The 144179-nt window shown below is 41.3% G+C and overlaps 3 protein-coding genes across 5 annotated transcripts; 1 reads left to right on the forward strand and 2 right to left on the reverse strand.

Moving 5' to 3' along the window:
- Positions 1-5358: 5358 nt before the first annotated feature.
- Positions 5359-33110, reverse strand: LOC137261484 (fibrinogen-like protein 1). The gene is made up of 2 exons (XM_067799239.1): positions 32318-33110; positions 5359-6171 (listed from the first exon to the last, which is right to left on the reverse strand). Exons 1-2 carry the CDS (start codon positions 32838-32840, stop codon positions 5471-5473), a joined length of 1224 nt encoding a protein of 407 aa, XP_067655340.1. The 5' UTR covers positions 32841-33110; the 3' UTR covers positions 5359-5470.
- A 15764-nt stretch (positions 33111-48874) lies between these two features.
- Positions 48875-68470, reverse strand: LOC137260765 (uncharacterized). Its single transcript, XM_067798340.1, has 5 exons — positions 68173-68470; positions 57773-57981; positions 54587-54675; positions 50234-50435; positions 48875-48994 (listed from the first exon to the last, which is right to left on the reverse strand). Exons 1-5 carry the CDS (start codon positions 68468-68470, stop codon positions 48875-48877), a joined length of 918 nt encoding a protein of 305 aa, XP_067654441.1.
- Positions 68471-100106: 31636 nt separating this feature from the next.
- Positions 100107-140126, forward strand: LOC137262111 (ras association domain-containing protein 10-like). 3 transcript variants are annotated; one of them, XM_067799890.1, is made up of 3 exons: positions 100107-101120; positions 126655-127342; positions 137208-140126. In XM_067799890.1, the coding sequence occupies exons 2-3, from the start codon at positions 127337-127339 to the stop codon at positions 138849-138851; spliced, it is 1650 nt and encodes a 549-aa protein (XP_067655991.1). In that variant the 5' UTR covers positions 100107-101120; positions 126655-127336; the 3' UTR covers positions 138852-140126. The 3 variants fall into 3 exon arrangements, with proteins under 3 accessions (XP_067655991.1, XP_067655990.1, XP_067655992.1); XM_067799889.1 differs by lacking the exon at positions 100107-101120 and adding an exon at positions 125475-126019; XM_067799891.1 differs by lacking the exons at positions 100107-101120; positions 126655-127342 and adding an exon at positions 128930-128997.
- Positions 140127-144179: the final 4053 nt, after the last annotated feature.

The raw sequence follows: 144179 nt of genomic DNA on the forward strand, positions 1-144179 counted from the left end.
TAGATATTCCCGCACGAATGGTTACCGTAACACTTGCGTGTTGTTGAAACCGAGAAGATCAGGGGTAGAATAGGCCTTCAGCAATCCATGCTTGCCATAAAAGGCGACTATGCTTGTCGTAAGAGGCGACTACGTTGGCATGTTGGGAGATCAGTTATTGATGTCGCAAGACCAATGGGCGGCTCGTCCACTTGTGACGTCACGAGCAGAAGACCATCAATCGTCCTACGTCACCTACGTGACAGATTTCTCCCGGCTACACGAACCAGGGCTGAGATGTTTAGAGGTCGACTGTCCCCACAGACCATTCGAAATCGGTTGCGGGCTACCAATCTCCATTCTGGACGTCTATATCGTGGGCCAATACTGACGCCGTTTCATCAACGTCAACGTCTGCTGTGGGCCCGAGTGATGAATCCAGATTTACCCTCAGATTCACGGACGACAAGCATAAAGTCTGGAAACGACGTCGTGAACGGTATGCCCAGTGTTGTGTCGACATATTCGGGGGCGGAAGTTGCATGGTGTGGGGTGCTTTCTGTGGGCACAACCGTTCCCGACTTCTGGTCATCTGTAAGCTGCTGCTTACCGGGACCAGGTGCTCACCCCTGAACTCGTTCCTTGCAAGGCGGCTCATGGCCCATGTTTACAGCTCCAGCATGATAATGCTGGGCCGCATACCGCGACTTTGACACGAAATTTCCTTCAAACGCTGGAGACCTTAATGCAATAGAGCACGTTTGGGATGCAGTTGGGAGAAGGCTTCGTGGTCTTATGAACCAACCTCAGAATTTGCAGGAATTTGGCGCTGCGTTGCAAGAGCAATAGCGCAGAATCCCCAACCACGTCTTCACAAGCATCAGGCAGTCGATGAGGAGACGTTGTTTGGCTGTGGTGAATGCGTATGGCGGTCATACACAATATTAAACTGAGAAATTATGAATTTTTGTTCTTGTGACTTGATATTCTGTATACCGATGTTTCGGAACGGCGGTGTAGCCTAATGGAACTGATTGTAGCACTGTCAGTGTATCGAGTACACCATACATATCTCGGCAATGAAATAATAACAATTTAACCATCGTATCTTTCCTTGTTCTTTTATAGTGCCTTCAAGAAAGGATGTTAAGTTTATTTTTTGACTCGGTATATATTAAATTCGTTCCCCTATTTTTTATCAGTATTTTAAGGCCGCATCATTCTAATATGTAGTATACATAATCTGGTCAGAATCCCCTGTTTGTCGCAAGTAGCAAGTAAATGGAACGACTGGTCAGACTCAATGACTGTGTTTACAGATGTCATCGTGACCCAACGGCGTAGAGCGGTGTTCATGATGTCAGCTACTAGACTGTCTTCATTAGACATAAATTTTGAAACATTGCTGGTGCGACTATAAACAAAAAACACAAACAAACAACAAAAAAACAGAGTTGTTTCCACATTGTAACATACACGTCATCATATTCAAGCGGTTCCTCCCACTTAAACTATAATCTTAAACAGGCAGGTGAACTTCATTTTAAGTTTACGATTGAAGAAATTGGGAGATAATTACAACTTTGTCAATAAAAGTTGATATGATAACAATGAATGCTTGGAGAGTGCATCACGGCTTGCATTTCCTTTTCGCCATCTTGAAGGAAGATCGGTGTAGGACGTGAAATTTGCCTGTGTAGGATTTTCACTTTTGCAACAGCAAAAAGATGTGGGATCCAAAATCATCGTCAAAGTTCATGGTCTAAAGTGGTTTATCGACCTTCAAAATCATTGATGACATCCCATGCATGTGTATGGAGCTACTGCCTTGTGCACGTGCATCTCATGCGTTGTGCACGTGCACCTCATGCGTTGTGCACGTGTTTAGGGGAGATGATAAAGAGAAATGTTGATGCGTCCATATGATACCTGTCCTTGAATGTTTTTTCTTCTTTCTTTCTATAAAAATTGAAAGTTCAGGTTCCCTTACATTTTTTGAAGAGTATATATATATTTTGTATAGTGTGTTAATAATTTGGTACAATCTCCTTTAAGTTTACACGACCAGTGTAGCCAGCAGATTCTGTACCCCGAAACCAATCTGTAAGAAGAATAGCGTTACTTTATCATAATGTTAATTCACCTTGTAGTGCAGTAAGTTTGTGAGGTCACCATGAAACCTCCGACGCTGTTAAGGAAATTTGTTTTCCCGATTTTCAGTAAGCTGTAATTGGGACGAACAGGTTCTTTCTTTACAATGTGTTTCATTCCCTTGTCCGGAAACATACATGTTCATTAGGTATGTTGGCCAAAAGCCTAAACTAAGTGAACTCCTTTAGATAACATTCCCGACTTAATTCGCTAAGAACATCAGATGTGAGAGGTCGAGTGGTATACAGGCATCCGATTTCAACAATAATTGTAATGCCGTTTTTTACCAACAAACACACAATAAATAAACGTTGTTTGTTCCTTTTCTGTTGAGCTGTAATAAAATCTGTTTGTTTTAATTAAAGTAAGACATGTTCACCGCAGGCTCCAAGGGGATAGACACGCACAGGCGCGTGGGGCAGGTCAAAGCCAAGTTCTCAATCCTGTTTGCGATGAATAAATGTACGTAAACTCATTATGGCAGCATGGTGCAAGTGTCTCTGAATGCATGGCGATTAGCACGCTGACAAGTGCCATCAGTCCGACATGTTTTAGTGCACGTCGTTTGTGTATACTGTGGAATAAACAAGGAAATAGGGGAGTTACCACTACAAATGTTGAGCAGAGATTTTGCCATTTTGCCATCGAGAGCTTCTGGAGACGATAGCTCCACAAGTACTGCTTTGGTTTCTGTGCCGTATGTCTCATTTTGTAGGGAAAATCTATTTGCTTGAAGTGTGTGCATACCTTAGAACGGAAACCTCACTCAGTTATCGACCAGTGTGCTGTTGTGCAAAACAACCTTAGCGCCAAGTCTACCTTAAGTCTATGTTAAGGTGTGGGAGTCACGGTCACCTTAGCGCCAAGTCTACTTTAAGTCTATGTTAAGGTGTGGGAGTCACGGTCACCTTAGCGCCAAGTCTACCTTAAGTCTGTGTTAAGGTGTGGGAGTCATGGTCACCTTAGCGCCAAGTCTACCTTAAGTCTGTGTTAAGGTGTGGAAGCCACGGTCACCTTAGCGCCAAGTCTACCTTAAGTCTGTGTTAAGGTGGTGGAGTCACGGTCACCTTAGCGCCAAGTCTACCTTAAGTCTACCTTAATGTATGGGAGTTACGGTCACCTTAGCGCCAACGTCGCTTTGTAGAACGACATCCAGAGGCTCCTTTCACTGAGCAACCTTTACTAAGATTAAGTTTTACTCCCATTCTTTAACATTGCCCTAAGGTTACCTTAGCTTTAGGATCACCTTAGTGCTTTGCGAAAGGAGGTCCAGTGTATTGTGTATATTCTCACTTGATATTTTCAACACAAATTAGACAAGTGCATTTCAATTACAAGAAAAAGATGTCGATGAAAAACGTCTCTTTGATTGTTATAATCTTGACAACATATATCAGCACTACAAGAAACTCGTTTCTTTGCTAATAATCGGCGTCATAGGTTTCTCGGTACACAATGATATCCCCGGTCATGACGTTTATTCTAGTGTAATTGATTTAACTGTTCTTTAACTGTTTACATATCTCGTTGCCACATATTATTAGGCTGCAATTAAGGTCATTAAGCCCATGAACGTTACGGTTCACGTGAAAACATGGTGGTGTCCTTGACCCAACGGCGTAGGGGCAAGAACTCTATAACTGTGTTTATGGCATCTCGCGGGATGTCTTTGAAGTGTATCTGTGAAGTAATTACGTTAACTGCAGGTATATACTGTGCTGACACACCGCTTGTTATTTCTAAAGACGGTATATGGTTTATGGTGATGTTATAATCGATAGCGAAATGTTTTCTTTTGCACTGTGTCAATAGCAATAATATACCCCGTCTAGTCGTTGAATGAAAAGCATGTGTTCCGGTAATAACTCACATTACACATGGTGGCAGGGAGATCAGATCTGTTCAGAAACAAGTGTTGCGTAATTTATCGAGGCGTGTTGTGAGTAATTATTGATCAGAAATAGGTCTGTTTATTTTTCAGAAACAAAGGCTCATACCAAGCCAGTCAAGAATTAACGTCTGTTGGCTCACAAGATTTGTCAGCACACCATTCGTGCCCAAGGATGTGGAAAACGGTCCCGCTTTGTGCAGTCTGTGTCTTGCTCTCCATTACGGACTTATTCTCCTCAGCACATATGATAAATAGTGTTAACAGAGGCGATAAACTCACTCATTTACACAAGTTCGACTGTGCCACGTGCCATGTGGTTTCATGCGTTGCAAGTAGTGGCACAGCACTGGTTCCCATGGAAATGCCAGGATCCGCTCTAATCATTAATCTTTCTCATGAATCTAGGAAATGCTGCTATACATCTCTGTCACTGTGTTTCGTGGGTAGTAAATATCTACAGTAGAACTATGTAAACAGTCAGAATGTGTTTCCAAGTCAAGTCGGGGGAGGTGGGGTAGCCTGTGGGTTAAGCGTTCGCTCGTGACGCTGAAGACCCGGGTTCAATTCCTCACATGGGTACAACGTGTGAAGCCCCTTCTGGTGTCCCCCGCCGTGATATTTTGGAGAAGCGGCTTAAAACCGGCGTACTCACTCTCTCTAATCCAGCTACGTACTGCAAGACTGATTCCATCAAAAGTATCGTCTATCTCGTGCTTCACTCTATCATGAATTGAAACGGAATTGATACGTACTGTTATCAGTTTTACATTTCAGAATGATCTGTGTGACCTATTTTCCAAATTTGAATCAAGAATATTAAGTGATAATAGATTTCAGAGCCACCTGGCCATTTGAAACGGGTACCTTAAAAAAAATAGAAAGTTTGATTGGCTATTGAAACCTCCTGCTAGTCATTTCATTGGCCGAAGGTTGCTCCGCCACGACCTGCAATACGATGCCCTCAGAGTCAGAGCGTCAAATACTAAAATCAAATATAACAAGATTTAACTGCATTGAGCTGTTATGTCTGCACCGAAAACGTTTCGTTACCTAACATCAACTGTACAGTTAGGTAGCGTAGTGATTAAAGCGTTCGAAGTGGTTCAAGACCCGCGTTTTTTCCCCACATAGGTACAATGTGTAAAGCCCGTTTCTGGTGTTCCCAGCCCTGATATTACGGAATATTGCTGAAAGTAAACTCTGATATCAGACTTCTAACACTATCTGAACCAATATAATCTTATTCATTATTTGCTTTAACAGTAGTAGATATAGGTGTATTACTATTACAATCAATATTTTGTATATAATGTATATTATGTATCTTAAATAAAGTGTTTTTGTGTTGGGTATAACATAGGTATATTTATTTGCTATACATATAACACTCATACATGAAAAATACAAAACAACCTCTCACAGACGGATGTAGATAAACACATGCATTCACTACGAAAATAAATCTACCACTGTTTCGTTCGCCCTCTGTAATTTAAGCGTCGTGCTTTGTAGGGATTGTTCAATGTTTGGCCAGTAGATGTCATCCCTCGATCTAGTCCTGCTGTTCACGTTTTCGTACCCGCCTTTGTAGTAGCGGCCGTTGAAGTTGGCGTTCCGAACACACGTTGAAAACCACCATCCACAATGAAACTTCACTGCACAGTTACCACGCATGCGCGGTGTCACGTGGTCGTAGGTCAAAAAAGGCCCCGCGTGGACCCTAAGTCCACTTCCGCCAAAACCCGTATAAGAAAAGTAGTCCTGAGGCACGTGGAGTCTGTAGTGAGACGTCTCGTTGTCAACCCGGAAGTAGCTACTCTGTGAGAAGTAGTGCGTACTCACATCTTCCTCCTTGCTGGGGTCGGGCCAGTCCCACATGTCTATACCTAACCCGTACGCCCTCTGACGGGTTAGAAGGTGGATTTTTTCGTTCCCAAGCCAAAACTCCGAGGAAATATTTCCGAAGCCGTGTTTGTATTCGTCCCATTTCCTGAAGAAGTCCAGGGAGCCGTCGATACGACGTTGAATGAGGGTCCACACGGAGTCGACGTGGAACTCGCACACGACGGTGAAGTGGATGGAGGAACCGTTAGGTCTAATGTGGTAGGTCCCATTGGTGGAGAACCCCAGATTCCGAACGTCTTCACAATCTGGAATAGAGGAAACACGTTGATAAAAACCCACATAATGGATACTGCTGCTGCCATTACTACTACTGCCGCCACTAGCTACCTTTATTAACAAATGCTCCTACAGGAAGACTATGTAAGTGCAACGAGAGATACATTGTGTTGTGATGAACGTTTTGATGCGCTGCTAATAATATGCAGTTTTAAGGTATAAAATATTTAATGCACTAACGACATCAGACAGCTGTCCTGGAAAACACCCTGTGCAACCGTGCACCTTCTCACGACCCACCTGGTCACTGAGTAACACAATGGACAATCGCCCATACCATCCAGCTGGTCATTGCCCGGGACGGGTTATTTTAACACGGACTGTCAGATTCTCCAGTTTACCTGTCCGACAGTTGGGTTAAAATTTAGACTTGTATATGAAGATATTTTGTGGGTAGGTAAGTTTTGGTCAGGGCTGGCAAGTTTTATATCTAGCCAGCCCTGTGGTCTGGCTGAATATTGGGGGAGTTTCATACCCAGGTGACAGATCATAAATTTAATACATTGTATCAAAATAGACACATCATTATCTGATAACAAACCATGTGATCTAATAGGAATGTTTGTCTAAACTTTCTTCAGCTAAGATTTAGGAATTCGTGCCAATCTAAATATCTAGAACACTGTCCCGGAGAACGCCTTTCCATAAAGCACTCGTTTGACCCTGATGTCATTACGATACACTTTAAGCCTTTAGATATGTGCAATAATCACTACAGAATCTACAGATTGGCGTTATACTAAATACAGAATACAATGTCGGTCTGTTTCATGATAAATCAGGTCACAATGCAGGTACTATTTGCTATATATTGACGTGTTTATCAAAACGTACGAAGATGTGACCTGGGAACAGTGTTTGGGAAAAGATGATTTCTTCAATAGTTCAGTAACCTTCTATCTTAACTGGGCATTCGCTGTTAGATTGGCCTTCACATGTTCTTAATGCCGATACGATTAATACATCTCGATGCTTCGAGTTGTAGTCGAGTATCATTCCACAGATTCTCGAATTGTGAGTATCACGCCTAAAGTAACTCGTGTGTTACACTACCAGCTGCCGAAATGAAGTCGAGTTATGCATCCAACTCAAGCCTATGGCCTACCATTTATCAGGAAATGGAAATTCTGACATTCCCCAACAGGTCGATTGTGTTATCACGTCCAGTTCTCGTGCCAGGTGTCAGATATGAGAGAGTACAGCCTGACCTTTACTTTGCTTCCCTTCCGTCAACGTCGCGATTCTCTGTAGGTTGTGTACGAGTGAGTGAGGCAGTTTGGGGATTTTACATTAATGTACATTAATGAGCTCTACTTTACTAAACCTTTCTTTGCGCGTGAAATATCGCATAAATTAAGCAGTACGCGACTGTTCCTGTTTCCTAATGAACGTCCGCGTCATATACCTGCCTGCCTCCATGTTGGGATTTTTGAAATGACCATAGTCAATTACCTGTGGTGAAAGAGCGTTTTGGAATTTAGAGGCGGTCAGTATTCTGATTAACTATGCAAAGTATATGGAAAGTATGGAAGCTCTGAAATGTATATCTACACGTGATGAATAGTAACACACCTATACCTGTCAACTGCCATATATTTGTGTTTAAAGGTTGTATATACCTTTGTGCATGGGCCGATTGCCTACAAAAAGAAATAAACTCTCTCTTGGTGATCAGTTGTATTCGATGTATCTGGTATGAACCGGACTGAAAGTGTTTTGATGGTCAGGATATTTAGTCTGACTCAGTGTGTGCCCACAGAGTCGTGTATCGATGCTCGAGCTATCTGCCAACTCATTTATCCCCGTGCTATTGTAAATATAGCTGACTAAATCGTAAAAACAATGATCTATTAATTAAAAAGTTATGGAATTTGTAAGTATTTTAATACACCACTTTTTGAAATGTATGCTATTTATCGGTCTTGGTATTTCTTGAGGAAAGGGATCCGTGCGATAAACGGGGACGTGTGGTCAGTCTCGCTGACTCGTTTGACACCTGCCATCGGTTCCCAGTTGCGTAGATCGATGTTCATGCTGTTGATCAATGGATTGTCTGTTCCAGACTCGATTATTTACAGACCGCCGCCATATAGTTGTGAAAGCGGCGTAAAACTAAACTCACTCACTCTTTAGGGAAGGTAACAGTATTTTAGCAACATTGATCAACTAGATAGTCCTACCCTGTATAAGTCAAGAAAATACCTCAGATTCTTGACTTGTTTCAGACCTGCATATGTACCTGTCTAATGTATCAAAGACAACAGCAGGATTTCATTTGTTTCCTTGTGAGTGCAGGAGCGTCTGTGATGTCAGCTGATGTATGTTTACCTACACCGGTGTGAAGGTTGGTTGTCACGGAAATAGCACCTCTACCAACCTGTTACGGCATCTGGATAGGGGGCATCTCAACTCTACATTGTATAATTCTCTGTTTTGTGATGAGGATGACGATAATGATGATTATTATTCATCATCTCAGAACTACAAACTACTTGGATTTGTTTCTGAGATGGGTAATCTTACATCTTGGAATACAGTTTGCAAAAGTCTAAACATTAAATTTAAATGCCATTTAAATTAACTACATTCCTAAGAAACATAAAAATAAAAATAAATTTGACAATATAATAATTATGCCATGTTCGTCAGAAAAGTCATGTTATAAGTGGAATATTACTGACTGCACCGTCACATTACTGGAATACTGCTGACTGCACCGTCACATTACTGTAATACTGCTGACTGCACCGTCATATCACTAGAATATTACTGAACGCACCGTCACATTACTGGAATATTACTGACTGCACCGTCACATTACTAAAATATTACTAACTGCACCGTCACATTACCGGAATATTACTGACTGCACCGTCACATTACTGGAATATTACTGACTGCACCGTCACATTACTGGAATATTACTGACGGCACCGTCACATTACCGGAATATTACTGACTGCACCGTCACATTACTGGAATATTACTAACTGCACCGTCACATTACCGGAATATTACTGAACGCACCGTCATATCACTAGAATATTACTGACTGAACCGTCTGAACAGAAGGACTGAGCGACTGCGTCTATTCACTAACAGCACCCATTCACTGACTCACTCTCAGATTACTACTGTGTGTCTTAAATTAAATCATTTCGATCGTTAATAGGATTGTTATGTTAAGAAAACCAACATATTCGTCGTGTGTTTCTGCAGGTCGTAAATAGTGTTAGATAACTCGATTATTCTCCAGAATTAAACATGGTTTACATAGTGACTGTCGATGCTGCCAGTTAAGTGACTGTCCAAACAATTGTCGGGCATAAAATGTTCCAGATGGACGCTCCCGATTTACACAGCATGTGTTGATTATTGGTAATCAGACTCAGCGAACAGATATACGGCCCCTCTCGGGGTTCTTTGCAATATGAGTTAATCGTGAAGTAATTGGTCGTGGGGTAAACATGCACGTGTTTTAACGGCTTAGCATCCTTGTTACAACACTGCACGTGCGGTAGAGACATCACAGCGCTGACAGCGAGGAGCAACACGTGCCTCCCTCGGCTGTCGTGTAGTCCGATACTTCAGGCCCCAACAGCGGAGATTGACGCAGGAAAGGAACGCCTTCCGATGTAAGTCGGGCCGGGTGGTTTTTGCGATGGGAGAGGAGGTTGTGTGGGAATCTCGCGACAGAGCGCGTTGTGAGGGATGGATGGGTGCAGGTACTCGAATATCATGACCTTATCCACAATATAATGTTAGACCTCCGTAGTTAGCGAATAGCTAATCCGAGACTTCCTCTTGTGGACGACCTTGCAAAGAATTTCAAGACATTTCCAAAGCAACCTTTAGTTCTCTGCACACGTCCACCAGCGTTTTACGTCCTTCTGTGCAGAGCACTGTTTTTGACAGCGACCGTGAACGTTGCACAAATAATGACATTTATCTTGAGATCAGCCCCGTGAAGGTCCCGGGGTAGAATAGGCCCTCAGCAGCACATGCTTGCCATAAAAGGCGACTATGCTTGTTGTAAGAGGTGACTAACGGGATCGGGTGGTCAGGCTCGCTGGCTTGGTTGACTCAGGTCATCGGTTCCCATTTACGCAGATCGATGCTTATGTTGTTGGTCACTGGATTGTCTGGTCCAGACTCGATTATTTACAGACCGCCACCATATAGCTGGAATATTGCTGAGTGCGGCGTAAAATTAAACTCACTCACTGATCATGAGATCATCATAATTATTCTCTTCTCCACTATTTTATCTACCCCACTGCGACTGTAGGAGAGAGGGTACGGTTTTATGTCGCTTTCCTGCAATATGATGGCGTAGGACAGAAGAACCCCATACTACTGATGTAACGGGCGAACGTTCTAACCCATCGTCCATGCAACAGTGTCAGCCTTGCTTGCCTTATTGCCATTATGATTTATTTTGTGAACCCGTGGAGATCCAGTTTTGAATTGATCTTCAGTAACCCATGTTTGTCTTGGGAGGGGATTAACGGGATCGGGCGGTCAGGCTCAGTGACTTGGTTGACGCATGGTATCGTATCCCAGTTGCGTAGACCCATGTTCATGCTGTTGATCACTGGGTGTCTGATCCGGACTGGATTATTTATATACAGACTGCGCCTCCAAAAAGCAGGAATATTGCTGAGTTTGGCGTGAAACTAAACTCTCTCACTCATTAGTTTATGAAATACAAAATAATCATTCTGGCTTTGTTTTGACTTTTGAAGCATGTGACTTGTGGGAGTTTATTAACAGTATTGTATGCTAACTGTTCAAGTACCGTACTTCAAAAACTGCACTTGGGAACAAGATTAACCGAAATGTAAGACGCACAAACTGCCAGGAACCACACCACGTGTTGCCAACTCTATTTCCTGGTGATATACACAAGAAGATATATCTTTGGAATCGCTTGTTTAGACGAGAAATAGGCATATACAATCTTAAGAACATGAACACATAAGTAATTATTTTCAGAATGTTATTAGTCTATATTAACGGGGACTCTGCTTTTGTTACCGCCTACAGCAGGCAGATGGTTGCGAAATAAATGCCTGTCGAAGCAGAGCAGAGCAGAGCAGAGCAGAGCAGAGCAGAGCAGAGCATCTGGTCTGGTTATCTAGGGTTACGGAAATGAGCGGGAACCTGTCGGGTCGGGGATTTCGGAGAATAAAACTGACTGCAGAGATTTACTTGGAGAATTCGGAACATGTACAAGGTTCACTCGAAGCTGTCATTATCTTACGGAGGAGTAATGAACATTTGTGTGTGTGTGGTTTAAGGATGTGGGGAACGTCGACCAAAAAGAACTCGAGTGAACGAATCAGTAGGGTTAGTTTTACGTTATTGTTAACGATATTCCAATAATATCAATGCGAGGGAAACCAGTAATGGGCTTCACACTTTGAACCATGTAAGGAATCGAACAGCTTCGTAACGAAAGAACGAACGAACGAACGAACGCTTTAGCCCCTAGGTTACCCCATCGCCCTTAAAAGACCCTGAACACTTTGGACAAGCTACTCTGAGTGATTAACATCCGTAACGAAGTGGTGGATGTTATTTTACGCCGCACATCGCCAAACAGCGATATCACATGTTCTTCTAGATAGAGTGAGTGAATGGGGCTAACGTCAGTTGTAGTAGACCAGTGTAAATGAGGAGCGAAAAACGTTCAAGGCATTCCGCCCTCAAACTGAAAAACCTTCTGCATGTTACATAATGGATCAAAAGCGATTCACAAAGAAACGCACACATGTAAAACATTCAAACGCCATGTCGATTTGTCGACCGATCGTTATTGTTGATATAATGTGTTGAGAGCTCGGAAATAGAATGCAGTTTTGTTTGAAGTTTTAATTAAACGACGCCACGTTGAGATATACTGACAAGATCTGCCGCTTAACAGCTGCCGACTACATAGTTCTTGCTATTTGAAAACAAGGACCATTCGCACGGATGAGACGCGTTAAATTGCAACATATCTGTCAAAGGGTAGAAATTACGAATATCTAATTAGGCCTGACCCGTTATACACCCAATTTCATAAATAATTTACTGTAACAACCTCGTTTATGATCACTGACAACAAATAGTTGACGTTCGTGACTACTCGGCTCATTCCGGAACAAGGCGAAAGGCAGATATTCGTCACCGTTCGTTTCTTTCAATGAGATTATCCTGGTTCCGGATGTCTGCTGCGCAAACGCTTCGACACTGTCTCAGCAGGAGACCCCGGCATGTCTTCTATCGTCACCAAATCGAGTCACACCGAATACAGGTCACGGAAAGAAAAAAGAATACGAGTTGTGACGAATGTCAATTTTCCTTTGATAAGCAATGATGTTTTGACGAAACTTATGGAGAGTGACGAATGGTTACGATTGGTTTGCAAGCGGTTACCGCGATGGACTCGCTTGTGCGTAAAATATAACGCACTAGATTACATCAGCCCTGCATTCCGAAAGCAATAATCATTTCAGGGTTGTGTATTAGTGCGGGGTTGTGTTATTGCTCCTTGGTATGCTGGAAAGAGATTTTTGACACGACATAGTCTATTATGTGATTGCTTCTAAAGAGACGTTGGGGTGAGGAAGTGAGTTTTGTTTTACGCCGCTTTTAGCATCATTTCAACCATAGTAATATTCCAACACCAGAAATGGGGGGAATCGAACCCGGGTCTTCGTAATGACGAGCGAACGCCTTAACCACTAGGCTACTCCACCACCCACGTGGAGCCCGGCGAGAGCACAGGCTCCCGTGTCATTGCGAGGAATAAGCATTAACCTGCAATGCTATGGCTTTGAATACAGCAAGTCTAGATTTCTCCGTGGTCTCGGGTCGTCCTAGAGCTCCTTTTCAAATTAAATGGGTCTTTTTGTTGCAGTCAGAATTATGTATGTTCAGAGACTAAGGCCTAAATTTTCTCTCTTAGCGCTAAGATCGTCGTAAGTGACATACATTAACATTAATGTACTACTATCTTAGCATTCAGAGAACTTCCAAAATCGGTACCTAAGTGTTTTGAAGTTTAATTAGGAAGGCATTCGAGCAGACATTTGCTCAGTTTTTTCAAACTACCGTAAGTCTGTTTTACGGTAAAGTAGTAGAGTGTAAGTCTGTTTTACGGTAAAGTAGTAGAGTCTAAGCTTTCTAAACTTAAAAGAGTTGATCGTAACCTTGAACAATATTCTGTTAGAACGCATAAGGAAATGAATAGGGCCCAATAAATTAACTGGAGCTCATGTAACTTGCAAGAAACCAAAAGTCATTTTCAGGTCGAAAAATATCGACTTATTGTAATCGAATTCTGGAACCCAAAAGGAAAGCAACTCCTGCGTCTGAGACAGTCGTGTCCCCAAAAAGTTTCTTCCGGACCTAATAAACTTTGTCTCCATGAGCCAGTTTAGCAGTGCCCTAGACTAACATTAGGTCTCTGTATAGTTTTGATTGTAAGAAATTTACCACTTTACTTTGAAAAGAAGCCCCAGTGAGTTAGGGAATCTAGACTTGTTTCAGTTAGGGCTTTAGCGTGGTAGGAAGGGCAAGGCAGTAGAGAAAATAATGTGGTTCAGGGACTGTTAGACAGTGAGACAGACAACCGGTGCCCTTGTAACCCTTGAAGCTCACAGGCACGCAATGGCCACCTCCAGACTTGATTTATAGTCAAGAATTGATTTATAGGTTTTGTGAGCTCCCTGATAACGGAATTCAAATATAAATTCCAAATAGCCTGTGTGTACGTGCAGCCGACTTATCCCGTGTTATCACGCAGTCCCACAAAGATGTTGATGAACGACAAGACGGTCCATCAAGGAGGTGCTCGACATGTTCCACCGATGACGTCCCTCAGTGTCGGAGCTACGCCATGAGTGCCCAATGATAATGTCAGAATCTTGGCCACTCCATCACCAGACCATCCCTCGCGTCAGGTCCTGAATACTTCAGCTATCATCCAACATGGTCAAACAGTATGTATACTGGGAAGGTTGGAAGAAATTTTCAGAGCATATAAGGCAAGCACTTCGAAATGATCAGCCAAACCAGCTCGTGAGTTTACGCCGCTTTTAGCAGTGTTTCAACAACATGACGGCGGGGCAGAAACTGGTTTCACACACTGTATCCATGTGGAGAATCGAACCCGGGACAAGCGAACGCTTTAGCCACTAGGCTACCCCACCGCATCATCAGCCCAATCAACAATGTTAAGTTCTGACTAAATATCGAAAAGAATGATGTCCCAAAACTAAGATATTCGTTGAGAAGGGTGATTATTCAAACCCACTGGTTCATTCGGGCTTATATATTGCACTCTGTAAGTAATCGATTGTGGACGACACAAACTTGTGATTGAAAGTCTGAACAACGAGCAAGGCTATCGGTCATGGTGACACACATCGGTCTAACGGCCGACCTTGACGGTCCGATCATCTTTAGTAGGCAAGCCTGAGACACTGGGAACACTTTCTTTCCTGGAGACGACATGGAAATGGTAGTCACTGAACACGTACATGCAATGCACACTGACAGAGGGTTGAGTTATTTATCAACAAACCGTGCTACTAACAGAAATCCGTGCTGACTGCGGTGTAAAACTAAACTCACTCACTCACTGTACAGAACGGTCCTTATCCTTAGCGTTGTAAAGTTATGACCTATCATAATCGTATACTTTACCATAGGCATACGAATGACATAAAGCTGTGAACATTCTGTGGATCGGGTTCCAGAACTGTATTCCACTCAATTCAATTTAGTAATAATCGTTACATGTTTGTTACCACTCCAGTCTGAGCTGCCAGACACTTTTTCAACTGATTAAACGAATGCATTATTGTCCGTCTACTCCAAAATGACAGTTTCCGCGCTGAAATCACCATCAAGAGAAACAGAGCATTCAAAAACGTTGTATTGTCATCAGCCAACCAAAGTGAGAACACAATTCCCACTATATCGCGATGGACTGTAAATAATCGAATCTGAACCAGACAATCCAGTGATCACCAACGTGATCCACGCAATTGGGATACGATGACAAGTGTCAACCAGGTCACCCGATCCCGTTAGTCGCCTCTTACAACAAGCACCTTTTACGACAAGCATAGGTTTCTGTAGATCAATTCTAAACCGGATCTTCCAACACTCGACATGTGTTCTATGAAGATCACTACTGGTTCATACCACCGTAGTCTGTCTCACATTCCCTGAACCACATTATATTTTCAATACTGCCTAACTCTCTGTAATGCTATAGCCTTAAATGAAGAAGTCTAGATTTCCTCAGGTTCTCTGGTCTCCCTGCCACTCCCTTTCAATTTATATGAGTTAGTTTGTTACTATGAAAATTATATATAAAAGCACTGATGTAATGATGATTTCTTTTCATGATGTTATTATACGTTTGCCGCCTGGAGAAATAGCATCGACACATTTATCAGTAACACAACTCAGAATCTTAGACATCCGGTGACTTTATGCCAGTGTTTCCGTACAACCTAGACAGATTTTATCGTTTTTGGCTCATTGTCTTAAAACATTCTTGGTGATTCCTCCTTGGGTAACAAACTTGGGATTAGCGTAACATAATCGTCCCTGTTTCCACAATCGCGTCTCCTGCCGAACATTTTGTACTCAGGTAAATATTTACCGAAAATAGTTTGAAGGTGTTAAGGACCTTATACATCCAAGAACTTGTATCTATATTGCGCACGTAGCGTGATAAACGATACCATTAAATAAATATGTTTCACATTATAGACTAACATCTAGTCTCTGGAATGAACATAATTTATTGCACATAAAATACTGTTCATAAAATATAACTATAAAATACAACGAAAAGGAGTCCAGACAATTTCTTCAGATTTTGAAATTGTGGTTATTCAGACTTGCCAGATACTCTAGACTTGAAAGGGCTTTCGTGGATATATTTGTTTCCGAGTCTGTATGACAGGTTAACCCTGCTGCATTAACCTACCACATCTTGCAACAATGCTTTGACATCGATATATCACGTTCCTTGAAAGCTGGAGGCAACGTCACAAAGTCAGGATGTGCCTCTTTAAGTGTTCAGGAAGCCTAAGCATACCATTACGCTGAGGGACTGTTTTGTTTGGCTAGAAAACATAGCCTTTGCCATTGTTTTACAGCTCTTTGATACAAGCGCTGAGTTGACTGCTACAGGTTGGTGTTTGGTAAGAAAACACTATCGGGGGATACTGTGTGGGTGTTTGGGAACTGTGGCGTAGCTGCTGATAGATATATTGGGGTGAGGACGGACCGTGGACGGATTTACTGGACACCCAGGCGATCCTGACTGCATGGAATGACTTTCCGGTTGTCCACGTTATGGTGTTCTGACATACGTACAGCGACTACGTGACGTTGTGTGACGGCATCATATGTACTGGGATATCTCCATATGGCATGACGTCAAGATGCATTTAATATTCTTGGACACCATGATCGAGTGTTTCAGATGTCTCAAAGTCTTTGACCGTTTCGTTGATCCGGGGATTATTGGACTGATCTGTACAGTGGCAGTTACATGTATATAGAAATGTTGGACATGCCAAGTAAACATTAATCCTGGAGTGAGTGAGTTGTATTTTACGCCGCTGTTTGCAATTTTCCAGCCATATCAAGGCGGGGGACAACAGATATAGGTTTCACACATTATTCCCAAGTGGAGGATCAAACCAGGACATTCGACGTGACGGGCGAATGCTTTAACCTCTCGGCTACCTCAATGACCCCATAAATGTTGGACAAGCAGAGTACATGGAAATCTGTATCAATGCAGAGATATACAAACTCTTTTTAGACTTGATGAAGTTGAATCTAGCAATTATCATATTTCGTAATGTCACAGAATGTACCATGCAAATTTAATATGTAACAGTTTTGACTGAAGAACCTAGTAACGGTTTGAGTGTTCTTGTGTTCACATATCGAAAGAAATTTGACAAAGTCCACAAACGGAATACTCTATGCTGGCTGATGCAGAACGGGCAGGCCTTACACTAGTCTACTGCACGACGCCATTTATTTCGCTCTATTGTCTTCGCGTCTTTTTTGTGTTAATGAAACAGAAATGGTCAAAGTTATCATAGCTGAGGTTTTTATTTACAAGAATTATGTTCGGTATGTGTTCGCCTTGTAGAGATATAAAAACAAACACAAACAAAATTCAAACAAACAAAAAAACAAAAAGGACTGACGATCTCACATGTCGTACCTCCATTAACGAGAAACTCATGGTCAAGTACAGTTAGCACCAATATGACTGGACGCTTGGCTGCAATGGCAAAGTTCACTTACGGTTAAGTCTCATGCCAATAGTTCACAGTCTCGTTCTATTTCATAGTCTGTGGCATAATCAGCACTGGGTCTGTCTCTGCACGTTCAAGTATACCTTGGTGTTTAATGTTCCGATGTAGCAATAACCCGATACTTGTGCATATCGCGTTTCGTTTTCAACACCAGCCCACCCATTTTCTCGCGAAACCCAAACCCCGTAAAATTTGTTTACTTTTCCAGACTGCATTTCGTGAGGATATCTCCCCTCCATCGGCCTGAACCAATAACTGAGATGAACCGAGGGTGACGTCCCACTATTTCTCAGATGCGCATCTTCACGCACCCTTCAACACAGCGGCAGGCTGACAGACTCGCCGCACATAAATTCTCTCCATTATCACAAACAGGCCACAAAAATACAGCGATGCACAAACTTGAACATTCCACGAAACCTGCTGGGGAGTAAGAGTGAATCTTTACATCATTTAAGAGGTTTCAAAAAGTAGTTTGAAAAATACATTCACAGTCTCAAGTTCCTGCTTAACTGGTTCACTGTCTACAATGCGCACGGAGTTGAGGAAGTGGTGAGATCACAATCTCTCAAAAGCCCATTTCATGGCTGATTTAACACAGGTTTCAACTTGCACAGTCCACACACACGTTGCCCTGCACAGAGTCTGTTTGTGCTGAACCGTTTCAGTTGCACACCTGGGTTTATCCTGAGGTATGTTGTTTTTCAATTTATAAAGAAAACAGACAGGACAAGTGTTATTTTCAGCAACTGGGCTGAAGACGTGTTCTTATCATGGGAGGGTGATTAATAATCTTTACGCAGTTTGATCAAATATGACATGTCCGTTAAACCATTGACTTCCCTCAACGCATTTCATTGATATGAGTGTGCAAACTAGTCTGTCGTACAGACCCTGAAGTATATATATCCAAGAAAGCCCACGCAAGTCTAGAAAATGTGGCAAGTCTAGATTTCCATAGCTTCAGCTTCTGAAAATGAAGAAAGTCTCAGGGGTCCATTTCATTATATTATTTTGTTCACTATGAACGTTTTTTTTCAGTAAAATATGTTCATTTCAGAGACTAGCTGTTAGTCTATGTGCAAACCTGAGTGGGCTGGGTCCCATCGCTGTCTGTTAGACCGTTGTAAGAGGGCATCGTTTAGGCTTGTGTTAAAAATAACCTTTCTGTCTTATGGACCAGTAGTTTCATATTCGTTTGAGCGTCTCACTGTATTTGTTTTATATAAAAAATACGAACAAAAATTATCCACAAAAAATGTTTAAAACAACGTGGGACGAGGGTCATGATTGATGCTAAAACAACATGTTGTCAAAGAATATATGTTTCAGGCCCCTCATTTTACCGAAAAACATTGTATGTCTGAAATAAATAGCCAAAAACAACTCACTGCCTGAATGGGTTCTTGTCGTGGCGAATATTTCCAAGTCAGCGTGTATTGTCTATCCTATAACGTGCTGCACATGTCGTCACAAGACAGATAATGAGTGAGTGAGTTTAGGTTTACACCGTTTTACCAGTATTCCAGCAATATGGCGGCGCGGGAAACAGGAATGGGCTTCACACATTGCACCCACCCATGTGTGTAATCAAACACGGGTCTTTGGTGTGACGTGCGAACTCTTTGACCTCCAAGCTACCCCATAGCACCCACAAGACAGAAATCAATCGGCTAGGGTTAGATAATAGTTACTCTATCATGCAGACCTTGAAGCAAATATATCCAAGAAAGCCCACGCAAGTCTAGAAATTGTGGCATGTCAAGATTTCTACAGCTTTTTGGAAACGATGAGAGTTTCAGGGTTCCTTTTCATCATATATTTTTGTTTTTCCAGTGAACTTTGTTTCTTGTCAAGATATGTTCATTTCAGAGGCTAGTTTTTAAGTCTCGGTAAGGCCTTGTGTTTGTCTCATAGTTCCTGAACCGCAATATTTTCACCAATGCTTATACACACTGTAACGCTAAAGTCTAAATGAAGCAAATGCGAATTTCACATGTTAGTGGGGTTCCTTTTCAGTGTAAATGGGTTTATTTGTTGCTATTAAAATTACATACATTCAAAGACTATAGCTTAGTCCAGGCTTTCATTTGCTTTGTTTGAAATGACGCCTCGTGATGAAGCAGAAATATTGCTGGAAGCGGTGTATATCCTTACTCGCCGCGAAGACCCCTTTGATAATGTTTTAGCGTTATAATGTCTCGCAGTACTTGTTTTGAGTAAGTTGATCACTGGATTGTCTGGTCCAGACTCGATTATTTACAGACCGTTGCCATATAGCTGGAATATTACTGAGTGTGGCGTAAAACTAAACTCACTCACTGTTTTCAGTAATAATAAATATTTTTTGAGCACCGCAAAAGACTAAAGAAATTAAAATGATCACTCGGGCAAGTAGATCCCTCGTTCTAAGGAAACACGATTAACTGACATGTTTTTATTGAAATGTGAAAAAAAGAAAGATTTCCACAACCTTAAAGTAAAGATAGTACATGTTTTCACAACGTGAAACTGAAAGTGGGTGTGGTTTTACGCCGCCTTTAGCAATATTCCAGCAATATCAAGGCTAGGGTCACTATAAATGGACTTCACACATCATACCCATGTGGGGAACTGAACCCAGGTCTTCAACGTGACGAGCGGACGCTTTAACCATTAGGCCACCACACCGTCCTCATAACGGAGAGTTTGGCCCGGGCACACACTGTATATGAACAGTGACAGTGAACAAGGTCTGTATTGCTGAAGAGGAAAATGCTTCCGGATAAACAAAACTGAAATATCACATTATCTAACCCAGCAAGGGATCGTCTCCTAAGCTCATCACCAATTACAAAGCACGCCATTCTTGTAATGAACTCAGTCATTAAACTGGTTACCATACTGAATTGCACAGACGTCAGGGCACTGTTACCCATTTATATCAGCAGGCAAGAGCCTAGTTTGCTCATGAATTATGAATGTGGGTTCCAGTAGACTTGCACAAGTTTTTGTGACAATAGTTATTGATTTAAATCATACTTTCTACAATATATAAATATTTCCGAATCGTCCCAAGCAAAGACTGACTTCCCCTTGTCAAGACGCGTCAGTAATAGAGATGGCGCTAGCTATTCGTCCATGGACTTATCAATGAGCACAGACTTGGAGCAAATCTTGTCTCCAGGAACTGAACAGAAAACGACTAAATATCCAGATTCGACTTGAAAACGCCATTAACATTTCTGGGAGTTTCCTGGGTACATAAGTTATGACTGTCGTCCAGACACCGCTGCGCATCCGAGCTACCGTGGCTCAGTTCACAGGCTACGTATACAGGCTGCAGCTGGCGAGTCCAGATCTGCACTAGCGGTGCAAGGTTTCCAGTTAAAGATAAAAGGAAAGTGGGAATCAGGAAAGAGAATTGAAATAGATAACACCAGATAGCTTCTGGTGCGCCTGTTACTCATGGTGTGTCAGTGGCTCAGATAGCCCGCGTTTCAGGTTAGACTAATATCTTTAGTCTCGGACCTCTTTGAACGTTTGGAATACTTTTTTTTCACGTGCAGGGGTGATATGTACTTAATCTTACTGTGTACAACACACACACGCACGCGCGAACGATCACACGCACGCATACACACATATACGCACGCACGGATGATTGCAGAAAGAAAATATGTGAATATATAAATGGTTTAATTTAGAAAGATAAGTGGGGCCTACGTGCAAAATAGATTTTGAACGGGGAGCCATCGTGAGTCCAAGTTCTTATAGGGACGATGGGATAGCCTTGTGGACAAAGCGTCCGCTCGGCATGCCGAAGACTCGAGTTCGATTCCCCACATGGGTACAATGTACGAAGTAATATGATATGATATAAGATGTTTATATAGCGCACATATCCACGCACTAGTGCATGCTCAAGGCATGTATTTTGTCCGTCAATCTCTATGTGTCAACCGCAACAGCACATCGTATTTCAATCTCAACTCCCTGGGGAGTATACAACTCTTGCTGCCACTTGGCGCACCGAGTTTATTGACGTTCTCTCATCATAACGAGGTACCCAATAACAGCTGGGTGGACTGGGACGCATAGTGACAGTACTTTGTCCAAGATCAATGCACGTTGCTGCACCCGCAACTAGGTGTTTGCACGTACTCATGTGGCCACCATCTGGTTATATAGCAACGGATTCTTGTGTTCTTTAAAGTGCACAGGGTTAACGTTGTGTACTGTACACTAGGGGTTGTGACATCACTGAAAGAGTCTGCACACAAAGTTGACTTCTCGGGTTCAAGGGGCACAGGTGGGATCGATCCCGACACCTCAACCTCGCTGGATCACTAGCCTGGCGCTTTAGCCAGCTCGCCCACCATGCCCTCAATATTGCTCAAAGCGGCGTAAAAGCATACTCACTCACTCACTCACAAGTACGTGAAGATAACCTGCTGAAGGCGATCTTGTTGGGAATGTAATATCTACAGCAAGGTTACTTCACAAGCATGAATCGTTAATCCCGTTAGTTTTGATTTGGATAAATCAAATTTCGCATAAACATAATTAACAGATTATTGTCTAATAAAGGTTGTGTTTACGAGAACATTATGTTTCGCATGTACGAACATAACATTAATCACGAATTATCATCCCTCATAGTACCCCATTATTGCCTATCACGATGTCTATGATGAAATTAATATGTTTAATGTTAATTTCACGGCTAAAAAGCATCTTCCTGAATAACAGTGTTTTCGCAACTGGCGGCGATGCAGTGTTTGGCTTGGTATCAAAACCTCGTGTTCATGTAATAATGTCATCAACATTCTACCATACAGCCAGTTACACCATTCCATGCATTTTATTGGAATAATTATTACCAATTACACCTTCTAACCGCAACGAAACGCTTTGAGAATATAAACAGATCAAATTCAACAAGATAATTTTACGAGATATTGGTACAATACATTATTGTATTAACACTACATGTGCATCTGAATTATGACAATCGAAAGTTTGAAACGGGTTTGATTGTACCTAAACTGGGTTCATTCTGTCGATAGCGTCTCCGTGTCAAAGTATGGGAGTGAGTGAGTGAGTTTTACGCCGCACTCGGCAATATTCCAGCTATATGGTGGCGGTGTGTAAATAATCGAGTCTGGACCAGACAATCCAGCGATCAACAGCAAGAGCATCGATCTCCGCAACTGGGAACCCATGACATGCGTTTACCAAGTCAGCGAACCTGACCACCCGATCCCATCAGTCGCCTCTTACGACAAGCATAGTTGCCGTTTATGGCAAGCGTGGGTTGGCGAAGGCGTCTTTTGCCCGGGACCTTCACGGGTCTCAAAGATATGTGAACCAGTAAAGAAAATCAGTATGAGAACATGTTTAAGTTGATACGTATAAACACGATCTCCTCCAATAAACAGAGTATAATATCTCCCGGAGACAAATGATCTCCACACCGCGTGTAGCACGTCATAATCATTGTTTACATAATGTTTGACACTGGCGACAGATAAGGCGTGTGCACTATGGCCGTTGCAATAAACAACAGAGGTCCCTACAGGGATTCTGTGAAAAGTAATGCATCAACGTAGCATTGTCCGTACGTTGCTTACAGGTTGAGCAAATGTTGGCTGTAAGAGTCGTTTATTACACGACACTCACAAACTCAAGGCTTAGTAAATCCGTCAATTAACTCGTGTTTTGACTTCCGATATAGTACGAACCACTTAATTTTGGAGTCAATATTAGTCCTATTCGAATAGAAAGTGTTCTTCACAGTGAATCTAGTCTAAAACTGGTCGAGGAAAGGTTAGTTGGCGGAACGGGCTTCCGCGGATGTATGAGAACGGTTGGTGGCGAAATTTGCTTTATGGCCGTGCACGCTTGCATATGTGTGTGACTTAATGCAGATTAATTAATTATGACTAAGTTGCCTTAAGATAATGGGCAGGATTTCGCGTATCATTTAATGAAGCTTAAGACACATACTTTTCATTGGATTCAGAGAAAACAAGTTTGATAGCACTGTACCATGACTGGGTTCATTCTTTCGTTAACGCCAGTCTGTCAGCGTATGTAAACCACTAAAGGTGCGTCCGCCCAAGTTGAGAAAAGAATATAGTAACGTTGCAGTACAGATGGCTTTTTAGCGACAGACTATAGCTGGCATTACAATAATAACTATCTAATGACATGCTAATGCGCGCCATCCTTAAGTGGTGGCACGGTAAAAATAAATACGTTTTCAGAAATTGTTATCTGCAGCCTCAAAACTGGTTTTTGATGAAGAGCCGCCGTCTTACGCTCAACTTTATGATAATTGACAGAAGTCTTTTTAATTCATCACTTAAAAATAAACGGTCTGCAGTAAGTGGTTTCGGCAGTTGTGTTTGAAGGTACAGGAAAGTTGCGATAAAAAGACTGCTAGTAATATTTCACTGCCACAAAGCTGGAATTGTTCCGAGAACGAATACGGCGGATATGTCGCCAACATGACGATATCTTGTGGTAACTCTACCTCGTTAGATAAGATGGTTCTCTTTAAGACCCACTTAACAGTTCATATCGTAAAGCCAGCGTGCCATTGGTTGGTTCCTGACTACCACGTGACCTTGTTGATTTCATCAACACAACTGTTACAGCCCTTTGTGTGTGTTGCGTGAACTATGAAGTGGGTATTATCTCAAAATAAGCCGAATGTTTTCTTTAATTATCTAAAGGTCGAAAAGTCAAGATTTGATAGATGTTGTTTTTCAAACAACATGAGATTTACAAAATGCTGCATCGCTTTCTAAAGGCGTTGGCGTGATTTACAAGGTACGTGCATAGAGTTACGATAACGCAACTTTACTTGAGAACATGCGTAGGGATCAAAGAACGGAAGTCCATTTTGCCCCTAACACAGTCATAGTGAGGAGACCCGTGAGATGCGGGTCAGACTTGGTCATCAGCATACCATACCTGTCGTAAAAGGCGACTATGCTTGTCGTAAAAAACGACTATGCTTGTCGTAAAAGGCGACTATGCTTGTCGTTAAAGGCGACTATGCTTGTCGTAAAAGGCGACTATGCTTGTCGTAAAAGGCGACTATGTTTGTCGTAATAGGCGACTAACTGGACCGGGTGGACAGGCTCGCTGACTTGGTTGACACATGTCATCCTATCCCAACTGCGTAGATCGATGTTCATGTTGTTGATCACTGGATTGTCTGGTCCATATTCGATTATTTACAGACCGCCGCCACGTAGCTGGAATATTACCGGGGACGGCGTAAAACTAAACTCACTCACACACAGTGAGGGGGGGGGGGGGAGGGGGTCACTGTATCTATCTGGTGGCATGAGGCGCATGGTTATGAATGATTGGGTAATGTTTACGTCGCTTTTAGCAACATTAGGTAGGGGGACATCACACATGGGCTCTACACAACGTATCCATATGGGCAATTGAACTCGGGTCTGTCGTACAGACTCTGAAGCAAATATATCCAAGAAAGCCCATGCAAGTCTAGAAGATGTGGTAAGTCTAGATTTACTTAGTTTCCGGAAAATGAATAAAGTCTCAGGGCTCCATTTCATTTTATTATTTTTTTACTATGAACTTGTTTCAGTAAAATATGTTCATTTCAGAGACTAGTTGTTTGTCTGCCGGGTCTTCGGCGTGACGAGTTATACGCTTTTAGTTATATAGGATGAAATCTGGCTGGTTGAAGTTCCTTCTTTTGGAATGTTCATTCGGAGTATTCACCGCGATCTCATTTCTTGTGACCGAGAGGTTTTTATGCGAGTAATATTTAAACAACGTCAGTGATTTCAAGATCGAACCGATACGTAGTGCCGGTAATGTCAAAGTTCACGTATTAGCCATTCAAATCACTGGAGTAAGTGAGTGAGTGAGTTTAGTTTTACGCCGCACTCAGCAATATTCCAGCTATATGGTGGCAGTCTGTAAATAATCGAGTCTGGACCAATAACATGAGCATCGATCTGCGCAATTGGGAACCAGTGACATGTGTCAACCAATTGCAAGTCACCCGATCCTGTTAGACGCCTCTTACGACAAGTATAGTCGCCTTTTATGACAAGCATGGGTTGCTGCAGGCCAATTCTACCCCGGGACCTTCACGGGTCTCATATCACTGGAATGTGTTATGAGACATATGTATCGTAACAGTTTGTTATGAAACCCCATTACAAAGTACCACGTGGGTAATGTGAGGTTTCGTCCTGAAAATCTAAACTGAGGCTTAGGTTCTGAATACATAGACGTTTGATCGAAATAAAGTGAATCCTTTTAAATTTATTCCCAGTAAGGTGGGACGTGTGCCTGGGGAAATTTAGACTTGCTTTATTTAAGGGTTAAGCATTGTAGTCTGTCGTGTAGATCCTGAAGTAAATATATCCAAGAAAGCCCACGCAAGTCTAGAAAATGTGGCAAGTCTAGATTTCCTTAGCTTCAATGAAGAAAGTCCCAGGGCTCCCTTTCACTATATTTTTTTTTCACTATGAAGGTTTTTATTCAGTAAAATATGTTCATTTCAGAGACTAGTTGTTAGTCTAAGCATTGCTAAAAAGGACATAATGTGGTTTAGGGTCTGTGAGACTGACTACTTTCCTCCGTTCATGTCCAGCAACAAAACACACACGGCTGAACTGGGTGTCTCACTGATACACCAGGCAACGCCATGAGTTCAAGATATTCCGACAGAATTAATTCAGTCAACATGTTGCCGCCGCATGTTTTATGTAAAATACCAACGCGGAAATGTCAGACCTCTACTTGAAACCAAGAAGGCAACATAAAAACGGACGCAGGGTATCTGGACCGAAGTAGCTGTTAGTCAAACCTGGCATGTGGGGTGAACACGATACAAATGTGGTTTCAACATTTACAGGAATCATTCATTTGACATCTAACGGTTTCGTCTGTAGATGTCACCTGGGACATGATGTCAGTGAGTGTCAGTGAGTCATTTGACTCTGTAACTTCACTCAAAGAAGATGTTTCCCAATCAGGGTGTCGGCATTGTCGTTGATATACAATGCAATCCAAACAGATAATACACATTTCAGCACGTACAAAAACTCATCCAATGATACACAAACGACGCCACCCTCAGCGACTCAGTCAGCAGGCCCAGTAACATTGAATGTACAACATTTTCAAACAGGGCATATCAGAGGCCGACGGTATCATGCTGAGCTGATAATCTGGTTTTAATCAGATCATTGAGCATGTTCACCTCCCGTCTGTGATGTCTCCCCGCATCTGAGATGTATTGAGGATGTACATGAACACCGATTGCAACTCCAATCATCTCCAGCTGACCAGCTGACCAGTGACCAGCGCGGATACGTTCTAACGGCTGAGTGGAAGCCGCTGGTTGTCTACACATCGTCCATGATGCTTGTTTGTCTTTATCATGGCGGAATAAATCAGCGTCGTGGGGCCATTTCGCTTGTACACAGAGACCGTGGTCAATAGTAATTCGGAAAATGTGTGAAAATTACGCAAAGTGCACAACTGCCGACATGCATGAACTCTGCCATGCACGTGGGCGTTGATAACCACGTGCAAACGAATGTACGTGCATTACTGAGGTGCTCACGAAGACATAACAGTACCTCACGCTTGTTGATATACATGCAGGTCTACATACATGTAGGTCTTCAGTGAGTGAATGAGCTTAGCTTACGCCGCTTTTAGCAACATCCCTGCAATATCACGGCAAGGAAATCCAGAAATGGGCTGCACATATAGTACCCATGTTGGGAATCGAACCCGGGTCTTTAGCGTGCCGAAATCCTTAACCATTAGGCTGTCCCGCCGCCCTAGGCAACACTTTAGGTATTAAACATATTTTAGTGTTATGGCAAAGCAACATTTCTCATTGCAATAGAATACATACGTCGCGCATATGCTAGAGGAGATAAATTAAGCTTCTGGTATCTGGTGAAATATTTTATACACGCCTGAGCCAAACCTGACCGTATGGCTCTTTATGCTATTTCAGTACTGCTAAAATATACCACATCTGCAATATATAACACACTGTAAGCACTTTCCTTCTCAAAATATCAATATATTAAGCCTTCATGCTTCTACAAAACGGTTGTACTTTAGGTGAGGCAATTAATTCCCGTCCAGAAATCCATGTGATAATTCAAGGGAATGGGTCTCGCTTATGAGGTACACGTGGTATTTGTTGAAGAGTGGTTCCTTTCAGTTACACCACGGTTTGATGTGCGATTAACCCAAAGCGATACAAGTCTTGTCGGATATTTACCATTTGACAAAACCATGAGCAGGGGTGTGAAGCTGACAAACATAAAAGCATAATGTTGCTAATCTCAAAATTAAACTAACAATAACAGGATTCTGGTGCGCCTAAGGGAGGCGACTCGGCATAACAAACTCCGGTGCCTTTAACGACAGGGTCAGTCCTACTGCTCGTGGTGTTGGACATTCTACAGATTGTTTACAGAGGAACTCCTATTATGGACAGGTAGCTTCTTTGTTGCAGTAGATGTGACATTTCTACGTGATAACATGTGATAATAGTTGCATCCATTGCAATAAAGAAGTTATCTATCCACAAAAAGTGGTCCTCCTCATCGTACTGGATTTTAAATGCCTCTCTTAGGAATACCCGATGTAACTGGTTCTAAAATGATGAAATAGCAAACTGTGAACATCAGTTGAGAGAACAAAGAGTGATATAGGATTCTATGACTATTTGTTTGTTTGATAAATGTCCGGCAAAGGCGTAGTATCGCGTAGTGTCCGGCGCGTGGGAGGTCACAGTCCCACGCTGAGTCAGGCATGTGTCCAGCACGTGGTCAGTACCTATTGTCTTTTCCCAGGAATGTGCGTTTAGTAGAGCTTTACTATCTCATGAATTTCCACCTTGGGTGACCTCAATCCTCAGTGGATATGTAGTGATGTATAGTGATTAGTTTCGCTGCTACACGTGACGATTACAAAACATGAAATATTTTTTTCTGAATACCAGGTGTCTTTACGGTTACAACAGTGTCTCCTTCCTTGGCTTTTCATGCGGAGACACGTTAGCTGACTTATCTACTACATAAGAGGCGTTGGGGTAGCCTTGTGGTTAAAGCGTTCGCTCGTCACGCCGAAGACCCGGGTTGCATTCTGCACGTGGGTACAATGTATGAAGCCCAGTATTGGTGTACCTGTAATGACATTACTTGAATATTGCTAAGAGCGACATAGAACTATACTCACACACTCCATGTCACTCACTCACCCCGACTTTGGAGAAAGTCTGTTCGCTATTGAAACAACAAATTATGGTCCCAAACCACACTTTTACATCCCACCTAATCAACAATAGCCTTGAATGATGCCACTGAGTACTGCGAAGGGAACGCAATACCCAACAGGGAAATTACTGCACGGAACCAGACGCATCCTGGCACACCTGGAACCGCCATTACCTCCAGCCTTCCTGCCAGATTGGTATACCAATCTACCTTTACTACATAAACAATAACGAAAAACATCTTGGCAGGGATCGCATAATGAGCGCCTCCGCTAGGAGATTGTGTCTTTTTCAGAGCCCGCGGATGTAGATAGCCAGTAAATAAAATACAAACATCGACTCGGGTTAGGCTTTTGTTCAGCGAATTTACTCATTTACACAAAAATGCGGAATGTTTGAGTTTCCGTCGCAAATTCCGCCTGCATGTGAAGGGTGACTTGACTACAAAGGAGATGCCAGAGTTCGGCATGTCAAATTTTTATCAGCCATAAATTCCATCTTAAGCAGGTAAATAATCCATCCGTTCGGCAGAAAGCGTGCAATCGGCTGTCGCAGAGTATTATAGGCAGGTTCCCTACTGTGAATATCTTAAGTTAAATCTCCACATGTACAGGGTACAAACGTGGCGTGCATATTGGTCTGTAAGCCCGTCCTTACGTTTACGTACGGTCGCAGTATTTGCAAAATTAGCTTTGTTAACGAGTAGATAACAATGTTTTTGAAACGCTGATACGTTCTCTGTAGTCGCAGATCAACGGTCCTGATGTTGTAGATCAACATTCCCGCACTTTCAGAAACAGTCTTACTCGAGAAGTATATTTGAAACCTGACTCTGAATCTTGTCAATGTGTGAGTGTGTGGGTTAGGTCTGAATTCTATTTAGATAATACTTCACAACATGTCATATTGGTGTGGGAAATAAAGTGGAGTGAGAGAGGAAACATGGTTTAACGCCTCTTTCAGCAATGTCTCAACATTATCAATACAAGGGACATCACAAATGGACTTCACACATTGTACCCATGAGGACAGTCGAACCCGGATCTTCATCGTGGCGAGTGTACGCTCAGTGACCACAAGGCTACCCCACCGCCCCAGATATAGCGGAAGTGACGAAAAGCGCTTCGGTGAAACTGGGGTGTAATGTTATGACGCTGACAAATCAAGGATCTTAATCTGGTCGAATCCGAATACACAACCAGCGGATCCTGGTGTTGATACTCCGCACAACGTCACTCCGTACAACGTGATGCTGCGTGCTGAACCATTGACCACTCGTTTATTTGGATGTTTCTTAAGAACGAACAGGGCCCCGTTTCGGAAAGGTATCGTAGCGCTACAAAAGTCGCACGTCTGTGTTACAGTAGGTTCGACAGTCGCAGCCTTAAGACAGCTTTGTAAAACTCGGCTCTGGGTTTCACGAAGCAACCGTTACTAAAGTTAGCCTTAATTCACATTCTTTAACATTGCACTAAGGTTACCTTAGTGATTCACGATCACCTTAGTGCTTTGTGAAAGGAGGCCCTGGTTTTCCATCCTATTATCATTATAGTAATTATTATATATTCCCTATATTTTCCCAACCCTTTATTCAGGCACATAGGAAGTTGGCTGGCTGCTACTGTAATAACATCCGAAAATGATGTCATTATCACCTAATCGGTAATGTCACAACTACCTGGCATGCTATGAAATCTGTATCTGGATCTACAATGATTAATCACCTGGCATTTCTCTGAAGACTGCTGGGAATGTCAGACCTGGATGGTGAAGCAATGAAATACACTATGTGGATTTTATCCGCTGTATACGGATATGTTGTGGCAGGGTGTCAGTCGGCGTGTTGTAGTCGAGGACGGCGCTGATGCCGGCGGCAGCTAGGATGTTGATAGCATGTATATATGCTAAATACGTGATGACAACCTGTATCATAAACATTAATGATTTATTGTCAGAAGTATTGCACCGCCGGGCGGAGGGTAGTCTGTCTCACAGTCCCTGAACCACATTATTTCCTACTGCCTAGTCCTCCGTGCAATGCTAAAGACCTAAATATAGCAACCATGTCCCTGGGGATCCTTTTCAATTAAAATTGGTTTGTTTGTTAACATAAACATTACATATATTCTGAGCGGTAGTGAATGGGTATAACTATTAAATCTCCACATGTGTATGCTATATGAATACCATTGTTAGTTTCCTCTGGACGTGCTTATTCTGAAATGGTACAAAATTTCGGAGAAAACCTCTTATGTCCATCGGGGGCAGTGGGGTGGTCTAGTGATGAATGCGTTCGCTCATAACGGCGAATACCCGGGTTCAATTCCCCACATATGATCGCAATGTGTGAAGCCCATTTGTGGTGTCCCCCGCCGTCATATTGCTGGAATATTGCTAAAACACTAAACTCACTCACTCACTCTATCGCCCAGATGTGTGCGGCGTGTTCGGTATTGGCTGACTACATGAGGACCACATCTGTTGTGATACGTTGTGGTATAGTTATGGTACAGTTTAAACAGTCTAATCATTGCAGGAATCTTGAAAACTCAACACCATATGTCTCAAACTGAAGTGCTGCCAAGGCTGTCTGTGTTTTTTCCCTTTTCCCATTTCCCGTCCGCCAGAATTTTCATTCCGACAAGAAACAATAAAATGTTTTCTTATTTCAATTTTCCCGCAGCTTTGAAAATTTATGTCCTAATGGGATAAAAAAAAAACATTCTCCCACCAGTGCACTCATGCCATGCGTCAAAAATGTGTTATTGTGCTGCCTTAATATATATATATATATATATATATATATATATATATATATATATATATATATATATATATATATATATATATATATATATATATATATATATAACATACTTTAGCAAAATGATTCCATATTTAAGTAATTCAAAGACTGTTGCCAACATTTCAGAATTCCTTTAAAAAGTTATGCAAGTCATGAAAAGCGTCATACTGTTGTTATTCCTTCGTTTCACCTGCCTGCTCTCTAACTGCTTGTGGTTGGAGGTTGGATATGAGGATATGTCATCATCATCAACATCATCATCATCATCATGTACGAAGCATTTGTTCCATATGATAGTTAACTGAATGTACATTTTGAACCATAAAGTATCAGTTATCAGCCCCATCAGAGGCTGCGCAACTGGCATGAGGAGACGATGAATACCAACAACTGGTCTTATCTGATATGGTGCTTTGTTCACATAAGAAAAGCCTTCTTATCTCTTGTAAGGTTTCAGCGGTGACTGCTCTGTCGACACTGTAGGTCTGTTCGACGTCAACGGTGATTGAACACATCAAGATTTGCAGATATACGTTAAAATGTCTCCCCGACTTAACGAGAGAGAGAGAGAGAGAGAGAGAGAGAGAGAGAGAGAAACTCTGTCTTACCTATGACCTATATCTCAACATACTTGCGCACGTGCTGTCGTTACCTACCTTCGACTCATCTCTACTTACCTGTAGGAACATATCCGCCATACAATGCCAACAAGGGATCCGGTGTTGGTGACGTTGGAACAGGCGTCGTTGTAGTTGTCGTCGTTGTAGGAGTAGTCGTTGATGTCGTCTCGGGTGGAGGTTTAGTGTCCTTCTCCTCTGATATCACTATGGTATCCTCTGGCCAGGGTTCAAGAATGGAAAGATGTCCGTCGCTTTGGGTGTCACACACACACGTCTGGTTTTCAGTCACCAGCTTCCGCACCAACAACGTCACCGACTCCGACAACTGCAACAATAGGTGACGTTGCTCGGTAGTCTTCTGACGCAGTTCGTCAACTTCCAGTCTTAACTGCCTGTTTTCATGGTTTTGGCGCTTTAGTTCTATCAGTATAAAATCCAAAGCGTCCCTGAAATCTTCATCCCTTGCCTGATTACACGTTTCCGACCACCGGAACTCCTGAACCGTCGGCTGGCAGACGACAGCAGTAATGCAGACGACACATATTACGACCAGACGACACACCAATACGTCCGATGCCATGGTCGTGATTGCTGTTACGATTCTTCCCACATAACTTAGCTTAATCCGGACTAAATTAACTCTCTTGTCTCCATGTTAAACAGCCACCTTTAAATATCATCAACACTTCCAAACTAAATTTTTCATTCCAGGTATATCCAAGTACAGAACAGTCAAAAGGGCACAAACCCAAGCATTTGGGGTCGTGCAGAAATGAATGAAAATTGAGCAGACGACACTTTTCGAAGATGTCGCCACTGCACTCTTTCCCCAAGTGTGCTTCCAGACCACACTGCACGAGGGGATTCGCTCACTCGAGGCCGTTCCTCTACAATCCTACCAGAGCACGAAGGCGGGGTTTCTTCTATTCAAGCAGCGCATGTTACTGAAGCGCGGAGCGGAACACAGGCCAATTATGTTTCATTTACGGATTTATGTATTGTAAAACAAACTCTGGAGATTCCACTTGACATTTATAGTTGCAGATACTTTCTGAATGTTTGTCCTTTGTTATGTTCTTGTTCTGTCACATAGGGAAGGTAATCTAATGGTTAAAGTGTTCCACGAAAACCAGGGTTCGAGATTCATTGAGGACACACTATGGAAGTGAAATATATACTTAACATCTTTGTGGAAATGCTATTTGAAATATATCTATTCTGCCTAACATTGTTAGCAAAATCGTTTCCTATACTATGTTAACCCAACTATAACATGTACTATTTTGTATGGAAGGTCGAATGGTCTTATATACAATTACACACACACAATTACTCTTTCTCCCCCTTCTCTCTCTCACATACTCTCTTTCACTCTCTCTTTGAATATGGAAGTCCCTTTCTACCCCAGTGCTTCTCTAACACATCCGTATGTTCATGTAGTTGGAATACTATGAAGAGCAACAACTAGGTCTGTCTGACAGTCCTTGAAACATTATTTCACGTCCGCCCATCCCCTTCTGGAGTGTTAAAACCCAGTATGAAGCAGTCTAGATTTCCTCAGGTGCCGAATCTCCAATTTCGTTAAGGCATCTTCCAATTATAAAACGAATTATTTGTTTCTGTAAAATAATATATCCAAAAACTGAGAGGCAGTCTATCAGTCAGCCAAAGACAAGTCGTTCTATTTTCTCAAGTGTTAATACTTGGGGTGGTAAAGGAACGGTAAAGCAGGGAAAATACATCATCACCATGCTTCACGAACTTCACAGCCATATTACCTCAAAGCCGCTTTACTTGTTTGAAGACCATGTACATACATAGTATGAGGATCAGACTCATTTTTAAAAAGATGAAAAAATGCTGTTTGAGAGGCATTTTATTGGGTGTAAGTAATAGGAAACGAAAAAAAAGAGGAAACGATTCAATCTAAAAATTTCTTGATGGCGGGCCCCCGGGTCTGTACCATCAGTGATCTGATTTCTAAATCAGTTAATATATGAACGCAAACAAAACTTTGGACACTTTCTGAAGGAACATTCCAACCTTGATGGCCTGGCTGTACTCTGCGGTCCCGACGCCCCACGGGGCAGATTCTCATCTAATTGTTCACGGAAATAATTCAAACATATCGGACCCACAACCCCCGTAGGGGACGTGATCGAGTTTCCATGTTCCCCGCCCTTAAAAGATAAGTAGGTGCCATCTTGACAGCAGCGAGGAATCTCGTTATATCTCGTCGAGATCACGACAAGTGTACGGAGCAAGTGTCGAGAGGTTCAAGGTGAATTGTTGTAGCGCTGTACATCCATACACAAGACAGAAACCAGTCACTTTCGCCACCATCGACAACTTGGGATTAACTTCATTTCTGGTGACTTCAAAAGTTATGTTAAGATAACTTTTGTTTGATATTAATTTGCTTTATAACCCTTTATCAAATGCATGAATCTGGAACAACAGGGTGTATCTGATATTTTAATTCATCAAAGAGTTCAATCTGATAATTTCTCTGTACAGGTTCAAATAAACACGATTACTGAACTAGTAAACAAACAAAATTCTTTTGAACACAGATAAGAAACATACAAAAAAACTAATAATTAAATAAACAAACAACAGATGTTTCATTAACTGGCGCAAAAAATATTTAAAGCCCAAATATCTCATTTTTTAAAATGTTTCTTAGACTACTGATGAGACAACTCGCAGCAGTTTGTCCAACGTGGTTTGAGGTAGAATTACACGTTATCATTTAACTGGTCGCCGGAATGTGAACGAAAACAATCTACCCCAATCTAATACACATCGAGTTAATCATTCGTGTGTTTGAAATTTAAACCTGCTCGCGATAACCCAGGGTGAACTCACATCAGACGATCGTCGTTTCTGTCATGACATGGGGCTCAGAGACAGGTTCTTCCCAGAGGCGCCATTAATAATTGAAATATCAACAACTTCAGTTTATCATGCTCAGTGAAAGACACACGGAGCCACAATATTTGTATACAGAAGAAAAATGTCAAAAGTTAGCAAGTGAAGCAATTTTGATTCATGTAGAAATTAATATTATAAGCTTGCTGTCGGTACTTTTGGTTAATGGAAAGTCAATGGACGACAGAAATAATTTATTTTTCAAAAGTCTGCTTTTGGGCCAATATGAAAGTTTTGTTCATATACTGACATGTGGTGCAGGGTCGGAGTTCTCGGCGATGGAGGTGAATAGGCGCGGATGAGGCATCCAGCAATACCTCGCTCGAACGACGAAAGCATTTAAAATGGTCGTTACTGACACATTGTTTGACATATTCTTTGACCAAGTCCACTTTGTTGTGTGCTATATAGCGTTCTAAATGCATGTGCATAGTGGTGAGGATACAAAATGTATGTATGTGTGCGCGCGAGGGCGTGTGGTAATGTTTATGTCTTTTTTTATCTTTTTTTCCATTTAACTTTTTCACTTATTTACAGGTACAACACAGTACCTACGTATGTGTGGGTACCGACGCAATGACTTTCTCACCTAACCCAGAATACTATATTTTAATAATTCATTAGAACAGCTGTAGAAATATCTTCGGTTAGTTCACTGAGTGTACAGGGACAGTAGGGTAGCCGAGTGGTTCTCCTCTCCCCATTCTCCCCTCACGCCGTTCGCCCGGGTTCGACTCCATAACAGAGATTTATCGTGTAAAGACCATTTCTGAAGTCCCCGGTCGTGGTAGTGCTAGATTATTTGAGACATGCAAAATGCTGATTACACGCTGATAGAATCGAATGGACCCACCAAAGCAGTATTACCTCGATCTATTCGCGATACGAATATAACATAATAGCTCTTTACCAATGACGATTTCATCGATATATTTCGATAACATTGATAAAGGCAGCAAAGTCACCTACATTGTCTTGTTTCTGAATTGCATCATCTCATGAAAAACAACAAAAGCGACCATAAAATATATTAACTAAATAAAAAATCGAAAACATCCTAAAACGGAAGACGCCCCTTATCTTATGGCTTCCATTTGCGTTCTATCAGCTGTAAGATAACAAGGAGCTGGGTGACTGGTCCCACCGATTGTTTTACAAACACAATGACTATACATAGCCATGGCAGCTGGAATCATCATTAGAACCAGAAAAAAATATTTCTAAAACACACAGCTTTGTTTAAATGACTGAGATCTAAAAGACAATATGTTTATAGAACAAGAAACGAAAAATGGGGTTGAAATACAATAACGTCACTTCCTGCTAGGGAACAAACACATGCCACTTCCTTCATCAAAGCCATTGCTTTTTTATATACAACATGACGTTTTGTGTGTGTGTGTATCTATGAAACGAAACATACAGTTTTGATTGCACACATAGATATTCATTTTTCAAGAGACCCTTGGCGGGGTTCGTTACTTAAGAAAGAAACAGCCATCTCACTTGAAAGGCGTGTGTACATTTTCTCAGCAAATCACCACGGGTTTATCCGCTGCTAGCCTGCCTCACATCCCCAGCCGTATACATCTCTTAGATGAGACTTACAGTGATTAAAAGATACTATCGTTTCACTGATACATGCATTATATATAATTTTCCCGACTGAGCCCGAGACATACTGAAGATAACGCTCGGTGACTGGCATTGCCCAAAAAGATTTGAACTCAGCCTTGTAATTGTTCAAAGCGTTCTCTCTCCTCTCCTCTTTGAAGTCTCGGGGAAGTTTTCGGCAACTGTCGATATGCGACTTCATAGATATAAGTCTGGCCATGGGGTTGAGGGGATGGAGGGTGTGTGTTTGTGTAAGGAGAAGGTTGGGGACGGTATGTGTACTCGTTGGGGGAGGGGTTGGGGGTTATGGGAAAGGTTCGTGGCCTTTATCATCCCAGAATGTTACCTTGGTAGCGAGATGTGGAAATTTCTCCTCAATGTAAACATTGGATATTGTTGGTTGTATCGTTTCAATGCTACTGGTTATCGTTATGAATAAAATGCACAATAACTGTTTACACCTTATCTAAAGACTTGTGAACAAAAATGGCACAAGGGAATACGCTGCAAAGAACGTTTTAATAAAAAAAACCCGTCATGGTGAGCATGAAGTAAAGATCAGAGGATCTGTAGCTCTAACTGATCCTTGTTTGTGTGCATATTTTGTGGATTGTGGGTTGTGGGTTGTGGAATGTCTCAACGACAACATTCCCTATGGTTTTAAGTCTCAACTCCATGAGGATCATATAACTCTGCAGCCACTAGACGCACCGATTTAATGTGGCTTTCTCGTTCTTATGGGTACCCAGTCACAGCTGGGTGAACTGTGACACACAGTCACGGTAGACTGTACAAGTTTATTGCACGTTGCTGTCCCGCAACTGGCTGGTGCGTGTATTCATGTGGCCACCATCTGGTCATATACCAACGGAATCGTGGGTTCTTTTAATTGCACAGGGCTGTGTACTGTACACTAATGGTTGTGACAACACTGAAAGTGTCTGCACATAAAGCTCACTCCATGGTTTTTACACTTTGTCACAGGTGAGGTCGACCCCGGGACCTCAAAGCTCACTAGACCACGCAGCCTGGCGCATCAGACAGCTCACCAACCACACCCCTTACGCTGTCATCACCATAGGTTTGTTGTGAATATGAACGACTTCCTGAGGGCAGTATGGGGACGATGGTGTAGTCTACTGGTCCTGCCGAAGACCCGGGTTCCAAATGGACTCAGTGTAAGGCCCATTTCTGCTGTCCCCCACTGGGGTATATTGCTTGAATATTGCAAAATGTGGCATAAACCTACACTCACTAACTTATAATTATGGTTTAACACCGCCTTTAGCAATAAGCCAGTCCTCACACACCCCTTCTCTAATGATCGCACCCATTGTTATGAAAGTGGCGTTGGGATAGCCTAGAGGTTAAACCTTTCTCTCATCCGGGCTCGATTCCCCACAAACGTGCAATGTGTGAACCAGTTTGTGGTGTCCTCGACGTGATATTGCTGAAACATTACCGAAAGTGATGTAAAACCCAGATCAATCACCCATGATGACATCCTCACAACGCTATCGTAGAAACACTGGTTCAACACCTACACTCCACCCCAAGGTCGTTTTAACTTTGTGGGTCCAAATTAAAGCGATATTTCTTCATTTCTATAACGGGATCGATGGGCGATGGGTTAGCCTAATGGTTAAAGCGTTGGCTCCTCACGCTGAAGGCCCGGGTTCGATGCCTCCCATGGGTACAATGTGTGTAGCCGATTTCTGGTGTTCCCTGCCGTAATAATGCCTGAGTATTACTATAAACGGCCTAAAATCATTCACTCCGGGCTCCGGAAGTCGTTGTAACCCAGATGCTCATGCTTTTGTTCACTCGATTATTCACAGACCGTTAAACGAGCTGCCAGTATACCAGACTATATCACGGATGAGTTTGGTTCAATGCAAACTTGCATAAGTTTTAAAGACTATGATTGTTACTTTAAATAATTAGATTAGATTAACTATACCACCAATTCGTCCACACATACGACACAAGTCCGCAGGCGCACTGTCCGATATTCTAGATTTGCCTATTATCGCTAAGTATGGACCTGCTACACTGCCATGGACTAAAATACCCATGAAGATTCGCCTTAGAATTGATCTTCAAGAACTCACGCTTGTCGTAGGAAACGACTAAAGGTATGCGGTGGTCAGGCTCGCTGACTTGGCTAACACATGTCACCGTATTGCGTAGTTCGGTGCTCATGCCGTTGATCACTAGATTGTCAGATTCAAACTCGATTATTTTCAAACCGTCGCCATATAGCTGGAGTATTACTGAGTGCGGCGTAAAACAAACCTGATTCACTCACCACTCACAGATGTTATCATCAATACAGAAAAAAGTCTGATGAGCTTTGCCAGGTGGACCTGACAGAATGTGTCAGCTGAACATTTAACCGCCAACTGAAGGTATGTCAAAACGTCTGTCTACACGTACGTTTAAAGATGCCAGTAGGAGGTTATGTAACTGCTCACAGACTAATGCACTACACGTCAGGGGCTCCTTTCACGGAGCAACCTTTACTAAGGTTAACCTCAACTCCCGTTCTTTAACATTGCACTAAGGTTACCTTAGTGACTTACGACCTCAGCGGATCGTGAAAGGAGGCCCTGATGCGTTTCAACAATGATACCTATAAGGAGAATACATATATCAATAAGCACAGTATGTCGCTCTGAGCAGACACTGACCAGGCAATATGAAATAGTAAGGATTTTACGTTTTCATTTGGAGCCTCGCGTCAGTTATGCATTTCTACTGAGCACTGCATATAAATCAGTATCATTATATTTCCGATTGCAAAGCACTAGATGCTTTAAGGAAAGAATATTTACCCATAATGAAACGTTACCTCTTTTCCAAAATACCAAGGTTTACAAAACTATTATTTGCAAAAAAAAAATTCTCGCGACTTACATTTATCAAAATTTATTTGAAAGTCTAGTCTATCGTGTCTTGTCAGAATAAAATGTTAATATGTTATTTTCTTTTGTTTGTCTGTTGACTTAAATTTGTATTAGTCTATGTGTTTATGATATATGCTGCTGTACTGTCATGGTGGTTTATGAGAATACAGAATTGCAAACAGAACTGAGTGTTTAGTAATCTCAGGTGTGGAACGGGGCAAGGCAAACTTTCCTTGCTACTGTATGTTATGAACGAAGATGATGGCGGATGGCGATGCTACAAGGATTTCCCCAAATCAAAAAATGCCAGAAGTTGGGAAGAAACCGAAACAGATTGCAAAGTATATCACTTTAGTGGAGAGAAAATTGGTAGAAACATTGCAATATTGCTAGAAGTGACCATAAAATCCTTCCTTCAACAATGGATTTAAACAAAATATAAATGTGTTCCTCCCTCGTCACTTTTTTCAGTCAAAAATTAAAAGAAAAAAGTCCTACCGACCTGCTCACTTTTGCAAAAAATATGCCCGAGAAACACTTATTGTTTCTACAGGCTGTGGTAATAATTACCGTTTTCTTTCGAATAAGTGTCACCTACTGATCACAATAGATTAACATCGTTTCAGTGACTTTTCCTTTTCTTATATTCTCGTTGATGTTTTAGTTAACATCAATCGTTGTTCATGTTTACTTTGTTCCTTAATCTTCTACTTTCTACTTTTATTGTATATTATATCCTAATTCTGAAGTAAAATTATAAACAAATTGGTTTGTATGATTTGTGTATTGCATCAGCAGGGGCGTTTGGACAGGAATTTTGCAAAACATGGATTGTGATGTTTCAACATTGCATTAATACAAAGTAGGCAAAAATACAGATTTTCGAAAATCTAGTGTAGTAACGGAAATAGTTGTTAGGCGTCACATATGTCACTCTTCTTAAACATAATCTTGAAATAATCGGTCATTCTTCTAAAAGGTACAGGTTTATGTAGCTTTTAACATGAATGCATAATAAGTGCAGCTTCAATAGCTCTTATCTCAAACAATTATCAGAAAAGGACAAAACATTGAATTCCTTTTGTCCTCAAAAAAATTAAATTGCTTCAAACATAACTAGTTGTATAATTATAAATAATTTGTAAAAGGTGTTGGCTTCTATGTCCGCAAACAAAAGCTGTGCGTTCGAGAGGTTTCCAGTCGACTTCGCCAATCATCTGGTAAGGCATGATAACAAAACAAGGATGAACAACTTCTATATTGCTGTGAGAGCGACGTTTCAGAGTAGGTTCTAACACCTTTATCAAGCAAGTGATGAGTGAGTGAGTTCAGTTTTACGCCGCACTCAACAATATTCTAGCTATATGGCCGCGGTCTGTAAATAATCGAGTCTGGACCAGACAATCCAGTGACCAACAACATGAGCATCGATCTACGCAAGTGGGAACCAATGACATTTGTCAACCAAGTCAGCGAGCCTGACCACCCAATCCCATTAGTCACCTCTTACGACAAGCTGAGTCGCCTTTTATGGCAAGCATGGTCTGCTGAAGGCCTATTCTACCCCGGGTAGACCTTCACGGGTCAAGCAAGTGATGAACAGTATAAGGATAGAGGATCATTTACACAAGTTAGAGATATTTGTACAGTACAATAGGGATCAGGGAGCCAGCAATAAAGAAGTTGTACATCAATATATTGTTATCCCTCCTTACTACTCCAGATTCTAAGTGCATCTCAAAGAAGTTGTCAGTTAAGGGAGATGACTCTGTTTTCATGGCGTAAGTACGCGCAGCCTTTGTCAGCTTGCCGACAGGTTTAAATCTATTTGGTCATGTTGGTCATTTCCGATTAAAAAGCCCGTGGTTCGAAATCCAGCAGGGGAGGGGGAATTTCCTAGCCGCTACAGTAATATCACAGATCTGATGTCAATGAGATTACGTCAAAGTTTTTCATGTTGCTTAACCTGTGTGACTTTCATGCATCTAAAACACGTCAGGGTAAACTTGAAAAGTTTAAAAGGTATGAATCGATGTTTGAAAAAAATCGTTCAAGTAACGTTTGAAATCATCCAATATGAACATATGCTTCAGAAAATGCATTTAGAAGATCAAAACTCCATGACAAAAAGACGAAGGAAACATATCGACGTGTTACCAAGGATGTCTGTCACGAATCCGACCAACTTGTTGCGCATGCGCTGTTGAAGGGCCTAGTAAAATGGCATGTCAGATTTTCGAGCATAAGTACTGATTTCGAGCAGAAGAAATTATTTCCGACCATGGGCAACATTTTGCACTTTCGAAGCCTTTTTAGATGGATGTGTCAGATAAAGCAATGCTATTGCACTGAAATCTTTGTTAGAAACCAAATGTTACGTTCCCACAGATTAGCATGAGTACGTGGCATGACTTATAAGAAAAAAACTAAAAAAAACCCCCAAACAATGCAACCCCCACGCCCTCCCAACCTAAAAAACAACCCCAAACCCCCAAAGAACAATAAAATAATAATAAAACTCAAACAAACAAACAAATACAAAACAAAACACAAGAACGTAAACGTCTCTAAGCAAAGGTACCAACAGTTTACATCCTCTTCTTCATCTCGTTTAGTATGTTGCCGTAAGGGACAGTCAGTTTATTAATGTGTTGATGAAGGGTTGTTTTTCTTCTGAGAAACCAAACACCATGGTGTTCACAGTCAATAACTCCATTTATTTGTATTCATTTATCAAAACCTGCTAAGACAACATCTTTAGGGCATCTTTTTGGAAATTGTGTTTCATGATTCATACCTAAATGCTGTCGTAGACTTTAACGCCATTGTCAGTGGTGTTTGTTATGACTGACAAAAAATTGTTGAAATATAGCACCGTAGTGTCAATTCATTTCTTCATTGCATGAATCTGTTCCATTACTATTGTCTGTTCTTGAAATACACTTCTCCAGAAACTGTCTCTCTCTGTGTTAACATTCAACATGACATTTTCATAAATATATTTTGAGGAAGACTAGATGAAAACTATATTTTTAAACTGAGATCCACATGCGAGAATATTGTCCCTTGCTCAAAACTGCCTGCAAATATAATTATCAATTAAATCAAGTAATGAGTAATAATATACATGTATTATCAAACTATCATACCCATGGACGAGAATATTTCTTTTACTCCATTGATGAGTCTTTGTGTATGCAAATGTATGGACGTGTGTCTATAAGTATGAAGCATAAGGATCGGTGGGGTAGCCTAGTGGTTAAACCCGGGTTCGATTCCATCAATGGGTACAAAGAGTGAAGACAAATTCCGTTGTGCCCTGCTTGATATTACTGAAATATTGCTAACTGCGGCGTAAGACCATACTCAATCGCTCATATAATAATGTATACAGGACAAAAATATTTATTAATTTTGAAATTATGATTAATGATGTATTTATTCATTGACATACTGATAAAATATCAGTCATAAAATACCAATATTTTGTCCAGTATAGTTAAACATAAATGAGGCACCCAATAGATACATGCTGCATACCACACGTCTTTATTGAACCAATAACATACCACGTTCACTGACGAAACATAACATGTACCACATTCATCTTACATCGAGGGAGGTCTCTACTGGCGCAGGTCCTCGTGTCTTTGGGAGGATTACAGATTAAATAAAAATAGATATGAATTTGAAATGACCCCAAATGTCCCACAGCACAATACACCATGTCATGATGTAGTGTACTGTGAATCATTTCGAGTAGAGGGTCATCTCAAAAACAATATAGTAGTATTCACGGCGGGGCCATTGCGGCGCAAGGAAAAATAATGATAAAATATGGATTTGAAAAGAAAAAAGAAGAGGAACAAGCGATCAGATCGGATCTCGGCATAGACTTCGCGCGATAGCTTGGTTCTTGGCATTGTTGTGTTCTACCCCTCCAATTGTTTGGAGGAGGCAGAGTAATCACGCGATCTAGAAGAAAGGTCCAAACCAGCATCGACAAACTGTTGCTTTTCAGCGCTGAATTTGAAATGACCCCAAATGTCCCACAGCACAATACACCATGTCATGATGTAGTGTACTGTGAATCATTTCGAGTAGAGGGTCATCTCAAAAACAATATAGTAGTATTCACGGCGGGGCCATTGCGGCGCAAGGAAAAATAATGATAAAATATGGATTTGAAAAGAAAAAAGAAGAGGAACAAGCGATCAGATCGGATCTCGGCATAGACTTCGCGCGATAGCTTGGTTCTTGGCATTGTTGTGTTCTACCCCTCCAATTGTTTGGAGGAGGCAGAGTAATCACGCGATCTAGAAGAAAGGTCCAAACCAGCATCGACAAACTGTTGCTTTTCAGCGCTGGACTCCATTTTGTTTTCCGCACACGTCTTGGTGTTGGGTCGATTACTGGGGGAGGAGAACAAGGTAGATAAAAAGTGTCTCTGTATACTTAAATGAACGAATGTACCTCTCCTCTTTTATTGCTTTCTTATTTTATCCTTAATTATTTTACCTTTGCGAGGCAGTGGTCCCATCGTGTATACTACAAATAGTTTTTAAATCTTTAATGCTCGCAAAGACGAGGGGGCCTGTGGTTGTTGGTGTCACATCATATTTAAGCATTTCTGCATCAGTGGCCTTTCACAACGTTACTGTAGAATAATGGGTATTTTTTCCTTGCTGAAATGCCATTATCAGGAAATGGGTAGTTACGTCTTTGTCGATATTTCCTTTTAATCTAACGCGCCAACTGACATACATTGCTTTAGATCATCCGCTATACTTATATTATATAAATGGAAAGAATAAAACGTGCCTGTTTTTCCGGGGTGCGTTGGGCTGCATGATTCAGACCAAAGTTCGTTTTGATTTTTTGTTTGTTATTTAGATCCGCAATCATATATATTCAATTTGGCTGACAACGCCATGTGAATAACAGCCAACGCACATGCCATATGCTGGTTACTTCTGCTTGGTGGGGTAACCTGTTCGTTCCCTCATCCGCGAAAAACAATATATATATACAATGTGTGAATAGGTTCATGGGTGAATATACCTGTTACGTCATTAGAGATCAACTCTTTCATGAGGTCATCCATATATTCATTATGAATAATACGCGCGGAAATATACATCCCTGTCTTACCCAAGTATATAATCCATTCGCTATGCTGAAAAAAGCGAAAAGTGACAACAAGGTAATGATCATGTGTAAACAACCTTTTTTATTCGGGTTTCCCAAATTATGGTACAGATCATCAGAGTTGCTCTGTAAATTTCACGTGACTGTGCAAAATTTGCTTTTGTTGCTAGTAGATTTTCTGTTAGTGAGCAACACGCTCTCAGATGAACTAAACGGACATTGTCACTAATGAGCCATTATGAAACTCATGACATTTAATGTGCAACACTGTACTGTATTCGAAACTTAAAAAAATAAAATCAATTCACATCAATTTATACATTTTCTTAGCAAAACCTGACACTGTCCGCTCTGGAATTTATGTTTGCTGTTTCTCGGCGAATAAATATATCGGTTTGATACGCATCAATTTAGGCACATTTACAATGAAACATTGTTTTCCCCTGACGATATCTTGATGGGATATAAGGACTTTTTCTATAAAAATATGTTTTTGCGAAATATCGTGTTTCTTTTGTACTTAAAACTGAAATGCCCTACTTTCAATGTAGCGTTTGGATGCATGTCAATTTATCCGCGCAAAAGTACATTTGGGATCAATAATACCGAAACAAAATCGAGCAATATGTCGGCACGGTTTAAGCGTTTTGCGTTGGTTTTTCATCTTAAATAAAGAAACCAACTTAAATGAGAAATCTTCTTAAAAGGTGTTAATAGGTTTTAACTATTCCAGTTAAATCTAGACTAACAACTAGTTTCTGAAATGAACATATTGAGCTGAAAAAAGTTCACAGTGAAAGGAACTAATATGAAATGAAAAGAGCCCTGAGGCTTTTTTTTTCATTTTATGAAGCTGAGGAAATCTAGACTTGCCACATACTGCATGGGCTTTCTTGCTTATATTTGCTCTAGGGCCTGTATAAGCGACCAAGCTACATCATGTGCATCTACATTCTGACCTTTCAAAATTCCAAATCGTGGCTGAATCTCATAACTTTGTGAGATCATTGGATCCACAGCGCTGCAGAAAACATACTTCTCAGTTATTGTTGTGTAATAGATACATCTGTAGTATTTTGAGTTGTTCTGCCAGTTGAAGTTGAAAACATACCGCAATAGTACGGCTAGCTTTCCTTTATTGACATAATAGTGTCAATGTTGTCGCACGACTAGTCCTCATTTAGTGAAACGGAGATCGAATTATTGTTTCTCATTATTGTTGTAGAATAGGTTCTATTGTGTCAGTTCTGTTTTATTGTTGCTGTGTACGTATTGCCGCAACACATCTACACTCACGTGCCATATTAAAGTTCACAAAATGACGCCTATGATTCTTGCCAGCAGCAGCTGGTTCTAGTACATGAAAGTTTATTTCATCTCGGCATTAGTTATTGGGTATCGAAAATTAGATGATACAGATTTGACTTAACACCTGTTATATTTTTGTAAACAAAAGGGGAATACCTCTCAAGTAATTAGTGTGACGTCTGCTCAAAGTGTCATGGCACCTAGAGGAAAAGATCATACAGCCTATCAGAAAAAGCTAACATATAGAAAATCATCAGAGAAGTGGCAGGAGAAGAAAATCAACTGACAGAGATGCTAGTGCTTTATTGAAGATTGTTAGATGTAACAGGATGAAGTCTCTTCGGGATATGTCTTCACTTTGGAACCAGATATCTCAAGTAAGACTATCCGAACGGACAATACAAAGGCGTCTTCATGAAAATGGTTTTCATAGAAGAGTTGTGAAAACAGGTTTAAGAGAAGAGCCTTTGATAGAACATATTTGCGATGGAATGTAAACAGAGGTTGGTCCAGGGTAATATTTTCAGATCAGACTCAAGTTGATGTAGGAAAAGATCAGAAAGTTAATGTTTGGAGAACCAATGAAGAAAAGTGGAAATCCCGGTGCCATGGTGTGTATAGGGATAACAATGCCCCACGTCTCAGTGTGATGTTTTTGGGGTGGAACCCTTGTCAGTGGAGATGGTCACATCAACTCAATCAAGTATATAGATATACTATACATCAACCTTTGGCCAGTAATAGCCAACGTTCTAGCATGTCAGGGCTATATATTTCAGACAGACAATTCAGTGGAAATTTGAGAATGCCATTCAGATAATGGATTGGCCTCCTCGGTCCCCTGGCTGTAATATCATTGAAAATGTATGGAGAACTCTGAAAACCAGACTACAAAGACAGTTACATGAAATAAGAACCAAGCAATATCTGATACATCACGTTCACAGTATCTGGACATCACTTACGCCAGAGTACATGAAACCACTGTATTCTACACTACCTAAGCTGTACTTGCAGTAAATGGCTGTATTACTAAATACTGAAAATATCAGGTAAGTGACTTCAGGCATTATTTTGAAATCAAATTTTATTTATACGCCATGTAAGAGGATGAAGATTACAGTTGCGGCCATTTTGTGAATTTGTCACATCAGTGTACATCTCAGTTATATTGTATTGGCACACGCACTGTTGCATTACGACTATTTCTGTTTTACTGAAGTTGGAGACATGCTGCTGTAGTACGACTATTTCTGTTTTACTGAAGTGGCAGACACACTTGTATGGTACGACAATTTCTGTTTAACTGAAGTGGTAGGCACACTGATATATAGTACGACAATTTCTGTTTTACTGAAGTGGTAGACATACTGATATAGTACGACTATTTCTGTTTTACTGAAGTGGAAGTCATGCTGCTGTAGTAAGACTATTTCTGTTTTACTGAAGTGGCAGACACACTTGTATGGTACGACTATTTCTGTTTTACTGAAGTGGTAGGCACACTGATATATAGTACGACAATTTCTGTTTTACTGAAGTGGTAGACATACTGATATAGTACGACTATTTCTGTTTTACTGAAGTGGAAGTCATGCTGCTGTAGTAAGACTATTTCTGTTTTACTGAAGTGGGAGACATACTGATATAGTACAACAATTTCTGTTTTACTGAAGTGGTAGACACACTGGTATGGTACGACTATTTCTGTTTTACTGAAGTGGAAGTCATGCTGCTGTAGTACGACTATTTCTGTTTTACTGAAGTGGCAGACACACTTGTATGGTACGACTATTTCTGTTTTACTGAAGTGGTAGGCACACTGATATATAGTACGACAATTTCTGTTTTACTGAAGTGGTAGGCACACTGATATATAGTACGACTATTTCTGTTTTACTGAAGTGGAAGTCATGCTGCTGTAGTACGACTATTTCTGTTTTATTGAAGTGGTAGACACACTTGTATGGTACGACTATTTCTGTTTTACTGAAGTGGTAGGCACACTGATATATAGTACGACAATTTCTGTTTTACTGAAGTGGTAGACATACTGATATAGTACGACTATTTCTGTTTTACTGAAGTGGAAGTCATGCTGCTGTAGTAAGACTATTTCTGTTTTACTGAAGTGGCAGACACACTTGTATGGTACGACTATTTCTGTTTTACTGAAGTGGTAGGCACACTGATATATAGTACGACAATTTCTGTTTTACTGAAGTGGTAGACATACTGATATAGTACGACTATTTCTGTTTTACTGAAGTGGAAGTCATGCTGCTGTAGTAAGACTATTTCTGTTTTACTGAAGTGGCAGACACACTTGTATGGTACGACTATTTCTGTTTTACTGAAGTGGTAGGCACACTGATATATAGTACGACAATTTCTGTTTTACTGAAGTGGTAGACATACTGATATAGTACGACTATTTCTGTTTTATTGAAGTGGTAGACACACTGGTATGGTACGACTATTTCTGTTTTAATGAAGTGGAAGTCGCACCATTAATGACATTAACGTCACCTCCATTAACAATTTGTTCTCATTTCTGTGGAGCGATAACAGTTCTCAATTAGTGCAGTATATCGTGCACTGCAGTCACTTGCGCACTACAGAATCCGGAAAACGTACGGGCCCTGCGTATCTAACTCCCCTGGGAGAGGTAATTTGTATGGAAGGGCGTTTCCGGGGTGCAGCTTTCTTAGGCGTAGTGGATCTCAGCAGATCTGGCGTCGACATGCTGCTCGAAGCCAAGCTTGTCAATCTGTGGTAGAACTGTGCCGTACACAAGAGTTCCCAACTCCTGATCGTCGATATAAACCTGTAACAAAGACACGTCGCAACATTGGGATGGTTCATACAATGCAATGGAGACCCTTTGAGTGAGCAAGTATGTTTTCTATTTTCAGTGAACTCTTAAACGCGTCTATGGCCAAGTGAGTAGTCACCGTGGTACTGTACGGACATACAATGGCATAGCAGGAAGACAATATAATGTTATGGTAGTTTTTTCAAGGGATGGACACACAAACATATTAAGACGTACTTGTGACGAACCACCTACGTACATAGGGCTATGACGTCACCATGGTGACGTCGCTCTTTGTTACGTCACAGTGAGAGACCATTGTTATCTGAGGACGTCAGTGAAAGATCAAATCATCAAATGGAGAAACAAAGCATTAGACAAAACACTTAGCTGGAGCGCTGGTTGAACAAATGTCAGCGCCACACCAAAACACGTTAACAGATACGTTTATTATTAAGCCTGGTGCAAGGACGTAATGGCAGAAGCAAGTGATTGGTCGGGTCACAACCTCGATTTCTCCAGGTAAACGACTCGATAAATCTCCACTGTACCCTGGATGTATCCACGGGTAATTTAATTATCCACGGCCCGATAATGTTATTACCTCCCTTTTGCTGCCTTTGCATTCTCACCAAGCCAATCGACTAAGCCGCAGTTACAACTGAACTTGCAAGTGTCAACAAAGATAGCGGTCGCACCTGCGAAGGTTTGTTCGCAGTGCGACTCAGAAATCGTACACAGAAATCTTACACACAAATTGATAAGTCCGAAACTTTGAAAAGGTATATGCAAGAACTCCGTCTACCTCTTTCAGAAAACCTCTGCCTCGTTTCCGTTGCATGTTACTCGGTTAGATAATTTAAAATGCGAAAGTGAGTTGTGATTGGTTCGCTCAACTTCCCGGCGCAGACACATGATTGGATAAAAAGCCAGCCAAGGGAGGTAATACCTTCATCGGGCTGAGCCGTAGATGCATCCAGGGTGTAGTGGAGACTTATGGGAATGTATACCAGGTAGATAGCGAGAATGGTCGGGTCAGTATTCACTATGATTCATATACTAATGTATGGCAGCTCAGTGGGCTAACGCAAGCAGGGACACACAACCGAATTTATCTTGAACGACGCGACGTGTCGTTAAATTTCATTTCAACCACGAAAGGACATTATTTAGTGTAAAGTGAATTTTCTCTCTCTTGAATGATTATTAAGTGTTGTGATTTGCAGCAATGCCAGCATTCACTTCACTTACCCGAAACAACGTGTCTTCCACGACGACGACAATGCGAAACAGACTCCCAACTTGGAAAGGGAAATAGCTGTATAATGTGCCTGACAGCCATGTGCCATTTATTTGCTGAGCTAAAACGGTTTTGTTGTAGTAACCAAGAAAGTTGAAGCGTACGTGTATGTGTAGAAGACGACCAAGAGGTCCGTGCAGGTCGACGTTGAAACTGTCACCAAAAACAGAAACAAATACACTTTGCATTTTCTTTGTGATTTTTAGTTATATCAGCACCCACTCTTCACAATGAGGACACATTTTATTTATTTGATCTTTTTTTCTTGTGATCTACCTCATTTGTTCATGTTGAAAAAAAAAATTATTGCTGAAGGCCCTTATGTTTTGCTTGATGTTCAACGCCGTTACATAGATTCATTGTTTCTGGTTGAAACCAAATCACTCACAGCCAGTGGTTGAAACTCACTCACTGCTACCGGTCAAAAATATATAACTCACTCACTGCTACTGATGGCAACCAAGTCACTCACTGCTACTGGTAATCATTCCACTCGCTGCTGCTGGTGGTAACCAACTCACTCACTGCTACTGGTAATCATTCCACTCGCTGCTGCTGGTGGTAACCAAGTCACTCACTGCTACCGGTCAAAAATATATAACTCACTCACTGCTACTGATGGCAACCAAGTCACTCACTGCTACTGGTAATCATTCCACTCGCTGCTGCTGGTGGTAACCAAGTCACTCACTGCTACTGGTAATCATTCCACTCGCTGCTGCTGGTGGTAACCAAGTCACTCACTGCTACCGGTCAAAAATATATAACTCACTCGCTGCTGCTGGTGGTAACCAAGTCACTCACTGCTACTGGTAATCATTCCACTCGCTGCTGCTGGTGGTAACCAACTCACTCACTGCTGCTGGTAATCATTCCACTCGCTGCTGCTGGTGGTAACCAAGTCACTCACTGCTACTGGTAATCATTCCACTCGCTGCTGCTGGTGGTAACCAACTCACTCACTGCTACTGGTAATCATTCCACTCGCTGCTGCTGGTGGTAACCAACTCACTCACTGCTACTGGTAATCATTCCACTCGCTGCTGCTGGTGGTAACCAACTCACTCACTGCTGCTGGTTGTAATCAACTCATTCAGTGCTGCTGGTTGTAATCAACTCACGCAGTGCTGCTGGTAGTAATCAGCTCACTCACTGCTACTGGTTGTAACCAACTCACTGCTGCTGGTTGTAATCAACTCACTCACTGCTAGTGGTTGTAACCAACTCACTGCTGCTGGTTGTAATCAACTCACTCAGTGCTGCTGGTAGTAATCAGCTCACTCACTGCTACTGGTTGTAACCAACTCGTTCACTTTTGCTGGTTGTAATCAGCTCACTCACCGCTGCTGGTTCTCACTGCTACTGGTTGTAAACAACTCACTCACTCACTGCTGCTGGTAGTAATCAACTCGCTCACTGCTACTGGTTGTAACCAACTCACCCACTGCTGCTGGTAGTAATCAACTCACTCACTGCTGCCGGTTGTAACAAGCTCACTCAGTGATACTTCTTAAACACTACTCAATGGTGTCAGTGAACCCTACATACTGATTCTACTTAAACTCTACTTACATATTCCAACTAAACCCTACTTTTTGATTTTACTTAAACCCAACTCACAGATTCTAACTAAATCTACTCATTGATTTCAGCTATACCATACTTATTAATTCTACTTAAACCCTACTTATTGTTTCCAACTAATCCCTACCTACTGATTCTACTTACAATCTACTTACTGATTCCAGCTAAACCCTATTTACTGCTCTAGTTAAACCCAAATTACCGAGTCTAGCTAAACCCACTCACTGCTTCCAGCTAAACCGTACTTACTGGTTCCAACTAAACTCTTCTTTCTGAATCTACTTCAACCCTACATACTGGTTCCAGCTAAACTCTTCTTTCTGAATCTACTTCAACCCTACTTACTGGTTCCAGCTAAACTCTTCTTTCTGAATCTACTTCAACCCTACTTACTGGTTCCAGCTAAACTCTTCTTTCTGAATCTACTTCAACCCTACTTACTGGTTCCAGCTAAACTCTTCTTTCTGAATCTACTTCAACCCTACTTACTGGTTCCAGCTAAACTCTTCTTTCTGAATCTACTTCAACCCTACTTACTGGTTCCAGCTAAACTCTTCTTTCTGAATCTACTTCAACCCTACTTACTGGTTCCAACTAAACTCTTCTTTCTGAATCTACTTCAACCCTACTTACTGGTTCCAGCTAAACTCTTCTTTCTGAATCTACTTCAACCCTACTTACTGGTTCCAGCTAAACTCTTCTTTCTGAATCTACTTCAACCCTACTTACTGGTTCCAGCTACTCCACACTAACATTATGCTTTGTTTGCTGTTCAGCGCCGTTACATTAAAATTCATTGGTTCTCAACTGCTATGGGTTGACACCAACTCGCACACAGCTACTTACTGACTCTTGCTAAACCTTACTTACTGATTCTAGATGAACCTTACTAACCTATTTCAGCTAAACCGTACTAGCTACCGTTACCTACTGATTCTACTTAAACCCTAAACTACCGATTTAGGTTAAAACCTGCTTATTGTGTTTAGCTAAGCGCTAAATCCTAAGTTGTGTATTGAACACTTCAGCTGACGTCATTATTCAAACTACGTATGTGAGGTGTAGGACAGAGCAGGATGTTGAATAGGAATCAATCTGCTATTAGCAGCAGAGACTTGGTAGAATACACCGGCAACTGGTGGCTAACGCATTTGTAGAAAGCAATAACCAAAGTGCCCCTATAAATGCTTCATTGTCATAAATGATCATGCTATTGACCGACCTATCTCTACATCATGTTTACATACGTCTCCGTTCGTTTTAATGGGATTAAGTTTTGAAGTAATTCATTGTCCTGTGGTTTTAACCGATATTTTAGTCTTATCAAACATGCATTAGGCTTCGGGTCTTTATTGCTGTTTTCATTCATTAAATGTCGATCGGAATTGATGTATTGCTCGGGTCCTTGTGGATTATCTTTCTGTATATTCGGACACAAAACCTACTGGCATTCAGTTTACTTCAAGAATCTCTATTGTCGCTTGGCAACAATCAAACACTTTTCAGCGAAATGAGGCAACATAAAAAAAGACTGGATATGCTGATCCTTTCCCTCGGCACCAGGTGTCAATTACTCACTTTAAATGATCTTTATAATGTTCACCGTGATTTTTTCACCCGTCAAGATCAGAATTGATCTTCAGCAACCTGTGGTTGTCGTAAGGGGCGATTGACACGTAGTCAGTCAACCTGGTGTTCATGCTGTTGATCACACTTATTTCGCCTGATAATAGTGTTCTCTAATGTTTTTGTAATTTGTAAGTGATCACTTCAAACATTTCGTTGGAAATATGATGACACTGGTTTATCTCTGAATTATTTCGGGGGGAGTAAATATTTCAAACGACTTGAAAAGCATGGGTGATTGAGCTGCGTTACATCGTGGCATGTCAGCTTTATGTGGGATAATATGCACGAAATGATGCAACATTTAAGGCAACATGGTATCAACAGAGATCTTAGAAACTGATTGGCATATTATTGAGCACTTATATGTTACCTGACAACACTGTTCATAAATAACGCAGAAATTGTAAACAATCCTGGTTGATAGCAACGCTCTTAAATGTACTTTTGCACCTTCGTGTTTGACATTAACGCACTTACGTGACAATATGTTTGACAATAACGTACTTGCGTTCAATGATGTTTGATAGTAGCGTACGTACGTGTCAACATGTTTAATAATAAGGTACTTACGTGTCATGGTGCTTGACAATAACGTACTTACGTGACACCATGTTTAATAATAACGTGCTTACGAGTCGACATGTTCGATAATAACTGACTTACGTGTCATCATGTTTGACAGTAACGTACGTACGTGCTATGATATTTGGCAATAGAGTACTTACGTTCCATGATGCTTGACAATAAAGTACTTACATGTCACCATATTTGACAAAAACGTCCTTATGAGTCATCATGTTTGATAATAATGTACTTACGTTTCATCATGCTTGACAATAAGGTACTTACATGTCACGATGACGTACTTAAGTCTCATGATGTTTGACAATAACGTACTTAAATGTCACCATGTTTGATAATAACGTACTTACGAACTATCCTTGAAGTCAATTATTCACCTTCACGTCATTTCGTGTGGGTCATAGCGTACTTACAATTTAAACGAGGGCGTTCTGACAGGTCTTTATTTTGGAAAGCGTTGTCGTAAACATACTTTTATCTCTCTTTTACCTTTCTACTGGCATACTTACACAGACTCATCTGTGGGTATGCCAGTCCATATGATGCTATCCCCAATCTCCAGAGGACATGGAAGATCTAGGAAAATGTAGCTTCCATTCTGAAAGGATTAAGGAGCCTCATTACCATCACGAAATACTCATCAGATATTTAGTATCCGTAAAGATCAGGGTTAGAATTGATCTTAAGTATAAGATCGTGGGATCGTAATGGGAGATTAACGGGATCGGGTGGTCAGGCTAGCAGACTTGGTTCTTATATGTCATCGGTTCACAATTGTGGAGTTTAATGGTTATGCTGGTGGTCACTGGATTGTCTTGTCCAGACTCGATTATTTACAGACCGCCACCATTTAACGGGGATATTACTGAGTGCGGCGTAAGACTAAACTCACTCAGGAAGGAAGAAAAAGTGGATTATGTCTCAAAACAGCAACATAATGCATCATCTGATGAAATAGGGGCGACAACGTGACTTCCAGTCAAAAAACGTGCATTTTCCGAAACCCTCGTCTGCATTCGCTGAGCTGGATACAATATCTCCAACTTGGTTGAATCAATCGGTTGTCTTGCATTACAACCAAAGAGACCAACCCAAGCCATGGTAATCTTATAATAGTTATGCACTCAGTCCTAGTCTGCTCCGGGTATCAACAGAGGATTCAGAAGATCGAATGAGTGAGTGAGTGAGTGAGTGAATTTCGGTTTACGTCAGCTATATTCCAGCTACATGGCGGCGGTCTGTAAATAATCGAGTCTGGTAAATAATCAACATCATGAGTATCGATCTACGCAATTGGGATACGATTACTTGTATTAACCAAATCAGTGAGTCTGGCCATCCGATCCCACAAGTCATTTCTTATCACAAGCATGGGTTACTGAAGTTCATTTCTAAAGCAGATCTTCACGGGATAACGGGGTTAATATTGACATCTTATCAAAGTTAGGGCTACTTGGGTTCGGCTTGGCAACATCAAATTTGGTTTTACGCCGCACTCAGCAATATTCCAGCTATATGGCGGCGGTCTGTAAATAACTGGGGCAGGGCCAGACAATCCAGTGATCAACAGCATGAGGATTGATGTGCACAACTGGGAACCGATGAATACTGCTGAGTGCGGCGCAAAACTTAACTCACACACTCACTCTTTAGATTGTTCGTTGAGGAGTGAACGTCTGTTCATTGAGCCTACACAGCATCAAACATCTTTTGCGGTGATTTTTCATTCAGGATAACAGCTTAATAACAAATTTAAACAAACGGGTTGATATTGTGCTGCAGTGATTAATCCACAGTTGAGAGTATTGATTTCCCCTGCGATTTCTTTTATATACAGCAGGAATAAGGGTGGTGACGAAGAGCAGCCTTTGTAAATACCATTACTAATGTTGATTCAGTTTCCATATAGCCATAGGGTATAACAGAACACTGCGCTTCATATAAAGACTTACTCGTGCAATGTATCTCGCCAAAAATACCCACTCTGAATAATTAAATCCAGAGGCAATCTTGCCGTCTTTCCTTAAAACGATGAATCCTTCAAATGTACTCCGTTCGGTTATTTTCCTACAGAGCACGAAACTCAAATGGATAAAAATATGCTCTCGGCAGCTGTACATGTATTGTTTTCAGAATTCTTTTTGTTCTTAATGAAGCCATCTGTTATCTTCTAACCACAATTCGTGTTTGTCGTGTGTTACCTGTACATAGAAGGCTCTCCATAGCATAGTGCTAACTATTGTTGGTTGTCTCACCGTGTCACTTCACCAAAGCTGTGAAGTCACATCTTTTTCAAGACATCATTTTCTAGACATAGCTACTTCGAGGGTTGTTTATATTCAGCAGATTTTTCAGTGTAGTGCCAACATATCACACACTCATGTTCCATGAATCAAATATGCTTTAGCTGATCCATTGCATTGACTTTCGAAGTCCTTTTTGAGCCTTTCTAGAACATCCTCGAGACCACAGCTAACTAGTCCTTCAAAGTCAATGATCTCATTTTCGTCTCTTTTCGCAATAACATCTCAGGATATTTGAAGGCACAGCGACTTATGTTCGCTGACTGCTGCACAAACAGGCTGTATGCTTTACACATTGGAAACAAGGAAATGATGAAGTGGAACTGACACATATTTTTTGACCGATTTCCCTGGGGGAGTGATACAGTCTATGTCCACTACACCCATTCAACATGCCTAAATTGGAGTTATAAACTCAATAACGTGTCTTCAAATGATGTTTCTGAACAGCCAGTTACACCCCCGTACCGGATATGAACTCTGTGTTAATGAAATCTGTGTTATCACATGCAGCTTATATTCTTTCAGACATTGAATTGACCTTGTTTATTGCCTGTCGATGTTACTGTAAGATACATGTACCATCACGGCGAGATATAGAACCCCAAGATAGAGAATGCTTGACATTTGTTTCAAATGCTAAAAGACACCCCCGTAAATATAAAAAAATAAAATAGAAACAACAAATATGAAACAAGATTACAAAGACGAAACAAAAACGTCACCAGATTGAGATAAGACAGGGCTGACCTGAGTGAATACTTAGTAGACTGATATTAGACACTGGGTGAATAGTTAATAGATTAGACATTAGACACTGTTGACCTGAGTGAATAGCTAGTAGGTTGACAAAAGACAGAGGTGACCTGAGTGAATATTTAGTAGACTGACGTAAAGCAGCATTTATCAGAAGGAATATTCGGCAGGCTGACAAAGGACAGGCGTGATTTTGAATGAATATTTAGTAGGCTGACATAAAGCATAGGTGACCAGAGGGATTATTAGTAGACTGACATAAGGCAGAGGTGACCAGAGGAATATTAGTAGACTGACATAAGGCAGAGGCGACCTTAAGGAATATTTACTAGGCTGACATAAGACAGCCGTGACCTGAAGGAATATTTACTAGGCTGACATAAGACAAAGGTGACTTGAAGGAATATTTACTAGGCTGACATAAGACAAAGGTGACTTGAGGGAATATTTAGTACGCTGATATAAGACACAGATGACTTGAGGGAATATGTAGTCTGGTGACATAAGACAGAAGTGACCCGAGAGGATATTTAGTAGACAGACTTAAACCAGTGGTGACCAGAGTGAATAGATGGTAGACATGGAAAGGTTCCCAGGTTGTACTGTATACAGACTGACATGAGTCAATGTTCTTACGAGATCTGTCCATCTGTTCCTGCCACACTCCCCTGGGACTCCATGCCACTGCCCCGAGTCGTCGCACACGCTGGTGTTACTCACACCACGGCAAAACGTATAGTCAGTGTCACAGGTGTAGTAAGCCACAGCTCTTTCTCCATGACTGGCGGCGTGGACAACACCGTTGGTGACGGGTGTAGGAGAGCTGCACTGTGCCACGCGGCTTACTGAAATTTATAAGGGTGAATAAGTCAGAGTGAATGAGTGAGTGAGTATGGTTTTACGCCGCTTTTAGCAATATTCCAGCGCTATCACTCCGGGGAACACCAGAATGGGCTTCAGCGTTGCCAGAACTCACAATAGCACACAAAACGTCTTCAGTGTGTAGGAGTTTGTTCAACTTAGATTGACATTGTAGTATAGACAAGTGTATGGTATTTATAAACAGATGACTAATGTCTACTGCATAAAAAGGCTTTTCTTGCAAGAGGGAATCAATGATAAAGAACTCGTCCCCATGTTGTGAGTTTGGCTGGTTGTTATCTCACGGAAAAACTGTTCACTCGTCACTGCTGAGACCAAGGGCTCCTTTCCCGAAACAACATTCACTAGGGTTAACCTTAACTCCCATTCTTTAACATTGTAGTAAGGTTAACTCAGTGGCTTCCGATCACCTTAGTGATTTGTGAAAGGAAACCCGTGACTCTATTCCTCACACATGTAGAAGAGTAATGTTTAATTTCACCGCCGAGATATCGCTGAAAAATACTGAAAGCGGCGTAAAACCACATTCACACATCAGATGGACATAGCATCAGAACTTCGCCACAACTGCATCAGCTCCAGCGTCAGTCATCTTGGCGTAGGTTCAAGTCTTGCTAAACCAAAGATGTTAAATGATTACCAGCAAAGATCCTGGTTAGAATTGATCTTCAGCAACCCAGGTTTGTCGTAAGAGGCGACTAACGGGATCGGGTGGTCAGACTCGCTGACTTGGTTGACACATGTCATCGTATCCCCACTGCGTAAACCGATGCCCATATTGTCGACCACGTGCAGCGGGAATATTGCTAAGTGCGACGCAAACCTAAACTCACAACTCGAAGTTCTTCGCAAGTATCAGAAGAATGCAGGTATGATCAAGGCGGGGAACGCAGACAGAGGCTGCTAAGATTTCAATTGAGTTAACCTTAACCGCTTAGCTAGCCTCCCGTTGCTAACTGCACGGAAACAAACAAACAAACAAACAAACAAAAAAAACCCAACCCAACGACAGCAACAAAAATACCAAACAACAAGCAAATAAACAAACACGCACAAAAAATCCCAAAACAAAACCAAAAAAATAAACATCCATATGTTTGAAACGTCAGTGATATTTTCTTTCAGCTACAAGAAACAACAATTACATGTAACGCGACAAGAGGATTATCGCTGTTTCCGGAAAGTACTTTAGTTGACAAAATATTGTCACTTAATACACGCAGGATGTAACATACTTTTTATGTTGCGATCATTCCGTTTGTCATCAGCGTATGTGTTTGTTGGAGAGAAATCAAAATAACAATGTCTTTAAATGTTGATAAAGAACGGTGTCTTATCGACGATCTGCGCGTGAATCAAACCACGGCTAAGTAATGAAGGTGTCCGTATGTTATTGTTAGAGGGATCTTAACTGTATCACAATATTGTCTCCAGTGCCGAGAGAAACAGCGAGATGTGATGTATACTAGGTCACGTGTTCAGTATTGTCACAATGAATCGTCAGTATTAGTGAGTGCACTAGTCAGACGTGATAAGAATTGAGCGCTGAGTCTTTGTCCTTTTACCTTTCTTGGACACCCATTGTACGTAAATGGGCAAGTCTTGTTTGACATATCTTATTTAGCTGATGATTTGGTTACAGTTGGGACGTTCCTCAGCATTTTCAAACTGGATTAAAAGATATGTTCACCCACAAATGAACAAATATGTTAACATCTAGATATGAATGTTATGTAAGTTGAGCAACATGTAATGAATTCGACCTTGTGTATATTTACAACCGACTTTGCTCGTGTTCGTTGGATGTACATGGCTAAACTTTGCTACTGGGTGACATTATACAGCTGCAAAGTCTCACAGCACATGTTCATATTGTAACGCCATATTCCAGCAATAACACAGCGTGGGGGCACCAGAAATCGGCTTAACACATTGTGACCATGTGGGGAATTGAACCCGGGATTTGGGTGTGACGAGCAAACGCTTAGACCTCTTGGCTACCCATCACCCTGGTAACAACAGAGGCCAATCATAATAATTTCAGAATAAACGTAAAGGTTAATGGCTCTAATGTGTCAACACAAATGATTATGTAAGAACTGATCCAACATGCGTCAAAAGTAATTATCAAACAATTTATCAAGCATGTGCTTTATCTCAAAGGTGTGCTCTGTAATATTGTGTGCACCCTCTGTGTAAACATGTCTGGCGCTTTACTGTCACTTGATGACCGCCGTTGGTAAACCGCTGAAATTACCACAAAATAAACGAAGAAGAAAAGATTGCCGTCACATGAGTCTCAGCATCCAGGAGAGAGAAGTGGGCGAGGCTGAGGCTGAGGTGGAGTCAGAATGAGTGAGTGAGTGAGTTTAGTTTTACGCCGCACTCAGCAATATTCCAGCTATATGGCGGCGGTCTGTAAATAATCGAGTCTGGGCCAGACAACCCAGTGACCAACAACATGAGCATCGATTTGCACGTTTGGAACCGATGAAATGTGCCAACCAGATCAGCAAGCCTGACAACACGATCCCGTTAGTCGCCTCTTACGACAAGCATAGTCGCTTTTTATGGCAAGCATGGGTTGGCGAAGGCCTATTCTACCCCGGAACCTTCACTGGTCGAGGTGGAGTCAGATATACTGAAGGTCATCACTTTATTGCAGTGTTTATATCTATTCTCACATCCCTCTTCCCACTGTTGTCCAAAGTTGAAGATAAAACGTGGAAAGTGTTTGAGGAAAGCTTGAATTTTCCTGTTCCATTATTTCTGTTTCGCTATGTACATGAGGACAATTACATTCAATTCAGAATGGAGAGTTTGTAATTCTCTCTGAACCAAATGTATTTGTATGGGACATATAATAGTCTTTTTTCAACGGTCGTACAATGGCCTCTTAAATGAGCCCATTACTGAATGGTGACATGATCAGAATGCCTCAGTGTACTTCTGAAAGTTTTCTCAACAGACACGAGAGCCCTTTGTTACGTACAAGTGCCACAAATATCCCAGTGGACATGTGTAAAGTACCCTTTTAGTTGCCACAATTGAAATAACGACAAACCCTTTTACCTTTCCGGACAGAATACCAATGGCAATGTACGCCTGTAGAGTACTGCTTCAGCCTTAGTAACAGTTGTAGAGCAATTCCTGCATTCGTCGTTGGATCTATATTATTCTAATTTGACTCAGTATGTAACACGAGTTCTAATTGGTCAGTGCTACAAATGTCTCACCATATAGTCAGCATAACCGATTCATCAAAACCACACGTACTGTTTTTTCGGGTCATCACCATTTGCAGAAGCCGTCATTTGACAACAGAACTGATGATGGCCTTTCGAAAGGAGTCAGGGGAACATCATTATTTGCAGCTGCCAGGTCATTACTGATATGAAGATGACTGTTTTATGATAATTCCGTCCATATACTATGATTTATTTATCATAGTCAGATTTAAACAGAGTGCACATAGTAAACGTGTTTTGGGACGTACTATTCATTTTGTTGAAGTTTATAAAGGGAACTACTTTTCCTGGTGATATTATTGACCTTCGGGAACTTTGACCTGGTTTAAATGATGACTTTCGTTCACCCATAAACAACGTAAACGAGTTGAATTAGAATGGGTATAACAGTCCTTTGACGAATTCAAGTCAAAACACTGGTTACAGAACAGTCTCTTCTCTCGTTTTATGGGTTCCGTCCTACGGCGTAACTTAGGGCCATAGCCAATCCATAATTTTTAGACTAATTTATTTAAGTGGATGCATAAAAAATACTCAGTGTGATGTGATACGGCTTAACACTGTGCTTCTTGTAATCCTTGCAAACACGTTTTAACACGTGTTCTGTCGTTCAGCGAGCTCTGACAAACGGGTAACTGGAAAAATCTCGAAACGAGGCTCTGATTCTAGGAACGTTTGGCGGTCTGGTACGGTTATATTATATTATATTATATTATATTATATTATATTATATTGTGTGTTATAGAACAATACTGAATAAGCGCAAGAAACCACACAACAGATGTAACCATTGTGAATCATTTCACGTCCTCATCAAACAGGATTTCTTAATTGAGGTACGCTGCCTAAACCTCGACATAAAATGTAGAAATTAATTTCTAAATACTATCTTTCCCATGTAATTAAGGACTTTGAATTCATCGTAAGTCGAGTTGCTTGCGATGTCTATTTTCACTTTCACAGTACAAAACTTCGGATCGGATAAAAGTAGGTCATTGTCTGAATAGGTAAATGAGATTCATGTTCCGGTGTGAGGACGTGTACCGGTGGCTCTACAGCCACAAGTGTACGCATCACCCATGCAACTAAATTTGCGCAAATAAAATCGCCCGATTACTTTGCCAATTCGTCAAACACAGTATAGCTATCCCTTAAGTATAGGTCCTCTGCTATCTTTAAGATAACATAGCAATGTTTTGATCAATCGCCATTGTTTCCCAACTGTTTAGCATATTTGGATAATTTCAGTCACTCTCTTATTCAACCCATATTCGAAAATGTAAAGTACGCTGACTGTCGCTGACCGAACAAAACGACCTGTATCCATAATTTACTGTACGCATACTGCTTTGGTTGTCCTTATCAGGCTTGAAGTAACACCCGTTTCCCTCAGATAAACTATTCGAAAGAACCATCGTCATTAGAATTGATGTTTGTTATTGATGCTTGTCGCAAGAGGCGACTAACGGGATCTGACTCGCTGACTTGGTTGACACGTCATCGTTTCGCATAGATCGATGCTCATGCTGTTGATGACTGGATTATTTCGCCCAGACTCAGTTATTTACAGGCCGCCACCATATAGCTGGAGAGTTGCTGAGTGCGGCGTAAAAATATACTCACTCAGTCAACAATCGTCATAATGAACGTGGTATTCACTGTGTAATCTAAACTACAGAGTACGTTTTTCCAGATGACATACTAGAGATTATTACGAGGCCGAAAATATCGGGGTTCATATTTTTCATACGATGTCCAAGAGAAAAATATCACTTTGTCATGGGTACTTTACGTCATGTCTATCTATTCATCTATATCTATATATATATATCCCTCGTGTCGTAAACACAGAGTGACATGGGCATTCCTATCACATCCTTTATAAACAGTAAATCTGTAAATTCTACTACTGCTACATACATATCTGTATGATGATCTGTTGTTGCATGTCTAGACTTTAGTTTCAAACAATCCAACAACGTAGGAAGGAATAGCCCAGAAAAGGTTCCTTTTGGAGATTAAGCCATCTCAAGTTTACAAAAACCCATGACATGACATGTCAGCAGTGAAGGCGCGTGATAAGTTTGTCTTTTCCGCTTAGGTTCCAGAGTTCCAAGTCGCGATAATAGCTAAGCATAATACTATACACACCGAAAAATGAAGAACGTGATCGAGTGAGTGAGTACAGTTTTATGCCGAACTCAGTATTGAAGAGCAGTGATATGTGTCAGCGCAATAGAAACATGTCATAGCACTGAAAACATCTTGACCCGAGGGTTGTGATGTACATAATGCTCAACATTGTTCCTCAACCTGTGGAAACGATCAATACTCACTACTCGTAACATTAACGCAAATAATTCCTTTGGTCATTGAAGGATACAAAGTACACTGCCAGAAAAAATCACCAGGACTAGTTGTGTACTTATTACACTCAGAATTATCGTAAAGTACGTGAAAAAAACAACTGTGGATATATTGGATTTCAAATTGCGAAATGGCCTTAGGTTGTCTTAGCCACCAAATAAAAAGGCCAAAATATGTTTACGGATGACAACTTTTAAATCTTTATTCCATTATGACGTTCGGTCGATATCACAATCCAGTTGTTAGGCACAATGGATGTCTCACCAGAGAAACTGTCACCCATAAAGCATGTTACTTAGTTACCATCATTTAAATACCAGCGAAACAGGTCTTAGTGACATTGTATCCAAATACGAATTCTTGTGGCTTTGAGTCAACACTGAGTACGTGTACATGGTTCAGTCGTCTAAAATATGATAAAAAATTACTTTTCGTAAAGGACAACTGCTTTTGGGTATCTGAGACATCTTAACTTTTAACATACTGAATTAATTTCAGCATAAGGGGTTAAGAGGTGGGTGATTTCTAAATATGGGACAACTGAAAAACTATTTAGCCCAATGATAGAACTATGAACATTATTATCCAAAATTATCCTTAATGATAAGGCAAACACAAACAATGTAGATTTTCCGGAATTTACCGGAGTTTCTTGCACAGATTGACAGTCGAATGCGTTTCTCAGTATGAACCGAATATGTCGTCGAATTACCGCAAACCAATTTTATTACCATATTACCGATATCGCATAATTATCTGACTTTCATTTCGTATATTTGTATCGGCAAATGTCAGCGCGACGACAAATTAATAAACATTTCTGAAAAACATACCTCAGTATCTTTCATTAGAACTTTTGTTGATATTAGGACCATCACTTTATTCTACACTGAATATGCAGGTAAGAAACATTTAATTGTGAAGCATATTGATGGTAGTTTATTTTTTTTCACTTGGTCCGACGCAACAATGCTTACAAACATCAGCCTCAACAACAGCTGCCCGGACGTGGGCGTGATATTTGTGTTTAAAAGTACCATTCATATCTTAGCAGTTGCATGATGCATATGTGTTATGATCTAAAATATGGTATCAGTTTTAGTTTCACATGAAATTGTGGATCATTTAATACATATTGCGTTCATATTATGTTACGAGAGTGTATTTTCTGTAAATTCTATTATTGATTAAGTAATAATTGTTATTGGGTCACAAAGTTTATTGTTTTGAGTGATAGTTGATAACTAAACGTTTATTGTTTTGAGTGATAGTTAATATCGGTCACATTTCGTATCATAAATGTTCAGTGCTTTTCGTACTTTGGCAGCAGGCTTTAAGGTAGCGCTTTAGAGTTACCCCCATTTGTATTTGTGTTTTGATTAGTTGTGCGTACTTCCGGAAGCCTTTGAGAAGATTCTGCATTGATGGCGATGGTAGCAAAGCGCTCGAATATTCAGGAATTAGTGACTTTGTATATAAGGCTGGTTGTCGTGTTGACGACACGGACACACACTCAGATAACTGGAGTATATCAATCAGCCTACCTCTGTCACTGTTCGACCTACATAATCTCTGCCTCACCACTCGCTGTGTTACATTTAGCAGAACTGTTTCTCACTCTCAAACCAAGACTTCCGTGAGTTGACATTATGTTTGTGACCCATTACTTTAAATTACTCAGTTGCATTGTACATGAAACCTATATTGTGAATCTCTGTATCCTGCTTTCTGTTTACTACAAAAATATTGCAAATTTCAGACTTCTCACTGACAATTTTACATAATTCTTTGATACATCTATACCACAAAATAATGGACACTTGCTAAATTATACATCAAATACAGCTGGATTGTTTTCAACAGTACCTCTTTGTTTTGTGAATTATTTTCAATAACACATAACTAATGTCATCAATGCTGTTGCAGTAACTGTTTCAAATGTTATCATTTGATGAAAACAGAGACTATATACATGGAATAAATAATATGATATTAATCTGTTGAACTTTCAAGCATTGTTGCTATTTTGCTGAAGTACCTGATAGTGATATACTCCTATTAATTAGAGTGTACCATAGCCTCTGCCATCACAAAACAAGAAATGTCAAGATCTGTTTTCTTTGAATCACAAAAAGACAAGGCCTGAGCACTCTTTGGTTTAGGGTCTGGAAATATTATTTGATGTATTTTTTGCCACATTTATATGACAATAAAAAGATCCAAATTGAAACCACAGTGAATTAGCTCAGAACTCGATCAGAAAATCACTTATTGCGGAGTTCCATTTCCGGTGCCAACCTTACATGTGCACCTTTATGCCTCAGACAAAGACAAGTTGCACCTCCTGCTCAACATATAAGTATCCATTACTTGTGACTAGTGATCCAGCGAGGTTGAGGTGTCGGGATCGAGCCCACCTGTGGGAGTCAACTTTGTGTGCAGACTCTTTCCGTGTTGTCACAACCCCAAGTGACCAGATGGTGGCCGCATGCATACACCTAGTTGGGGGTACAGCCACGTGCAGTGCTGTGACTGTGAGTCCCAGTCCACCCAGCTGTCAATTGGGTACCTCGTTAGGATGAGAGAGCTACGATAAACTCGGCGCGCCTAGTGGTAGCAAGAGTTGTATACTCCCCAGGGAGTTGAGATTGACATACGATCTGCTGTTGAGACTGACATCCAGTGATAGAGGGAAGAATACCCGCGCATGCACTTGTGCGTGGATATGTGCGCTATATAAATATCCTATATCTATCCATATAAACTGAGTCACTCTCTCAATAGCTGTCAGCGTAATCATTGCTCCTAAAACATAATGTGAACACGTCAAACAGTCTGAAACCCCGACAACTCTGCTTTTAGATGTAACAGAATTACTTCCCCCTTCTTCCTACTTCGAGACTACATTTACCTGTTTTGAAGTCTAAAATAAATACTGATTTTGAGTAAAGTCTGTTCACATATACGGTGATACTTTGTTTAACCCGTCTTTGATTTTAAGGGGTCTGTGTACATTACATTACTACACTAGTTCTGGTTTCACAATTTAATTCATGACATCTTCAATTATCAAAACTGCCCTTCGTGTGACGATATACAACGCAGGCAAAAAATGACAATTTGAAGGTGATTAAAAAGACTCAATCTGGTATATATTTTGAATCAATTTGAATCAATTTAGAAAATCTATAAATAGTCGTGTTCCAACTCGTGCATATTTTACTTCCATGAGTGCCATGCCGTGTACGTGCTTCCGGTTTCATCAAGGGTGGGTACAATTAGAAATATTGTGATATTTTTTCATGATCTGCATTATTTAGGTATGGAGTCGTTTGTATTCTTTCCGTGTATATGAGATGAGATCCGATTCTGCTTCTGAGTGCGTTTTTTCAAACACCCTTCGTATCATGTCACCTAGAAAACCCGCGAGTTTGGTCACGCCCTTACGTGTCACCCATGACCGTCAACACTGTCAATGTCGGAAGGTGTATCTAACTAAATCAAAATAAACTCGCTAAATATGATTAATTTTGTATAAAGACAATAACATTTATCTAATCAGACCATGCCATTAATTTCAGAGAAAATAGTTGGATCTATCAAAAGGATGGCACAATTTTTCGGTATCACGTTGCATGTGGAGTTGTTTGTTTACCGCCGCTGCCATAAGCGTTGCTGTTCGTCCATTAGGTGATGTAACATTGAGATAGTTACTACATTTCATAAACTGGGAAACTTTAGTGTTTACTCTTCATCAAACACAAGAAAATATTGATCAAGTCAAAAAAATATTTCATTATGAAGAAAACATTAGACTGGGTACCTCTCGACGCGATGCCTGAAGTCAACAATGGCCGTTATTTGTGACTGTGTTCGGAGCAACTTGGCGATCACATTTTCAATTCTTGGGCGTTTCCTTTTAAGGTATACAAACTAATTTTAGAAAGCTGGGTATTAGTGCATTTCATACATGATTCAAATGACACGAAAATCCTACTTGTGGATGAATAATAGCAAGTTATATTAGGAAATGCCGTTTTCCTGCTCTCCTATCGAGTGAATTCAACAGCAGCATTGGGAGGTAATTTTGCCGTATTCGTAACGAAATGTAATTAAAACATTTCATATAAGGACGAACCGAATGGATGGACAACTCCTTTATTTATTCGGGTGATGCCATTGATCATCCATAAAGTGTCTCCTTATCTGATTCACCAACTTCTAATTTGCCACTCAAAGAGGTTGTAATAATTTAAAACATTCGGACAGGAAGAATGGATGTCTAACTTTATCTTTAGACATTAAAAGTCATCTCTGTAGTGGTAGGTGAGACTAGTGATAAACGCGTTTGCTCGTCAAGCCTGAGATCCTGGTTCGCTTCCCACATTGGCGTAATGTTTGAAGGTGATTTCTGTGTCCCTCGCATTGAAAATGCTGGAGCATTGTTATTAGCAGCTTAAAATTATCCTCATTCAGTAACAATCATCTCTACAACCCATGTCTACAAAATGTAAAAACTGAACATTTTATCTGCCCTACCTCCAAAGATGGTGTCGGAGAAGTGCTGATCGAAGACATGGGGCGTGACATCCGCTGGTATGTATTCTCGGTATAGGGTACAGGTGTGAGTGCTTTCATTTCGCACGTACCATGAACACTCCAGTCTCTCGAAACAGAGAACACCGCAGGAGATAGTAGATGATGCAGGAAGACTCAACAACTCGGTGATGGCAGGAAGTTCAGACACTTCCTTGCTGGTCATGAGTGCGGTGAGTCCTTCAGGAACTGCTTTGGGAAGAAGCAGAGCAACGCCGAACACGAGCCAAATCATCATCATTGTGAACTGCTCTGTATATTTCACAGCCCAAATAAGACCTCCTGCGCTTGGCATATTTCCTGAAGATCGTTATCTGAAATTCTTCGACTGTAATTTTTCAAACATATAACTTCCACCGGAATGAACCTTCAGGTGTTATTGTTCATCCTGGTATGTTGATTGTTTCATCACAAGTGCTTCATAACAAGTAATTTTTGCACAAATTCAACACGTCTCTTGTCCCGCAGATCGTACGGATCTTCCATGCATTAATTGCACCCTTATTTATATCAACAAGCAGACGTATCTCTCTTGTCGGTAAACATATCCACGCAACCCATCGTTCTCTGGGGTTCTTTATTTTCTGAATGTCGTACTTTTCAAACGCGCTCGATCCTTAAAAGGCTCATACTCTTCTCTTTGCTTCAAGAGGGATCTCAGCGGGGAATGCGCTCTCACTCTAGAATATCAAGGCGACGCTACTTGGAGACCCTCAAACTTTTCTTTTTTCTGCCAAAGGAATATAGACATTGAATTCAGTCCAAAACAATGCTAGTCTTTCTGCCAATATCGCAAAAGATTTTCCCTGTTGGACAAGGTTCTCAGGATGTCTGTACATCAGGATGTCTGCACGCATGCGCGCATGTTGTTTTGAACATGACTAAAGTACTATCATACAGATGCATAGCTTCTCGCGGAGTTGTTTGTCCACATCGTTGCTTCCTTCCCTTAACATTCTGACTTGTCCGTCCCCTGCCTCATATAGCCTCATACCACTTGTCTATATCTCGTATGGTCGCTTTCATGTATTATTGATTGAACATAAGTCAAGAACGCAAAAGACGGTTGACATAATCCGAATTCTGATTTCTGTTCGCCAAGCTTAAAAACCACCATAAGGGTTTGGATAGAAGAGGGAATATAAGTGTATCCTTTATCTAAATAGGGAAGAAACGTTAAGAAAGCGAATCGATAGAGCACAAGAATTAAGTAATATTTTCAAATGCAAATATCTACATCATGTCACGATTCGTCAACATTGTTAGTTGTTATCTACAAAAGTACTTTCACTAGTTATGCCGTATGATCACATTTCAGTCGATTTAATACAAGATTTTTACCAATGGTGGGCGGAGAGGATCTGTCACAGGAACTTTGTTACATGAGGCAAAAGTACACAGTGACAAGCGTGTACCACAATTAAACAGGTACTGATAAAACATACTGACATTCAGTGGGTGTTCGTTATAGACTCGCGAGTGACACACGGAAGGGTACAAAATGCCGTAGTGAATGTCGTTCTGGTATCGCTTTCGTTACATTTAAACAACGTCACCTTGGAAACATAAGCCATGGTCGTCAGCCCTGTCATGACATTCTTGAAAGGTATAGAATAAAGCTAGTGGGGTGGATCGGGTATCGACACCACATGAAGAATCGTGTCTGAAAATAGATCTTACCACTTTCGTCCGCCACAAATATTTATATTTATTAATAGGGAAAGCGTGGTTCGATTAGCACGGAGGCTCTTAGGCACTTGGAGCATAATCGTATTGTAAACATTTACACAAATAATAATAATTAGTTGTGTGTCTCTTGGTCTTCTAACCAAGTCAATGCTCATGCTCTTAACAAAGCACTTCATGGCTTTCTTAAACGAGTCCAGGATGCAGGACACCTTCTCAGTGGTATTATTGATGGTCGTGATGACGATGTGTGCTGCTAGACGGTACAGAAATGATTGTCAATACAGGCACAGATTTCAAGGGAGGGCTCCCGAAACAACCCCAGCGACTCTTGTAGAGTTGTTGGACGAAGCAGGCTGGCCTGGCAAGCTTGTGCATGCTGCACAGGGCCAACGCTTTCCGATTCGAAACCGTTATTGTAACGGTGAAACGTGAATACAATGAGATTGTCCTATGTGGAGTGGAAGTGGAGAGGATGGGGAGTGGATGTTATAACAATAACCTCAACGACGATCTGGCTGCATCCTTTTATTACCTTCTGTCAGTCTCTTAAATACATTATAGCAGATAAATTGGTTACACATTTTCAGTAATGAGTAACTTGACCTTACGACTCAGTAACCTGTAATGGCCTAGCAATACCTCGCGATATTTAGGCGTAAAAGATATGTACACCCAACGCACGGACGGCAGAGACGGTGAGCCGCAGGGTCACCTGTATGCTCAAGAGAATAACCACTGGGGTTTCCTAAAGGCACTTACATCACACCAGCACACTTCTCTGAATACACAAAGTATTACTTTCAAGAATACTATCAGTCCTCAGGAAAGCTACCACATAATATATTTTTAAAAATGTGTATTTAGTTTACAAATATTAAATTAAAAGTTCGATTGAATTAATGCAACACTGCTATACATCGACTCTCGCGCCCTCTACCGTTCGGAAATTATTTCACGCGAACACAAAGAGTTACGTCCCTTGGGCCAATTATTCCGAATACCAATATCGCACAACTTGAGATTGAAACCAGTTCGGCAAACACCGACAACACTACTTGCGATAGTTTTCGGCGTACGGACCTTTTTTTACATTCCATATATGGCAAGTGTTCTCTGTTTGAAAGCTGTTCGCCTCGAAGTTTCAACTGTCGATTTCAGGCAAATCATAAGGGGTAATTAGTCTTTCTATTGTATCAATAGGAAGCTTTCAAGAGTGAGTGCATTTACCCCAATTTTTATAATATAGTTCTAAATATTGCCAAAAATGTGTGACATTTTGCCCTTAATTGGAAAAGACGAATAGCAAACTAATTTCTGAACCAATCAACACTCATGAGTTAGTCTACACTGCTTGTAACACATACGAGATAACCTGTGTCAAAACTATGTATGGTGAAAGTATGCGAATAAACTGTAAAATTTAAATAGTGGTGAAGCCCTAAGGAGAAAATCCTAGCGGATGGAGCTGTGTTACTGTCGGACTGAGAGGGGTGAGTGTTGGGGGTGCTACAATCACTGGACAGCGAAGAGTCTTGTTTTGCATCCTGGTGACACCGTTTTCACTATGGTGGTTTTGTTTCAGACGTCCATTGTACGACCAAAAATATGTTTCACTGAAAGTGAAAAGTATAACGCTCTTGAGGACAGGATCGTATCCACTATAACAAACATGAGCTTCTTGTTTTTAATAAACCAAATGAAATCATGTCTGTTCCATTTGACGCTAATATGCTTAACAAGTTTCCGGGAACACATGGCACACCGACAAATACATTTTGTTCAAAATGCTATTTAAAGGGGACGGCGCAATCTTTGGAAGGAACGTCCCCAAAGCAAACAAACACAAAAAGTGTAAGTCACTTCACACGTTCCTTCATTTGAAAGGTTCGTTGTTGGTTCATCACGAGACCTCCCATAGCAGGGTTTGTAAGTCTCCCGAGGCGCTACTTCCGGTACTAAGGTGAGACGGACAGCTTACTTCCGGTACCAGATTTGTGGTGACAAGCGTATATTCAAGAAGCAGGTCTGTTTCCAGATTGCGCTTCCGCCAAATGTGACTTTACTATTCCGGACCAAGAGGGCTTTGTTGTCACAGCTGTTGATAGTCGATATAGTATGCTGATATAGGGATAGTTAGATTGGAAATTTGTCATTCCTGCACGGATCATCGGTTCCTTTCACCCCTTAGACCATGCGGTAGGCTGGAAACGTTGTGTGTTACCAGAAGTACTAAGTTCTCGGTAAGGGCCATGACCAACTTTAGGCCAGGCGACTAAAGACTTTCCATTATTGTAATGTTTCTTCGAACAAGGAAAAGTGACTGAAGCGTACCTAGAATGCCATATATATATCCATTCTAAATCAAGTTTTAAAAACTGTTTTCATAACGTATATTCCCACCCAACTCAAGTTGCTATGTTGAGAGCTTCACGTTTGTGTTACATTTTGTGAAAAGACATAATAAAGTATGGAACCTTAAAGTTGAAACGCTTATCGGCCTTTTCTCAACATATTAGCCGCAAATACGACTTGGATGGCAAAAATCAAATTAAAACAAGAATATTTGGTTTATTTGTTTATTGTTGAACGCCCCTCTCAACAATACACCAAGTGCATGGCATCAGTCTGTCAATAATTGCTTCTGGACCAGAGAATCCCGTGATCATCAGCATACCTATCTATCTACGCAATTGGGATGCGATGATGTGAAATCAAATCTTACAACCCGATCCTGTTAGCAGCATCTTATGACAAGCATAGGTTGCTTTTTGCGCTGATGTGGTTACAATGAATTTATAGAGACAGATGATAATTTTAAGGGTGTAGAAAGGGGAGTAAAAACTCCTTGATAATTTGACGTGTACGCATATTATAGGGTAATCTAGTGCTTAAAGCGTTCACTCACCGACGACCCGGGTTTTCGTTGTACTCGTCTGGTCTCATGGGTCGGAATTTGAACTACGGCCTAAAACCATTTTCACTCGAGTAAACGTTTCTTAGCTTTCCTGTTGGGGATGTATGGACGAGCCATAGGAAATAACTGAAGCGGACATAAAATATTCACACGTCTACGTCTGTTCCATAACTAGGGCATCTCCGAATAGAGTGAGTGAGTGAGTTTAGTTTTACGTCGCACTCAGCAATATTTCAGCTATATGGCGGTCTCCAAATAGAAGTAGAAGTGAGTGACTATGGTTTTGCGTCGCTTTTAGCAATATTCCCACACTATCACGGCGTTGGACACCAGGAGTGGGCTCAGGCATGTGGGGAATCGAACCCTGGGTCTTCGGCATCGCGAGCAAACGCTTTTACAGCGAGGCTACCGCACGGCCCCAGTATTAGGATGAGCCATGACATTATCATCAACAAGTGTAGGTGCAATTATCCACAATCAGTCGAAGATGCGATCAAATTCATTCGTTTGATTTTCAATGAATGTGTAGAAATTGACAAACGTCAAAAGGTTTTTATGAAGGCAATCTAACCTTGTCCGTTCCTTAGATGCTTCCAAATCCTGACGTCACCTTCCATGTGTAGGTACAGTGGAAGCTGTCAAAACCGACATCTGTCCAATGCGGCAAGTTGTCAACACCAGCTTAAAGTCTCAGTTCCACTAGTGGCTTGTACATTTATCACCAGCTCTACAATCCAGCACGCTGTCTAAACCGGACTATTTCTTCAGTCCCGATGAGTGCCTGTGCAGACAGCTTCCATTGTATTTCAAAACAGTATATGGTGTGTTTAAATGTGAGCGTTGTAAACATGAGCACTTGGGTGAATATTTCTATTTCCTGAGGGTGGTTTAAGGTCAGTTTAGTTTATCATTTATTATTCTAATAATACATAGTCTCTTTCGCTAGGCGATTTGCCGTAGGTTAATGAGTTTAGTTTTACGCCGCTTTTAGCAATATCCCAGCAATTATAATACGGCGGGGGACACCAGAAATGGTCTTTACACATTGTATCTATATGGTTAACATAAGCCGGGTCTTGGGCGTGATGCGCCAACGCTTCAACCACAAGACTATTCGTGGAATAGTCTTAAAAGACTTACTTACTTACTGTTTACAAACGTGTGCGCATATCCTGCCAATTGGTGGCACCCGTCATGAACACACGCAAAAGCAAGTAAATTTAAACCATCTTTATTGTTTCTTTTTTTCCAGCAACGACCTGTCAGTCACCTTTCGGTTACACTTGACGGCTCGCTAACACCGGGACTCTCCTTAAGAACATCGCAGCAATTACATAAGCAGGTTGTTAAGAGTTTTCCACAAAGAATCACACTTCATAGACATCCGTTCTCAAGTACGTGTCGCCACTGACACGAATACAAAGAATAATGCACCTTATCTCTGTAACGACCAAGAGACTTCAAGTGGCGGTACGCCGTCTTTGTTCTCTCTCCAGAGGGCGCTGATAACTGCCCGGATGAATGAACCCGGGAGAACCTCTACACGGAGAAATGAACATCAGGTAAAGCCAGGACTGCAACAGATCACCTATTTACATTCCGAACTCAGTTAATTACAAATTTTACCTGGCATGCTCCAATGTACAGAGTAAATGTTGAACAGGTCGTTGACTTTAGGGGAATCGAACACATGACAACGTCATGGAGGAACTTGTTTAATCCACACGACTACCTGTCATATGCTTGAAAGAACAGAGAACTGTGTGGTAAAATATCAGCATCGCCTGCATTATCTTTAAATTATTTTACTCTTAATATAACATTTCAAACCGAATGCCGTTTGAAAATATTTGATCCGAGACCGGGTCCCGTGTCACAAAACCATGGTAGGATATGAGGGCTGTGGAGTAGCCCATACGTTAAAGCGTTTGCGCTTCACGCCGAAGGCCAGGGTTCGACTCCCCAAATAGCTTCAATGTGTTATTTCTGGAATCCCCGCCGTGATATTAATGGAATATTGCTAAAATCGGCGTGAAACTAAACTCACTCACTACGACTATCGTAAACCTGCTGGAGTTTCAGTCGTCTTAATGCTATGCCCGCTTTGTTGGACGGACCCAGCATATCATACTAACCACGTTATCCTGCGCAACGCTTTAAGCCTCTTCCTAGTATTAGACAGTGTGACTTGTAGATGTGTCCGGGGGTATTAGGTGTTCCGTGTTTTCTGCTGACCCTAGATATGTGAACTGTAGGGTGTAACCAACATATTTTGGCACATTTGGGAAATAGACGAGTCTCGAAGAACGTCTCCTTCAAGATGTGCCTCAGTAACACTGCTACGTTGTTGCTCAGAGGTATGTAATGATGTCCTTCCGTGTAAATGTCAGCCTGTCGAGACCGATGAGAGTGAGTGAGTGATTGAGTAAGTGAGTGAGTGAGTGAGTGAGTGAGTATAATGCGGCTTTGGAGCGTATTCCAGAGATATGGCAACTCAACGTTTTGAAGCTTCGTTTTGTGAAAACCTCCAACTATGTGCATGAAGCTAGCAATATACAGGTAATCGGGAACAAACATAATAACTGCATTAAGTCCCCTTTTATCCCTTACATTACAAGAAGAGTGAGTGAGTGAGATGCTAAGCCGCTTTTAAGAATATTCCTTCGATACCACGGCGGGGGACAACAGAAATGGGCTTCACATTATACCCGTGTGGGTAAGTGAATCTGGATCCTCGGCGTGGCGAATGGAACCACCTTGTATATTTATCATCAGCCCTTTCTAGTCCGGCACATTGTCTATACTGGATTATTTATTCAGTCCAAATCAGTGCCGGTTTAGACAAGTTGCACTGTGTATAGCTATGTGTTCAACTTGGGCCATGTTCTGAGTTTCTCAAAATACAACACTCTACATACGAGATTTAACAGATATATTGCACGTGCTACACCATCAGTGCCGATGAAGTTGTCATTGTACCAGACTGCAACTTGTTACAATGCCAGTCAATGGAGACTATAATTCTCGTGGTGATATTACACTGTATAGACCACCCATTTGTACAGCGACAGCACTACAATGCCTATAGTGATATATAGGTGCTCCCTTTCCGTGCCATACGTCAATACGTCACCCTGGATAGTTAGTCTCACCTGGGACGTGACTGTTAATTAGGCCCGTGGCTGACAGCAGATCACCTGAGTTGCTACAGAACAAACTGGGCGCTTGTCTGTACCGGAAATGGCAGACAGAGCCAATCACCCGTAGCGATCAGTCAATGATCAGTTGCGCCTGTCACGCACGCCTATCAGCGAACAATGTGATAGTATAGCTCTGCTACAATTAACAATTATGAACATTGTCATATCATTTACAGATTGTATTTTTGATTTCACGGGTCATTAAAATGAACTTAAACTATGAATGAATACTGTGTGTGTTGTAACAATGGCAGCAGAATAACAATGACTGACTCATCAACATGATGTGTTTCTATGAACCTTTTCTTCTAGATTATTGGTTAAATATTCCTGAAAGAAAAAATACAACAGATGAATGGACACACGCCCCATTAATCATCCATAAATATTCCACAATGGCCACCATTGTTTAAGATGTAATAATATAATGTCAAAGACAACGGAGATACACTTCATTCTTTACAGAGCGCTGGGGGCCTAGTTTTTAAAACACGTTACAAAACTGTGACAATGTAATGTGAAGAGCGAGTTGCTTGTTTCTGAATTTGGTGCTATGACATTTTCTATTTTTTAAATAATAATGTAATGTGTATGTATGTCATTTAACAGAGACTTCATACTTAAAATACTTATAAATGAATACTTGATCTCTCCACTATGGATGAAATATTGCCGATGTGACGTAAAACCACACTCTACTCACTCACTCACTCAATCTTTACAGACACTGGTACCTGGTAATCAAAACTGCTGGTAGAGATAGTGACAATTCACAGGGAGATTCACATAAATTCCAGCCATCTATATAGTCAGCATGTATTTTCGTGAATGTCGCATAGGCCATTTCGCCGAATACTGTGCATTACAAAGTATTTTACTGTCAGTATTTACCAATTTACAATGTGTAACACAAACAGCAAAAGTGATTCTTCTATTTCTTTTCTTACATGGACCCAGGTACCCCTACCTATCAGTTTTATTGTCAAAACAGCAATTCATTTAGATTCGTTTCATCATTAATACACTGTACTTCCACACAGATTCTTAACCACATGTAGATGTAACCATTTGGACAGGTATGTTACTGTGATCTGGATTTAGCAAAGTCTCCACGCCTGTCAGGTAATGGAATTCATCGGTAACAGTAGGCGAGTCAATGACAGAACTCATGTCTGGTTCTCCGGTTGAAACTTTCCAGCGCGAGTGATAAATAAATAAATAAATAAATAAATAAATAAATAAATAAATAAATAAATAAATAAATAAATAAATAAATAAATAAATAAATAAATAAATAAATAAATAAATAAATAAATAAATAAATAAATAAATAAATAAATAAATAAATAAATAAATAAATAAATAAATAAATAAATGATTTCTTACTAAACGTTATGATCTTCCTTCACAGTGAAGTAGCATCCTTGACATCTGACCACGGTTAGCATTTGAATAAACTTGTCTATTTATCATAGCGAGTAACGAGGTAAAAAAAGCAAAATGATAAACATGACGTCAACCAACCAAACAGAACAAAACACAAAAAAAGAAAACAAAACAAACAGGAAACAAAATCCTTCGTAAAAATGATTGCATTCCTCCTCAGCATCGTAGAAAATGTATTTGTAGACTCATACAAGTTGACTCCATACCATCAGAACAGTCAATTTAGAGTTATAGATTTAATCCCATAGTGTACATTGATATATGGATCGCACCGCTGTACAGTCTCTGATACAGAATGGCCGAAGACATTCATTCAGTTACGGGCCTATGAGTTTCAAAGAACATGTATGTCTGTTTGTACATGTCTCTCTGTATTCTGAATATACCATCTATATCATTGGAAGATATATGTAACTTGAACAATCACTCCGGTCTTTCGAAAGCCCACAAATAATACTGCCTCGTATATAGTTCTTGATTCCTTAATCTCCTCTGAATAAAGGTATCGCAAAGTTCCACGATTTACGAGTTCTCTATGTTACATGACAGTTCACAGCCATGCTCAGAACACGGACATGTTATAACAAGCACAATGATTCATGCGACAATAAAAACAATTATTGTCGAGGGTTCCTTTATGTCGTCATAGTACCACGTCCTTTAAGTACGTTTTACTAGAGCAGCGATATACCTACTTCTACATGCACATTTGGGAGATCAGAGCACGGTGACGTCATAATGTCACCAATAATCCAAGATGAGAATCGTACTACAATTTCATGAGCTCTGGCAAACATAGAGCATATACACACAGTCAGTTTTACAACCAGTTATCCTGTTAAGGTAGAAAACCTTGAAATACCCTCATGTATCAGCCCTTTGACTAAGACCGCCCGTCTCTCGGCCTGTAATTAACATCTAACTATGCAATAAATACAGAGCTAGGTATATGTCGGCGAGGTAGTAAAACCTTTGTCCCCCTGTTCTACAGGTGAAAACTGACCATCGGCACCCTCGGTCAACAACCAGCACCCTCCCACTCAATTACCCTGGCAGTAACCCGAGACACTCTGACTGTGACTGGGCCAATGGAACAACGATCGTCAAGTAGACGGGCGTAAAGCACCGTGCCTCACCTGTTTGACTTTTGGCTTTGATCAGTGATATTGGAATTAGGGTGTGGTCGATGTGTGCCTGATCGGTTGTTGTAATTACACTGCTTTTAGGTCTGGAGTGGCAGAAAATGTTCCAGGAATGTGTATCCCCCTTTTGTGTTTCTTTCTTTGGCTGATACAATAGCGAGGGTATTGGTGACAGTGTGGGACATCTGCATGGTCGAACGTTGTGGGATTGACATGAAATGATATTTTCTACACAGAAATAATGCTAAAATACACAGTTTGAGTTCGCCTTAGCCAACAGTAACGCGTTCGGTACTTAAATGACGCATGATGCACGGAAATTACCGATGTTTTGCGAATGGAAATCGATAGAAGGAAAATAACTCTAAATCTGTCATCCCGAAAATCTAGCGATGGCTACGAGAAAATATTTGACTCTCTTTCCAATAAATACATTTTGACAACATGTTCAAGTGTAGTCCTTGTGAATATTAAGAAGGGGAATTACATAAGGGCGACTTTACTACTACAATACTGGTGGGAAAAACAGCAAAATGAAAGATTCAAAGCGTTTGATTCTCACAGGTTGGCTGAAGTGTACGATTCAATACAGTTCAAAATTAACATTGAGGTGTTCGGTATGATAAATATGGTGTTCACTGTTGCCATGTACCCTCGATGTTTATTTATGAAAGTTGATCTGCATTTTCTGTCACGCTATGGCATATATGTATGCACGCTATATCATGTTTCCTGGAAATGAAATCAGATTTCAAGCAAACCAGAAGCATATCTGACGACAGACGCTGTACAAAAAGTTTTGCTAGTGGTCTGCGAGAAGGTCACACGTCTGTAGTAGTCATAAATACCGCAGACATTGACCACATCCTATCTAAACTGACGTCTGATTAGTCCGATATCTTATCCAATCAAACATCTAAAGGAGACCGACGCTCTGTGTGAAATGTTATGTCTGCCAGCATATGAATATAGTTTAAAAAACGGTTTTAAGCTTACATATTTACATCCCGAAACTGACACATAAAGATCCGGGTTAGAACTGATCTTCAGCAACCTATGCTTCTTACCAGGCGACCGGTGGGATCGTGTGGTCTGGTTCCCTGACATGTCAGCGTTTTGTCTTTACAGAAAACCGCCATATTAAGGGAACATTGCTGAGTGCTGCGTTGAATACCCAACCATCGACCAACTGGGTACTCTATTAAAACCAACATCTGAATATTACATAATCTATATCGACTTAATTTAATTCACGTCCAGCAAAACTTTCTACACCTTATAAATGTTTTTGTTTTGTGTTAGACATCAGTTGAAGCCCTACGGCAGGCGGGGAAGCCAAAGTCAGGTGTGACTTCACAAATAATTGTGTGACTGAGTGAGTGAGTGAGTGAGTGAGTCGGTGTTTGCGCCACTATTAGCAATATTCCAGGAATATCACGTAGGGGAACACCAGAAATTGGCTTCATATCATATCCATATGAGGAATCGAACCCAGATCTTCAGCGTGAACGCCATAACCACTCAGCTACCCAACCGTCGCTTCACAAATATACATGTCAGGTAAATGGTCAATCAATTAAAGGAAAACCTCTCCTGACAGGTGTGTGGACAAGGTGGACAGGCAGATACCATCAACACAGGTGTATTTCCTGGGATAATTAGTCCAACCTGCACTGCCACATCACCTGCCCTGACTGCCCAAGGTCGCGATTTACAGAGTGTTGTTTACACAAGGGGTCAGTTGGCAGTTAGTTCAGTCATCAACTTTATTCCGTATTGGCCCATAGTACAATTGTATTATAAGGTATACAGTTATGCTCACATGATCAACGTTGTATTAAGAAGATGTTAAGCTAAATATTTTTATCAGATATATAGATGTTAGACGTAATACATTTACATCAGGTGTGTTGAATATTTGTTGGAATGTTAATCTAGCTTTACAATATTTTTGATGGACAAAAAGTATTCATTACGGAGCAAAACATATCCATCAGAGATAAAGAAAATGTGATATTCGTTTTCCACAACGTTCATATCACGGTGCAAGCAAATCGATTCTGTTTCGGATTTATCACTGTCTTTCTTTTTACCCTGAAATCATGAAGAGATATACGAAATTTAAGTTTCTATTTTCAAGTTTATATATTTGTTTCACACTGGAATACCTTCTTCATACCAGAATAGTGTGATATGTATGATGATGATTCAGTATCCTGCTGCCAGAATTGGATGTACGTATCAAACTTTTAAACATGGATATAAAACAGTGGCATCCCAAACATCGCCGCAGTTAGCTGCTGACCTCGAGTAGAAGAACTGAAGAGGTAAATAGACACGTACATGATATTAACTGTGTTCTTAACAGACATAAGTCGTAATGAATAGTCAGATAGGCATGTACGAAAGAACGAATATACTCGCATCAACGTGTCACATAATGGATTATATTTTTAAAAATCAGCATATTACGAAAAGTATTCCTTATTGATTCCTGACGAAAATATCTTTATTTTAATTGCACCCCCTTCTTCTCGTGTTCTGGGCAGCGGATTAGCCCAGAGGTTAAAGCGTTCGTTCGTCGAGCAGAAGGCCCGGGTTCGATTCCCCATATGGGAACAATGTGTGAAGCCAAAGTCTAGTGTCCGCCATCGTGATATTGCTGCAATATTGCCAAGTCTGTCACTCATTATTTGTTGTTGTCACTGGATGTGTCATATAGGTTTATGACGTTTTTGGAAAACAAAATTAAGAGGGCTTTGTGAAAGCAAACCAAACTCAATCGAGTGAAAATAGTACTCACTAGGTCAATCCCACCACATATCACCCTCTTTACATACTATAGACTAACAACTAGTCTCTGAAATGAACATATTTTACAGAATAAAAGTTCATAGTTAAAAAATAAAATAATGAAATGGAGCCCTGAGACTTTCTTCATTTTCCTGGGAATCTAGACTTGCCACATTTTGTAAATTACGTGGACTTTCTTGGATATATTTGCTTCAGGGTCTGTACGACAGACTAATCACCCACCTAGACTAGTGCTTAGTCTCTGAATATATAATTTTGACAGTAAAAATCAAATCTCTTTAAATTGAAAAGGAGCCCAAGGCAGACCAGAGATTCAGAACCTTAGAAAATGTAGACCAGCTTCATTTACAGCCTTAATTGGTACTGCTGGGAGGGCTAAGCTGTGGAGAAAATAATATGGTTCAGGACTGTAAGAAGACTATTCACCCTCCCTACACCATCCCCCACAGGAATAAGCTCGGCCTCTATACAAAAGACTTCACGACTGTTATATAACACCACAGGCTAATGCCACCATATTTCACCCTCCCCCACACCATCCTTTACAGGAATACACTAGTTTGATACATGAAAGACCTTAACGACGTTTCTGTAACACCACAGGCCAATACCACCACATCTCACCCTCCCCACACCATCCTTCACAGGAATGTACTAGGCTGCTACATAAAAGACCTTAATGACTTTTCTGGAACAGCATAGGCCAATAGCAACACATTTTCACCTTCCCCAACACCATTCTCCACAGGAATATACTAGGCTGCCACACAAAAGACCTTAATGACTTTTCGACTAACCCAGTTTCCATTTTGTTCTCATCACTTAACCCACAAGAAACCCTCTTATTCCATGCACTTCCTGCTTGTATGAAATCAGCTTATGACCTTCGTCACGAATGATTCACATCGACACTACCTGAATCACCGAGTTAATGTAGCTTGCATTTCTTATGGTATTGACCTGAATAGTTAATGTTGATAAACCCTGACCCGGTCTCCGTCCGAGGGCAGGACACAAGCCCTAATCTTGCCATTGTAGTTCACTAACTGCCAGTGTTGAGGATGCAAGCTCCCACAGGGGTCACACCTGTCTCAGGTAGTTAATCACCTATGATAGATGGCAACACCTGATATACCATGTGGAGCCGCTATGTTACCTGTCTTAACTTACCTGACTACATCTACTTGAGTCCACTTACCTGACTTGATCCATTTAATAGTTATATGAGAATGCTGACAGAGACGAACCATTACATTTAGCTTGTAAAGGGATACCTTGTTATTTCGGAATGTAGAGTTGACTTATTTCCGAATAAATGAAGTGACTCCCGGTATATTTGAAGTCGTTCGAAATAATGATCATCCGGAATAAATTTGTTCATATTACCAAGATTAATAAGGTGAACGTTTCGCTGCAGATGATCAGAGTGTACAAATCACTTGACTGCTAGTACAGTAATATGGTTGTTAACAGTGAGTGAGTATGGTCCCATCATGAGCAATATCGACTTCACACATTGCATCCATGGGAGGAATCGACCCCGGGTCTTCGGCGTGACGAGTGAACACCTTAACCACAAGACTACCCCACCGCCCCTGGTTGTTCACAATCGAACTTAGGAGACATGTATTCAGTGGTGATTCCTGAACACCTCAGACTGATTTCTGTTAAATCCAATCTACTTGCTTAATTATTATGATGAAATGGGGACTGAAAAGGATTCTGAATGTGGCACAGGAAGCAGACTTCAACATCTTGGCACTGGGAGGCAGACAGACCATTATCTGTGCATTTAAAATGTCTTACATTCCAACTCTGTATTAGCGGATCCTGTCAAAATTCTGATCAAAGAAACTTGATCACCTTGCGATGACCGCTGGGTCATCCATGCTTATTTAGTCTGCTGCATTTATAACAAACGTCTTTTTACAAACGTAACATATTCAGATGATATGAAACACATCATGCCTCCACTAGCTGTCGAGATGAGTCACAACATCTTTATCTACCAGCTACCCTAACTGTCTATACTGTCGAGATGAGTCACAACATCTTTATCTACCAGCTACCCTAACTGTCTATACTGTCGAGATGAGTCACAACATCTTTATCTACTAGCTACCCTAACTGTCTATACTGTCGAGATGAGTCACAACATCTTTATCTACTAGATACCCTAACTGTCTATACTGTCGAGATGAGTCACAACATCTTTATCTACTAGCTACCCTAACTGTCTATACTGTCGTGATAAGTCACAACATCTTTATCTACCAGCTACCCTAACTGCCTATACTGTCGAGATGAGTCACAACATCTTTATCTACCAGCTACCCTAACTGTCTATACTGTCGAGATGAGTCACAACATCTTTATCTACTAGCTACCCTAACTGTCTATACTGTCGAGATGAGTCACAACATCTTTATCTACCAGCTACCCTAACTGTCTATACTGTCGAGATGAATCACAACATCTTTATCTACTAGCTACCCTAACTGCCTATACTGTCGAGATGGAGACACAACATCTTTATCTACCAGCTACCCTAACTGTCTATACTGTCGAGATGAGTCACAACATCTTTATCTACTAGCTACCCTAACTGCCTATACTGTCGAGATGAGTCACAACATCTTTATCTACCAGCTACCCTAACTGTCTATACTGTCGAGATGAGTCACAACATCTTTATCTACCAGCTACCCTAACTGCCTATACTGTCGAGATGAGTCACAACATCTTTATCTACCAGCTACCCTAACTGCCTATACTGTCGAGATGAGTCACAACATCTTTATCTACTAGCTACCCTAACTGTCTATACTGTCGTGATGAGTCACAACATCTTTATCTACTAGCTACCCTAACTGCCTATACTGTCGAGATGAGTCACAACATCTTTATCTACCAGCTACCCTAACTGCCTATACTGTCGTGATGAGTCACAACATCTTTATCTACCAGCTACCCTAACTGCCTATACTGTCGAGATGAGTCACAACATCTTTATCTACCAGCTACCCTAACTGTCTATACTGTCGTGATGAGTCACAACATCTTTATCTACTAGCTACCCTAACTGCCTATACTGTCGAGATGAGTCACAACATCTTTATCTACCAGCTACCCTAACTGCCTATACTGTCGAGATGAGTCACAACATCTTTATCTACCAGCTACCCTAACTGCCTATACTGTCGTGATGAGTCACAACATCTTTATCTACTAACTACCTTAACTGTCTATACTGTCGAGATGAGTCACAACATCTTTATCTACTAGCTACCCTAACTGTCTATACTGTCGAGATGAGTCACAACATCTTTATCTACTAGCTACCCTAACTGCCTATACTGTCGAGATGAGTCACAACATCTTTATCTACCAGCTACCCTAACTGCCTATACTGTCGTGATGAGTCACAACATCTTTATCTACCAGCTACCCTAACTGCCTATACTGTCGTGATGAGTCACAACATCTTTATCTACCAGCTACCCTAACTGCCTATACTGTCGAGATGAGTCACAACATCTTTATCTACTAGCTACCCTAACTGCCTATACTGTCGTGATGAGTCACAACATCTTTATCTACCAGCTACCCTAACTGCCTATACTGTCGTGATGAGTCACAACATCTTTATCTACCAGCTACCCTAACTGTCTACACTGTCGAGATGAGTCACAACATCTTTGTCTACCAGCTACCCTAACTGCCTATACTGTCGTGATGAGTCACAACATCTTTATCTACCAGCTACCCTAACTGCCTATACTGTCGTGATGAGTCACAACATCTTTATCTACTAGCTACCCTAACTGCCTATACTGTCGTGATGAGTCACAACATCTTTATCTACCAGCTACCCTAACTGCCTATACTGTCGTGATGAGTCACAACATCTTTATCTACCAGCTACCCTAACTGCCTATACTGTCGAGATGAGTCACAACATCTTTATCTACCAGCTACCCTAACTGCCTATACTGTCGTGATGAGTCACAACATCTTTATCTACCAGCTACCCTAACTGCCTATACTGTCGAGATGAGTCACAACATCTTTATCTACCAGCTACCCTAACTGCCTATACTGTCGAGATGAGTCACAACATCTTTATCTACCAGCTACCCTAACTGCCTATACTGTCGAGATGAGTCACAACATCTTTATCTACCAGCTACCCTAACTGCCTATACTGTCGTGATGAGTCACAACATCTTTATCTACTAGCTACCCTAACTGTCTATACTGTCGAGATGAGTCACAACATCTTTATCTACCAGCTACCCTAACTGCCTATACTGTCGAGATGAGTCACAACATCTTTATCTACCAGCTACCCTAACTGCCTATACTGTCGAGATGAGTCACAACATCTTTATCTACCAGCTACCCTAACTGCCTATACTGTCGAGATGAGTCACAACATCTTTATCTACCAGCTACCCTAACTGTCTATACTGTCGAGATGAGTCACAACATCTTTATCTACCAGCTACCCTAACTGCCTATACTGTCGTGATGAGTCACAACATCTTTATCTACTAGCTACCCTAACTGTCTATACTGTCGAGATGAGTCACAACATCTTTATCTACCAGCTACCCTAGCTGTCTATACTGTCGAGATGAGTCACAACATCTTTATCTACCAGCTACCCTAGCTGTCTATACTGTCGAGATGTGTCACAACATCTTTATCTACCAGCTACCCTAACTGTCTATACTGTCGAGATGAGTCACAACATCTTTATCTACCAGCTACCCTAACTGCCTATCCTGTCGAGATGAGTCACAACATCTTTATCTACTAGCTACCCTAACTGCCTATACTGTCGAGATGAGTCACAACATCTTTATCTACCATCTACCCTAACTGCCTATACCGTCGAGATGAGTCACAACATCTTTATCTACCAGCTACCCTAACTGCCTATACTGTCGAGATGAGTCACAACATCTTTATCTACCAGCTACCCTAACTGCCTATACTGTCGAGATGAGTCACAACATCTTTATCTACTAGCTACCCTAACTGCCTATACTGTCGAGATGAGTCACAACATCTTTATCTACCAGCTACCCTAACTGCCTATACTGTCGTGATGAGTCACAACATCTTTATCTACTAACTACCTTAACTGTCTATACTGTCGAGATGAGTCACAACATCTTTATCTACTAGCTACCCTAACTGTCTATACTGTCGAGATGAGTCACAACATCTTTATCTACTAGCTACCCTAACTGCCTATACTGTCGAGATGAGTCACAACATCTTTATCTACCAGCTACCCTAACTGCCTATACTGTCGTGATGAGTCACATCATCTTTATCTACCAGCTACCCTAACTGCCTATACTGTCGTGATGAGTCACAACATCTTTATCTACCAGCTACCCTAACTGCCTATACTGTCGAGATGAGTCACAACATCTTTATCTACTAGCTACCCTAACTGCCTATACTGTCGTGATGAGTCACAACATCTTTATCTACCAGCTACCCTAACTGCCTATACTGTCGTGATGAGTCACAACATCTTTATCTACCAGCTACCCTAACTGTCTACACTGTCGAGATGAGTCACAACATCTTTATCTACCAGTTACCCTAACTGCCTATACTGTCGTGATGAGTCACAACATCTTTATCTACCAGCTACCCTAACTGCCTATACTGTCGTGATGAGTCACAACATCTTTATCTACTAGCTACCCTAACTGCCTATACTGTCGTGATGAGTCACAACATCTTTATCTACCAGCTACCCTAACTGCCTATACTGTCGTGATGAGTCACAACATCTTTATCTACCAGCTACCCTAACTGCCTATACTGTCGAGATGAGTCACAACATCTTTATCTACCAGCTACCCTAACTGCCTATACTGTCGTGATGAGTCACAACATCTTTATCTACCAGCTACCCTAACTGCCTATACTGTCGAGATGAGTCACAACATCTTTATCTACCAGCTACCCTAACTGCCTATACTGTCGAGATGAGTCACAACATCTTTATCTACCAGCTACCCTAACTGCCTATACTGTCGAGATGAGTCACAACATCTTTATCTACCAGCTACCCTAACTGCCTATACTGTCGTGATGAGTCACAACATCTTTATCTACTAGCTACCCTAACTGTCTATACTGTCGAGATGAGTCACAACATCTTTATCTACCAGCTACCCTAACTGCCTATACTGTCGAGATGAGTCACAACATCTTTATCTACCAGCTACCCTAACTGCCTATACTGTCGAGATGAGTCACAACATCTTTATCTACCAGCTACCCTAACTGCCTATACTGTCGAGATGAGTCACAACATCTTTATCTACCAGCTACCCTAACTGTCTATACTGTCGAGATGAGTCACAACATCTTTATCTACCAGCTACCCTAACTGCCTATACTGTCGTGATGAGTCACAACATCTTTATCTACTAGCTACCCTAACTGTCTATACTGTCGAGATGAGTCACAACATCTTTATCTACCAGCTACCCTAGCTGTCTATACTGTCGAGATGAGTCACAACATCTTTATCTACCAGCTACCCTAGCTGTCTATACTGTCGAGATGTGTCACAACATCTTTATCTACCAGCTACCCTAACTGTCTATACTGTCGAGATGAGTCACAACATCTTTATCTACCAGCTACCCTAACTGCCTATCCTGTCGAGATGAGTCACAACATCTTTATCTACTAGCTACCCTAACTGCCTATACTGTCGAGATGAGTCACAACATCTTTATCTACCATCTACCCTAACTGCCTATACCGTCGAGATGAGTCACAACATCTTTATCTACCAGCTACCCTAACTGCCTATACTGTCGAGATGAGTCACAACATCTTTATCTACCAGCTACCCTAACTGCCTATACTGTCGAGATGAGTCACAACATCTTTATCTACTAGCTACCCTAACTGCCTATACTGTCGTGATGAGTCACAACATCTTTATCTACCAGCTACCCTAACTGCCTATACTGTCGTGATGAGTCACAACATCTTTATCTACCAGCTACCCTAACTGCCTATACTGTCGAGATGAGTCACAACATCTTTATCTACTAGCTACCCTAACTGCCTATACTGTCGTGATGAGTCACAACATCTTTATCTACCAGCTACCCTAACTGCCTATACTGTCGTGATGAGTCACAACATCTTTATCTACCAGCTACCCTAACTGCCTATACTGTCGTGATGAGTCACAACATCTTTATCTACCAGCTACCCTAACTGCCTATACTGTCGTGATGAGTCACAACATCTTTATCTACCAGCTACCCTAACTGCCTATACTGTCGTGATGAGTCACAACATCTTTATCTACCAGCTACCCTAACTGCCTATACTGTCGAGATGAGTCACAACATCTTTATCTACCAGCTACCCTAACTGCCTATACTGTCGTGATGAGTCACAACATCTTTATCTACCAGCTACCCTAACTGCCTATACTGTCGAGATGAGTCACAACATCTTTATCTACCAGCTACCCTAACTGCCTATACTGTCGAGATGAGTCACAACATCTTTATCTACCAGCTACCCTAACTGCCTATACTGTCGAGATGAGTCACAACATCTTTATCTACCAGCTACCCTAACTGCCTATACTGTCGTGATGAGTCACAACATCTTTATCTACCAGCTACCCTAACTGTCTATACTGTCGAGATGAGTCACAACATCTTTATCTACCAGCTACCCTAACTGTCTATACTGTCGAGATGAGTCACAACATCTTTATCTACCAGCTACCCTAACTGCCTATACTGTCGAGATGAGTCACAACATCTTTATCTACCAGCTACCCTAACTGTCTATACTGTCGAGATGAGTCACAACATCTTTATCTACCAGCTACCCTAACTGCCTATACTGTCGTGATGAGTCACAACATCTTTATCTACTAGCTACCCTAACTGTCTATACTGTCGAGATGAGTCACAACATCTTTATCTACCAGCTACCCTAGCTGTCTATACTGTCGAGATGAGTCACAACATCTTTATCTACCAGCTACCCTAGCTGTCTATACTGTCGAGATGTGTCACAACATCTTTATCTACCAGCTACCCTAACTGTCTATACTGTCGAGATGAGTCACAACATCTTTATCTACCAGCTACCCTAACTGCCTATCCTGTCGAGATGAGTCACAACATCTTTATCTACTAGCTACCCTAACTGCCTATACTGTCGAGATGAGTCACAACATCTTTATATACCATCTACCCTAACTGCCTATACCGTCGAGATGAGTCACAACATCTTTATCTACCAGCTACCCTAACTGCCTATACTGTCGAGATGAGTCACAACATCTTTATCTACCAGCTACCCTAACTGCCTATACTGTCGAGATGAGTCACAACATCTTTATCTACTAGCTACCCTAACTGCCTATACTGTCGAGATGAGTCACAACATCTTTATCTACCAGCTACCCTAACTGCCTATACTGTCGTGATGAGTCACAACATCTTTATCTACTAACTACCTTAACTGTCTATACTGTCGAGATGAGTCACAACATCTTTATCTACTAGCTACCCTAACTGTCTATACTGTCGAGATGAGTCACAACATCTTTATCTACTAGCTACCCTAACTGCCTATACTGTCGAGATGAGTCACAACATCTTTATCTACCAGCTACCCTAACTGTCTATACTGTCGAGATGAGTCACAACATCTTTATCTACCAGCTACCCTAACTGCCTATACTGTCGAGATGAGTCACAACATCTTTATCTACCAGCTACCCTAACTGTCTATACTGTCGAGATGAGTCACAACATCTTTATCTACCAGCTACCCTAACTGCCTATACTGTCGTGATGAGTCACAACATCTTTATCTACTAGCTACCCTAACTGTCTATACTGTCGAGATGAGTCACAACATCTTTATCTACCAGCTACCCTAGCTGTCTATACTGTCGAGATGAGTCACAACATCTTTATCTACCAGCTACCCTAGCTGTCTATACTGTCGAGATGTGTCACAACATCTTTATCTACCAGCTACCCTAACTGTCTATACTGTCGAGATGAGTCACAACATCTTTATCTACCAGCTACCCTAACTGCCTATCCTGTCGAGATGAGTCACAACATCTTTATCTACTAGCTACCCTAACTGCCTATACTGTCGAGATGAGTCACAACATCTTTATATACCATCTACCCTAACTGCCTATACCGTCGAGATGAGTCACAACATCTTTATCTACCAGCTACCCTAACTGCCTATACTGTCGAGATGAGTCACAACATCTTTATCTACCAGCTACCCTAACTGCCTATACTGTCGAGATGAGTCACAACATCTTTATCTACTAGCTACCCTAACTGCCTATACTGTCGAGATGAGTCACAACATCTTTATCTACCAGCTACCCTAACTGCCTATACTGTCGTGATGAGTCACAACATCTTTATCTACTAACTACCTTAACTGTCTATACTGTCGAGATGAGTCACAACATCTTTATCTACTAGCTACCCTAACTGTCTATACTGTCGAGATGAGTCACAACATCTTTATCTACTAGCTACCCTAACTGCCTATACTGTCGAGATGAGTCACAACATCTTTATCTACCAGCTACCCTAACTGCCTATACTGTCGAGATGAGTCACATCATCTTTATCTACCAGCTACCCTAACTGCCTATACTGTCGTGATGAGTCACAACATCTTTATCTACCAGCTACCCTAACTGCCTATACTGTCGAGATGAGTCACAACATCTTTATCTACTAGCTACCCTAACTGCCTATACTGTCGTGATGAGTCACAACATCTTTATCTACCAGCTACCCTAACTGCCTATACTGTCGTGATGAGTCACAACATCTTTATCTACCAGCTACCCTAACTGTCTACACTGTCGAGATGAGTCACAACATCTTTATCTACCAGCTACCCTAACTGCCTATACTGTCGTGATGAGTCACAACATCTTTATCTACCAGCTACCCTAACTGCCTATACTGTCGTGATGAGTCACAACATCTTTATCTACTAGCTACCCTAACTGCCTATACTGTCGTGATGAGTCACAACATCTTTATCTACCAGCTACCCTAACTGCCTATACTGTCGTGATGAGTCACAACATCTTTATCTACCAGCTACCCTAACTGCCTATACTGTCGAGATGAGTCACAACATCTTTATCTACCAGCTACCCTAACTGCCTATACTGTCGTGATGAGTCACAACATCTTTATCTACCAGCTACACTAACTGCCTATACTGTCGAGATGAGTCACAACATCTTTATCTACCAGCTACCCTAACTGCCTATACTGTCGAGATGAGTCACAACATCTTTATCTACCAGCTACCCTAACTGCCTATACTGTCGAGATGAGTCACAACATCTTTATCTACCAGCTACCCTAACTGCCTATACTGTCGTGATGAGTCACAACATCTTTATCTACTAGCTACCCTAACTGTCTATACTGTCGAGATGAGTCACAACATCTTTATCTACCAGCTACCCTAACTGCCTATACTGTCGAGATGAGTCACAACATCTTTATCTACCAGCTACCCTAACTGCCTATACTGTCGAGATGAGTCACAACATCTTTATCTACCAGCTACCCTAACTGCCTATACTGTCGAGATGAGTCACAACATCTTTATCTACCAGCTACCCTAACTGTCTATACTGTCGAGATGAGTCACAACATCTTTATCTACCAGCTACCCTAACTGCCTATACTGTCGTGATGAGTCACAACATCTTTATCTACCAGCTACCCTAGCTGTCTATACTGTCGAGATGAGTCACAACATCTTTATCTACCAGCTACCCTAGCTGTCTATACTGTCGAGATGTGTCACAACATCTTTATCTACCAGCTACCCTAACTGTCTATACTGTCGAGATGAGTCACAACATCTTTATCTACCAGCTACCCTAACTGCCTATCCTGTCGAGATGAGTCACAACATCTTTATCTACTAGCTACCCTAACTGCCTATACTGTCGAGATGAGTCACAACATCTTTATCTACCATCTACCCTAACTGCCTATACCGTCGAGATGAGTCACAACATCTTTATCTACCAGCTACCCTAACTGCCTATACTGTCGAGATGAGTCACAACATCTTTATCTACCAGCTACCCTAACTGCCTATACTGTCGAGATGAGTCACAACATCTTTATCTACTAGCTACCCTAACTGCCTATACTGTCGTGATGAGTCACAACATCTTTATCTACCAGCTACCCTAACTGCCTATACTGTCGTGATGAGTCACAACATCTTTATCTACTAGCTACCCTAACTGCCTATACTGTCGAGATGAGTCACAACATCTTTATCTACTAGCTACCCTAACTGCCTATACTGTCGTGATGAGTCACAACATCTTTATCTACCAGCTACCCTAACTGCCTATACTGTCGTGATGAGTCACAACATCTTTATCTACCAGCTACCCTAACTGCCTATACTGTCGTGATGAGTCACAACATCTTTATCTACCAGCTACCCTAACTGCCTATACTGTCGTGATGAGTCACAACATCTTTATCTACCAGCTACCCTAACTGCCTATACTGTCGTGATGAGTCACAACATCTTTATCTACCAGCTACCCTAACTGCCTATACTGTCGTGATGAGTCACAACATCTTTATCTACCAGCTACCCTAACTGCCTATACTGTCGAGATGAGTCACAACATCTTTATCTACCAGCTACCCTAACTGCCTATACTGTCGTGATGAGTCACAACATCTTTATCTACCAGCTACCCTAACTGCCTATACTGTCGAGATGAGTCACAACATCTTTATCTACCAGCTACCCTAACTGCCTATACTGTCGAGATGAGTCACAACATCTTTATCTACCAGCTACCCTAACTGCCTATACTGTCGAGATGAGTCACAACATCTTTATCTACCAGCTACCCTAACTGCCTATACTGTCGTGATGAGTCACAACATCTTTATCTACTAGCTACCCTAACTGTCTATACTGTCGAGATGAGTCACAACATCTTTATCTACCAGCTACCCTAACTGTCTATACTGTCGAGATGAGTCACAACATCTTTATCTACCAGCTACCCTAACTGTCTATACTGTCGAGATGAGTCACAACATCTTTATCTACCAGCTACCCTAACTGCCTATACTGTCGAGATGAGTCACAACATCTTTATCTACCAGCTACCCTAACTGCCTATACTGTCGTGATGAGTCACAACATCTTTATCTACTAGCTACCCTAACTGTCTATACTGTCGAGATGAGTCACAACATCTTCATCTACCAGCTACCCTAACTGCCTATACTGTCGTGATGAGTCACAACATCTTTATCTACCAGCTACCCTAACTGTCTATACTGTCGTGATGAGTCACAACATCTTTATCTACCAGCTACCCTAACTGCCTATACTGTCGTGATGAGTCACAACATCTTTATCTACTAGCTACCCTAACTGCCTATACTGTCGTGATGAGTCACAACATCTTTATCTACTAGCTACCCTAACTGCCTATACTGTCGTGATGAGTCACAACATCTTTATCTACTAGCTACCCTAACTGCCTATACTGTCGTGATGAGTCACAACATCTTTATCTACCAGCTACCCTAACTGCCTATACTGTCGTGATGAGTCACAACATCTTTATCTACCAGCTACCCTAACTGCCTATACTGTCGTGATGAGTCACAACATCTTTATCTACCAGCTACCCTAACTGTCTATACTGTCGTGATGAGTCACAACATCTTTATCTACCAGCTACCCTAACTGCCTATACTGTCGTGATGAGTCACAACATCTTTATCTACCAGCTACCCTAACTGTCTATACTGTCGAGATGAGTTACAACATCTTTATCTGCTAGCTACCCTATCTGCCTATACTGTCGTGATGAGTCACAACATCTTTATCTACTAGCTACCCTAACTGTCTATACTGTCGTGATGAGTCACAACATCTTTATCTACTAGCTACCCTAACTGTCTATACTGTCGTGATGAGTCACAACATCTTTATCTACCATCTACCCTAACTGTCTATACTGTCGTGATGAGTCACAACATCTTTATCTACCAGCTACCCTAACTGTCTATACTGTCGTGATGAGTCACAACATCTTTATCTACCAGCTACCCTAACTATCTATACTGTCGAGATGAGTCACAACATCTTTATCTACCAGCTACCCTAACTGTCTATACTGTCGTGATGAGTCACAACATCTTTATCCACCAGCTACCCTAACTGTCTATACTGTCGAGATGAGTCACAACATCTCTATCTACCAGCTACCCTAACTGTCTATACTGTCGTGATGAGTCACAACATCTTTTTCTACTAGCTACCCTAACTGCCTATACTGTGGAGATGAGTCACAACATCTTTATCTACTAACTACCCTAACTGCCTATACTGTCGTGATGAGTCACAACATCTTTATCTACTAGCTACCCTAACTGCCTATACTGTCGAGACAGAGTCACAACATCTTTATCTACTAGCTACCCTAACTGTCTATACTGTCGAGATGAGTCACAACATCTTTATCTACTAGCTACCCTATCTGTCTATACTGTCGAGATGAGTCACAACATCTTTATCTACCAGCTACCCTAACTGCCTATACTGTCGAGATGAGTCACAACATCTTTATCTACTAGCTACCCTAACTGCCTATACTGTCGTGATGAGTCACAACATCTTTATCTACTAGCTACCCTAACTGTCTATACTGTCGAGATGAGTCACAACATCTTTATCTACTAGCTACCCTAACTACCTATACTGTCGAGACAGAGTCACAACATCTTTATCTACTAGCTACCCTAACTGTCTATACTGTCGAGATGAGTCACAACATCTTTATCTACTAGCTACCCTAACTGTCTATACTGTCGAGATGAGTCACAACATCTTTATCTACCAGCTACCCTAACTGCCTATACTGTCGAGATGAGTCACAACATCTTTATCTACTAGCTACCCTAACTGTCTATACTGTCGAGATGAGTCACAACATCTTTATCTACTAGCTACCCTAACTACCTATACTGTCGAGACAGAGTCACAACATCTTTATCTACTAGCTACCCTAACTGTCTATACTGTCGAGATGAGTCACAACATCTTTATCTACCAGCTACCCTAACTGCCTATACTGTCGTGATGAGTCACAACATCTTTATCTACCAGCTACCCTAACTGCCTATACTGTCGAGATGAGTCACAACATCTTTATCTACCAGCTACCCTAACTGTCTATACTGTCGTGATGAGTCACAACATCTTTATCTACTAGCTACCCTAACTCCCTACACTGTCGAGATGAGTCACAACATCTTTATCTACCAGCTACCCTAACTGCCTACACTGTCGAGATGAGTCACAACATCTTTATCTACCAGCTACCCTAACTGTCTATACTGTCGTGATGAGTCACAACATCTTTATCTACTAGCTACCCTAACTACCTATACTGTCGAGACAGAGTCACAACATCTTTATCTACTAGCTACCCTAACTGTCTATACTGTCGAGATGAGTCACAACATCTTTATCTACTAGCTACCCTAACTGTCTATACTGTCGAGATGAGTCACAACATCTTTATCTACCAGCTACCCTAACTGCCTATACTGTCGAGATGAGTCACAACATCTTTATCTACTAGCTACCCTAACTGTCTATACTGTCGAGATGAGTCACAACATCTTTATCTACTAGCTACCCTAACTACCTATACTGTCGAGACAGAGTCACAACATCTTTATCTACTAGCTACCCTAACTGTCTATACTGTCGAGATGAGTCACAACATCTTTATCTACCAGCTACCCTAACTGCCTATACTGTCGTGATGAGTCACAACATCTTTATCTACCAGCTACCCTAACTGCCTATACTGTCGAGATGAGTCACAACATCTTTATCTACCAGCTACCCTAACTGTCTATACTGTCGTGATGAGTCACAACATCTTTATCTACTAGCTACCCTAACTCCCTACACTGTCGAGATGAGTCACAACATCTTTATCTACCAGCTACCCTAACTGCCTACACTGTCGAGATGAGTCACAACATCTTTATCTACCAGCTACCCTAACTGTCTATACTGTCGTGATGAGTCACAACATCTTTATCTACTAGCTACCCTAACTGCCTACACTGTCGAGATGAGTCACAACATCTTTATCTACTAGCTACCCTAACTGCCTACACTGTCGAGATGAGTCACAACATCTTTATCTACCAGCTACCCTAACTGCCTATACCGTCGAGATGAGTCACAACATCTTTATCTACCAGCTACCCTATCTGTCTATACCGTCGAGATGAGTCACAACATCTTTATCTACCAGCTACCCTAACTGCCTATACCGTCGAGATGAGTCACAACATCTTTATCTACTAGCTACCCTAACTGCCTATACCGTCGAGATGAGTCACAACATCTTTATCTACCAGCTACCCTAACTGCCTATACCGTCGAGATGAGTCACAACATCTTTATCTACCAGCTACCCTAACTGCCTATACCGTCGAGATGAGTCACAACATCTTTATCTACCAGCTACCCTAACTGCCTATACTGTCGTGATGAGTCACAACATCTTTATCTACCAGCTACCCTAACTGCCTATACTGTCGAGATGAGTCACAACATCTTTATCTACTAGCTACCCTAACTGCCTATACCGTCGAGATGAGTCACAACATCTTTATCTGCTAGCTACCCTAACTGCCTATACCGTCGAGATGAGTCACAACATCTTTATCTGCCAGCTACCCTATCTGCCTATACCGTCGAGATGAGTCACAACATCTTTATCTGCCAGCTACCCTAACTGCCTATACTGTCGAGATGAGTCACAACATCTTTTTCTACCAGCTACCCTAACTGCCTATACTGTCGAGATGAGTCACAACATCTTTATCTACCAGCTACCCTAACTGCCTATACTGTCGTGATGAGTCACAACATCTTTATCTACTAGCTACCCTAACTGCCTATACTGTCGTGATGAGTCACAACATCTTTATCTACTAGCTACCCTAACTGCCTATACTGTCGTGATGAGTCACAACATCTTTATCTACTAGCTACCCTAACTGCCTATACTGTCGTGATGAGTCACAACATCTTTATCTACCAGCTACCCTATCTGCCTATACTGTCGTGATGAGTCACAACATCTTTATCTACTAGCTACCCTAACTGCCTATACTGTCGTGATGAGTCACAACATCTTTATCTACCAGCTACCCTAACTGCCTATACTGTCGTGATGAGTCACAACATCTTTATCTACTAGCTACCCTAACTGCCTATACTGTCGAGATGAGTCACAACATCTTTATCTATTAGCTACCCTAACTGCCTATACTGTCGAGATGAGTCACAACATCTTTATCTACTAGCTACCCTAACTGCCTATACTGTCGTGATGAGTCACAACATCTTTATCTACTAGCTACCCTAACTGCCTATACTGTCGTGATGAGTCACAACATCTTTATCTACTAGCTACCCTAACTGCCTATACTGTCGAGATGAGTCACAACATCTTTATCTACTAGCTACCCTAACTGCCTATACTGTCGAGATGAGTCACAACATCTTTATCTACCAGCTACCCTAACTGCCTATACTGTCGAGATGAGTCACAACATCTTTATCTACTAGCTACCCTAACTGCCTATACTGTCGAGATGAGTCACAACATCTTTATCTACTAGCTACCCTAACTGCCTATACTGTCGAGATGAGTCACAACATCTTTATCTACTAGCTACTTTAACTGCCTATACTGTCGAGACAGAGTCACAAGATCGATATCTACTACCTGTCCCAACTACCTATGCTGTCGAGATGAGTCACATCATCTTTATCTACCAGCTACCCTAACTGCCTATACTGTCGAGATGAGTCACAACATCGTTATCTACTAGCTACCCTAACTGCCTATACTGTCGAGACAGAGTCACAACATCGTTATCTACTACCTATCCCAACTACCTTTACTGTCGAGATGGAGTCACAACATCGTTATCTACTAACTACCCCAACTGCCTACACTGTCGAGACAGAGTCACAACATCGTTATCTACTAACTACCCTAATTGTCTATACTGTAGAGATTAGGTCATCACATCGTTATCTACCAGCTACCCCAACCGCCTACACTGTACAGAGAGTCACCACATCTTTCCCTACTAACTACCCCAACTGTCTATACTGCAGAGATAGTCATAACATCGTTCTCTACTAACCACCCCAACTGTCTATACTGTAGAGATTGAGTCACCACATCGTTCTCTACTAACTACCCCAACTGCCTATAGTGTACAGATAGTCACAACATCTTTCCCTACTAACTACCCCAACCGCCTACACTGTACAGATAGTCGCAACATCGTTGTCTACTAACTACCCTAACTGCCTACACTGTGACCAAAATATCTTTATCTGTTAACTACTTCGACTGCCGATACTGTCGAGATAGAGCCCTATAATCGCACTCTCCTAACTAACCCAATTGTTATACTGTCGAGATATGTCACAGCATCGTTGATATAGCCTTATATCGTTCCTCATTAACTTCCCCAATTGCCTATACAGTGGAGATGGAGTCACAACATCTACTAAATACCCCCGGCCTGTTAAAGTATCCCAACTGCACCAGCAAGAAACCACATCACTCCACACCTGTCCCGAACCCACGGTCGCGGTGACTTCGCAAAATGTCATTACTGGCAACTAATTTCCACTTCCACCTCCCACAAAACACTCCAATGATCAGGCGTTCCTCAAGCGCCAAGGTAACTCCAGGTAACACAGTTTCACAACGCTGCTTGTGCGCCTGGTTGCATTCCTGACATACCAGCCAGGTATCTGTTTCACCTGTGTTGTAATCACCAGTTAGAACCAATCATATTGACGACTTCTTCTTCACATTATTGACCTCTCCCTGTCCTACTCACCGTATCTTGACAGCATTGATAAACGTCATCGATGGCAGATTACTGGCACGACTAGTCAAGTGATTATGCAACACGCGCGTGTGCAACATTAAAAAATGACCAGTAATTATTTTCTACTCCACACTGCAAACGATCCGCGTTTAAATGCATCCACTGCAACGGGGTATACTTACATTCGGCCTGTGTTTATGGTAAGAATAGGCCACATGACTCCACAGGGCCAGCAGATCGAACTGAGATCTGTCGGTTCACGTGTGTTGAAAGGAATGCGCTGTGATCGCTCATTACTTGAGTAATGCTGACAGGTTTTTCGTGGGGAATTCCAACTGAATATGTAAGCGGCTTATCAGCATGTGTTGTAGACAAAGGAAAAATGCGTAGAAAGTATATTTGCTTATGATATACGTACCGTGACCAATGCTTCATACGTGGGTAGATATCGAATTACTTTCCATGAATATACATTTGGGTGTTTCATACGTGAGTCACGGGGATATATGTATTGTAGTTTACGATGTTATTTAAGACTGATGTCGTAAAACAGTCGTGTTGAATAAGTATAATCGTGAGAACATCTACGTCTGTGGTTGTTACTGTTGCAGCGTCCGGATTGTGTTTCCAGGTGAGTGAACATCAACAGTGTCGTCAACGGCAATTCCAGGCAACACGACTTGACTTGATGACGACACAGCATTGCATGAATGGGTTCAGTCGACCTTGGAACATGTTATAATTATTCACGATACAGAGTCAATGGTGTCAGGAGGCTTGACACAAGGATTACATGCTACAGATTCCGTGCACTTCAGCCTGAAGTGCTTTGACACCCGATTGATCCCCGCTACCCGACAACGTAACCCGGGGTGGCCCAAGTCTATCATCTGACAACACTGACGTTAAGGGTACAGAGACACCGTCTACTTGCGTTTTTGTATAGGGTGAGCTGGCTTGTATATACCGACTATTCTATACCACTGAAGGTTGTGTGAGAAGAGTCGAGAGCTGGTGATGTATCTATGTATCATTGTGGTCACACATTGTAGTTATTCCATGGCTGATTCCTAGGACATTGCTGGCAAACGGTGTTTACATGGGAACCCTCATGGTGTAACACGAGTTCAAGGATTGTTTATTTGAATAAGTGTTTGTGTTGATTTTCAACCATTGTACCTGATATCTGTACCGTGGTTGTCCAGAAACATCGTCAACATGTTGATCGTACCAGAATTCAAGGACTCATCTGTAAAGACCTGTGAACACTTGTAAAGACTATGACATCTCATTTATAATATTTGTGAATCATCTCCAAGGATCTTTACCGACTACTTAACGAAAGGCGCTCGAGGTGACGTTACATGTTAAAAACCTCCATCAGATCTGATCCTAACATTTATGTCAAAATACGTCAGAACCGTTTGTCACACAGTGTGCCCTTGTGTTGGGTCCATAACGTCAATATACCTACTATGGCGGTACAGACTGGGTGATTAGTCTAGGCATATTGCAAATACAGTTTTGTGACGCCCTGCTTCTGGTGAGGGCTTTAATAGTGGTCATACATCAACAACAGCCTCATAACATCTCCCGGCGCGACGGATACGCAAGCAGCGTGATCACAGTGGTGGGTTGGGGACAGGTAAGGCTATATGTCATTATGAAACATACGTTTAATTATGGATAAAATCAGTTCTTTGATTTGGTGACAGCACTGACCGTGGTGCTGCATCGTGCTGGTTGGGCCGAAGAAAGACTGCAACAGTGTACACATACGGTGGTCGTTGTCATAGTGTATGTCCGGCCTTGTATATGAGTAGAGGTGCCTGAAATTCATATTACAAGTTAAGTTGAATTAGCGTTCATTAACATCAAAGTCTTATTTTACTGTTGGATTAATTGCAACTGATGTGGTAGTTATTGTATTTGTTTGAAAGTCTTCAGTGTACAACAAACAAATGATATAATTTGCTCCGGATTACTCTTGCAGATGCATAATATTTTAACTGCACATTTTCAACTGAATGATTATCCATGAGGAGTCAAATACGGGACTTTGCATTTACTTGTTTATTTCTCTTTAAGAACCTTTAAATGTGTGTTCCGACGTAAAAACGTTGCGCAGCAAAATTATAACATCATCTTTAGAACGTTACCGTAGTGTCTAACAGTGACGGTATTTGGGACGCCCCTCAAAATGACGTTATATAACTAATTACGTCATTCGCGTTCTTCTTTTCCGGGCTAGGAATGCAGCCGCGATAATCTCCATTGTGATGTTAGAGTTAACGGACGACGAGTGATCAGCTTAAAGATTGCTTCACGAAGGACTGTAGCCGTGTACGCTTCACAGTGAGTGAGTGAGTGGATTTGCTTTTACACCGCTTTTAGCAATATTCCAGCAATATCACGGCGGGGACACCAGAAATGGGCTTCACATATTGTACCCATGTGGGGAATTGAACCTGTCTCTTCGGCGTGATGAGCGGAAGCTTTAGCCACTAGGCTACCCCACTGCCAGATTACCACATGACCAAGTGGAGAAACATTTCAGCCATGACTTCTTGGCATTTATCCTCCAAATTGCACCTGTGTGGTTTTAAAGACATAAAATATACCATCCCAGCCGTGGTTTGTTTCATGAAAGGCTCTACCTTTACCGATTAAACAGGACTCGGTTGATGTATATGCCATGAAAAGACACTCGGGGCGCAACCTCCATCGTGTACATAGTCACCATCCACCATAATATCGTGTCGTTACGTCTCTATGCTTCAAGGAAGCTATTGAAGGTTTAAAGGTTTGCTTTCACACAAAAGCTCAATGTTCCGAATAGACATGCAGATGAATTACAAACACCGTAATTCAATGTCTTGCTTTTCTAAAGATTTAAGTTTAATGTTCTCAGTGAAATTTAAATATTTCAAATCAGCAGCAAGGGGAGTGGAGTCTGGTTCTGTCCGTGAACTAATAAACAGGGAGCATATCAAACACCGACGTCTTGTTACAAATGTAGTGCTTCGTATGACTTGCCATTTCGATAATTTGCTTTTCACATCAGTTATACCGTATATTGGAATTTGGAGGGTATTCTCACGGTTCATACGTGTACACGTGAACATATATATTATCAGGATGGAGAACGGTCCATATTGTTCCGGGCGAATGGTTCTGTTATCAAAACATTTCCGACGTAATTAAATTCCGCCGTGTCACCATCTTACGTTTCAGCCGTTCTTGGATGGTGTCACGTTCAGGGGACGCGAACAATGAAATCTTATTTCACGCCAGTTCGCATACCGCTAGTTACTTGGAGAAACGAGAGTCTTGGCCAAAGGTTTGTGGCGTCAGGTTACACTTAGATATGTATGTACGATATTTCAACCGTTAAAATGTTGTTTTTATTAATATAAAGTATGAAGGCTGTGCTTTAGCTCTAAACAGCCTATCACACCTGATAGTATCAGGAGAATTTGAGAATATCCCTTTATCCCGCAGCTGTTGTGCCATCGCGAGAACCTCAGTCTAGGTCACATGTTGTTTTTACGGCATTATTAGTTACAAATGTGCACTGGTGATGTTGGTATTATTGTGAATAAGGCAGTATGTAAGAAGCACTGGTGGTGGCGCTGCTATTATGAATAATGCAGTGTGAAAGGAGTTCTGTAGACAAACAGCTAGTCTCTGAAGTGGACATATTTTACAAAAATACACTATTTGAATTAATACTATAAATGCAATAAAAAGGAGCCCAGAAACTTTTATTTTTCATTTTCAGCTGTAGAAATCTACACGTGACACATGTATGATAATGAATGGGCAAAACTGGCGATGATGTCTGCATGACTTTGAATGTGGGCAATGACAATATTGTGTGTAAGACAGTGAATGAAGCCAATGATAATGCTGTAGATTTGGTCGTGAATATGTAAACATTGCCGTTGTTATCTATACATATGACAGCGTATAAGATCACTGACGATCTATATGACTGTGATTAGAGATGTGCGGTGATGATGTTGCTTGTGCGATGTTCATCTTGGGCAGTTGCTGATGTTGTCCGTTTGATTACAATCAAACCCTGCCTGTAACGCACTTCGAAGTGTGATAAAGTGGTGAGTTGCGCTAAGATCGCTCACTGGGACTTGGTTATTCACATCGGTGGTTGATAGCGTGACAAACTATCTATCCTGTATTGGTGACAGCCCTACAGGTGCTATTTAGTTAGAATGTACAGTATTATAACATTAATTCTCGCGTGAATGAATGAATAATTATGATTTTAAACCGTTATAGCAATATTCTAGCAATATCCCGCCGGGGGACACCAGAAATGGGCTCCCCACATTGTTCCTATGTGGGGAGTCGAACCTGGTCTTCAGCGTGACGACACTAAAACCACAAGACTACCCAACCGCCCCAAAAACCTCTCACATGGAACAAGTGATGTGCCGTGGGATACTAATTTATATGATGCAAGTAATATCGCCCAGTGTACCCACGTGAATTGAATTACCATTGCTTAACTATTTCATATTTGTTTCCTTTAACCCACTATCAAAATATGGGTGTTTACATTCCTCCCACTGTCGTGCTGGTAGAAGCTGGCTTAATTAAACATACTGATGATATCTTCTAGTGACATCTTTCAAGGGCTGATTTTTTATCGAATGCATTCAATTTGGAATGTGTAAAGTCCAGAACAGTTAATACTTCTGACAGGGTGTTTTACCAATGGTGTGTGAAGGATCTAAGTTAATTTTGACTACAACACTTCACTACACACCCTTTTCTCACGATCATCCAGGGTTTTGAGTGAAAACACTTTCACGAATTTCGGAGTGATCGTGTGGGAAACAGCATCAGCTGATTGTGCTGAGTGTGTTAATAAGCTGGAGGTAGATAGCACCCTTGTTTGATCCCATCCTCCTCAATGGAGCAGGTATTGTTAGTTCGTCTTGATAGTCGCAGTGACCTGTTTCTAGGGTCGTAAACACTGACAGCGGTGTCTCGGCTTGTCGAGGAAGTGACTTAGTTACATGGGAATACCAGCTGGCAGCTGTGGCGAAGGTGAGATATATTTGATAAGGCGGCCTGTTATACATCGCGATAAAGCAGAACTAGTCTGTTCAAGTGACCGAGGTCATCTCATGAGGACATTTCATGAGGGCACCCAGGAAGAGACTATCTCACTTGGACATCGCGTTCTTTAGGTATAAGTGTTAAATTAAAGATAGTCACATCGCGTTCTTTAGGTATAAGTGTTAAATTAAAGATAGTCAGGAAACGTCACATTCGGGACATTTGTTATGAACATAAATCGCCAATAACCAGTGAATGAAAATGAATTCATTGGGTACTAAACTTAAATCCGTATAACGGTTGGTGTGAATGGACCATTGGGAATCAGTGTGACAGTTGTGTGAAAGGATATCTGAAAATCAGTGTGACAGTTGTGTGAACGGATCACTTGGAATCAGTGTGACACTTGTGTGAACGGATCACTGGGACTCATTGTCACACCGTTATGAAAAAGGATCACTGGGAATCAGTGATGGCACTAGGTGTTCACAAAGCAAAATGTTTTCGTGAGAAACGGATCTTAAAAAGTATATATTCCTACGGGCATTACAAAGAGATGGTTTGTGTTCGGACTAACGGGGTTTAGTGCATACGGGCCTCATACGGTCAACACGTATCTAGAGAACAGTAACACGGTGAGCATAGAGTGGGTGAGTGAGTGAGTTTGGTTTTAAACCCTTTTAGCAATATTCCAGCAATATCACAGCGGAACGTACATTGCGATATGCATAGTTGAGACACTAGAAATGGGATTAAAGGTAGGTCAGTGGTTTATGCTCACACACGTAGTTGGTTATAGTTCGACTCTATATATACGTAGTATTAGGCCTTGATGGCTCTTGTCACATAAGGGAGTGTGGTTGTCTAGATGTTATAGAGCGTTCTGAGTTGCTGACTTCAAACGGCCCAGGGTCCTATATAGCTTTAGAGTAGAATCTCAACTACGATTCACCCTAAGTTTGATCAATAGCACATACTACTTCGCCTTTACCAAAACGGTAAACGTCTGAAACCCGCATTACTTAGGTTTTTTCTCCCATATTCAGCAAGTTTTATTGTAAATGAGATACTCTTTCAAAAGATATTAGCCAACACCATATGTTCCACTGAAAATTCAATACAAATTTTCACTCTTTGACTCGAAGTTTTGTATGTTTTTTTAACCTCAGTGTTGTGTTTAAATCTGAAAACTATCATCACACAGTTAGAAGATAAATCAGTACGTAAATAACATGTTCAGTTAAACATAATTGTCAAAATATTACTGTACCGATAAAATTTCATGATGCGAAGTTTCTATTTAATTGTATCAACATGTCGCCATACAACACAATGACAGGTGTACACCGTAGACACTGCTTCCCTGTCCACTCACACAGGCTGGCCGGGACGACCCGTGTATTGGTACTGCAGAACTCATCCCGCGTCAATACTTTAGTGGTGTGTTTACAGTCGGGGCGACTGTGTACACTGTTTAACTGCTAAGATGGTATTTTGATGCTACTGTACACCGAGAGGCGGCGCTGGTTATACTTACCGCTGGCAATCAGAGACTGTAGGGGTGACACAGGTCATAGAGATGTGTAACATTGCAACAGTATATTATTTCAACATGTACAGTGTGGAGGGGAGGGGGTTGGGGGGTTGGGGATGGTGGGGAGGTGCGGAGTCTTCACACAGGAGCGAACTCCCACCATGACTTTCTTTAATGACTAGGGTGCCACAGTCTTCTGGTAACATACGCTGGGGTGCCACCGCCCTCTAGTAACATACACTGGGGTGCCACCGCCCTCTAGTAACATACACTGGGGTGTCACCGCCTTCAAGTAACATATACTGGGGTGCCACCGCCCTCCAGTAACATACACTGGGGTGCCACCGCCCTCTAGTAACATACACTTGGGTGCCACCGCCCTCTAGTAACATACACTGGGTTGTCACCGCCTTCAAGTAACATACACTGGGGTGCCGCCGCCCTCTAGTAACATACACTGGGGTGCCACCGCCTTCAAGTAACATACACTTGGGTGCCACCGCCCTCTAGTAACATACACTGGGGTGTCACCGCCTTCAAGTAACATACACTTGGGTGCCACCGCCCTCTAGTAACATACACTGGGGTGTCACCGCCTTCAAGTAACATACACTGGGGTGCCACCGCCCTCTAGTAACATACACTGGGGTGCCACCGCCTTCAAGTAACATACACTGGGGTGATTATCATAAGATTGCAGTCGTTAATGTAGCATAACTTGATATCCTATGACATTATTTTGTTACGTTGTTGCTTTGTTTTTACTAAAAGCCGCACTCAGCAATGTTCCAGCTATATTTCGGCTGTCTGTAAATACTCGAGTCAGAACTAGACAATCCGGTGGTCAACGATCCCGTTAGTCAGTTTGTTGGACAATCATCGGTTGCTGAAGACCAATTCTAATACGGATATAGTTTGTTTTGTGATGATAATGATGATGACGACGATGAGGATGATGACGAAGACGATGGTGATGATTATGATGCTACTGCTGCGGATGATGATGATGATGATGATGATGATGATATGGGAGGTATTACTGGGAAAGTTCAGTGACCAGTCTGTAACAATGTGTGACCATCTGTCAGAACCAGTCAAGTGTGCGTCAATGACTATCATTATACGGCAGGTTGGTTTACACATTGGTTATCATTGTCACGAGGTGAAAGCTTTTGTACTAAGGAAATGTAATACGTGTTGTTTTATCCTTGAACCCTTGGAGGTGTGTGACGTTACCCAAATCAGTACCATAAACCTGCAGGTGTGAGAACTACTGTTACACATAAATTAATAATATCCAGGTATGAGGTTGCCCGTGTTGATGAAGACTCCTTGTCATATAGTGGAGTGACTTCTATGGGTGACCACTGAGAGGGAACAAAGCACCTTTGCTATAGTCTATTGCAACATACTGTTGCCATGGCGATAGTCTATTGCAACATACTATTGCCATGGTGATAGCCTATTGCGACCGACTGTTGAAATACCATTGCAATAGTTTTTTTTCTCTCAAGCTTTGTCTCATTTGAAATCATTTCCAAAATGAAAGTATAGTTTACATGAAATAGAAACACAGCTGAATTAGTTTCAGTCTCTGACAACTGTCAGTAACTCAGAAACACTTAGGCCAAGTAAAAAGGTAACAGATTCGGATAATATCAAAATCAGAGTGAACGGATCTCGTACGTCCTGTATTTTCGCTGGACATATCAACGGAAGTCGGTTACTAAACTATCGATTGTCACAAATACATGCACTATCGATGCATCAATAGTTTTTCGTTTCTACCGTCGATTAACTGCTATATTGGAGGCTCAACAATTGCAACCCATCGATAAGTCGATTCATCGTTACAGCCATGGTGATTTCCATAGCGTTTTCACAGACAAATTGCAACATTGCACTACGGACTGCCCGACGTATTAAACGACACACTGCACGACAGATTGCACAATGTCTTGACGGCATATTGCAGTCCGTTGTACGATGGTGTGCACAATGTGCTCCAATAAATGTTGTATGAAGCCGGAGCGTATTGTTCTGAGGGATGTGGGGAGACCTGGAGCTCGCTCGTCATGCTGTACCCCCACATGGGTACACAGTGAGAGGTCAATTTCTGGTGTCCCCCCGCCTTAACTCACTCACTCATATATTGTAGGAAGTAGTAGGGAAATTGTCTCCCGACGTTATGTTCGACGTCTTAAACGGCATACTGTCAGACGTTTTGACCGGCGTATTCTTCTCAACGTAATATTCGCCGCAGTTTATATTCCGCTATCAGTCGCATACTGATTAGACAACGTATTTAATCGCAATTGTTTAGTTCTCGACTTAAAGCACGGCGTACTAAACGAGGTACTGCACAACGTAATACGTGTTGTACCGGTACGCTTTTGCCTGAAGCCATGCTTCCCGGCTTGGGGTATTGAACTGCGTATTGCGAACGCAGCTGCTCGTGTACGAACATGCTCTCATCACCTCTGTAGATGCCAGCAAGACAATAGCCCAGCACACCGAAGTCTGGTGTAAGATGTAAGATAACGGTACTTATCTCATCCCTCGCTTGATTTACACTAACGTGGTCCAAACCTTCTGGGGCTGACTGTAACACGCCTTGGGCCAGTCTCCTCACGTTGTTTATTAGTTATGGACATCACAGCACCGCAGGGCGTGCCACGGAGGAATGCTATCATGTTTACGACTAATTGTCTTGTTGGGAACAATGAAAATATGCTCAGAAGTCATTATCTCCCAGTCCTTACATTTTTGATCACAGTAGGGTTACTTAACATATTTTCAATCAGGGTGGTGCTATAACTTGTCAGCACACCTTTCAATGCTATCAGACTCTTCTTTAAGAATTGTTTGTGCAGACATATGAACATTTGGGGCATAATAAAGGTGAACAATTTAACTTTGAATCAGATGAAAATGAACACAAATCTTTGTCTGAACTTATAGGGAAGGGTAATAGTTTTGAAACTGAAGCTTTTTATAATTAGCGACTCTTGCAAGTCACAGACGTTTGAAAATTTACATCACAGGTGGTTTCGAATTTCACATTTCTCGACGTTTCGATTTGACCTGGTTTGAATACACCTTTCAGTAACAATCAGCTCACTTTCATGCATATTTATTTGGAGAGGGACTGCACCCACTTCATTCACTCGAGAAAACGCTCACATAAGTCTCTTATGTTTCTTTACACGAAAATAGCATATGTATTTATTTCAACTACTCTGGGGAGGCCATATAGATAAAGTACTTACACATTTTGTAAGCTTCAATGCTTATACTGGAACCGATTTTACACCTGGTCAACAGATAATATCTTGCCAAATAAACCTCTGTTAGACATGTATGTGAATATGACTTAGAGATTTCAGTATTAACTCTATATCATGTTTACTCAATCACCGCTAAGTCCCAATACAAGACCTTACATGATCAATGTAAACATACCAACAAATATTTAGATTGACTTGAAACCTGGATTACACCTGTCAGCTTAGTATTTAGCTATATTTCTAATAAGCTGGTCTCAATGTTTATTTGACCAAGAAGATTTGAGCCAAGATAACACTCGCCTATCACATATCGCCGCCATCAGATATGATAAACTTAGACGAGTGATTATCGGGCGGGTCTTTGTGACGCAACTGGCAGATAATTGATAAAACCGGCTTTGATGTTCTGCCGCTTGCATACTCCGTTGATGCAGATGGGAGTTGATAGCATTTAGTCGCCGTGTACAGAGTTTTGTTAAGCTCTAAGTACTTTTAGAATTAAGGATAATTGTGTTTGTGCACTGGGGCGTAAACATGCAGAGGTTTAGCATTTAGCATGGGCGATATGGATTTATGGCCCAGCTGAAGTTACTTAATCTTTGCCGACAAATGTCTTCTTTTAACTTAGTTTACTTTTTTAAACATGATCACAGACATGGATCTTGAGTCGTTTGAGTTGATTTGTGGACATACATGCAATGTGCATGATGAAGATTGATTAACGTTTGTCCACGTAATCAATCAGTGACAAAAACACTTTTCAACTATTTTGACAACAGTTAAAATGTGAAATCAGGCTACGGACAGTTAGAAGAAAAAGAGCCTATTTGCGCGTGTGTACAAGTGTATGCGTGTGCCTTTGCTGGTTGCGAGACACAAAAGACTTATGTAGCACATTGTTTGTGAATAACACGATCATGTTTTGTGATGAACAAACCAATCTTTACCTCTGGGTTTTCGAATTGAGATAAAAAAAACGAAACAATTAGTGGAAATACATATATGCTACCCATCAAAGTTTAACCTCACTTCAAGCACTCACTATATGTCATGTATGTATATATGGTTACATCGAAAATGAATTTCTCCTTTGGCTTGGGGAAATCGTCGGCAAACTTTATGCTGATGGTCGAACATTAATTGCTAAAAAAAGACGTGTGCAAATATCGTTTATGTGAACAGACGCGTTTTGGTTTTAAGTTTTGTTAACTATTGGTCAATTTTCACCTGTTTTCATCATTTCCTGAACCAATCCCTTCAATGTTATGAATTTGTTTTATAATACTTGTTCATGTGTAAACATTATCTTTAATAGATAAACCGAATGAAATATTTTTCAAAAGCTTTTTTGATCATTTCACCGATTCAGGTGAATACATTTACACTAGGGAGTCTAATCTCACTAGATGTTGTATATTATTATTTCATGACTCTCGGGAGTCACATTGACCTGTTGAGCCATATGACAGCAACACATGGACTAACATCGTTTTGTGAAGTCGGACTCATGACAGTAAATTTCTTACGCAGAAACACGACAAACATGGAATCGCGTCAAACTGATTATAGTATTGGACTAACGCGTGTCACGCTAAGTAGATTAACATGTCACAGCAATAATCTCTGCGGTCGTGACAACGGGAGATATATGATTATTCAACACAATCTAGATACGAAAGAGAAACAAGTCACGACCATAAGCGTAAACAGATTACATGTATATTCAGACGTCTTACCGACTAAGATTTATGCAGGAGCAAATTTATTTGTATTGTAGCTTCATTGAAAGGGCGGTCAGACACTTTTCTATATGTACCTTGTTTACAGGTGAGAACATATCGAATATCATTCGATTTATTCTGTGGGTGTTCTAAATGCACTGAGTAGGGTAGAACAGCAGTTAAACATGTATGTATGTATGTATGTATGTATGTATGTATGTATGTATGTATGTATGTATGTATGTATGTATGTATGTATGTATGTATGTATGTATGTATGTATGTATGTATGTATGTATGTATGTATGTATGTATGTATGTATGTATGTATGTATGGTGTGTGCGTGCATGCGTGTGTACATGCATGTATGGATGGATGGATGGGTGGATGCCTGCATGCAGGGTCCGAACTGGATTATTAGCTGGAAATATTGGCTCATTCGCTCATTACATTCTCAAATATGTAAAAATATGTTATAACTAATGTTCACTGCATTTTTCCTCTTCTATAGTAACTTTGAACATTGTAGATGTTTTAATGAATGGGAATAGTTCAGTTTCGAAACCACCAACCCAGTAGTAATCCAACAGTTGATCTAATGTGAAAGCCTGTAGGAAACAAACAAACAAACAAACAAACAAACAAACAAACAAACAAACAAACAAACAAACAAACAAACAAACGTGTATTATTTACACAGTCCTGTACACGGATCAATGCCACGCATGTTACGGCCACTAATGCGTTATGTCAGGAATACAATCGAGATTAATTTTATGACATTAATACGTATTATATGGTAATAGCCAGGTGTCAATAACGGCACTTTCACAAAGATGGGCAGCCATGCAGATAATACGTTCAAGTACTGCGCAGCACGGGCGATATCATCACTGTATACAATACATCACTTGCAGACAAATCGCTCTGGCTTCACTCATCACGCAACGGCTGTGTGAGAAATACCCGATCTCTCCGATAAAGAACAAACTGAAAGAGGAAATATTTCTGTAAGTCTATATTTGATAATACCTGACCCGTCAGTAATCACTCACATGCTTTGTTTTGCCTCCATTGAAAGTTCGGCCTACTTGTTCAACATGAATGCCCCGTGTTGGCCAATTTTCCTGTAGCACAATTGCTACCTCTCTGGCACGTTCCTTATGAGAGGTTGTATAGAACAAATTGTATGGCGCCAGTCGGGTGGAGAGCAGATCTAGAATCAGTGCTGTTATTAACTCGGCACCCATCAGTTCGACATGGCCACTGGTCGCTGTATGTAATACAACCTTTGGGTATACGTCTAGGGGGGTCCGGTGATATACGTGGATGTACCAAGGTCAAAGATGACCAGGAGGATCACGTGACTGTTGGTCATCGCAGAGGACAGTGTCCACTTGTAGTCTTAATTACGAAAGGATTCGGGTGAGTCGAACAGCTATTTCGTTGTTGTAACCTGTATTTTGTTGTGTTGTTGTGCTGAGATGTTTTGGCTGTGACAGTTTTTAATTCTTACGGAAGATATGGTTTGTTGAAAGACATCGTATAGCATATATTTTGCATTAATTTTTGTTTCATATTGTTTTGTTAGTAGTTTATGCTTGTAAATATTGTGGATTATACGCGGTCGTTGTTGAAAAGATGTCTTTTACTATCTCAGAGATGCTTTCTAAATGACATTTCTAATGACAATCTGACATCAATAACAAATATAAAATTTACTGAATTTATTTAATTTTAAGTAATTAAGTAACAGTCAGTCACGTTAGGCTGTGTTTGGCTTGTGGATTACATTTAGGAACGTAATTGCAATGTTACATTTACACGAGTAATGCAATAAGTATTGACAGAGGCAAGTAATTACACCGCATCGCTTGTTATAACGTGTATATATAACGTGTATAGTGAATATAAGGATACCAAACACTAAACAAGATAAAGGATATATTACAAAATCGAAAGTCACCTCACCCCCGAGAGTGATTAAACTTGACTTGACTGCCTGTAACGGCGGTGGCGGTATCTCGCAAACAAGCTGAAAACATTCCGTCCTTAATTGAGTGGGAGCGAGGCGGGCGGACACCGGTCAAGGTTGTACCTGACATATCTACATTCCACCCCCACTCTCACTTACAGGGGCCTCATTCGTCCACCCCCTATTACAGACACACTGTTCAACTCGCTTCTAGGCACCCCTTGGTCTGCTATTGTATGGTCGACTTAAAATGAACTGTGCACTCGAACACCATTCCCACATTTACATCCATTCAGTCTCCACAAGCAGGTACTTCATCACCCCTATGTTTTGAAAATGAATTCCACTGTGCAGATACATCCAGTGATAAACACCCGCACTCTCAGTCGTCCACCCATCCAGCAATCATCTCATCCATCTATTCATCCATCCATCCATCCACACCCACCCATTCACATCCAGCTACCCACTCTCATCCACCCATCAATCCACACATCCATCATCAACATCCATCCACATCCATCCATCAACCACCCATACACCCAGCCTTCCATCCATCCACATGCCTAGCTGACCACATCCATATCCACATCCTCCCATCCGCCCTCCCATTCACTTACCCATCCAGCTACATCCACCCACACACCAACCTATTCATCCACATGCATCCATCAATACATCCATCCACATTCACCCAGTCATCCACCCATCCAGGCATTCACACATCCATCTGTCCATCCATCATCCACCAGTCATCCACCATCCATCCATCCATCAACACACAGCAATCCACATCCATCCATCTATCATGGTTAATATAAAGTTTTACGATGAGCACAGCTCCATTCCCTTGGGGACACCGAGACTTGGGGCCTAAAGTAGAATTATGTTGATACATTTAGCACTTTTTTGCACTGTATTAATGTATTTTAAATCCACGACTGGAGGGAATGAATTCCTTAGCTGCTTTAATGCACATCTATACATGTTCAAGCCAGTCACATCACGTTTATCTGAACTTGAATCTTACAAGAAACGGATCTCAATGTAGGTTTACAAATTATTACATAAACAGTTGCTAAATATATGTGATAAACACTTTCACAACACTTTTACAACACTTTTACAACACTTTTACAGACATACAATAGTTAGTGTCTGTTACCGCAGATCAGTTGCAATAAACCACGTACAAATCGAGTAAAAGAAAGTGTTCAAAATGATGAACGTTTCGAAAAATGTTAAAAAGGAATCCCCTCCACATTTTCTCGAAGCCCCGAGAAACCCACGCCCTTTGGTCCAAAGTCTGTGCCCAGTGGTCAAGGTATGGGTCATTCATTACTCAGACTGAAGTTGATTAATGACCAAAATTACACGGGCCGCGATGGAGTGTTGTATTTTAATCTATGCAGCATGTAGTCAGGCTTGGTTCAAGGAGAAAGGGAATCTCTCTTCAATGTTTGTGTGTATTTACCTCGACTGTGGAATCACGCTGGTCGTGTGAGTAAAGACACTTCGGATTAACAGGTATTTCCGAGGATTACTGAACACTGGATGTGTGATTGTGACCTCTGACCCCTGTGTCATGAAGTGACCGATGATCATCAAGCTCTGAAGCTAAACGCCAGGTAACCAAAGGGCACGCGTAGGGTCAAGCCAACAGATTCCTATGACGTGCATTTTCTACTAGTCTTTGTATGGCTCCCCATATCTCTAGAGAAATACGCTATATAGGTTACGTTACTAGTAGATTTCATGAACTGACTCTGAGGGACAGCCACTTTGCGTCATTTTGTGCAATAACAATCAATATACTTCAGTCACTTCACGACATTTCTCTTAATAACTTAATCTACAAAAGTGGATCACAAGTTCAACGTCTTATTTTCCCTAAGTTGCCACTAAAATCATTGTGGCAGCTACTGTTGCGCCTTAACTTGGCTTTAATGCATTCACACCTGTTTATTGGACACTTGCAATGTTCAGAGAAGCCACACCTCACAAATCCCTGTCCACCACATATAGATGAAATGACTGAAGTATATTGATTGTCGTTACACAAAATGACTCGAAATGGCTGACGCTCTTACTCATCTCATGAAATCTGACGGCACTGTGTATACACCTCCAACCTAAACTTAAGTGATACAAGCCAAAGAAAAACAGCATGGGAAGAAGCACAAAACAAATCACGGCCTCAACCTTCCCCACCCAGTCCAAAGGCACTACAGACACACAAACCCCAACCCCTTAACCCTTCCGTAATGAAACCATATCACAAGAATACAACAAGGTGCATAATTGAATATCTACCCTCTTTGCACAACAGTTGTCCAAATTGACAACACTCAAACGATCTGACATGAATAATAAACTTCAAAGCTCTTTTCGTGACAGGTAACGAAGCCTTTCACTGCACGATATACTTCAATGTAAATTGACGCTCACAAAAAACCCAAAAAACCTTCAGCATGTCCTTCCTAATGACGTCATGTTTGCCTACTGCATATAGTCTGAAGTCAACAAAAGCACCTGCTGTGTGAGTATTCACACTGTCCACTGGGACATTGATCAATACGCTGACCATTTATGCACTTTACCCGAAAAATATAACGACCAGTACAGTGTTTTCCCAAAACGCATGGATTCGGAGCCCAAAACCACCATAATTATAGTCATATAGGACATTTACCCCCAGACACCTGTACAAAGAGACACTTCTTTAATCAGCCCTAGTCAGGGCAGAACGTCACGAAAGGTCTGAATGAGATGCAAGTATAAACGATTTTTTGTTGCATCTATACCAACGGTTTTTTACAATATGCGTTACAGTGTTATTAAGCAATCAACTTTCTTTTAAGAATTTAATAGACTTTTTGTAGACGACGACTTGGAATGCTTGTACAAAAATATTAAATATTAGCGTTATGGGTGTTTATGTGATTTTTACTTCTTATGAAATCATAAATGCAACACATGTTATGTGGACCAGGGGTACAAATAACCTCTTTACAAAGTTATCCTTTTAACGCTAGAAGTAAACCCGTTTAACACTGACGAAGAATGAACAGAGACACCGCTGTTCTTCCTACTCTTTCATCATGCTCCCGGTCGACTTGAATACACAATTTGACGACAGTACACATAGGAGGTAATTATGTGTACTGTCACCACGTGTATTCGAGACGGGTGACAAGTTATTACACACCACAAAACTAGGTCAAACTGGTCGTGTTTTTGAATATTCAAAACTCCGCTGTAAATACCAGGTGGTGTGTTTGCCATACAAATACCTGAGCATGAATTTCTTCTTAATGGTCTCACGGGTTGAGCATACAATATATTGGACATGACATTTGTAAATACCGGTACGGTCAACATTTGTTGGCAATCAACAACCGTTATGCCCGTCGGGCCTCGAATAACGACAACATTATAAAACCATATGGAGAACACACAAAGCGTCAACCTTTCCACTTAATAATATCTGACTCCATTCATGAAAACTTATCGCGCGAGGCCCGAATTTACGTCCATTCAGTGAGGCACTTTGACCCTCTTGAAAACGAAACCTTATGATAAAATTGTACACTGAATATCAAGCAAACTTAAAATCATAGTCTACTCTCTATTTGAAAGCAAACACATGGCTATGCCCCGGTTTAAAATAGGTCAGCTCGAGGTCACGCTTTGAGTCTCTATTCCTGCATGTATGATCAGACAACAACTGTATCTTGAGATCTATATCGATCAGGTATGATCTCCGTGCCAGGGAGGGCGCCGTTTCCAGAGGACGTAGTTGTGCTTGGTGTTAGTGGATTAAATTATAGGGATACTAGTACTGTCTGTGTGGATTATGTGCTTCGACGACAGGTAGTTAGTGTTGGACTCATGTCTTGCTGTTGTGTGTGGGGATTTGTATATAGATAGCGGGAGACAGTCAGATGTTGTCCAGACCGTCATTAGAAGCTGGTTGACGACGCGAACGCACGCCGGTGCGGTTACTCGTCGCAGGGTGGAGTGAGTATGGTTTCGAGCTGCTTTTAGCAACATTCCAGCAATATTACGGTGTGGGACACCAGGAATGGGCTTCACATACTGTACCCATGAGGGATGGGGAATCGAACTCGGTTCTTCGAGGTGAGGAGCGAACGCTTTCACCACTGTGCTGTCCCACCGCTCCGGCGAAGGGAGTTGGACGGACGGACTGTTTATTTACGTCTCACTTCACTACAATACATTTTAAATAATTGCTCGAGTCATTAAGGGAAGTGGGATTATAAAATAATATATACGCAAAATGTATGACTTATAAAATCAATATATATGTATCATATATTGTATGAACATACCACTTTATTTCCGGCAAAATTTATACTTTCCTTTGAGAATGTCAAATGCAAATAATCTGAATATATTGTCTAATAGTATATGTGCAAGAATATGAAAAATGTAAAACAGATGATATAAATATATCAACATGCCACCATATGTTTGGCAACATTTCCATTTTTTCAGGATCGTAAATGCAAATAATTAGAGAATATATCTCTGTTACATTTGCTTAATCCCAGAAACAGAGAGACACACACTCACGTATGTACCTAGTTTCTCAGCTATTATGTTATTAACAGTGTGAACACAGGTAAGAAACTAATGTTGACATGCTAGTTGAGACATCAGTGTCAAACACCTGCACGAGTGTTCTTGTGGAACAAATATATCTATCTGTTTCTAATGGTGTCAGCGATAAACCCGCACAGATACAATATAACACATTCCCCATACAATCCCAGTTGACCCGCTGGTCCGGAGACCGAACCTCGTGGCTTGTGAATGAAAAAAAAAAGTATTTGTCTTATCTTAGCTCAATACATATGTTTTGACATTCCTAGAATCCTAGTCGCTTCTTTGTACGAACATCACTCTTGTCCACATCCCCCCGTGCCATTTCGTGACACCTACTGTGTATTTACGGTTACTTTTAGCCTAAGCACGTTGACCGTTCAACTGTAAACCCATAGGAACAAAATGGTAAATAGAGGCACCTATATATATATATACAAAACCTTTGGATTTATAATAATTCTATCCTTTAAAGAGGCAAGTGTAGATAAGAGGTTCTATGTAGGGCCAATCCATTATTTATATTATTTTTGAGAAATTCAAGCTTTTAATTATTTTTGTTACCTTAGAGACCCGTGCAAGAGCAGGCCAGTGACTACACAGCCATTCGTGTCCAAGGTTGCGACATATCTACTTGTCATAACTGTTTCCATCACCGATCTATCCGAAGGTCGTGTTCACCGTACGACTGATTAATTCTAATGTGTAACTGACCGTAACATCATGCCAGACAGGTATATTAGACAGACATGTTTTTTACGGTTAATTTCAACTGTATAAAGATACTCTAGTCGATTGCACTAATCGTGCATATTTATTGCAGACGTCAGCGTCACAGTATCTGCCATAGATGTAAACAATATCATCTACTGACATGGCCACCCCACCTGTCAATCAAGTGTCAGCCATATATACATGGCCCGCCTTACATTGTACAAACACTTAATAATTCAATGGGCTTTGTTAACGTCGGGATACATAATCCTAACAACTGAACACTTTGTATAGTGTTTTGTGATGATTATATCGGACTCAAAGGAAATGTCACCCATTACTGCGGTATCATAATGTTCTGTTATTTAACCAATACCTAGTGTCTTGAACACATTACGGAAGTCACCAACGGAACAGAAATGGACATCATGGTGTAACAGCAAATATCGAGGGACGGCTTTGAATTTTCTCGTTTAGTGTGATCTTAGCTTGGCATTGATCTAAAATAGATACGTATTTGATGTTTCTGTTCGCAAGCCGCGTGTTGATCAATGTTTCCACATTGCATCAGTTTAAGATGGTTTGTTTTCATCTTGCACTGTCCATATACATTATGCAATGTTGACTTGGGGGTTCTTTTAGTAACGTTTTTTTTGTTTTAGTAAGAGTGAGCCGAATGTGTATTATGACCACTAATCACTTCCAAAAATACACCGTTTCCACAAGAAAGAACAATTTGTCTACAGATACTTGGTCTTGTAACCAGGGCAGTGTTTGTCCAAGTTTCTGCTCCTGTCCTTCAAGAATAAACAATAGAACATCAGGATTTACCACTGTCCAATGTGTTATACGTGGATTTCGGCGCGTACTATTGATGTTCCACTTGTCGGAACGGTCAGTCGTGGCGACTTCTCTTGTGTGTATGTAGGGCAGTGAGTGTTGTGTCTGCAGTGTGAAGTGGAGCCCCTCAAGACCCCATCCCCGCCCTGCGACTGGATAGCATTGCAAATACCCCGGTAGTCGTGTCGGTAGAAATGCTTTAAGTTGACAAGGACGAACACACGACCTTCAGGACATAACATAGTTCACATCGTAGGCAACCGTCACGTGTTCTACTAATGTCATCTTTAAACAAAGATCAATTTTGAGATTGACACTTTATACTTTTACTCCGATTTTGTCTTTTGAATCTGTCTAAGACATGAAGCCAAGTCAATAAGATTTATCTTAGTTTATAATCCCGGAAATCCTCCCTAATCCACCTATGTAGTCCTCGGATATATTTGATCTTTCTAAGGTCTGGCGTGTGATATTTCGTAGTATGGATCGATTGCCAATGTGGCACCCGAGTTGAGCTTCGAGTCTCACATTCCACCCGACAACAGTCTTTGGTTTCCCAATACTATGCCAATGGCCATGGGTTCATAGATGAGTTCTTTCTATATCCATTACGTCAGCCTCCCACAAAAAGAAGACATGCTTACATAACTTATGTATGCTCATGATGTTGACCACTGGATTGTCTTGTCAAGATTCGAATAATTAAAGCCTGTTAAAGCTGAATTAGTGCATGGTGTGGCGTTCAACAACAATCAAGACAACGGAGAGTATCGAACAACGATCCAACAATAATATACTTCAAAGAACACCAGTAAGTCGAGCATAGAAACACGTACACTTCAGAAGAGTTCATTTCCCGAGACGTATTCTGTAAGTACATACAAGCTTGGTATGAACATTACCTATAGCTTTGATATAAAATCGACACAAAGATGCACTAACCACAAGTGACGAGTGCCATATGTTTATCTTCCGCCCACCATTGACAGAACGCCTTGTCGGATCTACAACTAGCAATAAATCTGTCATAAATCACTTCTATTCTGTTACTATGGCATGGAAATTGACAGGTTTATCACTCCTAAATCCTCTCAACACGTTCATTCACGGCATACGTCTTGAGACAGATAGACTGAACCCCTTCTTCACGCTTGATTATAGAAGTATAGTCTAGTTTCTTCACGCCGTTGCGTCTACCCCCAAATATGCTGAGATACACTGTCTGGAATGCCTTGACGAGGAGCACGATAAGGTGTATATATTGCTGGTTTAGTTTGATATATCTCTTGTTCACGTGACAGACGGAGGTAATCCACAGTAAGTCACGCCGTCTCGAACTGTGTGATTAATATGGCTCCTTACTTATGATAAAACAATTAACATGTCAACAAATATATGATATAACTATTAGTTTAGATTAAAACTGAACGTTTTCCCATGTCAGATGAGGGGTTGGTCATGACGACTTTGTCTGATGTGAAAGTAGTTGTCACGTGAACACAGTCCATGTGATCATGATATTCCATGACCAGTCAATCCCTGTGTTATCTGTTCCGAAGTTAATCTCTTGTAAAACCCCTAAACAGCTGTCCCTGGATTAACCTCAACTTGAATCTAATAGTCCTTAACCTCTTTCCGTTCCTCGGACACAAACCCCGCAATGCCTTTATAAGTAAATTTTAATCCCTTACTGTGAACGCGGAAATTTAGAATTGAACATATTCAGTAAATCATATATTTTAATAAATCATATTATGTCGTATAAAGATTCACCTTTGTCACCATAAACATCATAAACGTCCCAAAATATTTCATTCCCCTAAAGTAACCAACATAAAAGGTTAAAAAAAAATTAAATATCACACAAACAAAGTCATTTTAAGTCGTATTAAGATTGACGTATAAACTTATAATCTAAAAGAATTCAGGAATGTCAACCAATGTTGCAAAACATCTTTGGAATAACTCTGTTTTAACATATTGCATTTCTTTGCAAAAACAATCTCCTGTATGATAGAACACGTACAATATGCACTGAAACAAGTAACAGCATTTTATCACAATAGTTTACCGAGTTCCTGTAGATCGAAACCGAAATGTTCAGGGGAGTTGTGTTGATGAGTTAGACAAAAATTCTTCCCCGTCGTAAAAGGCTCCGGCTTACTCATATACTTAAAAATACTTCTACGCAGTTTCGACCGGAAGACAAGAGTATCGAGTTTGATCTTGTTCTGGCATCAGGTCTTTTATTAGATGTTTCCACAAAAAACCTTCCCTTCATCACGTTCCCACAATTCCCGTTCCCGTATCAATTACACAGGGTAGTTAGCGTGGCGTAATTTGCTCCAATAAATACCCGCTTGCGTGACGCCAGCCCATTGGGGTCCATGCTGTGCATTACACTAACTACACACCGTTTAAAACGGGCTGATGTGTTGGACCTGCCTTGAACATGTCTGTTATGGTAACAGTTATTGTGGCCTCTGAAAGAGAGAAAATACATGTGATGGATTTCTTTCTTTGTTTTGTGCCCCATGTGAGAGTGTTTCTGGTCATGGTAACCTGGTCATGAGAATTCTACACAACTCAAGGCGTCATCAGGTGAATTCATGAGGTATTCCCTACCCCTTGACTTTCGATTTTGTAATTAGTTTTGGATTGCCACATTTGGATGCCAGCATCCCATCTGAAGTCCTTAGCACACCTGAGTCCTGGAAAGGATAAGTGGTTTTCATTAATAAGATAATGCATTGTTAAATATATCCCTAGGCAGTCTTTCAAATGCGAATACTTCAGCCTATGTACGCATGGCTGTTCTTAATGACTGACGCTATCGTGGTCGGTCAGTTTGTACGGCATACATATGAACACAAGTGTGCCCACATATGAATTTTAATGTGGCCATTGAGAGTATGTATCAGTTCAAAGTGAATGTTACCGTGTGCAGTAGAGAGCAATGTTGTTGTTGGTCTGGGGGTTCAGGTGTCGGTTTACCCTGGGTGTCGGAAAGCTGTGAAAGTGGTTCGAATTCAAAATTCATCTTGATTATGTTTTGGGGTTTATCACAGGCTATTGGGATTGACCAGATTGCCCTAAGGTTTGAGTAGTCCATGTTGAGATGGAAACATTATACGTCATGGTGACTACTCAGGCCAGTGGTTGATTCATGAGCGTCAGCTCTGGTCATCTAACTATCCAGATCACATTATCCTGGTCGTATTATCCTGATCAAACTATCCTGGTCATATTATCCAAGTCTTACTTTCCTGATCATATTATCCTGGTCATACTATCCTGATCATAATATCCTGGTCATACTATCCTGATCATATTATCCAAGTCATACTTTCTTGGTCATACTATCCTGTCATACTTTCCAAGTCATACTATACTGGTCTCACTATCCAAGTGATACTTGCCTGGTCATACTATCGCGTTTGAGCGAGCGTTTTGTCATACCACTTACTGTCAGTGGCCTTAGCGCTATATCATTGCCTGGTATACGAACACATACACTTGTAAAATACTTATGATCACTAAATTACAAATACGTACGAAAACGTTACTATGCTCTTGGAAACACTAGCTGCAACCGTCCAAACTGAAGCAACCATCTAATATCTATGTTTTGGATGTTCCTTTTCAAATCTAGAAAGCATGGATCCATATTTTCTTTGCCAGGCATTGTTTGCGAGGCGATCAGTGAAATAACTTATAATATGACGACATTTGGAATAGATGCTGATATGATGCAAAGAACAAGTCGTTCATACGCCGACATTTCCATCAATGGATCGATCCCCGTTTAAAGAACTACTCTGCTCTCAAAATACTGGATTCTTGAGTCTAAATCGATCAGTATAATGGCTGGAAGTACTCGACACCCGTCCGTGTTTTATGAGAGCGATAGATATGTAAACTCTGGGTTAAGCAGAGGCAACATAGAAATGTGTTACTAATGTATGCGTTTTCACACTTCTATTTTCTCGTCAATACACCATGTATGTTTGTTTCGTAAATTTACTTGAGTGTAAAACACGACAGATTGTGTGTAAATGTTTTTGCTTTCTCCGAAGTAGCGTCCATGACATGTCTCTACTTAACTTTAGACTTAACCGTCACTGACATAAGGGCCAACTCTCATCTTTCTGTAAATCTCACGTGACTGTGCGAGACTACAGCACGTGCTGTGACGTCGTGTCTGGGCACTATCATCACGTGACCTGGTAAACAGTATTCCCCGAGGCCATTCAGCAGGGGGTTTTGCATGCGCCAGCTGGCCGTGAAAGGTTCCTGCTAAAGGTTGTCAAACATCAATGAAATTCCCCAACCAATTTTGAAAAGTCATGTTTGTTTTCAAAATCTTTAAGAAAATACGTCTACCTGCGCAATCATGGTTTGTTTTTCAACGGTATAAGCTCTCACCGTCAGTCATCCAGTGCTGATCCAATGGGTTACTTCTGGGAGGTCATTTACACCGGCTTGCATGCAGCCATTTCTATGCATGCTTCATAGCTGTCTAATGTTGCCCGCATTTTTTTATTTTTGAAGAAAGTACCAGTATTTCGTAAAGTGTCGATTGACAAAGAGACGAAGAAATTCCAATGTAATAGAAAATGTCAGAGACGAAGTGATGAAGATATTTGAATGGAACAGAAAATATATTTTACGGACAAAGTGATGAAGATTTTGAAAGTAACCGAAAATTTCTTCAGGGGCAAAGTGATAACGTTATTTGAGTGTAACAATCAATGTATATTAGGGACGAAGTGCTAAACACATTTGAATGTGTAACAGAAAATGTATTCCGGGAAAAAGTGATAAATATATTTGAATGTCACCTAAAATGTCTTCAGAGACAATGTGATAAACACGTGAACTAAAAGTCTAGCATATATAGACAAAGTGATGGATTTATTTAATGTAGTGTTACCGGAGACAACTTTAACAAGTTATACACATGTATGATCTGAAATATATTTTATGTGATGAAATTGTTGCAAGTCAGTGGCGAAGAAAACGTGGTTTGTTTCATCCAATATTTTATTATACTTATGAAAACAACCATCAGATCTTACATCTGCCTGTCCTATGTGTCCGTTGTTTCTAAAACTGACTAGATATTGTGAATTGGACACATTCTCACGGGACAAATATAACTATGAGATCATTCATATTATCCCCTGAATCGTATTTTGAATTGATGAGTCCATTCTCTTCATTCGAAAAACAATCCTAAATTGAGGTATTTGACTTCAGGGATGTTAATTATATCAGGGAGCCTATATATAGTGTTATAGAGTATCCCTGATTATATATACTGGAATACACGCTCACAAACTCGCGCACGCACGCAGTCACATCCACGCCTGTTGGGACAAAGGCTTCAGCTTTTCACAATGAAGAAAAATGACACCGCTTGATATTTCCAAACGAATGTATTGTACTTCAAAAATGCACCATCACTTTGCACTTGCACACCATATTTAAACACCGTCTCACGGCAGACAAACTATACATCCAGCACGTTCTTCCTACGCACTAGCCGGCCAACGTACTCCCCCTCCAAACGTCCTGATGATGAGGATAATTGGTTTTCACCTGTATCTCCCCTCAGGTGTGACAACGCATCATATATTCCCCTCTAACACGTGACACGTGAGATCAAACGCCGTTCAAGCCGAAACATTGTCCCTGGAGCACGAGCCGTGAATCATAGTAATTCCCGCCAATTTAAAACTCCACTTTATCAGGTGTTGAGGGAACGGCCGAAGACAGGCTGCCGTAGATCACATTTCATGCTCTTATATATAGGAAACAGCTTTACAACCTGATTCGTCTTTCAAACCTACAACGGCTATTTTCCATATTGCTAAAACACGTCCTCTCACAGAATAATATGTTTGCGTTTACTTCTACAGTTATTATAACCAGTATGGTCAGTTTCATCTAAGGTCAAGTTTTCTTTAAACGTTTTATTACAAAAAATATATCATAAGTATAGATTAAAATAAATATTTAGCTTTTTCTGCGAGAAGCTGAATCATGTGGGGAAATGTTGTTTTATGATATACTGTTGACTGAGTATTGTGTGCTCTTTGAGTAGTAACTGATATTGTCATCCTCCTTCACTGGAATTCTTCCGCCTTTGAAGCCGGGGTATAAATGTTCTATGTAATGTAATAACTAGCCAACACAATCACCCCGCAGAGCCCCAGTGGAATGCGAGCGGGCAATGATAGCGGGCTAACTGGTGTATCACGGTATATATATACCTGTGTATGAGAGCCTTTGAGCGAGTGTATGCTGCTATTATAACTCTAACGGCTTTCAGTCGTAGGAGGCGGCTTGGGGCTGAGATAAGGCGTCGCAACTCTTAATGAGATTGCCGGGGATTACCCGACAGGGTTGTACGACAGAGTCCGAGGGTGTGGGGGAAGGCCGGGGATACAGCCGTTTGATTTGGCCGACGCAGTGTGGACACAGTCCGTGTTGACGATAGGCTGACCGGACATGCCCTGCTGATGCCTCACCCTTGGGTTTGACGGTCTCAGCTGTATATCAGCGGATGTAGTGATTCAGCGGTTGTACCTGGTGTGGTCGTGGAAATTCAAATCGTCCCAGCTGTGCGGTGTGTGTCGTAATTTGTGTGGTATTGTGGATCATTTTCCTAGTTCTAACGAGTACGGGAGCCTACAAGGTGGTGTTTTTACACCCGAAGATTTGCCGGTTGATGGCTGCTTTGAGGAAGCGCAGTCAAGGTAGGGTAATTGTCCGATTTCGCAGCACGCACAGGCCTGAGAATAGAACGTGTTTTAGCCCGTGGGTGGAGGGTTTCGAGTAGAACCTACACTCACCCCTGAGCCATGAGCATGACTTTAGATGTTCAACCACGTCGGTGGTAGCAAAACCTATTTCAGTTGTATGAAGTAAGCGTGCAGTTGAGGGTGTTATTGCCGCGTGTGTGTGCGTGTCTGTGTGTGAGTGAGTGAGTGAGTGAGTGAGTGAGTGAGAGTGTGTGTGTGAGTGAGTGAGTGAGTGAGTGAGAGAGTGAGAGAGTGTGTGTGTGTTCTAGCGGGGCGGAAGGGTAGGAGCATACAGTACCGCAGTATGGTGTAGAGACAGATGTCTCGATCCTTCCGATACCCAGTAAAAGTTTTTTCACCTCAGAGGAAACCCCTTGTGTGTGATCACCCGAGCGATTTAAAATGAAATAATTATTGCTCTGTTTAATCGTTTTTTTTATTATACAGATGATAATACGCGATGTTCACAGTTTCAAATTTCCTGTACCCCCATGGCCTTGTCTGATCACCTGGCGTTGCTTGAATATCGAACCTCACAGTGCGTTGACACTAGCGTATCGCTTCCTTAACATGTTCCCATTGCCTTGCAGCAATCACAAGCGAAACTACGCCGGTGAGGGCAGTTGTGAAGTCGCTTCTCCTCCGTTGACGTCGCAGTGAGAGTTAGCTGGTGTAGTTTGCAGCGTTACAGACATGTGAGTCGACAGCAAGGATGATAACGCTGCAGTTTGCACAGCGACAGCACGACGGCAACTAGAGGCGTATAACGGAGGTGTTTAATTATTCGAGACAGAGCGAGGCAGTGAACAGGTGTTCATGCTCCAGGTGTTGCGAAACTGCCACAACGTATCTCTCACTTGTGTTTGCATCAACACATGGATACACACACTTCTTTAACGAATATGGCTAAATAACTGCTGTTCCCTGAGACCCGGAATTACAGAGAAGTTTAAGACTTCTATCACGATCTGATTAATGTGTCTAGATTTGTTTTAATCGAAACAAAGGGTGCCTGCAACAGTGTGGATGTACCATACACGAATTAAAGTGACTATATTCATTCGTTACATCACTTGTTACATATATAACAAGTGATAAGTTCGTTGTATTTCATTACCAAAGCGGACAAAGAACTGGACGGGAAAGTTCATATGTTCCTCGGCAACATCTCGGAGTGTTCGCAGTTTGTGGATATATGTCTGTGAAGTGACCGTGGATCATGCTTGGATTGTACCAAGGACAGGTTCTCCTCCTCCAGTTTCACAAGTAACTATGGAGGTACGTAGAGTTCCAATCAATCAATCAATCAATCAATCAATCAATCAATCAATCAATCAACGTCAGTTTTTCGGACATTTATTTTTGTCTACAATCGTCAGTTTAAGAAATGTACGGATCAACGATTTGTGAGGAGTGTCATTATATAACTTTGTATCCATGTAGTCATCCACATTAGTGAGCTTCCGGAAAGTAGGGTGTCCAGATTGAAAGGTTTTCGGACTAACGAGATTTCACTGTGCATGTTCCTGATGCGGGTGAGGAAGTGTCTCGGAATCCTATTTTCACTATCATAAGCGTATACAGTTTACAAAGATCCTCTGTTACAATAACTGCTGAAAAAAGTGATGCAGGTTCGATTCGACCATGCCCCCGGCTTTATTTTCACAACTCATGCACTTTGTCGGTCCAAAACGGTGACGGTCTGAGGCGTGATAGTTACCTTCGTTTGCAGGAACGTCGTTTTGTGATGAACTAAAATGATACTGCATCTATTGATATCATCAGACATCATTTCTAGTTGGATAAGTTTTGTCATAAAAATATATTTAGATCCAGATGAATTGGAAAGCAAGAAAACCCCACAAAACAATTAACTCCTGAATGATACCATTTCAGTGTTTAACTTCAAACCATGGTGCGTTCAAATATTTCATAACATGCATATTTCCGATATTTCTACATCATCGTTAAATCTATGTTCTTCTACATTTATGGGAGGTAAGAAAGAAGCAAATATAGAATGATGATGAGGTGTTTGGTACGATTTTAATTGTTTTGAATTTCTTTCTTGCGTTTGAAGTTTTAATGAGGTGGTGTTTTGATCACGTGTAGGAATATTACCGTCAAATCAAATTTACATGTATATACTTTATTTTCCCTGTCGGTATAGTATTTGAACAATGCATCAATGAGGGGCACTCATCATCAAACATACCAGAATTAATATAATGTAATATATTGTAGTCGTTCAATGAGAACTGCATATCTGCATGTTTTGTATGTAAGACCCCATCTCTTTGATCTCCTCAAGTCGTAGAGGAAAACTCCATGACGATCCGGGCTAGACATGGTCTTTAGTAACAGGTGACTAACAGGATCGGGTGGTCAGGCTCGCTGACACATATCATCATACCGATGCTCATGCTGTTGATCACTGGACTGTCTGGCCCAGAGTCGATTATTTACACACCGCCAGCAAATAGCTTGAAAACGGCTGAGTACGGCGATACACAACAAACCAACCAACCAGCGAAGTGAAAAAAACTATATCTGTTGATCGTGTGAATTTAAGCACTGTGTATGTATGTAATCGCAATGCATTCTGTTGCATGATACATCACTCAAGAATGCATATCACAGGTGAATATCAGTGTGTGTATTGATACGCTACAGCACATGGAACAGGCTGCAACCCGCGTTAGTCAGGTTGAAAACTTGCCCTTCTATCTATTGACATTGTGTAAGAGCTCTTAACTTGATGATTGGGCGTGTCAGATGTCATGAGAGGGCACGACAACGAAGGAGTGGGGCCGTGAGTGTAAGGGTCGAAACGATGATGATTTATGCACTATGGTTGTGTAAATGGAGTACGGACTATCTATGGGACAGCTTGTGTATCCGTGCTGTCGTCACGAATATGTGAAGCCTATTTTGTAAGTACCTTCCTTTATGCGCGTGTTTGAACTAACATTCAAATATTTTCCTCCAATTAACACATGATTAAGCGGTTACAGAACGTGGTATTTTTTGCCTCGGTCGTGACGGGTTGACATAAAAGGACATCTCCAACGACCTAACGAAATACGAAACGCAATAATCGCAATTACAGGAAATGAGATTAATGTACCTATGTCATATTTTTTGGTTATTAGTATTCTGAGCGATGCTACCATTATTTCCTTATGACTTAAGACAACAAATCATCACCATCATCATCATCATCATCATCACCATCGCACATATTTCACGTGTGACCAAACGAACCAACATGCGCAAGCCCTGCTCAGTGCGAATATGAATAATTTAATTTATATAGAAAATACACGTTTTGTTCCGATAGTTTCACAGCAATTCGTATTCGTGTATGCGTATGTCGATGACAATCACGGCCAAGCCGCAGCAGCTTGAGACGCCAAATGTCGCCCCGTGTCAATACAAGTCGAAATCTGTACCACGATAAAAATTGACAATTGTTCCAGAAATTACAGTTTTGTCGCCAGGTGGACTCAGCTGGCCTGGAACCGCTACAGTCTAGAGACCTTACCTTTGTGCCAAGTGTGACCTGAGGTGCGGTCAAGGGGGAGTTAGGGGTAGTATGAGATAAGCCGACCCACTCTTATGTTAGAGGGTGAAGGCTCGTCACCCTGTAGACATTAATGTGTTGTCACACAGGTGCTGGGCCACGTGAAACTTGGTGGGGTAGATGGAATCTGGGCTGGGGGTGGTGTGGGGTGGGGAGGAAGTGGGGTGAAGGAGTTGGGTGAAACATGCACAATATCATTTGCACTACTATTTCTACGTCTGCTACTGCCGCAGGCTGTAGTAGCGTCACCCTTATGAATATCACCATCGTCTTTTTCTTCTTCTTCTTCTCCTTCTCCTCCTCCTCCTCCTCCTCCTTCTTCTTCTTCTTCTTCTTCTTCTTCTACTACCTCCCGCAACACCGCAGCTGCTACTGCTGCTACTACTTCTATTACCATTACATTCTTCTATCACCACTGTAAAACTCTTAGCTCTATCACCTCAAACAACAGATACAAAATGTACTTGCACGTCCAAACATGTGGCGATCGACATATCCCCATATTTCACGTTATCAGATACACGCGCCATATGACAAGCACATAGCCAGCTGGTGTCACGGTTTCTTTCTCATCGATAATTTAAACAGTTCGGGCTGTAAATTTCAAATAATTACACTCAGATGAAAGTTAGATCATTAGACCATAACTAGATCACACCGCCGAGATCCCACCGCCTGTCCCACATCAGTTAACATGTTCCATGTTGTGACATCGACATGTAAACCTGTCAACGACATATCACACGAGATGTCAATTTCCCATGCAATGGGCGCCTGTCACTCCTCCTTGACACAAAATCTGCTGGTGAGTGTGGGAATATATCGCAACTAACAGCTCCATAACCCTACTCCACTTGTCTCGTACCCAATACAATAGACCCTTCCGCTCTCTATACCTCAATATACACCCTTTGTCATGATATCCACACATGGCTGGGTTCATTGTAACGACAGGTAAAGCAACGCATATATTCGCTTTTTGAGAGTAAACATTTCATAAACAGTTAATGATAATTATATAAATGACGGTTGACATTTGACGTAAGCATACCGATATCTTTAGTGTTCTTTTGCAATGTGAACAATGATAAGTGAAACTGAAATGCTCGTATGTTTTCTAATTACATTTATCTGACAAGGATTCATACACTAACATTTTATCCAATTGGACATGGCGACGTGAGTCCTAATAAACAAGTCCTTTGTTGTTAGAATGCTGCTCGGATACAGGAAATGGAACGTATCATTCTTCTGGTTTAATTAATCTGGTGATCGGTATCATTTAGTGCAGTATCTACTTAATGCTGTGTTTATGGCACCTTGTGGATCGATTTTATTGCTTCTCGTTGTGTTACTGTTATCGAACAGTCAGACATAAGTTCGATACTTTGTTATGATACAGCACGTTCCAAACATACCTGTTTACAATCCAGTCGTTGATTACAACACGCTGAGGTGATGGCCTTATTTGACCTTCTGTATGATACCACAGGATGAATCAGCTGGCTAAGGGTCAATAAAATTATCAGGTGCGTTATAAGCTGAAAGTTCATGTAACCTTTTGTCTGTACAAACATGTTTCCAGTTCATGAAAGGAGTATGGCAGTAGACTTAAAATAAATATAAACCTTAACATAGTCTAATGAAAAATATACCCCTCGTTGTTTGAAACGATCCTTTCAATTTGAAACTGAATTAAACAATCTCAAATGACGGTGTGATTTAATGTGTAAGTTCCAAATGGTATCCGATACAAATGGAAGCGATAAAACCCTTTCTACATACATAAGAAATCTCGACCAGAGAGTCGACTTACAATTGTGACCATACATATATAGCTGTGAAATGCTTCGTGCAGAATTGCGTCCCTTAGCTTCGTAAGGATTTCAGTGTCGTATGATTCTGAGTTTTGATAACAGGACGATTTGGACCTTTAAACGTCAGTTTGTGCCCAACACTTCAATGCTTTTCAACTTGATTATCATGTTTGCCCTTGTTCTAGTACTGCGTTATCGTCCTATCGTGGATTTAAAAAATCGGAATATTTTGAACTTCACTGAGTGCTTTCCTCCACTTAACTGAAATACTATGAAAGCAAACCAGGTAAGGTTGGGGTCGCTTGACCACAACGTACTTTCGCTAATGGGACCTTCCTATGAATACAGATGTCAAGTCAGTGCGAATAACAGAGATAATTGAACATCAGTGCGTGTAAATATTGTGATCACATCCCATCACAAACCGGGCGAATTAATGCCATGTCATCTCTTTCTACCACGTACATTATTTTCTCAGGTAGCGTAGCGATCAAATCCCCTCAGGATTTCAACAGACCCACCAATTTCCCGCGAAATCATCCTTCCCCTCGAACCAACACACGCATGGCTGCGTCAAATAATTTTCTCACGCATCGTCAAATTCACAAAATTATAGATATGCCTTAAGAAGCACATGCATTGAAAGTCAAGGTCTTCCTTTATGCGTTTCTTTGCTAGTTTGATCACATCGTAGCACAAAAGACTCCTCACCTATGTCAATGAATCACCGTGCATGTTCTTGTTGAGGGATCTTGCTGAGGGATGCCGGTGATAAAACACTACAGAACATAAGTGACCGCTTGACCAGTGTTGTAGTTGACGCCCAGTAAATACAGGTTATTATCCCTCACGAGGTGGTTTCAGACCACCACCTGCTCATCCTTTATCTATACATACATAAAAGCTCCGCCGGACAGGCTGTCAGCAGGTGGTACCATATATGTTGTGTTAACTGTCCTTTAAACCAATCATTTGGACCAACGACTTCTATCAGTCCAGAAAGATGGCGTTTATAGAGCAGGTCGTTGATGTGTGAAGACATTATTGTAGTGGATACATGATGGGCGCGTGTTGCTGATGTGTATAGCTGATTTTCATTATCCTTTGATGAACATGGTGATATTTCTTTAGGCGAGAATATTCAGCTACTGTTCAGTTTGCTGCAGTCACCAGTGACAATGTTTTATTGAAAAAAAAACATGCTTGTCTGAATTAATAAATTTATGAAACCATGCTTATATTACGAGAAACTTCCAGTGGTGCAAACCCTGCCACACTCACATGTACTCACAGGCACTTGTACTCACAGGTTTATTCACACAGACACATATTCACCCAACACGCACAGACGCTCTCTCTGTCACACATACACATTCATTCACTCGCACAAGCACGTATTCGTTCACAGAGATATTCAGTTTCAAAGACACCACTTATTCACTTTCATAGACACTCGTGCGCTCACACATTCACTGACGCGCACGAACGCTCACGCATACACTCAGACAGACACTCATTCACTCACACACACATTCAGTCTCAGTATCGTAGTCACTCCGTCAAACTCACACAGACAGTGACTCTCACACAGACAGTGACACTATCTCAGAGACAGTGACACTCTCACACAGACAGTGACTCTCACACTCACACAGTGACACTCTCACACAGACAGTTACTCTCTCACACTCTCACACAGTGACTCTCTCACACAGACAGTGACTCTCACATAGACAGTAACATTCTCACATAGACAGTGACCCTTTCACACTCTCATACAGACAGTGACACTCTCACACAGACAGTGACACGGGCACATGTACAGAAAATCACACAAGCGCTCAGTCATTCTCTCACTCAGATTTCTTTTTCACTGTTATTAATACATGTACTATCGTTTCTACTCCTACTACTGCTACTACTACTACTACTACGACTACTACTAGTACTGCTGCCACTACTACATACTGCAGTGTCTGGTGTCGTCTCGGCACTGATATTGCAGTTGAACATCTATGTACATTATTCTCCCGATAGTCTCCATCTTTATACAGTTTATACGCCATCGGAATCCCACAGCTAATTTCCATAAAGTCACAAACATGACTAAATCGTATCCCGTATATTGCCAGTAGGCTACATCCCAGTCTCAGCTTGCTCATCTCATAAAGGTCAAGGATTAACTGTTCTCAAACCGAAACAAAACACAAAACATTTAGTGTATAAAAAAATGAACCAAGGAATGTCAAAGATTGGGTTCAACAAAACAAGAACGGGTTGGCTGTTCGATAACCTGTGTAGATGTCCCCGATAAAAAGATTTTAACGAGCCGTGGGGAAGGATGTAAATCTGCTTAAGCATATCCAGACAGAGGGTAAAACCCCGGGAGTGACGATGTTGATGGATTAGCGGCCCCACCGTAGGAGATTTTACTATCTACCCATGGGGTACTGTCATGCTCATCCAGATATTTTGCTATTCGGGCTGGAAAATATATGCGGTGTTTCCTGTTGTTGATCTGGAACGTAGTGTCTGGTGATAGTTTGGATCCTGGTTGTCTGGGGGAGCGTTCCAAGGATGTTTTCAGGAAATGAGAGATTAAGACAGTAATGGGAAACTGCTTGTATTTCAGACATTTTGTCTTCCGATTATAAAAAATAATAATATAACCCCACGTCCCAAGTGAAAACATTGATTACAGAACAGTCTCGTTCCTGCTTACTGGGTTCCGTCCTATAGCGCAACTTAGTGCAATAACCAGTGCAGGATTTTAGACTAATTCATTTAATTGGATGCACAAATATTTATCCGCGTGATTTGATATGTCTAAACACCTGTATATCGCAACACCACGCTCCTTCTAATCCTTGCAAACACGTGTGTATAGCATGCTCTGTCGTACAGCGAGGTCTGACAAATGGAAATCTGGAAATCGTAGAAATCTCCACACAATTCTCTGTCGCTAGGGCAGTTTGGCATTCTGGAATGGAACTGATATTATAGCAATCAAACTGTGCGTTACAGAACTACACTGAATAAGCGCAAAGTAAAACAAAAACACGACAGATGTGACCAGCGAGACAGATGCATTGTGAATCATTTCATTTCCTTATCAAACAGGGTCAATCTGTGATTTCTGAGTTAAGGCATGCTGCCAAAACGTCCACATCAAATATAGAAATTCGGTGCAATTAAAGGTTAAAATTGAAAATAATTTGTGAATACCATTTTCGTATGAAAACAAGAACTTGGAATTCAGAGTAACCAAGTCTGTTTGAGATGTCTATTTTCACTTTCACACGAGAAAATTCCGATCGGATGAAAAGTAGGGCACTGTCTGAATAGGTTAGTGAGATTCATGTTTCGGTATGTGGCGTATGGCTATGCTCTGTGCAACAAATAAAAGAAGACAGAAGATGTGGTTCATCTGACTCTGAAAGACTGCAGTAGACAGTGTAACACAAGAGGGCACCGTTCCCAGTGAAATCAATAAGAAATATCCTTTCATTCGAATGTTTTTTTCTCTCTCGAGCGCATTTATAACTGCAACCATGGAGAGTATACAGATGTAATTTTATTGAACATGACAGGTCCAATCACAATAAACTCATATCGTCTTAAGTTCATAGGTGTAGTAAGATTCCTGTCGAAGGAAATCATTTGTCCTCTCTAATTTTGTAAAGCGAGCACAAATGTTCAATATAAATTCCCCAAACAAGAACGGCTTTAAAGGTGTCTATCAATAGGTCAGTCCCAGCAACGCTTAATAACACGTATGCCCAGGTTTACATCAACGCCTTCCTTTAACATCCCTGGGACTTTCTACACATAATTTGTAACTCATAGTCGTAGAGCTGGTATCGTGTAAATAAATTCCTCTGCGACGTTGTGAAATGTTTTGGTCATCTGTTGTTTTATGTCCGACAGACTCTTGGCATCGCTCGATGACATCCTCTAAGTACAGTCTTATGTAAGATACTCACGACAACGCCGACTCACTACTCACCTGGCGGTTCTCGGTTATAGACCCGCCAAGGATATCAGCTGTCTGTTGACGCTATCCCGTATCAGCGATTAAGAATTAACTACCATATCCCGGTAGTAAATCCACAAAAGTCTGTCACGTGACTCCTAATCGGTAGCAGAGTAAACACGTTGATGAATTTTTGCATGTATTTTAATACCGCATTTACATGTCCCACTGCAGTCAACGCGCCTCAATAACAATCAACCTGCTTCGCAAACACTGCCCCCTCCCAGGGAGTGGGAAACAATAATACCCCTCTGTTTTCTGTTCTGCTTGTCTGTGAAGTAGGTTTACAGCTGGACCTCTTCACAAGTGCGTCGACTGTCCATTGAAAAATTGTCATCTACCGCTTGTCCTTTAAGCCATTGCTTTTACACTGGGTCTTTAGGCGTTTATCGATTGTCAAAAATCGCGAACCTACTAACGTCTCGTACATGGAGCATTGTACTTAAAAGCTGCTAATGTTCAAGGCACGCGCCATCATTAATATATATTGAATGCATGTATACAAGACCTGCCTTTGTTTCCTGCTTCACTGAAATCCTTTAGCGGGATGCTTTTTGCTGTGAACCTGCTGTACCTGATAGTCGGTCATGGCACTCTGTCAGTTTGCACAGAGCGTGACTGTGTGGGATTAAGGTGTAGGGGTGATAGATTGGAGCATAAATAACGTTAATCATTTATTGACGTATATTGATAGTCTTTGTAGGTTCGGGATAGTCAGCTACAGATGTAAAGCCTCCATTTGGGGAGCACGCTATCTTTGGGTGAGTGAGTGAATGTTGCTTAACGAGGCATCGGCAATGTGGCAGCTTCTCGCAGCGACACGCTATGTGTGATGATGTCGGTAACCACAAGAACTGCACCAGCAGCGTTAGCAACCTCATCAAAGATGTACAAGCAAAAACTTACAATACAAATATATCCAGGCGTATGACACTAAGCTGTATGAAATGAACTTTACAGGTTACTGCAGATTGCATACAGTGAGACAATGGAATGGCATAACGGTTACCGTGGCCAATCGGTTGAGTACGTAAACGCAGGGTTTATTTATATGCTCATCACGCAAAATCGTTGAACACAGAACAGGTAACACTTACAACTTGCTTTGATAATATTATGCACAAATATCATATCGGCCACATATGCATCATCATCAGTTGGTCGATGGGGTAGCCCACTAGTGAAAGCGTTCGCTCGTCCAGCTGAAGACACCAAATAGGGACAGGGTGTGAAACGCATTTCAGGTGTCCTTCGCCCAGAAATGGCTTGAATATTGCTAAAAGCAACGTAAGGCAAAACTAGCACACTCACCATCGATGCATGTATCGGTAGGGTTGGATGGGTTGGATGGGCTGGATGGATGGGGTGCTTGTGGGGATGAGGGTTTAACGGTGGTAGGTATTGTAGGTGAAAACAATAGAGGTTCCTGTTATTGCGTTATACGTTTTGTTCGTTTAGGGTCGAACTGTTACTCAGTGGTAGAAGCCGTAATTCACTGTGTAGGGTTGTGTCCGGATTCGCCTGCAGCGCTATACACACAAATGTGGCTACACCAAAGCCGCTTTAATCAATGACTTGTGTCCATTAGTATTTTCCACTCGCATTAATCTGTTATGTAACAGTATTACGTTCAAAAGGGGCGTTAAACCCAACACACTCATTGATATGTTTGATAGCTCTATATTCACTGATTTGTATTTTCCTTTCCAGATGGTCCTAGACTCTCCAAGCCCAAGTTCCCCAAAACTCATGACCTTTGACCACGCCACCGCGGAGATCCCGATATTGCTGGACGGTACAGTAAGATGGGTCACCGGCCTCACGAAGCGGACGACGTGCGATGACGTCATATATGCCCTACTGTACCAAGACGGCAACCACGAGGGTGAGACGACAGAAAACTATGCCATCTTTGAAAGATGGCGGGACGTGCAACGACCATTGCAGGCCAGGACGAAAATTATGAAGATCTGGAAGGCCTGGGGGATGGAACAAAGTAACGTCGAGTTGTCACTGAGAAGACTCCAGGATTATAGCTACGTATCCGGCGAGTCGTACAGGACTAGTCGTCGACACAAGCGAAACAGACACAAGAGTCGTCATGGCAACGACTGCGGGTGTCGACCTGGTACCCATAGAAACTGCTACAGTACAGGGAAGTTGCGCTCTCTTGAGAGCCTCGTGAAGCTAGTCATTGCGCAGGAACGGAAGTTGCAGGACCTGGGTGAAAGAATTGAGAAAACAGATGACAAAATTGACAATCTTGAAACCCGACGCCATTTCAGCCGTGTGAAACAGAATGGTGACGATTATGTTCAAAGCGCTTACCTCGACAGTCTCAGTGAAGACAGTATGGATGAGCTGTTTGGTAATGTGAAAGCAGAACACATTGAAGCGTATTTGGAATATTGCGAAAGGATTATCAAATTGGAGGATAGGTTATCAGGTGAGAACAGTAAAGTGAGAGATCTCACTAAGCAATTACAGGAATCTCTTGCCAGGAGTGACTGTGTAGGTAAAGGTTTGTCTAGTCTGAGTGACCTTGACCTGTCTCTGCCTCTGGGACAGCAGCTGGAGCAGGTTCAGGTGGAGATGAACCGGCTGGTGAGCGCTGGGATGATGCAAAAGTACCAGGAGGATTCGATCAAACGGGAGTTGCAGCAGTGTGACAAGCAGGTCGAGGTCAAGAGACAGCTTATCAGGTCACTCAAACGTGACCTGGACAGTCTTCAGGTTCCCCCGGACAGTGCCATTGTGGAACAGAGACAGGACGAATCCACCGAGGATGACATGGATGACAGAGTGTCTATTATACAGGTGTATGACTCTCCTCCCAAGTCGAGAAACAAGTCAGTTACGTTTGACGATAGGTTGAATCACATGCATGTTATAGGGACGTCTCATGAGAGTCTGATGGAGAGGCTCGGTGGTAGTGACCGGAACGGAGACAACTCCACCAATCATCACATCCCTCCCTACGTGAACGACAGCTCGTACAGGCGGCGGCCATACTATACACCACCTCAACAGAAAGTCACGTCCATTTTGAAAAACAAAGAACAATATAATTATAAAACTAATTCCCAACCTCAAGTTAATACTAGAGTCGGTCCAGATACGGGGCCAGTCAGTCAGTCGGACTCATCTCCGGGGTCTGAGCTTGACCGGCTGACCAATGCCCACGACAGTGGTCGGTATCATCTTCCGAGTGGCATGTATACGTTTGCAAATGATGGACATTACTCTCTTCTCGATTCTTCTAGCAAGCAATACAAAGATGAGGACTCTAACTCTGACACGGGGCTCAGTTCAATGCACAGTGACGAGTCCCCTGGTCTAGAAACATTGGTCTAGACACAGTCGATTCCTGATGCTGACCAAGACTATTCCTGGTCTAGACAGAATTAATGTCTGGTTAATCTATTCTAGGAGTAGGCAAAGTCTGTTTCTGGCACAGACAAGACCTATTCTTCATTAAGACAGTCTAATCCTGGCATAATCACGACCTGTTTTTGGTAGAGCAGCAATTTAATCCTGGTGTAAACGCAGCCTATTCCTGGTGCAGTCACATGTCTGTTCCTGACACAGACGTGGCCTATTCCTTATGCAGGCCACACACACGCTGACTGTTTGTGGTACTGTAGATTGTTTCTATTTATCCAAGTATCTATAACTGCGACCGTTGTTTTCTCAAGCAACTCTTTTACGTTAATGCTGACAATGTTCTTTTCTGGCATTTTGACGATAAGAACGTACTTATTTCCTAATCCCTGCAGCCTCGGGTGACCGCGCACAGGGCGAGCGCAATACTGCCTTCATCATCTCATACCAGCTGTTATAGGGCACACAGTGATGCAAGATATACCTATGATCAGACAGTCGAAATCGGCCGCTTACCGCATTTTAAATGATAAAATACAAAATCCATAATAAGTACATAATTACTTCTCAAAATACTATGCCAAATAAATCTTACATATAAGTTGTCTTTGTTCAAAAGGCTAGAATAACCAGGGACGTTCTGTAAGTCCAGTTCCTTGGAACATAATGACTTGATAAAATACTGCAGCTAGTTACCTTTTTGATATTGTGTAAAACTCTTTTTCTGAATCTGACCATTCACGAGACAATGTTCGAACTGACTTTTAACATATCACATGTGACTATTTGTTCATAACTAAAGAAAATTCTTCCGATATTGTAAAGAGGAAAACCTCGTCGTCGTGAAGATTTGAGTTTATCAATAAAGTCTAAGCTTTGATTTACGTAGCTACGGGCTACGGGCTAGTGATGAGGTTTAGCTTCATGTAGGTTGTCTTTGTAAAAGTGATTTTTCAGTGGATACCAAGAACAAATTGTGTGACCAGATTTGTTGGTGACATCGTATTTATTTCCTCCTCCGGCTTTCAAACATAGAGCTTGAAAGGTATTTTCAAGTCGAAGTCTGTGTCTACAACATGTCAACGCCTGCCAGATACCAGTTCTAGAGGGCGTAAATGTCATTGGAAATGTCATTGTATAATGTCATTGCGTGACGTCACAACTCCAGTTGACGTCCACGGTAACCAGTGTTTGCAATATTTTTTGTTATTCATTTCTCATCATCGTTCATAAATATTCAGTACTCTTTGTCCTCGTGTTGATTGTGTTTTTACGACACATAGCGCTATATGACACTGACAATTTTTAAGGGAGACCGACTCGAACCGAGAGAATTTATACTATACAAAAGCTTAATGCAAATTATAACCTGATATATGACCAGCGAGGCCATTGAGTGTCCTCGAGGCGGTACAATTAAGTATATGAAGAGATAATCACTTTTCAGTTTAATGCCAATATTGTTGTAATCCGATAGCGCTTTAAGTGAGCCAATCAATGAAACCGATTGATTACAAAAATCAGTTCTCAGCAGAAGGAAGACTGTGCTCGTTAATCAATCCTTCCCTTCCGAGACAATCATTGTTCAGTGATAGACAACCACGGGTATCTGATTCGCAGTTATTACCTTGTTAGTATTGTTCCCCGTTCAGCATTCAGAATGTGATTAATTGATATGACTATCGAATGTGGGGATGTATCCAGGATTGACAGGCATTTCAGGGCCAGATGTATTGTGATGTACTGTGAGCCCTGACCTTGTGTAGTGATAACCTCGATCGTCGGGAAACATATGCTGAACACTGACACTAGAACATGGAAGGAACATTGACACTAGAACATGGAAGGAACATTGACATTAGAACATAGAAGGAACATTGACAGTAGGGTGATGTGGAAGAGATATTGACGCTAGAGCGTGGAAGGAAGATTGACACTAGGGTATGGATGGAACATGGACGCTAGAACATATACGGAATATTGACACTACGGTATGGAAGGAACACTGACACTAGGGCATAAAAGGAACATTGACACCAGGGTATGGAAGGAACATGGACACTAAGGTATGGAAGGAACATGGCCACTAAGGTATGGAAGGAACATGGCCACTAAGGTATGGAAGGAACATGGCCACTAAGGTATGGAGGGGATATTGTCACTAGGGCATAGAAGATATACCGTATTCATGTCGTTTGGTCACCAACTTGTTCGTGAACCTATACTGATTAACCGCATGTGTTGATACCCGGACATTGCTAGCTTACGTTTACTTCCTTATTTAAAGTGCAGTTGGTGTTTGTTCACAATCCATATAAACAACCTCAATTGAAGTGGGTTTGTGACTAAAGGCCACTTCAAACTTTCAACTAAAATTTGACGTAAAGACAAAAAATGTAAAACGTGTTAGCTGGTTACCAGCTGTTAACACGTACTGAAGACTCACAACTTTCATTCGAACACATAATAAGCGGTTTCTGATGCGATTTTGTTATGGGACTGTTATTCCTTTATGACTGGACGTGAAATTATATATCTCACATTGATATTCTTCTTGATAACATAATCAAGAATAGTGGTATGTACTGCAAATTTAGAATCCCCGGATCCTGGAACTAAAAGGGGACACCATTTTGTACACCAATATGTCGCCCTTGCCACGTCTTCGAAAATAACCAGAATGCAGATATTATTACCTATTACACACTGTTCACATTTGACCAATAGGAGCCTTATCACCTGTAACCTTATCACCCTGACATTAAAAGCGTAAATCTCCCCATCCCCTCCCACGCACAGTTATGTCTCACAGTAGATGTTAGGTGAGGGGCAGACCCTACCGCAGTAGGTACTCACTTTATCTTGCTTACATGCCTACTCAAACACAACATATCTCCTTAATCCGATCTAAATCTTATTGCAGCCCAAAACACTGAACGCCAAACAGATCCAGTACCCCATACTTGGACACCTCTAATCCCAGGATATGCTGATTGAAAACCAAATCGAATTTCACAACACAAGACGAACACCGTGATATACATTACGCCCGTGGAATTAGTGTTCATGTTGATATTGGTTTCCTGGTAGGAAGAGTCCGGTTATATTACCTGTTGTTAGGTAAACGTGACCTGGGATTTCACTCAAAGGAGGAAGCCAGCTGGTCTGGTCGTTTATTAAATATGCGCAGTTTTTTTCGGTGTTGACGGACAGTCCACGTGGTAAATCGAGCAGAGTAACAGAAGAATTGGCACACTGGTTTGAATAACGTCATCCATGCGATTAACTCAATATGGACTGTTCTCTAAATCACGACGGGGGGAGAGAGAACAACACCAAAACACGAACAGAGCAGTTAGGGCACTTTACAATGGGTTTCCATATTATTTACATTGTTTTCCATTTCATTTAATTACATTATTCCATGGTATTTGTGGCATCTAAGCTCTACTAAAACAGATCAGTGTCATATTAAGACATTTCTAGATATTGCATAAAGGTTGACTGCATATCTAAACACAAATACACACACACACACACACACACACTCTCTCTCTCTCTCTCTCTCACACACACACATACCTTCGCCTGTGCTTTATCTCACCCATCAGTATACTTGTTGCCCTGTTATGCAAAGCGAATGGAAACCTACAGTGCATTGAGAGTACACATACACTCTTCAGGCGCCAGTCTATCTGTCTCTGATCAACCATAGTGTTATGCACATCTTCGTGACAATGTGTGTGTGTGTGTGAGAGAGAGAGAGAGAGAGAGAGAGAGAGAGAATGAGAGTGAGAGAGAGAGAGAGAGAGAGTGAACATACCAGTGTGTACGACACGAACGACATATTCAACAATGATTGACAGGTATGATATAACAGACGCAGTCATGACTGACAGGTGAGACAAAACCAATTAGTGTGCACATGGCAACAAAGTCACTGACGTTCTGTGTGTTTCATTATCAGTACCCCTGATTACTGACTTTCATTGAAAGGCGATAGTGTATTCGATATGCTCTTCATCCATTTCACAACCAGTCAAACAATGCATTTGTCATTTTTTCAGCAATATTCCAGCAATATCGCGGCGGATTACATCAGAAATGGACTTCACACATTGTACCCAAGAGGGGAATCGAACCCGGAGCTTCCGAATAAGGAGCGAACGATTTATCCACCAGGCTGCCCCACCGCCCCATATTTGTCATGGATATCAAATGAATTTCATATACAATCCACAAAAATAATTTTACACATGTTCATAATACTTCGTTACTTGTCGTGAACGATGACAAATTGATGGCAATTTCAATGACTAAGAAAACGATTCAATACCCAATGCATACCTACATCTGTGAATTTCGAAATTAATTTTTCGCGTTTTTCGTCCAAATGCTCACCGTTAGTATGTTCTTTTAAAGAAGACAATTAATCAACAGCGTGAGTATATACATAACTTGCATCCATTCAGAGCGAGGGTCTCCGTTGTCATGACACGAGTCGCCTTCATATTTCACGCTAGTCATTCCGCAGTTAACGCCAGCTCGACTCAGTCTTTATCCCATTTCTAACGGTGAATGATTAATCAGATTTAATCTACTTGACCCTCGGGTCAATACAATCTATACTTAGCCTGGCCAATTACTCGCTTTCTTTGCCATTAAACACCGAGAATAGCCCTGTCACAATGGCCTGGACGGGCAGTTTGATGTGTTATTGCATGGACAGTCAACATCCACATGTGCTAGCCAGGTGATTTTATGGCTTTATAATGGGATCGATTGTTAAGTATTGCATACACTGACGCCGAATGTGGAAGGGTACTTCCTACTCGGAATATCGGTTATGATCTCTCTGATGATATTAACGATTCACTTGTAACAGTGATAGAGTCGTCGTTATTCCTGTAGGTGAGGCGAATATTGTTTTACAAACTATCACCAGGACCAGCCAACTGAAGATGACGTCACACGCCGCCGGGGAAAGGTGACACACAATCAATCAAGTCATCGAGCCTGACTTCCCTATCAATCTCCGTTAGCATCTGCATTGATCAGGGCATTTTTGGTGAGTTGTTTAAGAGAGTTGGGCCAAAAACATGCTCCAATTGGAGTGCTTCATCCAGGCAAGCCTTTTTGTGTTAACACGATAAGTTGGAAAGCTATATGTTTAGATAGTATTGAGGGTGAGTGAGTTTAGATCTACACCGCACTCTACAATATTCCAGCTACACGGCGGCAGTCTGTAAATAATCGAGTCTGGACCAGACAATTCAGTGCGCAACAGCATGAGCCTCGATC

Source organism: Haliotis asinina, chromosome 14 (assembly GCF_037392515.1).
Source record: "Haliotis asinina isolate JCU_RB_2024 chromosome 14, JCU_Hal_asi_v2, whole genome shotgun sequence".
Taxonomy (NCBI): domain Eukaryota; kingdom Metazoa; phylum Mollusca; class Gastropoda; order Lepetellida; family Haliotidae; genus Haliotis; species Haliotis asinina.

Bases quoted from the DNA above. Each gene is read 5' to 3' on its own strand.
- LOC137260765 (XM_067798340.1), bottom strand. From the start codon at position 68,470: ATGATGATGATTTGGCTCGTGTTCGGCGTTGCTCTGCTTCTTCCCAAA. The intron at 54,676-57,772 runs GTAAGAACATTG...TAATCCTTTCAG, and splicing joins GGAACAGATGGACAGATCTC to AATGGAAGCTACATTTTCCT. The intron at 48,995-50,233 runs GTAAGTGAAGTG...TCTTTGTTACAG, and splicing joins TGGAAGACACGTTGTTTCGG to GTTTATATCGACGATCAGGA.
- LOC137261484 (XM_067799239.1), bottom strand. From the start codon at position 32,840: ATGGCATCGGACGTATTGGTGTGTCGTCTGGTCGTAATATGTGTCGTC. The intron at 6,172-32,317 runs GTAAGTAGAGAT...CCTCTATTCCAG, and splicing joins TGGCGGATATGTTCCTACAG to ATTGTGAAGACGTTCGGAAT.